The sequence below is a fragment of the Hemicordylus capensis genome, chromosome 12 (assembly GCF_027244095.1).
Source record: "Hemicordylus capensis ecotype Gifberg chromosome 12, rHemCap1.1.pri, whole genome shotgun sequence".
In the NCBI taxonomy this organism is placed as follows: Eukaryota; Metazoa; Chordata; class Lepidosauria; order Squamata; family Cordylidae; genus Hemicordylus; species Hemicordylus capensis.
In genome coordinates, this window is record NC_069668.1 from 14,728,756 (window position 1) to 14,866,133 (window position 137,378).

The 137,378-nt window shown below is 50.4% G+C and overlaps 1 protein-coding gene and 1 pseudogene across 10 annotated transcripts; both read right to left on the minus strand.

Annotated features, from left to right (window-relative positions):
• Window positions 1–1,569: 1,569 nt before the first annotated feature.
• Window positions 1,570–3,420, minus strand: LOC128335843 (ATP-dependent zinc metalloprotease YME1L1-like; annotated as a pseudogene).
• Window positions 3,421–5,008: 1,588 nt separating this feature from the next.
• Window positions 5,009–50,106, minus strand: LOC128336228 (uncharacterized). Of its 10 annotated transcripts, XM_053275571.1 has the most exons (12): window positions 40,517–41,750; window positions 38,591–38,662; window positions 37,834–37,920; window positions 32,103–32,174; window positions 30,067–30,138; window positions 29,311–29,397; window positions 22,045–22,116; window positions 21,304–21,378; window positions 15,571–15,642; window positions 14,834–14,908; window positions 6,374–6,406; window positions 5,009–5,114 (listed from the first exon to the last, which is right to left on the minus strand). In XM_053275571.1, the coding sequence occupies exons 1-11, from the start codon at window positions 40,671–40,673 to the stop codon at window positions 6,387–6,389; spliced, it is 861 nt and encodes a 286-aa protein (XP_053131546.1). In that variant the 5' UTR covers window positions 40,674–41,750; the 3' UTR covers window positions 5,009–5,114; window positions 6,374–6,386. The 10 variants fall into 10 exon arrangements, 4 of the variants coding, with proteins under 4 accessions (XP_053131546.1, XP_053131547.1, XP_053131550.1 ...); XM_053275572.1 differs by lacking the exon at window positions 21,304–21,378; XM_053275575.1 differs by lacking the exons at window positions 22,045–22,116; window positions 29,311–29,397.
• Window positions 50,107–137,378: the final 87,272 nt, after the last annotated feature.

Genomic DNA, 137,378 nt, shown 5'->3' on the forward strand with positions numbered 1-137,378 from the left:
GGGTCTGACTCGGTAGAAGGCAGCTTCCTCTGTTCCTAGCCTGTTAGTCTGAGTAAATGAGGGTGGCAGTCCTAAGCACTGCCGAGGGACTAAATCCCATTGGATAGGATTGATTACTATAACTTACTCGTGAGTAAACACGCTTAGGGTTGTGCCACAAATACCTGGCGAGACGTCTCCCTTTAGCTACCTCTTATACACCTGAACTGTACGTATTTGTTTATTAATCTCTTGCTGCTGCTGTCTCCTAAAGTGGCATTCTGTGCGGCTTGAAAGCTTGCTACTTTATTGCTGGGTGAGGGGGTTGTACCTGGAGCTTATTACCCTGCTCTTCCAAATTGTCTCTGAAAGCAGAAGTGGTGTGTTAATTAAAAATCAATGTTTGATTGAACGTTTAATTCCGTTGGAGCCCAGAGTGATGTCCATGGTTATGTAGATCCTCACAACAGCCCTGTGAGGTAGGTTAGGCGGAGATAGAAGTGGCTGGCCCAGAGTCACCCAGCGAGCTTCATGGCTGAACGGGGATTTGAACTCGGGTCTTCCTGGCCCTAGTCCAGCACTCGAACCACTACCTGCACTGTCCACTCCTCATTCAACAGCCTTTCTGGGTTCTCTCTCTCTCTCTCTTCTAGGAAGCCGCAGCTCCTGCAGGGCGTCTACATGATGGGCTTCAATAGAGGCCCTCCAAGATCCAGGAGAAGGCCTTGCCGATGATGCTGGCAGAGCCGTAAGTAGGCTGTTTGAGGGGGCTCTCAAACTTCCCATAGCCTGGGAAACATTCTAGCGGGGATTCAAACCGGCAACCTCTGGCTTGCTAAAAAAGAAACAACCTCACAATTGACGTATGCGTATCGGGTGATATGAACGGTCAAGGGATAAGGGGTCTAGCCAACCAATATCCCTATAAACAAGTAAAGATAATATGTTCTAAGGGTTTCTTTGTGGGGCAGTGAGTCTAGGCAGGGGTGAAGAAATGTTTAGCTCAGTTTATCAGCCAGACAAAATGTTTTCCTTGTCCAGCTATGTTGGTAGGACTTTTTTTGCTCGTCGGGCATCATGTTTCGCTCGTCACAGACTAGTAGACTAGTGGATTTCTGCAGCCCTGGGTATGAGAGTGGTGGAGAGAGGATGGGAAGGGGTTGCCAGTCATGCAGATAAAGCTCCACACTAACTCGCCCAGGCCTGGTCACCCAGCTTGCTGAAGTGATTGTATTCCTCTTTACCGGTGGTAAGTATGATAAAGTACTTTGATATCATTAACTGCATAATTGTGTCCGGACATTTTTCTGTGAGTCAATGAATTGTTCTGGAGGGCCTAGTTCCCTGCTCTTCTGCCGAAGGTAATGGCCCTGTAGAGGAGAGTGAATGTTTCAGTAAGGTAATAATGCATTCTTACGCTTGCCAGTGGCTTTAGCTCAGTCCTCAACTGGTGGCTGCCTACCCCGAAGGAGCGGCGTGCTCCTGAATTGGGGTCAGCGCAGTCTCTCTACCGAGGTTAGATCCCAGGAGAGCAGAGAGTAACCACCATCCATAGCACAATTTCCTACAGAAACGGGCTTCATTCATACATACATAGACATAAGCCTTTATTACGGTCAGAGACCAGCATAAAATGACACATTAAATGAAAGTAATATTAGAGCAAGGTTACATGTTGAGAGAGGTGATTGCAAATATGATGGTAGCTATGATGACAGCTCTTGTGAAAAGGCAAGAATTTCAAAATAATTATAACTTAAAAGAAACAAGCCACACTGCTAAGAAACTAAAACCGCTTAACATCATAAAATGCACAGAAAGGATAAAAGGGGCATTTAAAAAGCTAAAGTTAAGATTGGTCACCATACATTAGACTATGACGAAAAACGATAGAGTTACACTCAATGCTAACATACACTAAAATACGCGACCTGGTGAAATCACACCGCATTACTCTAATCGGGCTTCGTTCTTCTCCTTCCTCTTCTTCAACAGAATCCAGTTCATCAATGAATATAATGCAAGGTGCATTTGCTTTGGCCTCTCTAAACAGATTTCTGATACGACTGGCTCCCACACCAACAAACATCTCATCAAACTCAGACCCAGAGGCATAATAGAATGGAACATCAGCTTCTCCAGCCACAGCTCTGGCAAGAAGGGTTTTGCCAGTACCAGCTGGTCCCACCAAAGGAATACCTTTAGGAAGTTTACCTCCGAGTACAGTGAATTTATCAGGATTTCTCAAGAATTCTACCACTTCCTGCAACTCCTGCTTAGCTTCTTCAACTCCTTTGATATGTTCAAAGGTGACATTTTTCATCTGAATAGGGTCCACTGCTGCATCAAGCCCAGAAGTTGCTGGGAAACGCACAGTATCAGAAAAGGAGCCTTTACCAGATAAATATGGGTTTTTAAATAAAGCATAAATACTAAGCATTATCCGAAGAACCAGAATGTAACGGTTTCGTCTTGAGGAATCATTTGTACGCTGTGAGAGTGCCTGTGATTTCAAAAAGCCCACTGCAAACCCAGTTTTAAAAGCATCTTGATGAACTTCAGGTATGTTTTTTGTTTTCATCCATTTCTCTAAACTTTCAAAATCAATTCCTCGATCTCTCAGCAGGAGACCCTTTACAAATGAGGGTGCTACATTTTCTGTTTCTGTTCATCGTGCTGATGTGGACTGCAGTCGTCTTGCTCTTGATTTCAGGGTTTTAAAACCTCGAGACTGAACGAAAACTGGCCAGCGTTGAAGGTTTTTGCATACATTCTGGAGAGGGCTAGGATGCTGTCCATACAGATCAGATGAGCGCAAAACACTAAATCCATCTGCAAAACCATACTTATTTCCAAAGAAGGACTGTGCAGATATATAGGACGTTTGCCCGTGGGAAGGGGTTTTCTTTTCCAGGAAGTAGCCTGTCCACTAGTTCATCAATCTGGCTAGCTTTCCAATCAGGTCGTCCTCGATCTCGTAGATTAAGCGTTGGCTCCGTGTTCTGTACATCATGTTCAGGAGCTGCTTCCCTTTGCACACACTGGATGGACGCTGCCGTGAAAGATGGAGCTGGACTTTGGGGCGAATGGAAGGCATTGGTGAGGTGACTCAGAGGAACTGTCTCCTGGGGCTGCCCCATGGTGGGAAAAGGAAACATCCTCGTTGAGGCCGGCCGGGCACCGGCCCTCTCTTCACAGCTGGCAGCCCCTGCTACTCAGCCCTTCCGGGCTTGGCCTCCGGAGAAAGGGGCGACTCCCAATCCAATTTTATTATGGTCATAGACCAGAGCACAAAAACACAAAAAAGATAATTAAATAAATACATACATAAATAATCCCTCTTAAGGAAGAACCAATTTTAGCCAGAACAGAATAATACAACACCAGTAACATGACTCAAACCTAATAAGTCCATAACAAGTGGGGGTGGGGCTGGGGGTGAGGGAGGGGTGGGAGGGGATGTGGGAGGGGTGGGAGGGGTGAGGGAGGTTGGGGTAGGAGTGGGGTGAGGGGGAGGGGGAGGGTGGGGTGGGGGAGGGGTGGGGTGAGGGGGAGGGTGGGGTGGGGGAGGGGTGGGGTGGGGTGAGGGGAAGGGTGGGGAAGGGGTAGGGTGGGGAAGGGGGAGAGAGAGAGACCCTACCTGCAATTCAAATCGGCCAGTTTCCCCCACCGCTTCTCCCCACTACCCGGCTTCAGGCCCCAAATTCTCCCTCCCGGCTCCGGCGCGGCGGCCGAGCCTTGGCCGGCTTCCCCCGACGCCTCTTTCCCCCTCATTCAGTGGCCAGGCGGACTCTGGGGGCGCCGCTGCCGGCCTCCGCGGCCGGGCCGCGCCATTCGCGGTCGGCTCTGGGCCGCCGTACTGCCGCCGGCCTCCGTGCTGCCGGCCTCCGTGCCGCCGGTGGTCTCTGCTCCCTTTTTTTGGCCGAGGCGGTGGCTCTGCCACCACCTCGGCCAGTTTCCCCTACCGCTTCTCCCCCCTTGGCCGGCTTCCCCCGCCGCCTCTTTCCCCCTCATTCAGCGGCCAGGCAGACTCTTGGGGCGCCGCTGCCGGCCTCCGTGGCCGGGCCGCGCCATTCGCGGTCGGCTCTGGGCCGCCGTGCTGCCGCCGGCCTCCGTGCCGCCGGCCTCCGTGCTGCCGGTGGTCTCTGCTCCCTTTTTTTGGCCGAGGCGGCGGCTCTGCCGCCACCTTGGCCAGTTTCCCCCACCGCTTCTCCCCACTGCCCGGCTTCAGGCCCCAAATTCTCCCTCCTTGCTCCGGCGCGGCGGCGGAGCCTTGGCCGGCTTCCCCCGTCGCCTCTTTCCCCCTCATTCAGCGGCCAGGCGGATTCTGGGGGCGCCGCTGCCGGCCTCCGCGGCCGGGCCGCGCCATTCGCGGTCAGCTCTGGGCCGCCGTGCTGCCGCCAGCCTCCGTGCCGCCGGCCTCCATGCCGCCGGTGGCCTCTGCTCCCTTTTTTTGGCCGAGGCGGCGTCTCTGCCGCCACCTCGGCCAGTTTCCCCCACCGCTTCTCCCCCCTGCCCGGCTTCAGGCCCCAAATTCTAACTCCCGGCTCCGGTGCGGCGGCGGAGCCTTGGCCGGCTTCCCCCGCCGCCTCTTTCCCCCTCATTCAGCGGCCAGGCGGACTCTGGGGGCGCCGCCGCAGGCCTCCGCGGCCGGGCCGCGCCATTCGCGGTCGGCTCTGGGCCGCCGTGCTGCCGCCGGCCTCCGTGCCGCCGGTGGCCTCTGTTCCCTTTTTTTGGCCGAGGGGTGGGGTGGCATGGGGGTGGGGGTGGCATGGGGTGGGGATGGCATGGGGTTGGGTGAGTGGGGTGTGGGTGGCGTGGGGTGTGGGGTGGGGTGTGGGTGGGTTGGGCTGGCATGGGGTGGGTTGGGGGTGGCATGGGTGTGGGGGTGAGGGTTGAGGGGTGGGGTGGAGTTTTAGCATTTGGGTGCGAGCGAGGGTGGGGGAGTGGGGGGTGAGGGTTGGGGATCGAGGTTGGGGTGGGGGTGGGGGGGTTGGTTTTGGCATTGGAAGTTGGGGTTGTGGGGATGGGGTTGGGGTTGGGGTTCGGTGAGGGTTTCCTGCCGGGCTGCAGACAGGGTTGCCAGGCAGCAAGTGCCTTGGGGTGCCACGCCTCTGCATGTCCGAGATCTTGACCTGTCAGAGAGAGAGAGAGAGATTGATTTGCTGAGCTGAGCCCGCCGGCATTTTGTAAACAGGCTTTGCCAACTAGATTTCTAATGGAATCACCATGTTTTGGTAAGAGTGACACCCATTTGAAAAACACACCATTGGCAGAAGCTGGGAGGGAGGTTGTAGCAACCCCAAGGAAATGTGATCCCGCTACGCCATGAGCCGGGTCTCATGATCAGTGAGAGCCGGTTGGGTGAGCTGAGCGGGGAGAGCGGGCTAAGCCCCTTCTCCCCGCTCATGATCTGGGCGGGATCCCTGGGTGGCCGGATCAGCCGCCCACAGGATTGCTGGCTCCGTGACGCTGCTCGCAGGGCATGCTGGCAAGACCCCCGGAGCCAGGCGGTGGCTTTTTGCCTCCCCTCGGGGGGGGGGTCTCCTCGTGAGTAGCCATGGCGCGGAGCTGCACCACGGCTACTCTCGATTGAAAACAACGGGATTGCAGAGCGCTCGTTCCACAAACCTGGTTTTAGGGGTGGGGTACTTGAGTGGGTTACCCACTCTAGAACCACGGGGCTTGCAGCTGAGCCCGGTGGTTCTCGCAATCAGCAAAACTTGAGCTCGGCTCTTCTAGCCCGATTTCTGCGGATTGTGCGAATCGCCCCTAAGAGACTCTCATGAGCTTTGAAGAGAGGAATACTGCGGCTACTCACGATCTTTTGGACCAGGTTTGCGGAGTTCTCGCTCCGCAAACCTGGTTTTAGGGCAGGCGTAGTGAGGCAGGTTACCCGCCTCGGAACCACTGGGCTCGCTGGTCTAAATCCCTGGTCTAAATCACTAAATCACGGGTCTAAAACCAGGTTTATGGAGCGAGTGCTCCGCAAACCTGGTTTCCAGGATCGTGAGTCGCTGTGGCGTGTCTTCATGCCACGCCTACTCCCGAGGAGACCCTAGGAGGGAAGGCAAAAAGCCACCTCCCGGCTCCGGGGGTCTCCTCAGCATGCCCTGCGTGTTCGAGCAGGGCATGCTGGAGCCTGGGGGGGCCAATCAGCCCCCGCTCCCCCCAGCCCTCGCCGGCTCCGTCACGGAGCCAGCAGTTGTGTGGGCGGCCGATCCGGCCACACAGGGCTTCCTCCCCACTCGCCCGAAGAAACCGGGTCTGACGGATCGTGAGACCCGGCTCTAGAACACACTAGAAACACTAGAGGTACAGTAAGAATATTTATGCTGCTTAGCTAGATATAGGCTAAGATATCGTGAGTTAGAGAGATGTAATTAAAACTCACCCATTTTCTTCTTTCAGCCAGTTTGGAAGATCTCTGCAAGATGAAACCATAGAGAGATAAATCACTATCATGGTCCTGGAATCAAGACTAGGCTTAAAAGTATTTAAGAGGGTTGGGGTCTTCCAGCCTTAGGAGGAGGACTAGAATGTGGGTTTTAGCTCTTAATTTTATATATATATTATAATTATATATATATAATGTTATAAAATTCTTTGTAAAATTTCTCTTGTTTAGTCCCTTGTTCTGTGAAATACACAGACAAGCCTCTGTGTGTGTGTGTGTGTGTGTGCATGTTTCTGAACGGGAGCCCAAAGCTCTGGTTCTGTGTAGGAATTCAACTCTACATCAATCTTATAGCTCATCTCTGTGAAGATGAGGTTTCTGTTGTATTTATTCTGAATGTATTTATTCTAGTGACATGTTTTTTTTGGTAAACTGTTCCAGACCAAACTTGCTCTGACACTGAATTCTAAAATTCACAGTTATTGTATTAATTGAACATAAAATTGGTCATGGCCTGAGCAACAGGGGGAACTTTTAGAGTCCCAGCTGGCCAACTGGGTTCTGAATCTTCTCACCTCTGCAAAAGTGCTGCTTATGGCTAAATGCATTAGGCATGAGAGCAAGCTCTATTTCATTCATTCTTATATTAAGTTGATTCTGATATTTCTGCCACTACTGAGTATCAACAGCCTTTATATGTTATGTTTACTGATTTCCTTGAGATGGTCTCTTACCTATTTTCTGAAGGAAAAATGGATTTTAAGATAAATTAGTCTGATTGTATTACTGTCATGTTTTTGCAAAATCTATGCAATATTTCTGCTAGCTGAATTTGATGTAAACTGAGAGCCAATGATCAAATGGTCTAAGGTTTAAATTTTAAATTTGTCTCACCGCCAGCCCTGCCTTTGCCTTCACAGTAGTTGAACCTTCAGATTCCAGAACCCAGACGGAAGATTTGAAGAAATGAAGTGATTTTTTTCCACTCCTGCAAGTGGCAAGGAGTTCCAAAGTACCGGGTTGCAATTCACCTTGGAAATTTCCCAGCTAAAGGGGATTAGTCTGGGGCAATAGATGGCTGACTCCCCCCCCCCTTTTGGTGGGGAATCCTGGGGTTTCCATGGCTACTACTTTTGTTCTTAATCCAGCTACTTTACTTCCTTTTGAGCTTACAGAAGACCAAGAACATGATTGCTTGCAAGCTGTGGACTGCATCTATGCCAAGCCATCCTGATCTTAAAGATGAACCTCTCCAAAATGCAGACTTTGAGCTGTACATGGATGGAGGCAGCTTCATGTAAGATGGACAATGTAAGCTGGCTATGCAGTAGTGATTGACCATGAAGTCCTGGTGGTGGAATCTCTTTCTCCAGGTATCTCAGCACAGCTTGCAGAGCTCATCACCTTCAAGGTAATTTTTACACAACTCATGGGGCCACTTGGAAAGAAAGAAGATTTTAACAGTGGGAAACAAGGAAGTCAAGTATGGGACACAGATATCAGAACTCTAGACTGCTGTTACACGACTAGAAGAGGTTGCAGTCATCCATAGCAGAGGTCACCAGAGGGAAATGACCCAGTGCCAAAGGGTCATTGGATGGCAGATGCTGCAGCTAAAACCGCTGCTCCTTCTGTTCCTGTTTCCAAGCATCTTGGATTCCTGTGCTAACTATCTTGGCACAACCCCCCCACATATTCAGAAAAAGGACATTGACTTTGCACCACAGCAGGGGGCGCATTTAGAAGAGGATGGCTGGTAAAGAACAGCAGATGGATGTGGAATTCTTGCAGAACCAATCCTTTGGTTTTCCCTAGTCAATACAAAGACACTTTTGTGCCTCTTGGGTGTACCCTTTTGCAGAACATGTGGCAACAGCCTGTGTAATTTGTGTAGTAAACAATCCTACTTTACCAAGGTATAGTATCTCACTGGACATGCCAAGTCAGGCAATGCCCAAGCTGTGGGTAGACAGAGGGCAGGGATTGACTTTACCTGTGTGGGCTATCTTTGGGACACCACAACTATCTACATGCTACTGACGATGAAGTCAGTTATACTGGATGGAGATCGATTGCCCTGACAAAGGCCTGTAAGTATGATTGTCAGCCAGCGTGGTGCAGTGGTTAGAGTGCTGGACTAGGACCGGGGAAATTCAGCCATGACGCTTGCTGGGCGACACAGAGCCTGCCACTCAAATGGTTTGGCCTGCCTCACAGGGTTGTTGTAAGGAGGAAGAACAGGATACAGAAGAGAATGTGAGATGCCACATGGAAACTGGACTTTGTTAGCAGTGACTATGCTTGACCTGAAAGGCTTTAATGCCTCCTCGGGGCCCCGGACTCAAGAGGGGGGTGAGAAATGTGAATGCCTTTTTCTTTTTGACTTTATTGCTTTGCTTTTGCCCACGATTGCTGTTTTGTTCTCGTGATCAGAAACCAGCCTACAACACAAGCCACCAAGCCTTAAATGAGGACATCATCCCCTGTTCTGGTCTTCGGGGAAGAGGAGCCCAGGGCAAGCAGGGAAACAAAAATATAAATTGGAAAAAAGGGGGGGGGGATGCCAAAAGACCAAATTGAAAATAGCCTCAGGTCTTATCCATCCTTTGTATTATTTGCCTTGAAAACTTGATTTTCCTTTTGTGCTGAGGATTAGCACCCAGAGACTTAGTCTCAGGATGCTGTCCCTACATGGGGGGAGGGAATTGGCAACTCACTTGCCTGTCTTTCTCTCAAGTAAAGAGGTTTGCAACCAACAGTGCCTTGAATTGTCTTTCCAAGAAGGATCGGTCCTCCCCAGATTGAAGGAATACTTGGATCCATCGCCAGAATGTGATCCCAAGGGGGTCTCCAGAGGACACCCAGGGAAACTAACCATCAGCAGCAGCAGCTACCAGAGGGCAGTTCCTATCTGCATTTCCAACCCAACCCAATGGTGACAGCACGTCCATCTGCTACCCTGTCCTGTGTTTGAGGAAGAGGGCTTAATGCACAGTTCATCTTCCTGCTCCTAAGTGCTGTAGGAGAGGAATAGACAACAAACAAGCAAGCCAATTTGTTCACTTTTCTCTGGAGTCATACATGCAACAGCATTCCCCTAAGCCCTGGAACCATCCTACCTGGGTAAGATACCTTGCCAAAGACACTATTTCAAAATTCTGCCAAGGACACTATTTCAGATTGCCCACAAGGGGGGGGGGGAGAGTCAAGGCTCCCAAACACATGAACATTTGAGCTTGTCTGTGGACACTAGCCAAACGAGCCAAAACAATACGGATCAGAGAACATCCAGGATAGCCAAAATCCTGCAACGTTGTACAAGAGCATTTGGTTCTCAACTGAAGGACTAAAATGTTTTTCTTACCAAGGACTTTTAGATTTTGAATTCTAAAGCTCTCCATGGCTTCCTTTTTGGCCATGACAGACTTTAGAGGACACTAAGGGGGGTGGGAGTTGATGATTTACACCACTTTCTTATATTACTTTCTTGTAATGACTATGCGCTATCATTATGTTGAAAACCCTGCTCTCTCTTGTGCTGTAATGACATGGACCTCACTTGTTTCACTTACATATTGTGCCAATCATTTCATTGTTTTCAACCAAAGCATTTACTTGAAAGTCTGCACCTATCCCCAAGTTACTGGTCCCTTTTGTGCTCTAAGACATTAAGCCATCCCAAGCTTTACCTGCTAATTTTATAGACACTTGTATTTAATCTATGTGACTGTACATGACTTTTCATTGCTATCGCTTTCCACAAGCTGATCACCCATTAATTGCCAGAAGCACCTGGTTCCACATTGCTAGACTGTTATTGATACTTTATTTGGGATAAAGATGGGTTAAAACCATGTTGCTTGTTGTAAGTTGTATGATCTTTATATGTACAGTTTGCTGTTATAAAACCTTTTATCTATATCAAATCATGCCAGATATGGGTGGTTAAGGATGTGTGTGTGATGTATAGAATTATAATAATTATGTTTATAGCTCTAGGATGTTGTATGCAATGTATCTAGTTTTATTGCCATATGTACAGCCCATTCAGCACCTACTATTTCTGTAATGCTTAAGGCATCCCAAAACCACATATGTCCCAAATCCTTTCGCTACACAAAACACAGAACTATATTTCCTTTTATATTTCCAAGATTAGAAGTTTATGTGTTAGAAAGAGCTATTATTAATATTTCCAACAGTTAGAACTTTCATTTAACTAATATGGAGAGCCTAATGATTTAGGGGAAAGGAAGGTAATTCTAGTTATAGCCTGTATTTCCTTTTATTGTTAATCACATGTTGCTGCTTATAATGTCTTCCAGCTTTAATCCAAGTGTTTATGAGAACCTTTAAACCTTGCCAGAATGTAAGACCCATATATATAGCTGTACCTTTACAAACCCATATATCCCGAAGATTCAGGATGATACAGTATTTCAGGGGGGAACTGATGTGTTTTAGAAAACCAAAGTAACTCCATTTTACTTAGAAAACCTCAGTCTGACTTAAAGTAACCCCAGCCCAGCCCAGCCCAGCTCAGCTCAGAGCCATCAAGGCCTCTCATGATCAACGTCATTATCTCTCTCCACTAAAATGTATCTAAAGAAACTTAAGACAGTTTAGAAAACAGGATGTAACCAAATAAGGAGTGATTACCAGATGAACAATGAATCATTCGCATGCGTACTAGATACTTAGTCCACCATTTTGTTGCCACGTATACTATGTCTGGGGTGTCAGCATCATTCAGATTGTTTGTATACATGTAAGATGCACCTATAACCAATTTGTATTCAATGCAGAGCGATAGCGAATTGAATTACCTGGGTATCTGCCGTAGCAATTAAATACCTCTAATTGATTCCCACTGAGTCTGTTTGATTGGCAAAAAGGCGGACCCAGGGACGAACTGAATTCACATCACTATGGTGGGAAAAGCTCGCAGGTTCTATGTTGTGTAGCTAGTTCTTGCAACTAGAGCAAACCAGCATTTGCAGTGCATAGTGAATGGAAAGTGGAGTGGGAAGAAATGAAATCAAACGGACCTTATTTTCCTCTTTAATGTGATCCGGATTGTCAAATGACCAAGCAATCTTGCTTTTGTGTACCTGTGATAGACTTGTGTACTTGCTTGATTGCAGGACGCTAAGGGAATATGCTTGTATCAGACCCGTTCAACTTCTTGCCGTAAATAAACCTGGCCAATGATAGTGTTTTGACGCTGCGGTGTGTAACTTGAACTTTTAGATCTCAGTCCAGAGACCAGCATGGAACTTTCCAATAAAAATCTCCATTTGAAAGAAAGAGGGAAAGGATGGGCAGGAGGCTTGGCTTGAGAAATGGGGGGGGGGGGGAGGATGGGGGTCAGGGAGGCTTCAGAAAGAGGGAAAGGATGGGGCAGGCCTGGAGGCTTGGAGAGGGCGGGGGCAGGCTGGCGGCAGGCTTTAGGAGCCACCCCATCCCGCCAAACATCTCTGTGTTGACTTTGTTACTTGTCTTTTACATTTTTGGTAGTCCTTCTCCCCCCCCCCCCCCCAGAGCAATGCACGGCCTTCGGCCCTGGCCGTGTCTCTTGCCAACTGCGAGGCGCGCCTCACGGTGGCGAATGCTGGGAGGGTGACCCCACCCCCAGTTCTCCCAGTCCTGCAGCTTCTCTCTCTCCAACTCGATATCGATTGCCTTTCCATTTCCCTCTTTCCTCTTTCCCCCTCTCAACCTCCTTTTTCACTTTTTCCCCCTAAGAAAAGAGAAAGGGTGCCGATCGCCTTCTGAACTCTCCTCCCTCCCTCCCTGCCCTTCTCCACATGGAGCACGCAGGGAAGACTCGAATGGCACTAGTTCCCAAAGGACACAAGGGCTTTATCTCCACTGCGAGGGCTCCCAGATCGCCTCTGCCTGCCCAGGCAACTGTGCCGACTCTACTGCCGCCCGGCCAAGCCCCACACACGATTTCCCACCCTTGGGCCAAGGCACCCAGAGGAGATAGCTCGCCAACGCTCTTGCTGCTCTCCTGGAGGCCCCGACAGGCCCTGGATGCCCAACTAAAGCACCCACCCGCCACCTCAAGGAAACTCAAGGCCACACGGAGCAGACAGGCTTCTCTCGCCATGCCCACGGAAGGGGACAGGGCGTGGAGGAGACCCGGCTGACCGAGCAGCACTGTCCCTGCCATGACTGGGCAGACCGAGCTCCAGAGAGAAGAGTGGGAAGACCATCCTTCAGGACGCAGCGAGAGCTCATCCTATGGTGTGATCTCCTTCCCCTGCGTGTCCCTCTGGGGCAGGCAGGCCCCAACCCTCTTCCGCCCCATTGCTGCGACGCTCTTTCCACTGCGCAGGCGCACCTCGCAGTTGGCAAGAGACCTTGCCGGGGCTGAACACCCTGCATCCATCGCTCTGGGACTCACGAGTGAGGTTGCAGCTGCCGGTGGAGGCGGGTGGGGAGGAGAAGGACTACTCATTTCCTGGCTCACTCCCCAGCAGCCATCGCTCGGCCATGCATCAACAAAAATGTAAAAAGATTTTTTAAAAATACCGGGCTGGGCGATGGGTAATGGGGAGTCATGTGACATGTCGGGGGGGGGGGCTTGAGGCAGCGGGCCCTGAAACAACTGCCTTCCCTTGCCCAATGGTGGCTACACCCATGACCGGGGGACCAAATGACCTTCAGAACCCACTCAAACTCCATAAATCAGCACCTACTTCTGAACCATCTTTTGCACAGCTGAATTTAAATTAATTAATTTATTTATTACATTTGTACACCGCCCCAAACTTTCGTCTCTGGGCGGTTAACAATAGAATAAAACACGTTCAAATACATACAAAAACCTAAAACAACCCAGCAATTTAAAAATCAACCATGAATTAAAACCTTCCAATTTAAAGAACAGAAAAAGCTTGGGTGGGTTTTCAAATGCTTTCTAAAAATTGTCAGAGATGGGGAGGATCGTATCTCAGCAGGGAGCGCATTCCACAGTCTCGGGGCAGCAACCGAGAAGGCCTGTCCCCATGTAGCCACCAGCCGAGCTGGCGGCAACTGGAGACGGACCTCTCTGGACGACCTCAATGGGCGGTGGGGCTCATAATGAAGAAGACGTTTTCTTAGATACCCAGGGTCTAAGCCATTTAGGGCTTTTTAAGTTATGACAAGCACTTTGTATTTTGCCCGGAAACCTATTGGCAGCCAGTGTAACTCCATCAAGCTTCCGGACTACGTACAAGGGGCGTAACTAGGTTGGAGTGGGCCCTGAGACAAGATTCTTAAACGGGCCCCCCTGCCGAGAAATATAATAATAATAATAATAATAATAATAATAATAATAATAATAATAATAATAATGTCATCCACCACAGTGGCCAAGGCAGTTTCAGTCCCAAACCCAGGGAAAAACCCAGATCAAAAAGGGCCGAGATAATCCTTATCATCACCCAAGACCCTTTGCAGCTGCAGAGACCGCACATGCTCTATCACATGACATTACACTACATAAATAAAAGAGAAGATTTGAAACAGACCGATAGTTATCAAGGTGGGTGGAATCAAGGGAAGACTTTTTAAACCTCCAGACTTGACTTCTGTAATGCGCTCTACGTGGGGCTGCCTTTGTACGTAGTCCAGAAACGTCAGTTGGTTCAGAACGCAGCAGCCAGGTTGGTCTCTGGGTCATCTCGGAGAGACCACATTACTCCTTTGTTGATGGAGTTACACTGGCTGCCAATAGTTTTCCGGGCAAAATACAAAGTGCTAGTTATAATTTATAAAAACCTAAACGGCTTAGGCCCTGGGTATTTAAGAGAGCGTCTTCTTCGCTATGAGCCCCACCGCCCATTGAGGTCACTTGCTGAAGTGCGTCTCCAGTTGCCGCCAACTCGTTTGGTGGCTACACAGACGGGCCTTCTGGGCTGCTGCCCCGAGATTGTGGAATGCGCTCCCTGCTGAGATACGATCCTCCCCATCTCTGGCCATTTTCAGAAAACACCTGAAAACACATCTCTTCAACCAGGCTTTCTCAGCTTTTTAAAACTTGTTTTTAAATTCTTCTGATTATTTGTTGTTTTACGATGTTTTTAATTGTTAATTATCGTTTTTATGCTTTATAATTTTTGTTTTAATTATTAACTGATTTTAATGGTTTTAATTTTTTAATGGATTTTAATGGTGTTTTAATGGTGTTTGGAACCCTAACCCTAACCCTAACCGTGAGCCTTTTGGAAGGGTGGTATAAAAGTTTAAATCGATATATAGATAGATGATAGATAGATAGATAGATAGATAGATAGATAGATAGATAATGATCTTACCACTGCCTCCTTGAGGCTCAGTGGCATCTTGCTCTCTCATTAATAATTGGCTCTAACCACCTACCTGTTCTTTCCCTGGCAGATTTTACTCGCCATGAAGGGCAAGGGTCCAGAGCGCCTGTTGCTGCCTGTACACTACCAAGGAGCTTACCTACGTCTTCAGGTGGCACCCATTCATTGGTGCTCCCAGATGGTCCATGCCATGTACCATACAGAGTGTCCTTAGCTGCAAAGTAACAAGCAAAGCAGTCAGAGCTGCAGGCAGGAATCTCTCTCAGCCCGATCTTGGAGATGCTGCCAGGGAGGGAACCTGAAACCCTCCCCCTTCTCACAGGGGCCTCTGTGAGGTCGTGACTTTGCCACATGAAACCGCTCTGCTGGCCTAAATAAGCCTCTAAAAATATTCCCGGTAAGAGTATCGGGTCCAATTGTTCCCTTCTCTCCTCCCTGCAAGAGCAGCACTGTGGAGCAAAAGCGATAAGTGGAGAATATTCTGCTCCTCTGCTGTATTATTGCCAATAGAAAGAGGGGGGGGGGGAATCCCAAACTATACAATGTCAAGTACTTACAAAGGAAAACAACATGGACATCATCCAGACTCCTAATAACATTAATTAACTGCCAATTGTCTGAATTTTTCCAAGAGAAGCCATATGAAATGGAGAGGAGAGGCAAAAATGGAGCCTAATGTGTTTATTCCCCCTTCCAATTCCCAGTTCAGATTTAGCATCGATTAAACGTCAGACTAATAAGCACGCCACTTCAATTCCTGCAATCGACCATTTTAGAGTGGTCCCACTCCAACTGGCAAATAGAAGCCAAATGTTCTAGGCTATTTCCTTAGGTGTAAAGGCAGATCTTAATTGTGTGAGGAATGTAAACACCTACCTTGCGAAACCATGATGACAGTTCTAAGGGTCTCCTCGTCTGCGTCCGGCTGTTTGCAGGAGGCAGTAGGATCTAAAAAAGTTAGGACACGTTTTAGGATGACAGAGTTTAAGATTAAAATAATAAATACGATTTATTGTACTCAATGCCAACACAGACATAATTTACTCAACAGACAGGTTCCCCTAGTTATCCTGGGGTGTGTGGAGTACCTGAGTAAAAGGTACCTTCCCATCCTGTCTCATCCCCTGAATGGTCCACTTCATCCCCAATGAGGAAGGAGGCCCTGGATCCAGGGCCATGATATTCCCACCCTGCCAATAACCGACTCACCCCTCCCTGCCCATTCTATAGAGTTTATATCCAGGGATAAGTACCCCAGTGGTCAGCAGCGTAGCAAGGCTGGAGTGGGCCCAGGGACAAGATTTTGGCCCCCCCTCACCGAAGCTCAGCTCATGAAGTAAGGAAATCTTAAATGAGCCTGAATAGTGGTCACAAAAAGCAGAGTGTCTATAACAGAGAGGGATAGATCTCCCCTATGTGCCACCATAGAACATCATCCTAAATTATTTTTAAAATGGTTTTGTAAGCATGGGCCTTAATAATTCAAGCTTGGGAAGGGTGAGCCTACGAATGAGACCAGCTGGGTCTAGAATATTAAGTGCTAGGGCTATAGATTCTCGGGCAATAGATGTCCTTAAAATTTTCTTATGGCAGGACATATGAATTTATTTACTTTCAATGTTAAGGGACGAGAAACACCACAAAAAAGAACCAAAATTCTTAGCTTTTTAAAGAGACAAAATGTCGATGTGGCCTCCCTACAAGAAACACATGTGGCAGAAAATGACATTCACAGGCTTAAACGGATCTGGGTGGTCCATGTTTTGGGGGCGGGGTCCTCTTCCAGGTCAAGAGGGGTGGCAATCCTAGTTCCTAAGCGCATCATGTTCAACCCCCTTAAGGTAGAGGCAGCCCCTCTAGGAAGAGTTATCATTGTGGAAGCCCAGATTGGGCCCCAAATCATCCTTTTGGCTCATGTGTAGGCCTCCAATGAAGATTGCCCCTCCTTTTCTACAGCTGTACACACTAAGCTTCTTGCAAGGGAGAACAGTAACTTAATTTATGGAGGAGACTTCAACGAAGTTCTGAATCCCCTAATGGACAGGAGCACAGGGCATTCTGTGTTCTCTAAATCTCGTGTTCTGTTAAATAGTTTTATGAGTTACCACACGCCGCTCTATGACACCCCTTTTCCCCCAACGTGAAGCTATACATTTGCTGCAATCCTCATTATTCCCTATGTGGAATTCAAAAATACTTTAACAATTCACCAATAATCAGAGGAGTGTCCAATTGCCTTGGGGTTTTGTGGGTGGTAGGCACCCCTGTCTGTCTACCACCCATCCCACTTTTGTGCCCCTAGGTGCTCCACAATAGGGGATATGGACTGGTTCTGGTCCCATTATACTCTATGAGAAAAATAATTGAAAATATTTCAAATATTCATAAAAAATTGTAATACTGTCCGATTGCTTCAGGGTTTGGGTGGTTGTTGGCACCCATGCGTGCTCCACAATAAGGTATAATGGCATGGTTCAAGTTCCATTATACCCTATGAGAAAAAAAATAATAATTTTCAAAAATTCATAAAAAATTGTACGAGTGTCTGATTGCTTTGGCGTTTGGGTGGCAGCTACCCCTGGGTGCCAGCTACCATACTACCAATTTTTGGATGTCCAAACCATTTTGAACCAGTTCAAACCAGTTCGAACCAGTTCGAATCGCACCACCCCTGGTTTGGTTCGAATTTGAACCTGCAGCTCAAACCTGATGGCTGGTTCAGTTTGAATTCGAACCTTCGTACCACCCTGGTTTGGATTTGAACCGGATCGCATTTGAACCAGTTCGCACATCCCTACTACTGGCTGAGGTGGCAACCAAAGGTGCAAATACACATGAATTGCCTAAAACGATGTATGTAGCAAATGTGTCTCTTATACCAAAACCACAAAGGGACCTGCAGCAATGTGAAAATTATAGACCAATATAGACTTTCAGAAGCTTAGCATTGCTGTTTCTTCACACACGCACATAAATATAATTGGTCATTTAGACGAGATTGGATAATGAAGCACATCCCTTTTGATCAAAGGGGAGTGCAAACATCTGGCAGACGCTGTAGGATATATGAAGCATGATCAGTACCATTGAAGCCAGTACAATTTGGTATCCAGTAGGATTTCTAATTTAGAAACCACTGGTAGGTGCAGTGTCACTTGGGAAGAAATAAATGTGAGTAATTACTAAAAAATTTCTAACCCTTTAAGTTAAGGTAACTTGTTGAAGCTATTTTAAAATGATCCATGTGTTATTATGTATTCAGCTCACTTCTCCTGATGAAGTCCTGTTCAAGCAGGAGGAAACAGGTTAAAATGACCTAGGATACCTGTTGGGTATTTTTTTGGACAAGGAGCATCTATCAGAAGGAGCAACATTTGTACATCGAGCTACCTTTAGAATAAGAACTTGCAAAGACAAAAGATCTGGAAGAATTGTGAGTTATATTTGGAGTAACCACTTGAACACAGAACCAGCAAGAGAAAAGAGAAAAGATCTGGAAGGACTATATGTCTACATGTAATAGGACCATGGACATTATTGACACTTTTTGGGGGGTCACTTTTTGGGGGGTCAGAACACAGATAATTTCTTGAGCAATTTGTGTGTTTCATTCATGTAAGTTGTGTGTGGAAATAGACTCTTCTACACGGTATAGAGACTACCCTGTATATGTTTTTGTTCTCGTTAGCCCTAAGTGGCGGGGAGCAGATAATATACGTCTGGCTCATCATCGTATCCACATTACGTCCCGTAGGACCGACCAGGCCCTGCTGCTGTCCCTTGACGCTGAAAAGGCCTTTGAGAAAGTACATAGAGGCTTCCTCTTGGCAACTCTTGAGAAATTCAGATTCCCTACCTCTTTCGTCAATTGGGTGCGGACAATCTATAAAATGCCTTCAGCGAGGATCAATACTAACGGCCAACAGACGAGACCCCTCTCCCTTCAGTGCGGGGTCAGACAGGGCTGTCCCTTGTCTCCATTGCTCTTCGACTTGGCCCTTGATCCTCTGGCTTGCACAGTGAGGCAAAATGCAGGTATTAAGGGGATCGAGGTAGATGGACAAGAACATAAAATTGCATTATATGCAGATGACAGCCTCTTATTTCTTTCCAAACCACAGGAATCCGTCCCTAAACTTATGGAATTACTATACCAATTTGGGGACCTCTCTGGATACAAAATTAATTGGCACAAATCCGAGGCCATGTCCATTGGGAAATTGCCCCTCTCTCATAGGGATATGCCGTGGCCCTTTTCTTGGAAAACAGACCTCGTGAAATACTTAGGTATTCTCATGACTAAACAACCTAATCTAATTGTCAAAACTAATTTAGATAAAATACTTTCACAGATTAAGTTAGACTTCCTCCGCTGGGCTGACCTCCCGCTGAGTTTGTGGGGTAAGAGAGCTGTTGTAAAAATGAACATTATGCCCAGAGGTACTATTGATACTTGAAGAGGGCTTCCGTTGCTTATCCCTCAAAGATACTTTAGAGAAATTGACAGAGCTGTGAGGAGGTTCCTCTGGGGTAATGGCAGGTCTCGGGTTGCTTTTAATAAAGTCCAGTTGGCCACAGACAAAGGGGGAGTCAACCTCGTGAACCTTAGATTGTACCATAACACGTTTTTACTTGCACAAGTTATCCATTGGCATGCCAACACAGATGGGGAAAGGCCAGAATGGGCTCAAGTGGAGCTAGCTGAACTGAAACCCTGAGAGGGATGGGGAGCACTGGGCTCCAGATCTCTTCAACATCCCCACTACCAATCCCCTACTATACTAGCAGCCCGACACGCCTGGAAGGAATTGGCAAGGCAACTAAACTTCGATCCCTATGACCACATGGATATGACACTGTGGGGTAACCCACATATATTGATAGGCAAACAACCAATTTTGTGGAAACATTGGGTTGATAAAGGGATTTACCAGTTATCACAGCTGAAAAATGCAAATGATAGCTACAAACCCTTTGCACTCCTGCAAGAGGAGTTCCATCTACCAACAGCATGTGCCTGGCAATATATGCAACGGAGACATACCATATCGGCTCAATTCGGTCCAGGCGCCCTGGCGTGGCGACCACAGCAACTCCAGCTATCTTTGGGCTTGCCATTAAGATGGCCTCTCTCCCAAAACTCAATAAGTACCTATATGCCAGTGTGCATAGAGACATAGACCCTGGGTTAGATTGACTAAGGGACAAATGGAACTTGGTGAACTTTCTGCTCAACTGTCACCTGAGCAATGGCAAAATATTTTAAGTAGTGTTGAATGCAGTACATTGGATCTTAAATTGCGCCTCATCCAGCAGAAGATTGTTTTCAGGGCCTACTGGACTCCTCTATACCTTATGCGATTAAAAATGTCCTCAAATAGTAACTGTTGGAGATGCAATAATCCACAGGCCAATCTAACACATATGTTCTGGGAATGTTCCAAAGTGCAAGGCTTCTGGAGAGAGGTCACGATGCGAATTAACTGAGTGCTGGATTCATCTCTTGCACTGAAGGATGGAAATGCAGTGTTGGGGTTTATTCCAACCAGCTGGGGACTAAATTACAGCTCTAAACAATGGCTTTGGCGGAGCCTGCTGGTTGCCAAGAGGGTGATATTGAGGCTGTGGAAATCTCCCCATCCCCCTCGGTGCGAGGATTGGGTACAGGACCTCCTTAAGCTTGCGGCACATGAAAAATGGGCCCTCTTAAAAGTAAATAAATGGGATAAATGGCCTGAAATTTGGGATAACTTTCTTAATCTTTTCTTGGAATAAGAATCTTTCTGACCTATCCACATCTTAGTGCAATGGTGATTTTCCCCTTCTTCTTTCCCTTTTTTCCTCTTCTTTCTTTCTTTCTTTCTTTCTTTCTTTCTTTCTTTCTTTCTTTCTTTCCTTCTTCCCCTTCTTTCTTGGGGGAGAGTATGGGGGTGGGGGGCAACTTGGGCATGTTGTTGCAAAATTATAAATTGTTATAAAATATTTAAAAATATTAAATTTTTTAAAAAATGGTTTTGTAAATTGTGGACGATGCAAGTCATTTAATGGTGAATTAAGACATGCTGTTCTGGTAGTTCCAGGTCTTAACAGTCACCTCAATTTTGGAGGATGAATACAACTGAAGGAAGCCCGGGCAGGTGCGTGGCTGGGGGAGTCCGCAAGGACCTGAAAACACATCTCTTCAACCAGGCTTTCTCAGCTTTTTAAAACTTGTTTTTAAATTCTTCTGATTATTTGTTGTTTTACGATGTTTTTAATTGTTAATTATCGATTTTATGCTTTATAATTTTTGTTTTAATTATTAACTGATTCTAGTGGTTTTAATTTTTTAATGGTGTTTTAATGGTGTCTGGAACCCTAACCCTAACCCTAACCCTGAGCCTTTTGGAAGGGTGGTATAAAAGTCTAAATAGATAGATAGATAGATAGATAGATAGATAGATAGATCATGATCTTACCACTGCCTCCTTGAGGCTCAGTGGCATCTTGCTCTCTCATTCATAATTGGCTCTAACCACCTACCTGTTCTTTCCCTGGCAGATTTTACTCGCCATGAAGGGCAAGGGTCCAGATCGCCTGTTGCTGCCTGTACACTACCAAGGAGCTTACCTACGTCTTCAGGTGGCACCCATTCATTGGTGCTCCCAGATGGTCCATGCCATGTGCCATACAGAGTGTCCTTATCTGCAAAGTAACAAGCAAAGCAGTCAGAGCTGCAGGCAGGAATCTCTCTCAGCCCGATCTTGGAGATGCTGCCAGGGAGGGAACCTGAAACCTCCTCCATCTCACAGGGGCCTGTGTGAGGTCGTGACTTTGCCACATGAAACCGCTCTGCTGGCCTAAATAAGCCTCTAAAAATATTCCCGGTAAGAGTATCGGGTCCAATTGTTCCCTTCTCTCCTCCCTGCAAGAGTAACACTGTGGAGCAAAAGCGATAAGTGAAGAATATTCTGCTCCTCTGCTGTATTATTGCCAATAGAAAGAGGGGGGGGGGGAATCCCAAACTATACAATCGCTTGTCAAGTACTTACAAAAGAAAACAACATGGACATCATCCAGACTCCCTGATAAGATTAATTAACTACCAATTGTCTGAATTTTTCCAAGAGAAGCCATATGAAATGGAGAGGAGAGGCAAAAATGGAGCCTAATGTGTTTATTCCCCTTTCAATTCCCACTTAAGATTTAGCATCGATTAAACGTCAGACTAATAAGCACGCCACTTCAATTCCTGCCATCGACCATTTTAGAGTGGTCCCACTCCAATTGGCAAATAGAAGCCAAATGTTCTAGGCTATTTCCTTAGGTGTAAAGGCAGATCTTAATTGTGTGAGGAATGTAAACACCTACCTTGCGAAACCATGATGACAGTTCTAAGGGTCTCCTCGTCTGCGTGGGGCTGTTTGAAGGAGGCAGTAGGATCTAAAACAGTTAGGACACTTTTTAGGATGACAGAGTTTAAGATTAAAATAAAAATACGATTTATTGTACTCAATGCCAACACAGACATCATTTATTCAACAGACTACTGCATATTACTAATCTAATGTCATTTAAGTCAATAAACAGTCCAGCCCCCTTCACTTCCCTAAGGAAGACTGCTTCTTAGAGGGGCCTTGGCCAATTTCTTAAGCACCGGTTCTGGCAGCACTTAAGAGACTCTTCGGAGTCAGAGGGAAGGGAAAGGGCTGTGTCCTTGGTGACCAGGTGAGTTGCTTGCTTGGGTTCCCCTAGTTATCCTGGTGTGTGCGGAGTACCTGAGTAAAAGGTACCTTCCCATCCTGTCTCATCCCCTGAATGGTCCACTTCATCCCCAATGAGGAAGGAGGCCCTGGATCCAGGCTCATGATATTCCCACCCTGCCAATAACCGATTCACCCCTCCCTGCCCATTCTATAGAGTTTCTATCCAGGGAGAAGTACCCCACTGGTCAGCAGCGTAGCAAGGATGGAGTGGGCCCAGGGACAAGATTTTGGGCCCCCCCTCACCGAAGCTCAGCTCATGAAGTAAGGAAATCTTAAATGAGGCTGAATAGTGGTCACAAAAAGCAGAGTGTATATAATATATAGAGGGATAGATCTCCCCTATGTGCCACCATAGAACATCATCCTAAATTATTTTTAAAATGGTTTTGTAAGCATGGGCCTTAATAATTCAAGCTTGGGAAGGGTGAGCCTACGAATGAGACCAGCTGGGTCTAGAATATTAAGTGCTAGGGCTATAGATTCTCGGGCAATAGATGTCCTTAAAATTTTCTTATGGCAGGACAGATGAATTTATTTACTTTCAATGGTAAGGGACGAGAAACACCACAAAAAAGAACCAAAATTCTTAGGTTTTTAAAGAGACAAAATGTAGATGTGGCCTCCCTACAAGAAACACATATGGCAGAAAATGACATTCACAGGCTTAAACGGATCTGGGTGGTCCATGGTTTGGGGGCGGGGTCCTCTTCCAGGTCAAGAGGGGTGGCAATCCTAGTTCATAAGCGCATCATGTTCAACCCCCTTAAGGTAGAGGCAGCCCCTCTAGGAAGATTTATCATTGTGGAAGCCCAGATTGGGCCCCAAACCATCCTTTTGGCTCATGTGTAGGCCCCCAATGACGATTGCCCCTCCTTTTCTACAGCTGTACACACTAAGCTTCTTGCAAGGGAGAACAGTAACTTCATTTATGGAGGAGACTTCAACGAGGTTCTGAATCCCCTAATGGACAGGAGCACAGGGCATTCTGTGTTCTCTAAATCTCGTGTTCTGTTAAATAGTTTTATGAGTTACCACACTCCGCTCTATGACACCCCTTTTCCCCCAACGTGAAGCTATACATTTGCTGCAATCCTCATTATTCCCTATGTGGAATTCAAAAATACTTTAACAATTCACCAATAATCAGAGGAGTGTCCAATTGCCTTGGGGTTTTGTGGGTGGTAGGCACCCCTGTCTGTCTACCACCCATCCCACTTTTGTGCCCCTAGGTGCTCCACAATATGGGATATGGACTGGTTCTGGTCCCATTATACTCTATGAGAAAAATAATTGAAAATATTTCAAATATTCATTAAAAATTGTAATACTGTCCGATTGCTTCAGGGTTTGGGTGGTTGTTGGCACCCATGCGTGCTCCACAATAAGGTATAATGGCCTGGTTCAAGTCCCATTATACCCTATGAGAAAAAAACAATAATTTTCAAAAATTCATAAAAAATTGTACGAGTGTCTGATTGCTTTGGCGTTTGGGTGGCAGCTACCCCTCGGTGCCAGCTACCATATTACCAATTTTTGGATGTCCAAACCATTTTGAACCAGTTCAAACCAGTTCGAACCAGTTCAAATCGAACCACCCCTGGTTCGGTTCGAATTTGAACCTGCAGCTCAAACCTGATGGCTGGTTCAGTTTGAATTCGAACCTTCGTACCACCCTGGTTTGGATTTGAACCGGATCGTATTTGAACCAGTTCGCACATCTCTACTACTGGCTGAGGTGGCCACCAAAGCTGCAAATACACATAAATTGCCTAAAACGATGTATGTAGCAAATGTGTCTCTTATACTAAAACCACAAAGGGACCTGCAGCAATGTGAAAATTATAGACCAATATCATAAGTGAATGTTGATGTCAAAATCTTTGCTACAAACTTGGCAACCCGTCTTAATAGCTGTGTACATACAATTATACATCCAGGACAGGTTGGCTTTAATTCACCAGTCAAGTACATCACAGGACTATTTCTTTTCTTGACACCAGGGTGAATATCAGTGAGTCCAATAGAATATATTTTACGTTGTATACTAAACCCACTGATAGACATGTGTGGGGTTTTTTTTTTTACACTATTCCTCTTTTCATCCTTTTCAATTAAAAAATTCCTTACCGTACAGTCAATTTTTGCGGCTTAAAAGAAACTCTTCATATTCCAGGGATTTTGAGTCAGCAGCTGATAAACTGAGTTGTCAGTTAATGGAAAGGGGTTATCCCACTCAAGTTATACAAAAAGCCAGACGTAGGACACAGACTAGTGATAGATTATGTCTACTTAGGACAGCTTCACAAATTAATAGGAAGCAATCTCGGATTACATGGTAGATGCAATATTCTTCTCTAAGTTATAGAATTTAAAATATCATCAGATGACATTGGAGATTAGTATCAGATTTACCAGGTTGCACCAATTTCCCATTAGTAGCCTTTCGAAAGAGTCCCAGTTTCAAAGATTTTCTTGTTAGAGCAGATAGCCCACCTCGGAGGGAGGGCGTGAAACCAAAAGGTTTTTTCAAGTGTGGTCATTGTGTGGCATGCCCTATGGCACTGGAAACTACTGAATATAGGGACAGCAATACTGGCAAAAAATATAGATTGGACTTTTTTGCTAATTGTTCTACCAAGAACATTGTATATATAATACAATGCCCATGTTCCCTGAGATATGTAGGCATGTCAACCAGAACAGTTCAATCTCGCATTTTGGAACATCGCTCTCGCATTAGGAACCAAAATTTGGAATGCCCTATGGTTGATCATTTCATGCAGGTAGGGCACTCCTTTAATGATTTTCCCTTTTTTGTCATCTAGAAGTACAAACAAAAAGCATTTTCCTATGCAAATATCAAACCTGCCCTCCTACAGAGGGAGGCATTTTTTATACATCAGCTCCAGACTTTGGAGCCTTTTGGTTTAAATCAGGTCAATGACCTTTCCAGTTATCTATAGGCACAAATGTGCTATTATCATGACCCTATTTAGAGACTTGGATGTGGAATGGGGCTTTAGTGGGGTGAGATTTAACATTACACAAGGTTGATGGACATCCCCTTAAAAGGAGTAAAGTCTCTCCTGTTGGAGAATGGGACTATTATATAGACTTTTGACAAACTTTTATATGGGCTACGTTTTGGTTCCATATTCTATTTGTATAATTGGGAATTTAATGGGACCAAAGGTCCACGGCTTCTTTCAGAAGCTTAGCATTGCTGTTTCTTCACACACGCACATAAATATAATTGGTCATTTAGACGAGATTGGATAATGAAGCACATCCCTTTTGATCAAAGGGGAGTGAAAACATCTGGCAGACGCTGTAGGATATATGAAGCATGATCAGTACCATTGAAGCCACTACAATTTGGTATCCAGTAGGATTTCTAATTTAGAAACCACTGGTAGGTGCAGTGTCACTTTGGAAGAAATAAATGTGAGTAATTACTAAAAAATTTCTAACCCTTTAAGTTAAGGTAACTTGTTGAAGCTATTTTAAAATGATCCATGTGTTATTATGTATTCAGCTCACTTCTCCTGATGAAGTCCTGTTCAAGCAGGAGGAAACAGGTTAAAATGACCTAGGATACCTGTTGGGTATTTTTTTGGACAAGGAGCATCTATCAGAAGGAGCAACATTTGTACATGGAGCTACCTTTAGAATAAGAACTTGCAAAGACAAAAGATTTGGAAGAACTGTGAGTTATATTTGGAGTAACCACTTGAACACAGAACCAGCAAGAGAAACGAGAAAAGATCTGGAAGGACTATATGTCTACATGTAATAGGACCATGGACATTATTGACACTTTTTGGGGTGTCACTTTTTGGGGGGTCAGAACACAGATAATTTCTTGAGCAATTTGTGTGTTTCATTCATGTAAGTTGTGTGTGGAAATAGACTCTTCTACACGGTATAGAGACTATCCTGTATATGTTTTTGTTCTCTTTAGCCCTCAGTGGCGGGGAGCAGATAATATACGTCTGGCTCATCATCGTATCCACATTACGTCCCGTAGGACCAACCATGCTCTGCTGCTGTTCCTTGATGCTGAAAAGGCCTTTGAGAAAGTACACAGAGACTTCCTCTTGGCAACTCTTGAGAAATTCAGATTCCCTACCTCTTTCGTCAATTGGGTGCGAACAATCTATAAAATGCCTTCAGCGAGGATCAATACTAACAGCCAACAGACGAGACCCCTCTCCCTTCAGTGTGGGGTCAGACAGGGCTGTCCCTTGTCTCCATTGCTCTTCGACTTGGCCCTTGAACCTCTGGCTTGCACAGTGAGGCAAAAGGCAGGTATGAAGGGGATCGAGGTAGATGGACAAGAACCTAAAATTGCATTATATGCAGATGACAGCCTCTTATTTCTTTCCAAACCACAGGAATCCGTCCCTAAACTTATGGAATTACTATACCAATTTGGGGACCTCTCTGGATACAAAATTAATTGGCACAAATCCGAGGCCATGTCCATTGGGAAATTGCCCCTCTCTCATAGGGATATGCCCTGGCCCTTTACTTGGAAAACAGACTTCGTGAAATACTTAGGTATTCTCATGACTAAACAACCTAATCTAATTGTCAAAACTAATTTAGATAAAATACTTTCACAGATTAAGTTAGACTTCCTCCGCTGGGCTGACCTCCCGCTGAGTTTGTGGGGTAAGAGAGCTGTTGTAAAAATGAACATTATGCCCAGATGTATTGATACTTGAAGAGGGCTTCCGTTGCTTATCCCTCAAAGATACTTTAGAGAAATTGACAGAGCTGTGAGGAGGTTCCTCTGGGGTAATGGCAGGCCTCGGGTTGCTTTTAATAAACTCCAGTTGGCCACAGACAAAGGGGGAGTCAACCTCGTGAACCTTAGATTGTACCAGAACACGTTTTTACTTGCACAAGCTATCCATTGGCATGCCAACACAGATGGGGAAAGGCCAGAATGGGCTCAAGTGGAGCTAGCTGAACTGAAACCCTGAGAGGGATGGGGAGCACTGGGCTCCAGATATCTTCAACATCCCCACTACCAATCTCCTACTCTACTAGCAGCCCGACACGCCTGGAAGGAATTGGCAAGGCAACTAAACTTCGATCCCTATGCCCACATGGATATGACACTGTGGGGTAACCCACATATATTGATAGGCAAACAACCAATTTTGTGGAAACATTGGGTTGATAAAGGGATTTACCAGTTATCACAGCTGAAAAATGCAAATGATAGCTACAAACCCTTTGCACTCCTGCAAGAGGAGTTCCATCTACCAACAGCATGTGCCTGGCAATATATGCAACGGAGACATACCATATCGGCTCAATTCGGTCCAGGCGCCCTGGCGTGGCGACCACAGCAACTCCAGCTATCTTTGGGCTTGCCATTAAGATGGCCTCTCTCCCAAAACTCAATAAGTAGCTATATGCCAGTGTGCATAGAGACATAGACCCTGGGTTAGATTGACTAAGGGACAAATGGAACTTGGTGAACTTTCTGCTCAACTGTCACCTGAGCAATGGCAAAATATTTTAAGTAGTGTTGAATGCAGTACATTGGATCTTAAATTGCGCCTCATCCAGCAGAAGATTGTTTTCAGGGCCTACTGGACTCCTCTATACCTTATGCGATTAAAAATGTCCTCAAATAGTCACTGTTGGAGATGCAATAATCCACAGGCCAATCTAACACATATGTTCTGGGAATGTTCCAAAGTGCAAGGCTTCTGGCGAGAGGTCACGATGCGAATTAACTGAGTGCTGGATTCATCTCTTGCACTGAAGGATGGAAATGCAGTGTTGGGGTTTATTCCAACCAGCTGGGGACTAAATTACAGCTCTAAACAATGGCTTTGGCGGAGCCTGCTGGTTGCCAAGAGGGTGATATTGAGGCTGTGGAAATCTCCCCATCCCCCTCGGTGCGAGGATTGGGTACAGGACCTGCTTAAGCTTGCGGCACATGAAAAATGGGCCCTCTTGAAAGTAAATAAATGGGATAAATGGCCTGAAATTTGGGATAACTTTCTTAATCTTTTCTTGGAATAAGAATCTTTCTGACCTATCCACATCTTAGTGCAAAGGTGATTTTTCCCTTCTTCTTTCCCTTTTTTCCTCTTCTTTCTTTCTTTCTTTCTTTCTTTCTTTCTTTCTTTCTTTCTTTCTTTCCTTCTTCCCCTTCTTTCTTGGGGGAGAGTATGGGGGTGGGGGGCAACTTGGGCATGTTGCTGCAAAATTATAAATTGTTATAAAATATTTAAAAATATTAATTTTTTTTAAAAATGGATTTGTAAATTGTGGACGATGCAAGTCATTTAATGGTGAATTAAGACATGCTGTTCTGGTAGTTCCAGGTCTTAACAGTCACCTCAATTTTGGAGGATGAATACAACTGAAGGAAGCCCGGGCGGGTGCGTGGCTGGGGGAGTCCGCAAGGACCTGAAAACACATCTCTTCAACCAGGCTTTCTCAGCTTTTTAAAACTTGTTTTTAAATTCTTCTGATTATCTGTTGTTTTACGATGTTTTTAATTGTTAATTATCGTTTTTATGCTTTATAATTTTTGTTTTAATTATTAACTGATTCTAGTGGTTTTAATTTTTTAATGGTGTTTTAATGGTGTTTGGAACCCTAACCCTAACCCTAACCCTGAGCCTTTTGGAAGGGTGGTATAAAAGTTTAAATAGATAGATAGATAGATAGATAGATAGATAATGATCTTACCACTGCCTCCTTGAGGCTCAGTGGCATCTTGCTCTCTCATTAATAATTGGCTCTAACCACCTACCTGTTCTTTCCCTGGCAGATTTTACTCGCCATGAAGGGCAAGGGTCCAGAGCGCCTGTTGCTGCCTGTACACTACCAAGGAGCTTACCTACGTCTTCAGGTGGCACCCATTCATTGGTGCTCCCAGATGGTCCATTGGTGCTCCCAGATGTGCCAAGATACAGAGTGTCCTTATCTGCAAAGTAACAAGCAAAGCAGTCAGAGCTGCAGGCAGGAATCTCTCTCAGCCCGATCTTGGAGATGCTGCCAGGGAGGGAACCTGAAACCCTCCCCCTTCTCACAGGGGCCTGTGTGAGGTCGTGACTTTGCCACATGAAACCGCTCTGCTGGCCTAAATAAGCCTCTAAAAATATTCCCGGTAAGAGTATCGGGTCCAATTGTTCCCTTCTCTCCTCCCTGCAAGAGTAGCACTGTGGAGCAAAAGCGATAAGTGAAGAATATTCTGCTCCTCTGCTGTATTATTGCCAATAGAAAGAGGCGGGGGGGGGAATCCCAAACTATACAATAGCTTGTCAAGTACTTACAAAGGAAAACAACATGGACATCATCCAGACTCCCTAATAAAATTAATTAACTACCAATTGTCTGAATTTTTCCAAGAGAAGCCATATGAAATGGAGAGGAGAGGCAAAAATGGAGCCTAATGTGTTTATTCCCCCTTTCAATTCCCACTTAAGATTTAGCATCGATTAAACGTCAGACTAATAAGCACGCCACTTCAATTCCTGCAATCGACCATTTTGGAGTGGTCCCACTCCAATTGGCAAATAGAAGCCAAATGTTCTAGGCTATTTCCTTAGGTGTAAAGGCAGATCTTAATTGTGTGAGGAATGTAAACACCTACCTTGCGAAACCATGATGACAGTTCTAAGGGTCTCCTCGTCTGCGTCCGGCTGTTTGCAGGAGGCAGTAGGATCTAAAAAAGTTAGGACACGTTTTAGGATGACAGAGTTTAAGATTAAAATAATAAATACGATTTATTTTACTCAATGCCAACACAGACATAATTTACTCAACAGACAGGTTCCCCTAGTTATCCTGGGGTGTGTGGAGTACCTGAGTAAAAGGTACCTTCCCATCCTGTCTCATCCCCTGAATGGTCCACTCCATCCCCAATGAGGAAGGAGGCCCTGGATCCAGGCTCATGATATTCCTACCCTGCCAATAACCGATTCACCCCTCCCTGCCCATTCTATAGAGTTTCTATCCAGGGAGAAGTACCCCACTGGTCAGCAGCGTAGCAAGGATGGAGTGGGCCCAGGGACAAGATTTTGGCCCCCCCCTCACCGAAGCTCAGCTCATGAAGTAAGGAAATCTTAAATGAGCCTGAATAGTGGTCACAAAAAGCAGAGTGTCTATAACAGAGAGGGATAGATCTCCCCTATGTGCCACCAAAGAACATCATCCTAAATTATTTTTAAAATGGTTTTGTAAGCATGGGCCTTAATAATTCAAGCTTGGGAAGGGTGAGCCTACGAATGACACCAGCTGGGTCTAGAATATTAAGTGCTAGGGCTATAGATTCTCGGGCAATAGATGTCCTTAAAATTTTCTTATGGCAGGACATATGAATTTATTTACTTTCAATGTTAAGGGACGAGAAACACCACAAAAAAGAACCAAAATTCTTAGGTTTTTAAAGAGACAAAATGTAGATGAGGCCTCCCTACAAGAAACACATATGGCAGAAAATGACATTCACAGGCTTAAACGGATCTGGGTGGTCCATGGTTTGGGGGCGGGGTCCTCTTCCAGGTCAAGAGGGGTGGCAATCCTAGTTCATAAGCGCATCCTGTTCAACCCCCTTAAGGTAGAGGCAGCCCCTCTAGGAAGAGTTATCATTGTGGAAGCCCAGATTGGGCCCCAAATCATCCTTTTGGCTCATGTGTAGGCCTCCAATGAAGATTGCCCCTCCTTTTCTACAGCTGTACACACTAAGCTTCTTGCAAGGGAGAACAGTAACTTAATTTATGGAGGAGACTTCAACGAAGTTCTGAATCCCCTAATGGACAGGAGCACAGGGCATTCTGTGTTCTCTAAATCTCGTGTTCTGTTAAATAGTTTTATGAGTTACCACACGCCGCTCTATGACACCCCTTTTCCCCCAACGTGAAGCTATACATTTGCTGCAATCCTCATTATTCCCTATGTGGAATTCAAAAATATTTAACAATTCACCAATAATCAGAGGAGTGTCCAATTGCCTTGGGGTTTTGTGGGTGGAAGGCACCCCTGTCTGTCTACCACCCATCCCACTTTTGTGCCCCTAGGTGCTCCACAATAGGGGATATGGACTGGTTATGGTCCCATTATACTCTATGAGAAAAATAATTGAAAATATTTCAAATATTCATAAAAAATTGTAATACTGTCCAATTGCTTCAGGGTTTGGGTGGTTGTTGGCACGCATGCGTGCTCCACAATAAGGTATAATGGCCTGGTTCAAGTCCCATTATACCCTATGAGAAAAAAATAATAATTTTCAAAAATTCATAAAAAATTGTACGAGTGTCTGATTGCTTTGGCGTTTGGGTGGCAGCTCCCCCTGGGTGCCAGCTACCATACTACCAATTTTTGGATGTCCAAACCAGTTTGAACCAGTTCAAACCAGTTCGAACCAGTTCAAATCGAACCACCCCTGGTTCGGTTCGAATTTGAACCTGCAGCTCAAACCTGATGGCTGGTTCAGTTTGAATTCGAACCTTCGTACCACCCTGGTTTGGATTTGAACCGGATCGCATTTGAACCAGTTCGCACATCGCACATCGCACTAACCCTAACCCTAACCCACTCCAATTGGCAAATAGAAGCCAAATGTTCTAGGCTATTTCCTTAGGTGTAAAGGCAGATCTTAATTGTGTGAGGAATGTAAACACCTACCTTGTGAAACCATGATGACAGTTCTAAGGGTCTCCTCGTCTGCGTGGGGCTGTTTGCAGGAGGCAGGAGGATCTAAAAAAGTTAGGACACTTTTTAAGATGACAGAGTTTAAGATTAAAATAATAAATACGATTTATTGTACTCAGTGCCAACACAGAAATAATTTACTCAACAGACAGGTTCCCCTAGTTATCCTGGTGTGTGTGGAGTACCTGAGTAAAAGGTACCTTCCCATCCTGTCTCATCCCCTGAATGGTCCACTCCATCCCCAATGAGGAAGGAGGCCCTGGATCCAGGCTCATGATATTCCTACCCTGCCAATAACCGATTCACCCCTCTCTGCCCATTCTATAGAGTTTATATCCGGGGATAAGTACCCCACTGGTCAGCAGCGTAGCAAGGTTGGAGTAGGCCCAGGGACAAGATTTTGGGCCCCCCCTCACTGAAGCTCAGCTCATGAAGTAAGGAAATCTTAAATGAGCCTGAATAGTGGTCACAAAAAGCAGAGTGTCTATAACAGAGAGGGATAGATCTCCCCTATGTGTCACCATAGAACATCATCCTAAATTATTTTTAAAATGGTTTTGTAAGCATGGGCCTTAATAATTCAAACTTGGGAAGGGTGAGCCTACGAATGACACCAGCTGGGTCTAGAATATTAAGTGCTAGGGCTATAGATTCTCGGGCAATAGATGTCCTTAAAATTTTCTTATGGCAGGACATATGAATTTATTTACTTTCAATGTTAAGGGACGAGAAACACCACAAAAAAGAACCGAAATGCTTAGGTTTTTAAAGAGACAAAATGTAGATGTGGCCTCCCTACAAGAAACACATGTGGCAGAAAATGACATTCACAGGCTTAAACGGATCTGGGTGGTCCATGGTTTGGGGGCGGGGTCCTCTTCCAGGTCAAGAGGGGTGGCAATCCTAGTTCCTAAGCGCATCCTGTTCAACCCCCTTAAGGTAGAGGCAGCCCCTCTAGGAAGAGTTATCATTGTGGAAGCCCAGATTGGGCCCCAAACCATCCTTTTGGCTCATGTGTAGGCCTCCAATGAAGATTGCCCCTCCTTTTTTACAGCTGTACACACTAAGCTTCTTGCAAGGGAGAACAGTAACTTCATTTATGGAGGAGACTTCAACGAGGTTCTGAATCCCCTCATGGACAGGAGCACAGGGCATTCTGTGTTCTCTAAATCTCGTGTTCTGTTAAATAGTTTTATGAGTTACCACACTCCGCTCTATGACACCCCTTTTCCCCCAATGTGAAGCTATACATTTGCTGCAATCCTCATTATTCCCTATGTGGAATTCAAAAATACTTTAACAATTCACCAATAATCAGAGGAGTGTCCAATTGCCTTGGGGTTTTGTGGGTGGTAGGCACCCCTGTCTGTCTACCACCCATCCCACTTTTGTGCCCCTAGGTGCTCCACAATATGGGATATGGACTGGTTCTGGTCCCATTATACTCTATGAGAAAAATAATTGAAAATATTTCAAATATTCATTAAAAATTGTAATACTGTCCGATTGCTTCAGGGTTTGGGTGGTTGTTGGCACCCATGCGTGCTCCACAATAAGGTATAATGGCCTGGTTCAAGTCCCATTATACCCTATGAGAAAAAAACAATAATTTTCAAAAATTCATAAAAAATTGTACGAGTGTCTGATTGCTTTGGCGTTTGGGTGGCAGCTACCCCTCGGTGCCAGCTACCATATTACCAATTTTTGGATGTCCAAACCATTTTGAACCAGTTCAAACCAGTTCGAACCAGTTCAAATCGAACCACCCCTGGTTCGGTTCGAATTTTAACCTGCAGCTCAAACCTGATGGCTGGTTCAGTTTGAATTCGAACCTTCATACCACCCTGGTTTGGATTTGAACCGGATCGTATTTGAACCAGTTCGCACATCTCTACTACTGGCTGAGGTGGCCACCAAAGCTGCAAATACACATGAATTGCCTAAAACGATGTATGTAGCAAATGTGTCTCTTATACCAAAACCACAAAGGGACCTGCAGCCATGTGAAAATTATAGACCAATATAGACTTTCAGAAGCTTAGCATTGCTGTTTCTTCACACACGCACATAAATATATTTGGTCATTTAGACGAGATTGGATAATGAAGCACATCCCTTTTGATCAAAGGGGAGTGAAAACATCTGGCAGACGCTGTAGGATATATGAAGCATGATCAGTACCATTGAAGCCAGTACAATTTGGTATCCAGTAGGATTTCTAATTTAGAAACCACTGGTAGGTGCAGTGTCACTTTGGAAGAAATAAATGTGAGTAATTACTAAAAAATTTCTAACCCTTTAAGTTAACGTAACTTGTTGAAGCTATTTTAAAATGATCCATGTGTTATTATGTATTCAGCTCACTTCTCCTGATGAAGTCCTGTTCAAGCAGGAGGAAACAGGTTAAAATGACCTAGGATACCTGTTGGGTATTTTTTTTGGACAAGGAGCATCTATCAGAAGGAGCAACATTTGTACATCGAGCTACCTTTAGAATAAGAACTTGCAAAGACAAAAGATCTGGAAGAATTGTGAGTTATATTTGGAGTAACCACTTGAACACAGAACCAGCAAGAGAAAAGAGAAAAGATCTGGAAGGACTATATGTCTACATGTAATAGGACCATGGACATTATCGACACTTTTTGGGGGGTCACTTTTTGGGGGGTCAGAACACAGATAATTTCTTGAGCAATTTGTGTGTTTCATTCATGTAAGTTGTGTGTGGAAATAGACTCTTCTACATGGTATAGAGACTACCCTGTATATGTTTTTGTTCTCTTTAGCCCTCAGTGGCGGGGAGCAGATAATATACGTCTGGCTCATCATCGTATCCACATTACGTCCCGTAGGACCGACCAGGCCCTGCTGCTGTCCCTTGATGCTGAAAAGGCCTTTGAGAAAGTACATAGAGGCTTCCTCTTGGCAACTCTTGAGAAATTCAGATTCCCTACCTCTTTCGTCAATTGGGTGCGGACAATCTATAAAATGCCTTCAGCGAGGATCAATACTAACGGCCAACAGACGAGACCCCTCTCCCTTCAGTGTGGGGTCAGACAGGTCTGTCCCTTGTCTCCATTGCTCTTCGACTTGGCCCTTGATCCTCTGGCTTGCACAGTGAGGCAAAATGCAGGTATGAAGGGGATCGAGGTAGATGGACAAGAACATAAAATTGCATTATATGCAGATGACAGCCTCTTATTTCTTTCCAAACCACAGGAATCCGTCCCTAAACTTATGGAATTACTATACCAATTTGGGGACCTCTCTGGATACAAAATTAATTGGCACAAATCCGAGGCCATGTCCATTGGGAAATTGCCCCTCTCTCATAGGGATATGCCGTGGCCCTTTACTTGGAAAACAGACTTCGTGAAATACTTAGGTATTCTCATTACTAAACAACCTAATCTAATTGTCAAAACTAATTTAGATAAAATACTTTCACAGATTAAGTTAGACTTCCTCTGCTGGGCGGACCTCCCGCTGAGTTTGTGGGGTAAGAGAGCTGTTGTAAAAATGAACATTATACCCAGATGTATTGATACTTTAAGAGGGCTTCCGTTGCTTATCCCTCAAAGATACTTTAGAGAAATTGACAGAGCTGTGAGGAGGTTCCTCTGGGGTAATGGCAGGCCTCGGGTTGCTTTTAATAAACTCCAGTTGGCCACAGACAAAGGGGGAGTCAATCTCGTGAACCTTAGATTGTACCAGAACACGTTTTTACTTGCACAAGCTATCCATTGGCATGCCAACACAGATGGGGAAAGGCCAGAATGGGCTCAAGTGGAGCTAGCTGAACTGAAACCCTGAGAGGGATGGGGAGCACTGGGCTCCAGATATCTTCAACATCCCCACTACCAATCCCCTACTCTACTAGCAGCCCGACACGCCTGGAAGGAATTGGCAAGGCAACGAAACTTCGATCCCTATGCCCACATGGATATGACACTGTGGGGTAACCCACATATATTGATAGGCAAACAACCAATTTTGTGGAAACATTGGGTTGATAAAGGGATTTACCAGTTATCACAGCTGAAAAATGCAAATGGTAGCTACAAACCCTTTGCACTCCTGCAAGAGGAGTTCCATCTACCAACAGCATGTGCCTGGCAATATATGCAACGGAGACATACCATATCGGCTCAATTCGGTCCAGGCGCCCTGGCGTGGCGACCACAGCAACTCCAGCTATCTTTGGGCTTGCCATTAAGATGGCCTCTCTCCCAAAACTCAATAAGTACCTATATGCCAGTGTGCATAGAGACATAGACCCTGGGTTAGATTGACTAAGGGACAAATGGAACTTGGTGAACTTTCTGCTAAACTGTCACCTGAGCAATGGCAAAATATTTTAAGTAGTGTTGAATGCAGTACATTGGATCTTAAATTGCGCCTCATCCAGCAGAAGATTGTTTTCAGGGCCTACTGGACTCCTCTATACCTTATGCGATTAAAAATGTCCTCAAATAGTCACTGTTGGAGATGCAATAATCCACAGGCCAATCTAACACATATGTTCTGGGAATGTTCCAAAGTGCAAGGCTTCTGGAGAGAGGTCACGATGCGAATTAACTGAGTGCTGGATTCATCTCTTGCACTGAAGGATGGAAATGCAGTGTTGGGGTTTATTCCAACCAGCTGGGGACTAAATTACAGCTCTAAACAATGGCTTTGGCGGAGCCTGCTGGTTGCCAAGAGGGTGATATTGAGGCTGTGGAAATCTCCCCATCCCCCTCGGTGCGAGGATTGGGTACAGGACCTGCTTAAGCTTGCGGCACATGAAAAATGGGCCCTCTTAAAAGTAAATAAATGGGATAAATGGCCTGAAATTTGGGATAACTTTCTTAATCTTTTCTTAGAATAAGAATCTTTCTGACCTATCCACATCTTAGTGCAATGGTGATTTTCCCCTTCTTCTTTCCCTTTTTTCCTCTTCTTTCTTTCTTTCTTTCTTTCTTTCTTTCTTTCTTTCTTTCTTTCTTTCCTTCTTCCCCTTCTTTCTTGGGGGAGAGTATGGGGGTGGGGGGCAACTTGGGCATGTTGCTGCAAAATTATAAATTGTTATAAAATATTTAAAAATATTAAATTTTTTAAAAAATGGTTTTGTAAATTGTGGACGATGCAAGTCATTTAATGGTGAATTAAGACATGCTGTTCTGGTAGTTCCAGGTCTTAACAGTCACCTCAATTTTGGAGGATGAATACAACTGAAGGAAGCCCGGGCGGGTGCGTGGCCGGGGGAGTCCCCAAGGACCTGAAAACACATCTCTTCAACCAGGCTTTCTCAGCTTTTTAAAACTTGTTTTTAAATTCTTCTGATTATTTGTTGTTTTACGATGTTTTTAATTGTTAATTATCGTTTTTATGCTTTATAATTTTTGTTTTAATTATTAACTGATTCTAGTGGTTTTAATTTTTTAATGGTGTTTTAATGGTGTTTGGAACCCTAACCCTAACCCTAACCCTGAGTCTTTTGGAAGGGTGGTATAAAAGTTTAAATAGATAGATAGATAGATAGATAGATAGATAGATAGATCATGATCTTACCACTGCCTCCTTGAGGCTCAGTGGCATCTTGCTCTCTCATTCATAATTGGCTCTAACCACCTACCTGTTCTTTCCCTGGCAGATTTTACTCGCCATGAAGGGCAAGGGTCCAGAGCGCCTGTTGCTGCCTGTACACTACCAAGGAGCTTACCTACATCTTCAGGTGGCACCCATTCACTGGTGCTCCCAGATGGTCCATTGGTGCTCCCAGATGTGCCAAGATACAGAGTGTCCTTATCTGCAAAGTAACAAGCAAAGCAGTCAGAGCTGCAGGCAGGAATCTCTCTCAGCCCGATCTTGGAGATGCTGCCAGGGAGGGAACCTGAAACCTCCTCCATCTCACAGGGGCCTGTGTGAGGTCGTGACTTTGCCACATGAAACCGCTCTGCTGGCCTAAATAAGCCTCTAAAAATATTCCCGGTAAGAGTATCGGGTCCAATTGTTCCCACCTCTCCTCCCTGCAAGAGTAACACTGTGGAGCAAAAGCGATAAGTGAAGAATATTCTGCTCCTCTGCTGTATTATTGCCAATAGAAAGAGGCGGGGGGGGGGGGATCCCAAACTATACAATAGCTTGTCAAGTACTTACAAAGGAAAACAACATGGACATCATCCAGACTCCCTAATAAAATTAATTAACTACCAATTGTCTGAATTTTTCCAAGAGAAGCCATATGAAATGGAGAGGAGAGGCAAAAATGGAGCCTAATGTGTTTATTCCCCCTTTCAATTCCCACTTAAGATTTAGCATCGATTCAACGTCAGACTAATAAGCACGCCACTTCAATTCCTGCAATCGACCATTTTGGAGTGGTCCCACTCCAATTGGCAAATAGAAGCCAAATGTTCTAGGCTATTTCCTTAGGTGTAAAGGCAGATCTTAATTGTGTGAGGAATGTAAACACCTACCTTGCGAAACCACGATCACAGTGGTAAGGGTCTCCTCGTCTGCGTGGGGCTGTTTGAAGGAGGCAGTAGGATCTAAAAAAGTTAGGAAACGTTTTAGGATGACAGAGTTTAAGATTAAAATAATAAATACTATTTATTGTACTCAATGCCAACACAGACATAATTTACTCAACAGACTACTGCATATTAATAATCTAATGTCATTTAAGTCAATTAACAGTCCAGCCCCCTTCACTTCCCTAAGGAAGACTGCTTCTTACAGGGGCCTTGGCCAATTTCTTAAGCACTGGTTTTGGCAGCACTTAAGAGACTCTTCGGAGTCAGAGGGAAGGGAAAGGGCTGTGTCCTTGGTGACCAGGTGAGTTGCTTGCTTGGGTTCCCCTAGTTATCCTGGGGTGTGTGGAGTACCTGAGTAAAAGGTACCTTCCCATCCTGTCTCATCCCCTGAATGGTCCACTTCATCCCCAATGAGGAAGGAGGCCCTGGATCCAGGCTCATGATATTCCCACCCTGCCAATAACCGATTCACCCCTCCCTGCCCATTCTATAGAGTTTCTATCCAGGGATAAGTACCCCACTGGTCAGCAGCGTAGCAAGGTTGGAGTGGGCCCAGGGACAAGATTTTGGGGCCCCCCTCACCGAAGCTCAGCTCATGAAGTAAGGAAATCTTAAATGAGGCTGAATAGTGGTCACAAAAAGCATAGTGTATATAATATATAGAGGGATAGATGTCCCCTATGTGCCACCATAGAACATCATCCTAAATTATTTTTAAAATGGTTTTGTAAGCATGGGCCTTAATAATTCAAGCTTGGGAAGGGTGAGCCTACGAATGAGACCAGCTGGGTCTAGAATATTAAGTGCTAGGGCTCTAGATTCTCGGGCAATAGATGTCCTTAAAATTTTCTTATGGCAGGACAGATGAATTTATTTACTTTCAATGGTAAGGGACGAGAAACACCACAAAAAAGAACCAAAATTCTTAGGTTTTTAAAGAGACAAAATGTAGATGTGGCCTCCCTACAAGAAACACATATGGCAGAAAATGACATTCACAGGCTTAAACGGATCTGGGTGGTCCATGGTTTGGGGGCGGGGTCCTCTTCCAGGTCAAGAGGGGTGGCAATCCTAGTTCATAAGCGCATCATGTTCAACCCCCTTAATGTAGAGGCAGCCCCTCTAGGAAGATTTATCATTGTGGAAGCCAAGATTGGGCCCCAAACCATCCTTTTGGCTAATGTGTATGGAGCCTGCTGGTTGCCAAGAGGGTGATATTGAGGCTGTGGAAATCTCCCAATCCCCCTCGGTGCAAGGATTGGGTACAGGACCTGCTTAAGCTTGCGGCACATGAAAAATGGGCCCTCTTAAAAGTAAATAAATGGGATAAATGGCCTGAAATTTGGGATAACTTTCTTAATCTTTTCTTAGAATAAGAATCTTTCTGACCTATCCACATCTTAGTGCAAAGGTGATTTTTTCCCTTCTTCTTTCCCTTTTTTCCTCTTCTTTCTTTCTTTCTTTCTTTCTTTCTTTCCTTCTTCCCCTTCTTTCTTGGGGGAGAGTATGGGGGTGGGGGGCAACTTGGGCATGTTGTTGCAAAATTATAAATTGTTATAAAATATTTAAAAATATTAAATTTTTCAAAAAATGGTTTTGTAAATTGTGGACGATGCAAGTCATTTAATGGTGAATTAAGACATGCTGTTCTGGTAGTTCCAGGTCTTAACAGTCACCTCAGTTTTGGAGGATGAATACAACTGAAGGAAGCCCGGGCGGGTGCATGGCTGGGGGAGTCCCCAAGGCAGTGGGCCCCCAGACAACTGTCTCCCTGGGCCCTCTGATAGTGACGCCCCTGCCACTGTTGTCTTTCTCGCTCTTCCACTCTGCCCACTAGAGCCATGTTTTAACTCGCAACCAAGCACTTACCCATGTTCTTTGTTTTGCTGGGGGAGATGGCTGTCGTTCTTCTCCCGCACCCAAACAGGAGAATCGGGGCTGCTGCCCAGTGCAGCCTCTCCCAGAAACCGCGTCTGCCCCCAACAGGTGTCCCTGGAAAGGGATGGATTTTCCTGTGCCACCACATGGTGCGTTTCACCAGGGACACTGATCAATGCCTGCCCTCTTCACAGAGGATCCCGGCGCCGTGAACGAATCCCTGCTCAGAGCGCATGTAACGGAAAGGAATCCTGTGGAGTTCTATGTTTAACAGTTTCTTAGACATTCCGGGGTGATGCTATCAGCACCCTGAGCAAGGCCTAAGGCCCATAGGTTCTGTCTCAGACCCATCCTCAATCATTACCCTTGCCCCCCAATTAATTCGGGTTAGGGTTAGGGTTTAAAGGATCTTTTTTAAATACACTGCAATCCTATTGATGTCTCCTTGAAAGTAAGGCCCATTGTGGTTAATAGAACTTACTCTATGGTTAGCAAGTACAGGATTTCAGCCTCAATTAATAATGCACTGAATCAAACAAGAGCAAACAATCTGGCCGCAATCACAGTTTCCCAGCAAGACCACAGCAAAAAATGGGAATTGGAATCTCCTTTTCTTCTGCAACCACACAATGGAGCCATTGAGAGGCAGTGTGGTGTAGGGGTTAGAGTATTGGACTAGAGTTGGGGAGACTTGGGCTCAGAGCCATGCGGCTGACTGCATCACCTTGGCCCATCCCTCTCTGTCAGCCTCAACCTGCCTCACAGAGTTGCAAAGACAAAAGTGGTGAGGGAAAATCAGGTACACTGCCCTGAATTCCTGAGAGGAAAGGGCAGGATAGAAAGATCCTCTGGACTCTGCAAAAAGGAGGGAGGAAGAGACTGAATAAGGCTGAACAAAACCATCTTCAATGTTTTCCAGGGCGTCTGCCCCTTGAGGCCATCTTTTTCCTTTTTCCATTTCACCAACCTCATAGGGCTGTTAGGAGAATAAAAAGGAGCTATCTCTGTATGCAACACCGTGAGCTCCTTGCTGCATGCATCAATGCAATGTCTGAGAGAATGGTAGGTATTAAAATGCTGATCTAAAGCTGATCTTTTTATTTTAAACAAAAACCCACACAAAACATGCAAGTCTTGTGCACACTGAAGAATGGGGGAAAGAGCAAGATAGAGATTTCTTACCATTGGGCAAGGGGAGGCAGTTGTCTTGGGGCCCGCTGCCTCGAGGCCCCCCCCCGAGACATGTCACATGACTCCCCATTGCCCACCCGCCCAGCCCGGTATTTTTTTTTTTTTAATTCTTTGACATTTTTGCCGCTGCGTGGTCAAGGGATGGCTGCCGGGTGTGTGTGTGTGTGTGTGTGTGTGTGTGTGAGCCAGGGGTACTCCTTCTCTCCCCCCCCCCGCCACCCCCGGCAGTGGCGACCTTGATGTATTAGGGTAACCTTGTCCCCAATAAGGAGGTTCGTTCCTGGGCCGATGGAGCCCCATAATCATCAGCCCAGACGAGATAACAAGATCAAAGGTTTTATTCTGCCTTAAGAACAGAGGTCTTACTTTGGCTATTTGCTCAAAGTAAGACAAAGGAATATTCAAACATCCATACCTTGATCCATGACCAATGCCAAAGTCATCCTCACAAGAAAACAACATATGATGCCAAGGTGCCTAACCAAGGCCAGAAAACAAACTCTAAACACGTTCGCAGGCAGACTGCCAACATCTTCCTAGTCATATCAACCCCTTCTACATATCAACTTCAGCACATTCCACAGACGGGCGCAGTAACCTATGGGGGATGGCATATTACTGGAGAAACAACGTTTGGACAATGCTTTGCACTGACAAGCAAAGAAAGGTCTCTTGCAGAGAACCATTATTTCAAACTAATTCAAGCTGTGCAATTCTAGGCATTTCTAATGTATTATACATCAACCTCACTCGCAGAGCAATGCAGGGCCTGCCATTCGGCCCCGGCTCTTGCCAACTACGAGGTGCGCCTGTGCAGTGGAAAGAGCGTCGCTGTGAGGATCAATCATCACAGCGAGTCTCTTTCCACTGTGCAGGCAGGCACACCTCCAGGATGGAGTCCCGCGCTCTGGGCTCCTTGGAGGAAGAGCGGGAGATCTCATGTGTCCAAAGGTAGTGGGGACAAAGAGAGTAGCTGTGACCCACTGCAAGGAGCCCTGGAGGGACACCCCTCGGCTCACACAAGGACACACTGATTGTACGCAAGAGGTGGGAAGCCAGCAACGCCCTGGTAAATCCACAGGCCAGTCCTGCACAGAAATGCACAGTCCTGCTGTGACCTTAACAAACTCACAATTTTTGTAATTGGTTTAAAAAAATCCCTCATTAATCAGGCAACAGGTTTCTCTTTAAGAAAACCTTTGGTGCCTGCTTTTGATGTGTTTTAGAAAACCAAAGCAACTCCATTTTACTTAGAAAACCTCATTCTAACTTAAAGTAACACCAGCCCAGCTCAGGGCCATCACGGCCTCTCATGATCAACGTCACTATCTCTCTCCACTAAATTGTATCTAAGAAACTTGGTTCTCACTGTTCTTTTGCTGACAGTTAAGAAAACAGGATGTAACCAAATAAGGAGTAATCACCAGATGAACAATGAATCATTTGCATGCGTACTAGATATTTAGTCCACCATTTTGTTGCCACGTATACTGTGTCTAGGGTGTCGGCATCATTCAGATTGTTTGTATAAATGGAAGATGCACCTGTAACCAAACTGTAATCGGTTTGAGAGTGTAAAGCCCACTGATTACCTGTTGCAACTGCAGTGCAATAAAATGCCTCTAAAGTATTCCCACTGAGTCTGTTAGATTGGCTTAGGGCGGACCCAGGGACGAACCGAATTCACATCACTTTGACATACAGGGGCCTGTAAAAGACCAAAGAAAGCTTGTTTTTTGTCTCCAAAACTATCGCTGCAGTCACATTTTATTTTTATTTATTTACACCAAGCCAATTCACAGAGCCCCTGGTGGTGCAGTGGCAAAACTGCCGCCCTGTAACCAGAAGGTTGCAAGTTCGATCCTGACCAGGGGCTCAAGGTTGACTCGGCCTTCCATCCTTCCGAGGTTGGTAAAATGAGCACCCAGAAATGTTGGGGGTAATATGCTAAATCATTGTAAACTGCTTAGAGAGCTTCCAGCTATAGAGCGGTATATAAATGTAAGTGCTCTTGCTAGTGCTGTTATTTGATTTATAGACCGCCCTTCCAAAATGGCTCAGGGCGGTTCACAATTAAAACAAACTAGTAAAACAATGAAAAGCTAAAACAAATTAAAAACAATAATACAATTAACAATTTTAAAACCTTTTAAAACAAGAATTAAACAGTTAAGTAATTAAAACCCCTAACTCAAGTTAAAATTTAAAATTTAAAAATTTAAAAACCCTGGAAAGCCAGGCCAAACAAATACGTCATAAGGGCTCTCCTGAAGGCCAGCAGAGAACTCAAATTGCGGATTTCCACAGGGAGCGCCTTCCACGGCCCCGGAGCGGCTATAGAGAAGGCCCGCCTCCGAGTCGCCACCAGACGAGCTGGTGGCAACTGGAGACGAACCTCCTCAGATGACCTTCATGTGCGGTGGGGATCGCGCAGAAGAAGGCGCTCTCGAAGGTAACTTGGACCGAAGCCCTTCAGGGCTTTGAGTGCAAATGAATGCAAATTCATGCAAATGAATGCAGATTTCACAGAATGCAACTCATTTGATGGCTCAACTAAGATTTGTCTAACGGAGCAAGCGAGCAACAGAACTAGCAGCCAGCTTTGAGGGCTGCTTCACACATCAGCATTTCTAGACATACAGTGGTCCCTCGACTTACGAAGTTAATCCGTTCCGAATGCACGTTCGTAGATCGAAAATTTCGTAAGTCGAAAAGCGCACCCACGGAGGTCTGGAAAAATGCGTAAGTCGAGGAAACCGCATCTAAAAATTCGTAAGTCGAGGAAACCGCATCTAAACCGCCAACGGTTTCCGTTCGGATGTCGAAAAATTCGTAAGCGTGTGGCCATTTTTGTCGTTCGTAAGTCGAAAACTTCGGATGTCGAGTAGTTCGTAAGTCGAGGGACCACTGTATATAAATATATACATTGTCAAACTGTATAACAACAACAACAACAGCAATATAATTGTGAACGGCCCAGGGACCTTTTTTGTATAGGTCAGTAGACCTAAGCCCTTCAGGGCTTTGAATGCAAATTCATGCAAATGAATGCAGATTTCACAGAATGCAACTCATTTGATGGCTCAACTAAGATTTGTCTAACGGAGCAAGTGAGCAACAGAACTAGCAGCCGGCTTTGAGGGCTGCTTCACACATCAGCATTTCTAGACATATATAAATATAGACATTCTCAAACTGTATAACAACAACAACAACAGCAATATAATTGTGAACGGCCCAGGGACCTTTTTTGTATAGGTCAGTAGATAGACTAAATAAATAAATTTATAGACACACACACAATCCACACACGCTTTAAGGTTGACTTAACTCGTAATCATACTTAAACTATAATGTGTGCTTGCAAGACATCCACACGGACTGTGCAGTTCCATTTTTAGCAGGGAGCTGGCGTTGACTGCAGCTGCCAGTTGACACTCGGTGGCCAACGTGCGGGGTTGCCTGCCTGCCTGGGACAAGTAGACCAGCTCCTCCCACCCCACCCTTCTGGCTTGGAAGTCATACCGCGCGGTTCAATCGGCAGCAAGGTTGACTAATCGCGCGGCAGCCACATTTTGCCTCTTGGTGGCCACCAGTACTTACACGGCCTTGGAAAGGGGCTTAGCCATGTTCACAGAGGACAGGGCTATTATCAATGGCTACTAGTCCTGAGGGCTCTAGCCTGCCTCCAGCCTCAGAGGCAGGATGCCTCCCAATCCCAGTTGCAGGGGAGCAACGGCAACAGAGGGGGCTGGCCCCTTTCAGCTCTTGCCTGGGGGCCTCCCAGAGGCATCTGGATGCTGGGCTTGGAGAGGCTTCCTTGGGGGGCCTGATCCAGCAGGGCAGTTCTTATGTGGTTGCAAGCACACACTGTCCCCTTGGAGAAGTAGGGTCCACCTTGCTTGGCATCTGCTTGGGAGGCCATGTAGGATCACTGTAAGATATTCCCCTCAGGGGATGATGGGGCCACTCTGGGAAGAGCCCCTGCCTGCTTGCATGCAGAAGGTTCCCAGGTCCCTCCCTGGCGGCATCTCCAAGACAGAGCTAGGAGAGACTCCTGCCTGCCACCTTGGAGAGGCCACTGCCAGTCTGTGTAGACAATACTGAGCGAGATAGACCAAGGGTCTGACTCAGTATAGGGCAGCTTCCTATGTTCCCATGAGGGAGTGCCTGCTCTGAGAGAGAGAGAGAGAGAGAGAGAGAGAGAGAGAGAGAGAGAGAGAGAGCGCACGTATGTGGGATATTCAACACCCAGGCCAAACTTGGGTTAGCGACAGGCTATGCACCCGACAGAGTGCCGCTCTGCTGCAGCTGATCCCAAGTCCCTAACAAGTGACGCTGAACCACATCTGTGCTTACTGCCCTTTAGCTGTCGAGGGGTCCACTGAGACCATCTCTGGTGTGCACCTGAAGACACCAAGCCAGTTCACATGGCTCATCAGGTCATCAGCGTCGTTTGGGGATTTCGTACGCCAACAGGATACAGGATCTAATCCACCCAGCTAACGTTGCCTTAGATACCTTCTTCCCAAGGAAGGGAGGGTAGAAAGAAACAAAAAGTGCATCAGTCTTGCAAATATCCCTAGTCCTGCGTATATACATACGGAGGGCCCTGCGCACATCCAGATTGTGCCACAATTTTTCAGTGGGATGGACTGGATTTGGACAGAAGGAAGGGAGAACGATCACCTGAGATCTGTGAAAGAAGGAATTGACTTTGGGAAGGAAGGTAGGGTCCAAGTGAAGGGACACTGTGTCAGATTGGAAGATACAAAATTCCTTCCTTGACGATAAGGCACTCAATTCCGAAACCCTGCGTGCGGACGTAATTGCAACTAGAAACGGAACCTTATAGGTTAACAACTTGAGTGAAATAGAGTCAATGGGTTCGAAGGGGGGTTTTGTGAGAGCATTGAGGACGCGGTTCAAGTTCCAGGACGGGAATCGTTTGATGGGGGCCGGGGCAAGGTTGGTTGTGCCCCTCAGGAATCTAGAGATGTGCGGGTGGAGAGATTGTTGCCCCGAGGAAGTAGACGAAATATCTAGGACGGAGGCTAAAACTCAGGCCTGTCGCTTCAGAGTGCTGGGACGTAGGTTCAAGCTCAGACCTTGCTGCAGGAAGGCGAGTACTCCCAGTACCCCTGCCGTTATGGGGTTTTTCTTATTCTGTTGTGACCAACGCAGAAATGCCTTCCATGTGGCTTGATACACCCGCTGTGCGGAGGGCCTTCTTGAAGCTAGGATGGTATCTTGCACTGACTTTGAGTAGCCCTTGGCCCTGAGCCTTGTGCACTCAACCTCCAGGCGGAAAGTTGTAGCCATTGGGGGTCGGGATGATGAAACGGCCCTTGGCGTAGCAGGTCGTGGCGGACCGGAAGGCGTCATGGAGGACAAGTGGCGAGTTCGAGACGATCTGAGAACCAAGGTCTGCGTGGCCAGAACGGAACCACCAGAATCAATTCCGCTTTTTCCAGTAGTAGTTTCTTGATGACCTTCCTGATTATGGGCGTGGGTGGGAAGGCGTATAGGAGGCCTTCCGGCCATGGAGAGTGAAGAGCATCTGTTGCTTCCGCCCGAGGAGAGTGGTACCTTCCCATGAAGCGAGGGAGTTGGTGATTCGAAGACTTCCGGATGAAGCAACCATTCTCCTGGGTCCACGGTCTTCCGACTGAGCCAAAGTCCGCCAGGGACTTTGACATGCTCTGCGATTATGGAGGGAATGTTGTCCTCCACCCAACGAAATAGCTGATTGGATTCCTTCATCAGCAGCCTGGACCTTGTGCCCCCTTGACGGTTGATGTGCGCCTTTACTGTCACATTGTCCGTCCTGAGGAGTATGTGTTGGCCTTTTAGAAGATATTGGAAGTGTATAAGTGCCAGCCGAGCCGCACGAAGTTCCAACCAGTTGATGGGAAGTTTGGACTCTTCTGGTGACCAGGCACCTTGTGCCACTTGCCCGAGGCAGTGAGCTCCCCATCCCGACAGGCTGGCATCCGTTGTGACAACCACCCGTTGGGGTTCCATCAATGGTCTACCCGCAAGCAGATCTGGGGATAGCCACCAATAGAGGGAGCACTTGACTTCCCGTGGAATCGGGAATTTGGAACCGTGGAATCGGGAATCGGGAATTGACTTCCCGTGGAATCAACATCTTTGTGCGTGACTGCCATGATGCGTGACTGCCATAGCGTCGGGGGCAACCGAACCCCACCCGCTGCCAGGTCCTAAGAGGAAACTTGCTGGCAAACGTGATGCCTCGGGGAACAGTGTTTTTTCGAGGTGGAGAGTACCCATGTGTGTGGTATAGACCGTTAATCTTTATGTAACCTATGCCTTGTTCTTGTACAGGAACCTCGAAATAAGGAAGAATAGTGAGATTCCCCCAAATAAAACAGTCTTATTAGCGTGGAAACTCCTGCTGGGTTTTGTTCAAAAGGAGAAATGTATTCTGCCTAGAGGGAAATGGGAACAGAGGTGGAAATGGACCATGGACGTAGACCCACCTATTACGTGAAGGTATGCGGGACACATCTCTATCCACACTAGAGGGTACTGACCATTGTTTTAAACTACGAGATATATTAGATGGTATTTACTGTAAAGGGTATTTCTTTGTAAAAAGTTTTGGATGCCTTTATTGAATCGTAATGTAAAATTTTAGAGATTCAGTGGGATTGCGGATTGCCCTTGTCGGTTAGTCCCCCTTTGCTCAAGAGCGGAGGATAAAGCCATTAAGTCCATTTTTCTTTTAGAAGTAGTCCCAGAAGGGGGCAGGGACGTTGTCTTAGGCCTCGCGCCTTCTACTTCATATCTTTTTGGTGGTGCTTGGTTCTCTTGTCCCACTGTTGCTACGGTCGGGGTCTCTGGTGCACTTTGGAGATGCTGGTGAGCAGCTCCGATAATGTCTATTCCTTCCCGATCCAGAGCCCTCAAAAGGGGGTTTGGGGAAACCAGCTCGGGTGTGCTGGCCTTTGCCTCCGACTTTGGTCCTTCTATAGGCTCATGCGTTGGTTCTATCCGAGCCTTTTTGGCTGCACTCCCTCTGTGGTCAGGAGAAAAATTCTCCCCACCGTCCTGTGCTGTTATATGGTGGCTAGGTTCCTCCTGGTTCCCCTGGAGGGTTGTGGTTGGTTCAATTTGAGAGGGTGGGACAGCAGGAATTACTCCCTCCGTAGGTTCTTTAGTTACATTCCTCTTCTCGGGTCTCTCTTTAAGATGTACTTCACGGAGTTGCGAAAAAGCTTCCTTCTTCTTTCTTAAGCGTTGTTTTAAATAGGTGGTGATTGTGTACAACCAATCCACACACTGGTTAATTGACATTGGAAGGTCATTTCCTTCTATCCCAGTTGAAAAGGGAGCCACTAATAGGCTGCCTGTAATTCCAGAGGAAGATTTTTCTTGTAAAAAACGATTTAGGCCCTGAATCTTTTTCAGTAGATTTATTTCAGTCAGCCACTCCGGAAATTGGAGGGGTTTCATGAGAGGCTTCCGCATTTTGGTCATTCTATGGGTCATCATTTTGGTCAAGATGATTGAGCTCGTTGCTACTGCCACAGCTACCTTGTGTTCCGACTTGATTTCTGCTCCCATAAGCCATCGAAAAATCAGGTCATGATCTTTTTCCAGCCTGTTCCATTGTTCAGCTGTACTTTTCTTTTTCCAGGTAGTCATGGCAATATTCAGCTTAGGTAAGGTTATATGGGCTAACAAAAAGGCCCAGAATTCAAACAATTCTATTGGATGCAAGTCCGTTGTCAAGAGGATATTTGCTACCTCTTTGACCTCTTTTTGTAGAAATTCTTGCCATTCAGAGGTAGAGTACTTCCCCTCCTGCTTCACTACTTGCAAAGCTTCTGATTCTAAATAGGTAGGGTTACTCAGAAAATCTTCTACTCTCACTTCACCTCTTGCAAATGAGTGCTGGTCCTCCTGTAACGGTGTGGATACTACTTTTTCCTTTTCAGCAACCCTTTCCACTTCCCCTTCATCCGAAGAGAAAAGGCCAGAGTTATCGTCATCTTCTAGGGATTGTATGTCTGACCAGCTAGATTCATCATCATCCAGTTGGATATTTCCGGTTGTTTCAATAGTCACTTCTATTCCTTGTAAATCACTGCCGTCTACTGGCAAAGGAGGAGATTGGCCGTCTGTTGAATTTAATGCAGCAATGATTGCAGAATCAGTTATGTGACCTGCAGATAGAGACTTTAGCATTTTCCCCGATAATTGTGGCCTCTGGTCTTCTTCACCCCCGAAATCCTGGGCATGGAAACGGGCCGTCTGACCTGGGCTTTTAATTGGGGACCTGTCCCTGCCTTCATCTGTGAATAATTCCAAACTCTGAGTCCTAACAAGTGGGCTTGATCCCCTGAGAGACATCCTCCTTGATAATTCAGTTCTTCTTTCACATCCACTCCCAATATTGGTGTTGGTAGCTCCCCTGGTTGATGGGGGATCAGTATCAAGTATCAGAATAGGTTTACTTGCAGAATCCACCACGGATTGCAACAGATTTTCTTTTGTCTGTTTTCCCAGCCTGGGCTGCAAAAGGAAACTTGGGGGGAGAAGAGCTTCACTTTCATCACTGTTTTGGGGTCCTCCCCACTGGGTCCCCTCTATCCTGTGTTGGACATCTTGTGCACTAAGCTCTTTAGGAACTATCGGTGCAGCCCCTGAAGCTCTAGGGCTAACAGTTTCTGAATCATTAAGCGATGAAGAGACAGTCCCCTGAAAATCTAGCTCCATATTACTCACAGGCTTCATTTTCTCAACATCCTGCGTAGGCCCGACCAAGGATGGGTCTGAAGGAGTTGCCCCCGTTGGACTAGAAACGCGGGGGTGGTCTCCTTCTACTCCAGATGAGGTCTCCAACCGCTTCTGATCCATTAGAAGTCCAGATAAGCCCCCCAAAGGGGCATAACAGTCATTTTTGGGTGATCCCTCCAGGAGCTCCAAAACAAGTGCTGCTGCTGGAGGACAGTCTTGCCTGGGGTCTGAGAGTGTTGCCTAGCATCTGAGAGTCTTGCCTGGGGTCTGAGAGTCTTGCCTAGCATCTGAGAGTCTTGCCTGGGGTCTGAGAGTCTTGCCTAGCATCTGAGAGTCTTGGCTGGGGTCTGAGAGTCTTGCCTAGCATCTGGGAGTCTTGCCTGGAGTCTGAGAGTCTTGCCTAGCATCTGAGAGTCTTGTCTGGGGTCTGAGAGTCTTGCCTGGAGTCTGAGAGTCTTGCCTAGCATCTGAGAGTCTTGCCTGGAGTCTGAGAGTCTTGCCTGGAGTCTGAGAGTCTTGCCTCGCACCTGAGATTCTTACCTGTGGTCTGAGAGTCTTGCCTAGCAACTGAGAGTCTTGCCTGGGGTCTGGGAGTGTTGCCTAGCATCTGAGAGACTTGCCTGGAGTCTGAGAGTGTTGCCTAGCATCTGAGAGTCTTCCATGGGGTCTGAGAGTCTTGCCTAGCATCTGAGAGTCTTGCCTAGCATCTGAGAGTCTTGCCTGGGGTCTCAGAGTCTTGCCTAGCATCTGAGAGTCTTGCCTGGGGTCTGAGAGTCTTGCCTAGCATCTGAGAGTCTTACCTGGAGTATGAGAGTCTTGCCTAGCATCTGAGAGTCTTGGCTGGGGTCTGAGAGTCTTGCCTAGCATCTGGGAGTCTTACCTGGAGTATGAGAGTCTTGCCTAGCATCTGAGAGTCTTGCCTGGGGTCTGAGAGTCTTGCCTCGCACCTGAGATTCTTACCTGTGGTCTGAGAGTCTTGCCTAGCAACTGAGAGTCTTGCCTGGGGTCTGGGAGTGTTGCCTAGCATCTGAGAGACTTGCCTGGAGTCTGAGAGTGTTGCCTAGCATCTGAGAGTCTTCCATGGGGTCTGAGAGTCTTGCCTAGCATCTGAGAGTCTTGCCTAGCATCTGAGAGTCTTGCCTGGGGTCTCAGAGTCTTGCCTAGCATCTGAGAGTCTTGCCTGGGGTCTGAGAGTCTTGCCTAGCATCTGAGAGTCTTGCCTGGGGTCTGAGAGTCTTGCCTAGCATCTGAGAGTCTTGCCTGGGGTCTGAGAGTGTTGCCTAGCATCTGAAAGTCTTGCCTGGGGTCTGAGAGTCTTGCCTAGCATCTGAGAGTCTTGCCTGGAGTCTGAGATACTTGCCTAGCATCTGAGAGTCTTGCCTGGGGTCTGAGAGTCTTGCCTGGCATCTGAGAGTCTTGCCTGGGGTCTGAGAGTCTTGCCTGGCATCTGAGAGTCTTGCCTGGGGTCTGAGAGTCTTGCCTGGCATCTGAGAGTCTTGCCTGGGGTCTGAGAATCTGGCCTTCCATCTGAGAGTCTTGCCTGGAGTCTGAGAGTGTTGCCAACCATCTCAGAGTCTTGCCTGGGATCTGAGAGACTTGCCTAGCATCTGAGAGTCTTCCCTGGGGTGTCAGAGTCCTGCCTAGCATCTGAGAGTCTTGCCTGTGGTCTGAGAGTATTGCCTAGCATCTGAGAGTCTTGCCTGGGGTCTGAGAGTGTTGCCTAGCATCTGAGAGTCTTGCCTGGAGTCTGAGAGTGTTGCCTAGCATCTGAGAGTCTTCCCTGGGGTCTGAGATTCTTGCCTAGCATCTGAGAGTCTTGCCTTGCATCTGAGAGTCTTGCCTGGGGTCTGAGAGTCTTGCCTAGCATCTGAGAGTCTTGCCTGGGGTCTGAGAGTGTTGCCTAGCATCTGAGAGTCTTGCCTGGTGTCTGAGAGTGTTTCCTAGCATCTGAGAGTCTTGCCTGGGGTCTGAGAGTGTTGCCTAGCATCTGAGAGTCTTGCCTTGAGTCTGAGAGTCTTGCCTAGCATCTGAGAGTCTTTCCTGGGGTCTGAGAGTCTTGCCTAGCATCTGAGAGTCTTGCCTGGGGTCTGAGAGTGTTGCCTAGCATCTGAGAGTCTTGCCTGGGGTCTGAGAGTCTTGCCTAGTATCTGAGAGTCTTGCCTGGGGTCTCAGAGTCTTGCCTAGCATCTGGGAGTCTTGCCTGGAGTCTGAGAGTGTTGCCTAGGATCTGAGAGGCTTGCCTGGAGTTTGAGAGTGTTGCCTTGCAACTGAGCGTCTTGCCTGGGGTCTGAGAGTGTTGCCTAGCATCTGAGAGTCTTGCCTAGCATCTGAGAGTCTTTCCTATCATCTGAGAGTATTGCCTAGCATCTGAGAGTTTTGCCTGGGGTCTGAGAGTCTTGCCTAGCATTTGAGAGTCTTTCCTGGAGTCTGAGAGCTTTGCCTAGCATCTGAGAGTCTTGCCTGGAGTCTGAGAGTCTTGCCTAGCATCTGAGAGACTTGCATGGAGTCTGAGAGTGTTGCCAACCATCTCAGAGTCTTGCCTGGGATCTGAGAGACTTGCCTAGCATCTGAGAGTCTTCCCTGGGGTGTCAGAGTCTTGCCTAGCATCTGAGAATCTTGCCAAGCATCTGAGAGTCTTGCCTGGAGTCTGAGAGTGTTGCCTAGCATCTGAGAGTCTTGCCTGGGGTCTGAGAGTGTTGCCTAGGATCTGAGAGTCTTGCCTGGGCTCTGAGAGTCTTGCCTAGCATCTGAGAGTCTTGCCTGGGGTCTGAGAGTGTTACCTAGCATCTGAGAGTCTTGCCTGGGGTCTGAGAGTGTTGCCTAGCATCTGAGAGTCTTGCCTGGGGTCTGAGAGTCTTGCCTAGCATCTGAGAGTCTTGCCTGGGGTCTGAGAGTCTTACCTAGCATCTGAGAGTCTTGCCTGGGGTCTGAGATACTTGCCTAGCATCTGAGAGTCTTGCCTGGGGTCTGAGAGTCTTGCCTAGCATCTGAGAGTCTTGCCTGGGGTCTGAGATACTTGCCTAGCATCTGGGAGTCTTGCCTGGGGTCTGAGAGTCTTGCCTAGCATCTGAGAGTCTTGCCTGGAGTCTGAGAGTGTTGCCTAGCATCTGAGAGTCTTGCCTGGGGTCTGAGAGTGTTGCCTAGGATCTGAGAGTCTTGCCTGGGCTCTGAGAGTCTTGCCTAGCATCTGAGAGTCTTGCCTGGGGTCTGAGAGTGTTACCTAGCATCTGAGAGTCTTGCCTGGGGTCTGAGAGTGTTGCCTAGGATCTGAGAGTCTTGCCTGGGGTCTGAGAGTCTTGCCTAGCATCTGAGAGTCTTGCCTGGGGTCTGAGAATCTTGCCTAGCATCTAAGAGTCTTGCCTGGGGTCTGAGAGTCCTACCTAGCATCCGAGAGTGTTGCCTAGCATCTGAGAGTCTTGCCTGGAGTCTGAGAGTGTTGCCTAGCATCTGAGAGTCTTGCTTGGGGTCTGAGAGTCTTGCCAAGCATCTGAGAGTCTTGCCTAGCATCTGAGAGTCTTGCCTGGGGTCTTAGAGACTTGCCTGGGGTCTGAGATACTTGCCTAGCATCTGAGAGTCTTGCCTGGGGTCTGAGAGTCTTGCCTAGCATCTGAGAGTCTTGCCTGGAGTCTGAGACTGTTGCCTAGCATCTGAGAGTCTTGCCTGGGTTCTGAGAGTCTTGCCTAGCATCTGAGAGTCTTGCCTGGGGTCTGAGAGTGTTGCCTAGCATCTGAGAGTCTTGCCTAGCATCTGAGAGTCTTGCCTGGGGTTTGAGAGTCTTGCCTAGCATCTGAGCGTCTTGCCTAGCATCTGAGCGTCTTGCCTGGGGTCTGAGAGTCTTGCCTAGCATCTGAGAGTCTTGCCTAGCATCTGAGAGTCTTGCCTGGGGTCTGAGAGTCTTGCCTAGCATCTGAGATTCTTGCCAGGGGTCTGAGAGTGTTGCCTAGCATCTGAGAGTCTTGCCTGGGGTCTAAAAGTGTTGCGTAGCATCTGAGAGTCTTGCCTGGGGTCTGAGAGTGTTGCCTAGCATCTGAGAGTCTTGCCTAGCATCGGAGACTCTTGCCTGGGATCTGAGAGTGCTGCCTAGCATCTGAGAGTCTTGCCTAGCATCTGAGAGTGTTGCCTAGCATCTGAGAGTCTTGCCTGGGGTCTGAGAGTGTTGCCTAGCATCTGAGTGTCTTGCCTAGCATCTGAGAGTCTTGCCTGGGATCTGAGAGTGCTGCCTAGCATCTGAGAGTCTTGCCTTGCATCTGAGAGTCTTGCCTGGGGTCTGAGAGTGTTGCCTAGCATCTGAGAGTGTTGCCTAGCATCTGAGAGTCTTGCCTAGCATCTGAGAGTCTTGCCTGGGGTCTGAGAATGTGGCCTAGCATCTGAGAGTCTTGCCTGGGGTCTGAGAGACTTGCCTAGCATCTGAGAGTCTTGCCTGGGGTCTGAGAGTGTTGCCTAGCATCTGAGAGTCTTGCCTGGGGTCTGAGAGTCTTGCCTAGCATCTGAGAGTCTTGCCTGGAGTCTGAGAGTGTTGCCTAGCATTTGAGAGTCTTGCCTGTGGTCTGAGAGTCTTGCCTAGTATCTGAGAGTCTTGCCTAGCATCTGAGAGTCTTGCCTAGCATCTGAGAATCTTGCCTAGCATCTGAGAGTCTTGCCTGGGGTCTGAAAGTATTGCCTAGCATCTGATAGTCTTGCCTAGCATCTGAGAGCATTGCCTGTGGTCTGAGAGTGTTGCCTAGCATCTGAGAGTCTTGCCTGGGGTCTGAGAGTGTTGCCTAGCATCTGAGAGTCTTCCCTGGAGTCTGAGAGTCTTTCCTGGGGTCTGAGAGTCTTGCCTAGCATCTGAGAGTCTTCCCTGGAGTCTGAGAGTCTTTCCTGGGGTCTGAGAGTCTTGCCTAGCATCTGAGAGTCTTGCCTGGGGTCTGAGAGTCTTGCCTAGCATCTGAGAGTGTTGCCTAGCATCTGAGAGTCTTGCCTGGGGTCTGAGAGTCTTGCCTAGCATCTGAGAGTCTTGCCTAGCATCTGAGAGTCTTGTCTGGGGTCTGAGAGTCTTGCCTAGCATCTGAGAGTCTTGCCTAGCATCTGAGAGTCTTGCCTGGGGTCTGAGAGTCTTGCCTAGCATCTGAGAGTCTTGCCTAGCATCTGAGAGTCTTGCCTGGGGTCTGAGAGTCTTGCCTAGCATCTGAGAGCATTGCCTGTGGTCTGAGAGTGTTGCCTAGCATCTGAGAGTCTTGCCTGGGGTCTTAGAGTGTTGCGTAGCATCTGAGAGTCTTGCCTGGGGTCTGAGAGTCTTGCCTAGCATCTGAGAGTCTTGCCTGGGGTCTGAGAGTCTTGCCTAGCATCTGAGAGTCTTGCCTGGGGTCTGAGAGTGTTGCCTAGCATCTGAGAGTCTTGCCTAGCATCTGAGAGAATTGCTTGGGTTCTGAGAGTCTTGCCTAGCATCTGAGAGTCTTGCCTGGAGTCTGAGAGTGTTGCCTAGCATCTGAGAGTCTTGCTTGGGGTCTGAGAGTCTTGCCTGGGGTCTGAGAGTCTTGCCTAGCATCTGAGAGTCTTGCCTAGCATCGGAGAGTCTTGCCTGGGATCTGAGAGTGCTGCCTAGCATCTGAGAGTCTTGCCTAGCATCTGAGAGTCTTGCCTAGCATCTGAGAGTCTTGCCAGGGGTCTGAGAGTGTTGCCTAGCATCTGAGTGTCTTGCCTAGCATCTGAGAGTCTTGCCTGGGGTCTGAGAGTTTTGCCTAGCATCTGAGAGTCTTGCCTGCGGTCTGAGAGTCTTGCCTGGAGTCTGAGAGTCTTGCCTAGCATCTGAGAGTCTTGCTTGGGGTCTGAGAGTCTTGCCTGGGGTCTGAGAGTCTTGCCTAGCATCTGAGAGTCTTGCTTAGCATCGGAGAGCCTTGCCTGGGATCTGAGAGTGCTGCCTAGCATCTGAGAGTCTTGCCTAGCATCTGAGAGACTTGCTTGGGGTCTGAGAGTGTTGCCTAGCATCTGAGTGTCTTGCCTAGCATCTGAGAGTCTTGCCTGGGGTCTGAGAGTGTTGCCTAGCATCTGAGAGTCTTGCCTGCGGTCTGAGAGTCTTGCCTGCGGTCTGAGAGTCTTGCCTAGCATCTGAGAGTCTTCCCTGGAGTCTGAGAGTATGGCCTAGCATCTGAGAGTCTTTCCTGGGGTCTGAGAGTCTTGCCTAGCATCTGAGAGTCTTGCCTAGCATCTGAGAGTCTTGCCTGGGGTTTGAGAGTCTTGCCTAGCATCTGAGCGTCTTGCCTAGCATCTGAGCGTCTTGCCTGGGGTCTGAGAGTCTTGCCTAGCATCTGAGAGTCTTGCCTAGCATCTGAGAGTCTTGCCAGGGGTCTGAGAGTGTTGCCTAGCATCTGAGAGTCTTCCCTGGAGTCTGAGAGTCTTTCCTGGGGTCTGAGAGTCTTGCCTAGCATCTGAGAGTCTTCCCTGGAGTCTGAGAGTCTTTCCTGGGGTCTGAGAGTCTTGCCTAGCATCTGAGAGTCTTGCCTGGGGTCTGAGAGTCTTGCCTAGCATCTGAGAGTGTTGCCTAGCATCTGAGAGTCTTGCCTGGGGTCTGAGAGTCTTGCCTAGCATCTGAGAGTCTTGCGTAGCATCTGAGAGTCTTGCCTGGGGTCTGAGAGTCTTGCCTAGCATCTGAGAGTCTTGCCTAGCATCTGAGAGTCTTGCCTGGGGTCTGAGAGTCTTGCCTAGCATCTGAGAGTCTTGCCTGGGGTCTGAGAGTGTTGCCTAGCATCTGAGAGTCTTGCCTAGCATCTGAGAGAATTGCTTGGGTTCTGAGAGTCTTGCCTAGCATCTGAGAGTCTTGCCTGGAGTCTGAGAGTGTTGCCTAGCATCTGAGAGTCTTGCTTGGGGTCTGAGAGTCTTGCCTGGGGTCTGAGAGTCTTGCCTAGCATCTGAGAGTCTTGCCTAGCATCGGAGAGTCTTGCCTGGGATCTGAGAGTGCTGCCTAGCATCTGAGAGTCTTGCCTAGCATCTGAGAGTCTTGCCTAGCATCTGAGAGTCTTGCCAGGGGTCTGAGAGTGTTGCCTAGCATCTGAGTGTCTTGCCTAGCATCTGAGAGTCTTGCCTGGGGTCTGAGAGTTTTGCCTAGCATCTGAGAGTCTTGCCTGCGGTCTGAGAGTCTTGCCTGGAGTCTGAGAGTCTTGCCTAGCATCTGAGAGTCTTGCTTGGGGTCTGAGAGTCTTGCCTGGGGTCTGAGAGTCTTGCCTAGCATCTGAGAGTCTTGCTTAGCATCGGAGAGCCTTGCCTGGGATCTGAGAGTGCTGCCTAGCATCTGAGATTCTTGCCTAGCATCTGAGAGACTTGCTTGGGGTCTGAGAGTGTTGCCTAGCATCTGAGTGTCTTGCCTAGCATCTGAGAGTCTTGCCTGGGGTCTGAGAGTGTTGCCTAGCATCTGAGAGTCTTGCCTGCGGTCTGAGAGTCTTGCCTGCGGTCTGAGAGTCTTGCCTAGCATCTGAGAGTCTTCCCTGGAGTCTGAGAGTATGGCCTAGCATCTGAGAGTCTTTCCTGGGGTCTGAGAGTCTTGCCTAGCATCTGAGAGTCTTGCCTAGCATCTGAGGGTCTTGCCTGGAGTCTGAGAGTGTTGCCTAGCATCTGAGAGTCTTGCCTGGGGTCTGAGAGTCTTGCCTAGCATCTGAGCGTTTTGCCTGGGGTCTGAGAGTCTTGCCTAGCATCTGAGAGTCTTGCCTGGCGTCTGAGAGTCTTGCCTGGGTTCTGAGAGTCTTGCCTAGCATCTGAGAGTCTTGCCTAGCATCTGAGGGTCTTGCCTGGAGTCTGAGAGTTTTGCCTAGCATCTGGGAGTCTTGCCTAGCATCTGAGAGCATTGCCTAGCATCTGAGCGTTTTGCCTGGGGTCTGAGAGTCTTGCCTAGCATCTGAGAGTCTTGCCTAGAGTCTGAGAGTGTTGCCTAGCATCTGAGAGTCTTGCCTGGGGTCTGAGAGTGTTGTCTAGCATCTGAGAGTCTTGCCTGGGGTCTGAGAGTCTTGCCTAGCATCTGAGAGTCTTGCCTAGCATCTGAGAGTCTTGCCTGGGGTCTGAGAGTGTTGCCTAGCATCTGAGAGTCTTGCCTGGGGTTTGAGAGTCTTGCCTAGCATCTGAGAGTCTTGCCTGGAGTCTGAGACTGTTGCCTAGCATCTGAGAGTCTTGCCTTGGTTCTGAGAGTCTTGCCTAGCATCTGAGAGTCTTGCCTGGGGTCTGAGAGTGTTGCCTAGCATCTGAGAGTCTTGCCTAGCATCTGAGAGTCTTGCCTGGGGTTTGAGAGTCTTGCCTAGCATCTGAGCGTCTTGCCTAGCATCTGAGCGTCTTGCCTGGGGTCTGAGAGTCTTGCCTAGCATCTGAGAGTCTTGCCTAGCATCTGAGAGTCTTGCCTGGGGTCTGAGAGTCTTGCCTAGCATCTGAGATTCTTGCCAGGGGTCTGAGAGTGTTGCCTAGCATCTGAGAGTCTTGCCTGGGGTCTAAAAGTGTTGTGTAGCATCTGAGAGTCTTGCCTGGGGTCTGAGAGTGTTGCCTAGCATCTGAGAGTCTTGCCTAGCATCGGAGACTCTTGCCTGGGATCTGAGAGTGCTGCCTAGCATCTGAGAGTCTTGCCTAGCATCTGAGAGTGTTGCCTAGCATCTGAGAGTCTTGCCTGGGGTCTGAGAGTGTTGCCTAGCATCTGAGTGTCTTGCCTAGCATCTGAGAGTCTTGCCTGGGATCTGAGAGTGCTGCCTAGCATCTGAGAGTCTTGCCTTGCATCTGAGAGTCTTGCCTGGGGTCTGAGAGTGTTGCCTAGCATCTGAGAGTGTTGCCTAGCATCTGAGAGTCTTGACTAGCATCTGAGAGTCTTGCCTGGGGTCTGAGAATGTGGCCTAGCATCTGAGAGTCTTGCCTGGGGTCTGAGAGACTTGCCTAGCATCTGAGAGTCTTGCCTGGGGTCTGAGAGTGTTGCCTATCATCTGAGAGTCTTGCCTGGGGTCTGAGAGTCTTGCCTAGCATCTGAGAGTCTTGCCTGGAGTCTGAGAGTGTTGCCTAGCATTTGAGAGTCTTGCCTGTGGTCTGAGAGTCTTGCCTAGTATCTGAGAGTCTTGCCTAGCATCTGAGAGTCTTGCCTAGCATCTGAGAATCTTGCCTAGCATCTGAGAGTCTTGCCTGGGGTCTGAAAGTATTGCCTAGCATCTGATAGTCTTGCCTAGCATCTGAGAGCATTGCCTGTGGTCTGAGAGTGTTGCCCAGCATCTTAGAGTCTTGCCTGGGGTCTGAGAGTGTTGCCTAGCATCTGAGAGTCTTCCCTGGAGTCTGAGAGTCTTTCCTGGGGTCTGAGAGTCTTGCCTAGCATCTGAGAGTCTTCCCTGGAGTCTGAGAGTCTTTCCTGGGGTCTGAGAGTCTTGCCTAGCATCTGAGAGTCTTGCCTGGGGTCTGAGAGTCTTGCCTAGCATCTGAGAGTGTTGCCTAGCATCTGAGAGTCTTGCCTGGGGTCTGAGAGTCTTGCCTAGCATCTGAGAGTCTTGCGTAGCATCTGAGAGTCTTGCCTGGGGTCTGAGAGTCTTGCCTAGCATCTGAGAGTCTTGCCTAGCATCTGAGAGTCTTGCCTGGGGTCTGAGAGTCTTGCCTAGCATCTGAGAGTCTTGCCTAGCATCTGAGAGTCTTGCCTGGGGTCTGAGAGTCTTGCCTAGCATCTGAGAGCATTGCCTGTGGTCTGAGAGTGTTGCCTAGCATCTGAGAGTCTTGCCTGGGGTCTTAGAGTGTTGCGTAGCATCTGAGAGTCTTGCCTGGGGTCTGAGAGTCTTGCCTAGCATCTGAGAGTCTTGCCTGGGGTCTGAGAGTCTTGCCTAGCATCTGAGAGTCTTGCCTGGGGTCTGAGAGTGTTGCCTAGCATCTGAGAGTCTTGCCTAGCATCTGAGAGAATTGCTTGGGTTCTGAGAGTCTTGCCTAGCATCTGAGAGTCTTGCCTGGAGTCTGAGAGTGTTGCCTAGCATCTGAGAGTCTTGCTTGGGGTCTGAGAGTCTTGCCTGGGGTCTGAGAGTCTTGCCTAGCATCTGAGAGTCTTGCCTAGCATCGGAGAGTCTTGCCTGGGATCTGAGAGTACTGCCTAGCATCTGAGAGTCTTGCCTAGCATCTGAGAGTCTTGCCTAGCATCGGAGAGTCTTGCCAGGGGTCTGAGAGTGTTGCCTAGCATCTGAGTGTCTTGCCTAGCATCTGAGAGTCTTGCCTGGGGTCTGAGAGTTTTGCCTAGCATCTGAGAGTCTTGCCTGCGGTCTGAGAGTCTTGCCTGGAGTCTGAGAGTCTTGCCTAGCATCTGAGAGTCTTGCTTGGGGTCTGAGAGTCTTGCCTGGGGTCTGAGAGTCTTGCCTAGCATCTGAGAGTCTTGCTTAGCATCGGAGAGCCTTGCCTGGGATCTGAGAGTGCTGCCTAGCATCTGAGAGTCTTGCCTAGCATCTGAGAGACTTGCTTGGGGTCTGAGAGTGTTGCCTAGCATCTGAGTGTCTTGCCTAGCATCTGAGAGTCTTGCCTGGGGTCTGAGAGTGTTGCCTAGCATCTGAGAGTCTTGCCTGCGGTCTGAGAGTCTTGCCTGCGGTCTGAGAGTCTTGCCTAGCATCTGAGAGTCTTCCCTGGAGTCTGAGAGTATGGCCTAGCATCTGAGAGTCTTTCCTGGGGTCTGAGAGTCTTGCCTAGCATCTGAGAGTCTTGCCTAGCATCTGAGGGTCTTGCCTTGAGTCTGAGAGTGTTGCCTAGCATCTGAGAGTCTTGCCTGGGGTCTGAGAGTCTTGCCTAGCATCTGAGCGTTTTGCCTGGGGTCTGAGAGTCTTGCCTAGCATCTGAGCGTCTTGCCTGGCGTCTGAGAGTCTTGCCTGGGTTCTGAGAGTCTTGCCTAGCATCTGAGAGTCTTGCCTAGCATCTGAGGGTCTTGCCTGGAGTCTGAGAGTTTTGCCTAGCATCTGGGAGTCTTGCCTAGCATCTGAGAGTATTGCCTAGCATCTGAGCGTTTTGCCTGGGGTCTGAGAGTCTTGCCTAGCATCTGAGAGTCTTGCCTAGAGTCTGAGAGTGTTGCCTAGCATCTGAGAGTCTTGCCTGGGGTCTGAGAGTGTTGTCTAGCATCTGAGAGTCTTGCCTGGGGTCTGAGAGTCTTGCCTAGCATCTGAGAGTCTTGCCTAGCATCTGAGAGTCTTGCCTGGGGTCTGAGAGTGTTGCCTAGCATCTGAGAGTCTTGCCTGGGGTCTGAGAGTCTTGCCTAGCATCTGAGAGTCTTGCCTGGAGTCTGAGAGTGTTGCCTAGCATCTGAGAGTCTTGCCTGGGTTCTGAGAGTCTTGCCTGGGGTTTGAGAGTCTTGCCTAGCATCTGAGCGTCTTGCCTAGCATCTGAGCGTCTTGCCTGGGGTCTGAGAGTCTTGCCTAGCATCTGAGAGTCTTGCCTAGCATCTGAGAGTCTTGCCTGGGGTCTGAGAGTCTTGCCTAGCATCTGAGATTCTTGCCAGGGGTCTGAGAGTGTTGCCTAGCATCTGAGAGTCTTGCCTGGGGTCTAAAAGTGTTGCGTAGCATCTGAGAGTCTTGCCTGGGGTCTGAGAGTGTTGCCTAGCATCTGAGAGTCTTGCCTAGCATCGGAGACTCTTGCCTGGGATCTGAGAGTGCTGCCTAGCATCTGAGAGTCTTGCCTAGCATCTGAGAGTGTTGCCTAGCATCTGAGAGTCTTGCCTGGGGTCTGAGAGTGTTGCCTAGCATCTGAGTGTCTTGCCTAGCATCTGAGAGTCTTGCCTGGGATCTGAGAGTGCTGCCTAGCATCTGAGAGTCTTGCCTTGCATCTGAGAGTCTTGCCTGGGGTCTGAGAGTGTTGCCTAGCATCTGAGAGTGTTGCCTAGCATCTGAGAGTCTTGCCTAGCATCTGAGAGTCTTGCCTGGGGTCTGAGAATGTGGCCTAGCATCTGAGAGTCTTGCCTGGGGTCTGAGAGACTTGCCTAGCATCTGAGAGTCTTGCCTGGGGTCTGAGAGTGTTGCCTAGCATCTGAGAGTCTTGCCTGGGGTCTGAGAGTCTTGCCTAGCATCTGAGAGTCTTGCCTGGAGTCTGAGAGTGTTGCCTAGCATTTGAGAGTCTTGCCTGTGGTCTGAGAGTCTTGCCTAGTATCTGAGAGTCTTGCCTAGCATCTGAGAGTCTTGCCTAGCATCTGAGAATCTTGCCTAGCATCTGAGAGTCTTGCCTGGGGTCTGAAAGTATTGCCTAGCATCTGATAGTCTTGCCTAGCATCTGAGAGCATTGCCTGTGGTCTGAGAGTGTTGCCCAGCATCTTAGAGTCTTGCCTGGGGTCTGAGAGTGTTGCCTAGCATCTGAGAGTCTTCCCTGGAGTCTGAGAGTCTTTCCTGGGGTCTGAGAGTCTTGCCTAGCATCTGAGAGTCTTCCCTGGAGTCTGAGAGTCTTTCCTGGGGTCTGAGAGTCTTGCCTAGCATCTGAGAGTCTTGCCTGGGGTCTGAGAGTCTTGCCTAGCATCTGAGAGTGTTGCCTAGCATCTGAGAGTCTTGCCTGGGGTCTGAGAGTCTTGCCTAGCATCTGAGAGTCTTGCGTAGCATCTGAGAGTCTTGCCTGGGGTCTGAGAGTCTTGCCTAGCATCTGAGAGTCTTGCCTAGCATCTGAGAGTCTTGCCTGGGGTCTGAGAGTCTTGCCTAGCATCTGAGAGTCTTGCCTAGCATCTGAGAGTCTTGCCTGGGGTCTGAGAGTCTTGCCTAGCATCTGAGAGCATTGCCTGTGGTCTGAGAGTGTTGCCTAGCATCTGAGAGTCTTGCCTGGGGTCTTAGAGTGTTGCGTAGCATCTGAGAGTCTTGCCTGGGGTCTGAGAGTCTTGCCTAGCATCTGAGAGTCTTGCCTGGGGTCTGAGAGTCTTGCCTAGCATCTGAGAGTCTTGCCTGGGGTCTGAGAGTCTTGCCTAGCATCTGAGAGTCTTGCCTAGCATCTGAGAGAATTGCTTGGGTTCTGAGAGTCTTGCCTAGCATCTGAGAGTCTTGCCTGGAGTCTGAGAGTGTTGCCTAGCATCTGAGATTCTTGCTTGGGGTCTGAGAGTCTTGCCTGGGGTCTGAGAGTCTTGCCTAGCATCTGAGAGTCTTGCCTAGCATCGGAGAGTCTTGCCTGGGATCTGAGAGTACTGCCTAGCATCTGAGAGTCTTGCCTAGCATCTGAGAGTCTTGCCTAGCATCGGAGAGTCTTGCCAGGGTCTGAGAGTGTTGCCTAGCATCTGAGTGTCTTGCCTAGCATCTGAGAGTCTTGCCTGGGGTCTGAGAGTTTTGCCTAGCATCTGGGAGTCTTGCCTGCGGTCTGAGAGTCTTGCCTGGAGTCTGAGAGTCTTGCCTAGCATCTGAGAGTCTTGCTTGGGGTCTGAGAGTCTTGCCTGGGGTCTGAGAGTCTTGCCTAGCATCTGAGAGTCTTGCTTAGCATCGGAGAGCCTTGCCTGGGATCTGAGAGTGCTGCCTAGCATCTGAGAGTCTTGCCTAGCATCTGAGAGACTTGCTTGGGGTCTGAGAGTGTTGCCTAGCATCTGAGTGTCTTGCCTAGCATCTGAGAGTCTTGCCTGGGGTCTGAGAGTGTTGCCTAGCATCTGAGAGTCTTGCCTGCGGTCTGAGAGTCTTGCCTGCGGTCTGAGAGTCTTGCCTAGCATCTGAGAGTCTTCCCTGGAGTCTGAGAGTATGGCCTAGCATCTGAGAGTCTTTCCTGGGGTCTGAGAGTCTTGCCTAGCATCTGAGAGTCTTGCCTAGCATCTGAGGGTCTTGCCTGGAGTCTGAGAGTGTTGCCTAGCATCTGAGAGTCTTGCCTGGGGTCTGAGAGTCTTGCCTAGCATCTGAGCGTTTTGCCTGGGGTCTGAGAGTCTTGCCTAGCATCTGAGCGTCTTGCCTGGCGTCTGAGAGTCTTGCCTGGGTTCTGAGAGTCTTGCCTAGCATCTGAGAGTCTTGCCTAGCATCTGAGGGTCTTGCCTGGAGTCTGAGAGTTTTGCCTAGCATCTGGGAGTCTTGCCTAGCATCTGAGAACATTGCCTAGCATCTGAGCGTTTTGCCTGGGGTCTGAGAGTCTTGCCTAGCATCTGAGAGTCTTGCCTAGAGTCTGAGAGTGTTGCCTAGCATCTGAGAGTCTTGCCTGGGGTCTGAGAGTGTTGTCTAGCATCTGAGAGTCTTGCCTGGGGTCTGAGAGTCTTGCCTAGCATCTGAGAGTCTTGCCTAGCATCTGAGAGTCTTGCCTGGGGTCTGAGAGTGTTGCCTAGCATCTGAGAGTCTTGCCTGGGGTCTGAGAGTCTTGCCTAGCATCTGAGAGTCTTGCCTGGAGTCTGAGAGTGTTGCCTAGCATCTGAGAGTCTTGCCTGGGTTCTGAGAGTCTTGCCTAGCATCTGAGAGTCTTGCCTGGGGTCTGAGAGTGTTGCCTAGCATCTGAGAGTCTTGCCTAGCATCTGAGAGTCTTGCCTGGGGTTTGAGAGTCTTGCCTAGCATCTGAGCGTCTTGCCTAGCATCTGAGCGTCTTGCCTGGGGTCTGAGAGTCTTGCCTAGCATCTGAGAGTCTTGCCTAGCATCTGAGAGTCTTGCCTGGGGTCTGAGAGTCTTGCCTAGCATCTGAGATTCTTGCCAGGGATCTGAGAGTGTTGCCTAGCATCTGAGAGTCTTGCCTGGGGTCTAAAAGTGTTGCGTAGCATCTGAGAGTCTTGCCTGGGGTCTGAGAGTGTTGCCTAGCATCTGAGAGTCTTGCCTAGCATCGGAGACTCTTGCCTGGGATCTGAGAGTGCTGCCTAGCATCTGAGAGTCTTGCCTAGCATCTGAGAGTGTTGCCTAGCATCTGAGAGTCTTGCCTGGGGTCTGAGAGTGTTGCCTAGCATCTGAGTGTCTTGCCTAGCATCTGAGAGTCTTGCCTGGGATCTGAGAGTGCTGCCTAGCATCTGAGAGTCTTGCCTTGCATCTGAGAGTCTTGCCTGGGGTCTGAGAGTGTTGCCTAGCATCTGAGAGTGTTGCCTAGCATCTGAGAGTCTTGCCTAGCATCTGAGAGTCTTGCCTGGGGTCTGAGAATGTGGCCTAGCATCTGAGAGTCTTGCCTGGGGTCTGAGAGACTTGCCTAGCATCTGAGAGTCTTGCCTGGGGTCTGAGAGTGTTGCCTAGCATCTGAGAGTCTTGCCTGGGGTCTGAGAGTCTTGCCTAGCATCTGAGAGTCTTGCCTGGAGTCTTAGAGTGTTGCCTAGCATTTGAGAGTCTTGCCTGTGGTCTGAGAGTCTTGCCTAGTATCTGAGAGTCTTGCCTAGCATCTGAGAGTCTTGCCTAGCATCTGAGAATCTTGCCTAGCATCTGAGAGTCTTGCCTGGGGTCTGAAAGTATTGCCTAGCATCTGATAGTCTTGCCTAGCATCTGAGAGCATTGCCTGTGGTCTGAGAGTGTTGCCTAGCATCTGAGAGTCTTGCCTGGGGTCTGAGAGTGTTGCCTAGCATCTGAGAGTCTTCCCTGGAGTCTGAGAGTCTTTCCTGGGGTCTGAGAGTCTTGCCTAGCATCTGAGAGTCTTGCCTGGGGTCTGAGAGTCTTGCCTAGCATCTGAGAGTGTTGCCTAGCATCTGAGAGTCTTGCCTGGGGTCTGAGAGTCTTGCCTAGCATCTGAGAGTCTTGCCTAGCATCTGAGAGTCTTGCCTGGGGTCTGAGAGTCTTGCCTAGCATCTGAGAGTCTTGCCTAGCATCTGAGAGTCTTGCCTGGGGTCTGAGAGTCTTGCCTAGCATCTGAGAGTCTTGCCTAGCATCTGAGAGTCTTGCCTGGGGTCTGAGAGTCTTGCCTGGGTTCTGAGAGTCTTGCCTAGCATCTGAGAGTCTTGCCTGGGGTCTGAGAGTGTTGCCTAGCATCTGAGAGTCTTGCCTAGCATCTGAGAGTCTTGCCTGGGGTTTGAGAGTCTTGCCTAGCATCTGAGCGTCTTGCCTAGCATCTGAGCGTCTTGCCTGGGGTCTGAGAGTCTTGCCTAGCATCTGAGAGTCTTGCCTAGCATCTGAGAGTCTTGCCTGGGGTCTGAGAGTCTTGCCTAGCATCTGAGATTCTTGCCAGGGGTCTGAGAGTGTTGCCTAGCATCTGAGAGTCTTGCCTGGGGTCTAAAAGTGTTGCGTAGCATCTGAGAGTCTTGCCTGGGGTCTGAGAGTGTTGCCTAGCATCTGAGAGTCTTGCCTAGCATCGGAGACTCTTGCCTGGGATCTGAGAGTGCTGCCTGGGGTCTGAGAGTGTTGCCTAGCATCTGAGAGTCTTGCCTGGGGTCTGAGAGTCTTGCCTAGCATCTGAGAGTCTTGCCTGGAGTCTTAGAGTGTTGCCTAGCATTTGAGAGTCTTGCCTGTGGTCTGAGAGTCTTGCCTAGTATCTGAGAGTCTTGCCTAGCATCTGAGAGTCTTGCCTAGCATCTGAGAATCTTGCCTAGCATCTGAGAGTCTTGCCTGGGGTCTGAAAGTATTGCCTAGCATCTGATAGTCTTGCCTAGCATCTGAGAGCATTGCCTGTGGTCTGAGAGTGTTGCCTAGCATCTGAGAGTCTTGCCTGGGGTCTGAGAGTGTTGCCTAGCATCTGAGAGTCTTCCCTGGAGTCTGAGAGTCTTTCCTGGGGTCTGAGAGTCTTGCCTAGCATCTGAGAGTCTTGCCTGGGGTCTGAGAGTCTTGCCTAGCATCTGAGAGTGTTGCCTAGCATCTGAGAGTCTTGCCTGGGGTCTGAGAGTCTTGCCTAGCATCTGAGAGTCTTGCCTAGCATCTGAGAGTCTTGCCTGGGGTCTGAGAGTCTTGCCTAGCATCTGAGAGTCTTGCCTAGCATCTGAGAGTCTTGCCTGGGGTCTGAGAGTCTTGCCTAGCATCTGAGAGTCTTGCCTAGCATCTGAGAGTCTTGCCTGGGGTCTGAGAGTCTTGCCTAGCATCTGAGAGCATTGCCTGTGGTCTGAGAGTGTTGCCTAGCATCTGAGAGTCTTGCCTGGGTTCTTAGAGTGTTGCGTAGCATCTGAGAGTCTTGCCTGGGGTCTGAGAGTCTTGCCTAGCATCTGAGAGTCTTGCCTGGGGTCTGAGAGTGTTGCCTAGCATCTGAGAGTCTTGCCTAGCATCTGAGAGAATTGCTTGGGTTCTGAGAGTCTTGCCTAGCATCTGAGAGTCTTGCCTGGAGTCTGAGAGTCTTGCCTAGCATCTGAGAGTCTTGCCTAGCATCGGAGAGTCTTGCCTAGCATCTGAGAGTCTTGCCAGGGGTCTGAGAGTGTTGCCTAGCATCTGAGTGTCTTGCCTAGCATCTGAGAGTCTTGCCTGGGGTCTGAGAGTTTTGCCTAGCATCTGAGAGTCTTGCCTGCGGTCTGAGAGTCTTGCCTGGAGTCTGAGAGTCTTGCCTAGCATCTGAGAGTCTTGCTTGGGGTCTGAGAGTCTTGCCTGGGGTCTGAGAGTCTTGCCTAGCATCTGAGAGTCTTGCTTAGCATCGGAGAGCCTTGCCTGGGATCTGAGAGTGCTGCCTAGCATCTGAGAGTCTTGCCTAGCATCTGAGAGACTTGCTTGGGGTCTGAGAGTGTTGCCTAGCATCTGAGTGTCTTGCCTAGCATCTGAGAGTCTTGCCTGGGGTCTGAGAGTGTTGCCTAGCATCTGAGAGTCTTGCCTGCGGTCTGAGAGTCTTGCCTGCGGTCTGAGAGTCTTGCCTAGCATCTGAGAGTCTTCCCTGGAGTCTGAGAGTATGGCCTAGCATCTGAGAGTCTTTCCTGGGGTCTGAGAGTCTTGCCTAGCATCTGAGAGTCTTGCCTAGCATCTGAGGGTCTTGCCTGGAGTCTGAGAGTGTTGCCTAGCATCTGAGAGTCTTGCCTGGGGTCTGAGAGTCTTGCCTAGCATCTGAGCGTTTTGCCTGGGGTCTGAGAGTCTTGCCTAGCATCTGAGAGTCTTGACTGGCGTCTTAGAGTCTTGCCTGGGTTCTGAGAGTCTTGCCTAGCATCTGAGAGTCTTGCCTAGCATCTGAGGGTCTTGCCTGGAGTCTGAGAGTTTTGCCTAGCATCTGGGAGTCTTGCCTAGCATCTGAGAGCATTGCCTAGCATCTGAGCGTTTTGCCTGGGGTCTGAGAGCCTTGCCTAGCATCTGAGAGTCTTGCCTAGAGTCTGAGAGTGTTGCCTAGCATCTGAGAGTCTTGCCTGGGGTCTGAGAGTGTTGTCTAGCATCTGAGAGTCTTGCCTGGGGTCTGAGAGTCTTGCCTAGCATCTGAGAGTCTTGCCTAGCATCTGAGAGTCTTGCCTGGGGTCTGAGAGTGTTGCCTAGCATCTGAGAGTCTTGCCTGGGGTCTGACAGTCTTGGCTAGCATCTGAGAGTCTTGCCTGGAGTCTGAGAGTGTTGCCTAGCATCTGAGAGTCTTGCCTGGGGTCTGAGAGTCTTGCCTAGCATCTGAGAGTCTTGCCTGGAGTCTGAGAGTGTTGCCTAGCATTTGAGAGTCTTGCCTGTGGTCTGAGAGTCTTGCCTAGTATCTGAGAGTCTTGCCTAGCATCTGAGAGTCTTGCCTAGCATCTGAGAATCTTGCCTAGCATCTGAGAGTCTTGCCTGGGGTCTGAAAGTATTGCCTAGCATCTGATAGTCTTGCCTAGCATCTGAGAGCATTGCCTGTGGTCTGAGAGTGTTGCCTAGCATCTGAGAGTCTTGCCTGGGGTCTGAGAGTGTTGCCTAGCATCTGAGAGTCTTCCCTGGAGTCTGAGAGTCTTTCCTGGGGTCTGAGAGTCTTGCCTAGCATCTGAGAGTCTTGCCTGGGGTCTGAGAGTCTTGCCTAGCATCTGAGAGTGTTGCCTAGCATCTGAGAGTCTTGCCTGGGGTCTGAGAGTCTTGCCTAGCATCTGAGAGTCTTGCCTAGCATCTGAGAGTCTTGCCTGGGGTCTGAGAGTCTTGCCTAGCATCTGAGAGTCTTGCCTAGCATCTGAGAGTCTTGCCTGGGGTCTGAGAGTCTTGCCTAGCATCTGAGAGTCTTGCCTAGCATCTGAGAGTCTTGCCTGGGGTCTGAGAGTCTTGCCTAGCATCTGAGAGCATTGCCTGTGGTCTGAGAGTGTTGCCTAGCATCTGAGAGTCTTGCCTGGGGTCTTAGAGTGTTGCGTAGCATCTGAGAGTCTTGCCTGGGGTCTGAGAGTCTTGCCTAGCATCTGAGAGTCTTGCCTGGGGTCTGAGAGTCTTGCCTAGCATCTGAGAGTCTTGCCTGGGGTCTGAGAGTGTTGCCTAGCATCTGAGAGTCTTGCCTAGCATCTGAGAGAATTGCTTGAGTTCTGAGAGTCTTGCCTAGCATCTGAGAGTCTTGCCTGGAGTCTGAGAGTGTTGCCTAGCATCTGAGAGTCTTGCTTGGGGTCTGAGAGTCTTGCCTGGGGTCTGAGAGTCTTGCCTAGCATCTGAGAGTCTTGCCTAGCATCGGAGAGTCTTGCCTGGGATCTGAGAGTGCTGCCTAGCATCTGAGAGTCTTGCCTAGCATCTGAGAGTCTTGCCTAGCATCTGAGAGTCTTGCCAGGGGTCTGAGAGTGTTGCCTAGCATCTGAGTGTCTTGCCTAGCATCTGAGAGTCTTGCCTGGGGTCTGAGAGTTTTGCCTAGCATCTGAGAGTCTTGCCTGCGGTCTGAGAGTCTTGCCTGGAGTCTGAGAGTCTTGCCTAGCATCTGAGAGTCTTGCTTGGGGTCTGAGAGTCTTGCCTGGGGTCTGAGAGTCTTGCCTAGCATCTGAGAGTCTTGCTTAGCATCGGAGAGCCTTGCCTGGGATCTGAGAGTGCTGCCTAGCATCTGAGAGTCTTGCCTAGCATCTGAGAGACTTGCTTGGGGTCTGAGAGTGTTGCCTAGCATCTGAGTGTCTTGCCTAGCATCTGAGAGACTTGCCTGGGGTCTGAGAGTGTTGCCTAGCATCTGAGAGTCTTGCCTGCGGTCTGAGAGTCTTGCCTGCGGTCTGAGAGTCTTGCCTAGCATCTGAGAGTCTTCCCTGGAGTCTGAGAGTATGGCCTAGCATCTGAGAGTCTTTCCTGGGGTCTGAGAGTCTTGCCTAGCATCTGAGAGTCTTGCCTAGCATCTGAGGGTCTTGCCTGGAGTCTGAGAGTGTTGCCTAGCATCTGAGAGTCTTGCCTGGGGTCTGAGAGACTTGCCTAGCATCTGAGAGTCTTGCCTGGGGTCTGAGAGTGTTGCCTAGCATCTGAGAGTCTTGCCTGGGGTCTGAGAGTCTTGCCTAGCATCTGAGAGTCTTGCCTGGAGTCTTAGAGTGTTGCCTAGCATTTGAGAGTCTTGCCTGTGGTCTGAGAGTCTTGCCTAGTATCTGAGAGTCTTGCCTAGCATCTGAGAGTCTTGCCTAGCATCTGAGAATCTTGCCTAGCATCTGAGAGTCTTGCCTGGGGTCTGAAAGTATTGCCTAGCATCTGATAGTCTTGCCTAGCATCTGAGAGCATTGCCTGTGGTCTGAGAGTGTTGCCTAGCATCTGAGAGTCTTGCCTGGGGTCTGAGAGTGTTGCCTAGCATCTGAGAGTCTTCCCTGGAGTCTGAGAGTCTTTCCTGGGGTCTGAGAGTCTTGCCTAGCATCTGAGAGTCTTGCCTGGGGTCTGAGAGTCTTGCCTAGCATCTGAGAGTGTTGCCTAGCATCTGAGAGTCTTGCCTGGGGTCTGAGAGTCTTGCCTAGCATCTGAGAGTCTTGCCTAGCATCTGAGAGTCTTGCCTGGGGTCTGAGAGTCTTGCCTAGCATCTGAGAGTCTTGCCTAGCATCTGAGAGTCTTGCCTGGGGTCTGAGAGTCTTGCCTAGCATCTGAGAGTCTTGCCTAGCATCTGAGAGTCTTGCCTGGGGTCTGAGAGTCTTGCCTAGCATCTGAGAGCATTGCCTGTGGTCTGAGAGTGTTGCCTAGCATCTGAGAGTCTTGCCTGGGGTCTTAGAGTGTTGCGTAGCATCTGAGAGTCTTGCCTGGGGTCTGAGAGTCTTGCCTAGCATCTGAGAGTCTTGCCTGGGGTCTGAGAGTCTTGCCTAGCATCTGAGAGTCTTGCCTGGGGTCTGAGAGTGTTGCCTAGCATCTGAGAGTCTTGCCTAGCATCTGAGAGAATTGCTTGGGTTCTGAGAGTCTTGCCTAGCATCTGAGAGTCTTGCCTGGAGTCTGAGAGTGTTGCCTAGCATCTGAGAGTCTTGCTTGGGGTCTGAGAGTCTTGCCTGGGGTCTGAGAGTCTTGCCTAGCATCTGAGAGTCTTGCCTAGCATCGGAGAGTCTTGCCTAGCATCTGAGAGTCTTGCCAGGGGTCTGAGAGTGTTGCCTAGCATCTGAGTGTCTTGCCTAGCATCTGAGAGTCTTGCCTGGGGTCTGAGAGTTTTGCCTAGCATCTGAGAGTCTTGCCTGCGGTCTGAGAGTCTTGCCTGGAGTCTGAGAGTCTTGCCTAGCATCTGAGAGTCTTGCTTGGGGTCTGAGAGTCTTGCCTGGGGTCTGAGAGTCTTGCCTAGCATCTGAGAGTCTTGCTTAGCATCGGAGAGCCTTGCCTGGGATCTGAGAGTGCTGCCTAGCATCTGAGAGTCTTGCCTAGCATCTGAGAGACTTGCTTGGGGTCTGAGAGTGTTGCCTAGCATCTGAGTGTCTTGCCTAGCATCTGAGAGTCTTGCCTGGGGTCTGAGAGTGTTGCCTAGCATCTGAGAGTCTTGCCTGCGGTCTGAGAGTCTTGCCTGCGGTCTGAGAGTCTTGCCTAGCATCTGAGAGTCTTCCCTGGAGTCTGAGAGTATGGCCTAGCATCTGAGAGTCTTTCCTGGGGTCTGAGAGTCTTGCCTAGCATCTGAGAGTCTTGCCTAGCATCTGAGGGTCTTGCCTGGGGTCTGAGAGTCTTGCCTAGCATCTGAGAGTCTTGCTTAGCATCGGAGAGCCTTGCCTGGGATCTGAGAGTGCTGCCTAGCATCTGAGAGTCTTTCCTAGCATCTGAGAGACTTGCTTGGGGTCTGAGAGTGTTGCCTAGCATCTGAGTGTCTTGCCTAGCATCTGAGAGTCTTGCCTGGGGTCTGAGAGTGTTGCCTAGCATCTGAGAGTCTTGCCTGCGGTCTGAGAGTCTTGCCTGCGGTCTGAGAGTCTTGCCTAGCATCTGAGAGTCTTCCCTGGAGTCTGAGAGTATGGCCTAGCATCTGAGAGTCTTTCCTGGGGTCTGAGAGTCTTGCCTAGCATCTGAGAGTCTTGCCTAGCATCTGAGGGTCTTGCCTGGAGTCTGAGAGTGTTGCCTAGCATCTGAGAGTCTTGCCTGGGGTCTGAGAGTCTTGCCTAGCATCTGAGCGTTTTGCCTGGGGTCTGAGAGTCTTGCCTAGCATCTGAGAGTCTTGCCTGGCGTCTTAGAGTCTTGCCTGGGTTCTGAGAGTCTTGCCTAGCATCTGAGAGTCTTGCCTAGCATCTGAGGGTCTTGCCTGGAGTCTGAGAGTTTTGCCTAGCATCTGGGAGTCTTGCCTAGCATCTGAGAGCATTGCCTAGCATCTGAGCGTTTTGCCTGGGGTCTGAGAGTCTTGCCTAGCATCTGAGAGTCTTGCCTAGAGTCTGAGAGTGTTGCCTAGCATCTGAGAGTCTTGCCTGGGGTCTGAGAGTGTTGTCTAGCATCTGAGAGTCTTGCCTGGGGTCTGAGAGTCTTGCCTAGCATCTGAGAGTCTTGCCTAGCATCTGAGAGTCTTGCCTGGGGTCTGAGAGTGTTGCCTAGCATCTGAGAGTCTTGCCTGGGGTCTGACAGTCTTGGCTAGCATCTGAGAGTCTTGCCTGGAGTCTGAGAGTGTTGCCTAGCATCTGAGAGTCTTGCCTGGGTTCTGAGAGTCTTGCCTAGCATCTGAGAGTCTTGCCTGGGGTCTGAGAGTGTTGCCTAGCATCTGAGAGTCTTGCCTAGCATCTGAGAGTCTTGCCTGGGGTTTGAGAGTCTTGCCTAGCATCTGAGCGTCTTGCCTAGCATCTGAGCGTCTTGCCTGGGGTCTGAGAGTCTTGCCTAGCATCTGAGAGTCTTGCCTAGCATCTGAGAGTCTTGCCTGGGGTCTGAGAGTCTTGCCTAGCATCTGAGATTCTTGCCAGGGGTCTGAGAGTGTTGCCTAGCATCTGAGAGTCTTGCCTGGGGTCTAAAAGTGTTGCGTAGCATCTGAGAGTCTTGCCTGGGGTCTGAGAGTGTTGCCTAGCATCTGAGAGTCTTGCCTAGCATCGGAGACTCTTGCCTGGGATCTGAGAGTGCTGCCTAGCATCTGAGAGTCTTGCCTAGCATCTGAGAGTGTTGCCTAGCATCTGAGAGTCTTGCCTGGGGTCTGAGAGTGTTGCCTAGCATCTGAGTGTCTTGCCTAGCATCTGAGAGTCTTGCCTGGGATCTGAGAGTGCTGCCTAGCATCTGAGAGTCTTGCCTTGCATCTGAGAGTCTTGCCTGGGGTCTGAGAGTGTTGCCTAGCATCTGAGAGTGTTGCCTAGCATCTGAGAGTCTTGCCTAGCATCTGAGAGTCTTGCCTGGGGTCTGAGAATGTGGCCTAGCATCTGAGAGTCTTGCCTGGGGTCTGAGAGACTTGCCTAGCATCTGAGAGTCTTGCCTGGGGTCTGAGAGTGTTGCCTAGCATCTGAGAGTCTTGCCTGGGGTCTGAGAGTCTTGCCTAGCATCTGAGAGTCTTGCCTGGAGTCTGAGAGTGTTGCCTAGCATTTGAGAGTCTTGCCTGTGGTCTGAGAGTCTTGCCTAGTATCTGAGAGTCTTGCCTAGCATCTGAGAGTCTTGCCTAGCATCTGAGAATCTTGCCTAGCATCTGAGAGTCTTGCCTGGGGTCTGAAAGTATTGCCTAGCATCTGATAGTCTTGCCTAGCATCTGAGAGCATTGCCTGTGGTCTGAGAGTGTTGCCTAGCATCTGAGAGTCTTGCCTGGGGTCTGAGAGTGTTGCCTAGCATCTGAGAGTCTTCCCTGGAGTCTGAGAGTCTTTCCTGGGGTCTGAGAGTCTTGCCTAGCATCTGAGAGTCTTGCCTGGGGTCTGAGAGTCTTGCCTAGCATCTGAGAGTGTTGCCTAGCATCTGAGAGTCTTGCCTGGGGTCTGAGAGTCTTGCCTAGCATCTGAGAGTCTTGCCTAGCATCTGAGAGTCTTGCCTGGGGTCTGAGAGTGTTGCGTAGCATCTGAGAGTCTTGCCTGGGGTCTGAGAGTCTTGCCTAGCATCTGAGAGTCTTGCCTGGGGTCTGAGAGTCTTGCCTAGCATCTGAGAGTCTTGCCTGGGGTCTGAGAGTGTTGCCTAGCATCTGAGAGTCTTGCCTAGCATCTGAGAGAATTGCTTGGGTTCTGAGAGTCTTGCCTAGCATCTGAGAGTCTTGCCTGGAGTCTGAGAGTCTTGCCTAGCATCTGAGAGTCTTGCTTGGGGTCTGAGAGTCTTGCCTGGGGTCTGAGAGTCTTGCCTAGCATCTGAGAGTCTTGCCTAGCATCGGAGAGTCTTGCCTAGCATCTGAGAGTCTTGCCAGGGGTCTGAGAGTGTTGCCTAGCATCTGAGTGTCTTGCCTAGCATCTGAGAGTCTTGCCTGGGGTCTGAGAGTTTTGCCTAGCATCTGAGAGTCTTGCCTGCGGTCTGAGAGTCTTGCCTGGAGTCTGAGAGTCTTGCCTAGCATCTGAGAGTCTTGCTTGGGGTCTGAGAGTCTTGCCTGGGGTCTGAGAGTCTTGCCTAGCATCTGAGAGTCTTGCTTAGCATCGGAGAGCCTTGCCTGGGATCTGAGAGTGCTGCCTAGCATCTGAGAGTCTTGCCTAGCATCTGAGAGACTTGCTTGGGGTCTGAGAGTGTTGCCTAGCATCTGAGTGTCTTGCCTAGCATCTGAGAGTCTTGCCTGGGGTCTGAGAGTGTTGCCTAGCATCTGAGAGTCTTGCCTGCGGTCTGAGAGTCTTGCCTGCGGTCTGAGAGTCTTGCCTAGCATCTGAGAGTCTTCCCTGGAGTCTGAGAGTATGGCCTAGCATCTGAGAGTCTTTCCTGGGGTCTGAGAGTCTTGCCTAGCATCTGAGAGTCTTGCCTAGCATCTGAGGGTCTTGCCTGGGGTCTGAGAGTCTTGCCTAGCATCTGAGAGTCTTGCTTAGCATCGGAGAGCCTTGCCTGGGATCTGAGAGTGCTGCCTAGCATCTGAGAGTCTTTCCTAGCATCTGAGAGACTTGCTTGGGGTCTGAGAGTGTTGCCTAGCATCTGAGTGTCTTGCCTAGCATCTGAGAGTCTTGCCTGGGGTCTGAGAGTGTTGCCTAGCATCTGAGAGTCTTGCCTGCGGTCTGAGAGTCTTGCCTGCGGTCTGAGAGTCTTGCCTAGCATCTGAGAGTCTTCCCTGGAGTCTGAGAGTATGGCCTAGCATCTGAGAGTCTTTCCTGGGGTCTGAGAGTCTTGCCTAGCATCTGAGAGTCTTGCCTAGCATCTGAGGGTCTTGCCTGGAGTCTGAGAGTGTTGCCTAGCATCTGAGAGTCTTGCCTGGGGTCTGAGAGTCTTGCCTAGCATCTGAGCGTTTTGCCTGGGGTCTGAGAGTCTTGCCTAGCATCTGAGAGTCTTGCCTGGCGTCTTAGAGTCTTGCCTGGGTTCTGAGAGTCTTGCCTAGCATCTGAGAGTCTTGCCTAGCATCTGAGGGTCTTGCCTGGAGTCTGAGAGTTTTGCCTAGCATCTGGGAGTCTTGCCTAGCATCTGAGAGCATTGCCTAGCATCTGAGCGTTTTGCCTGGGGTCTGAGAGTCTTGCCTAGCATCTGAGAGTCTTGCCTAGAGTCTGAGAGTGTTGCCTAGCATCTGAGAGTCTTGCCTGGGGTCTGAGAGTGTTGTCTAGCATCTGAGAGTCTTGCCTGGGGTCTGAGAGTCTTGCCTAGCATCTGAGAGTCTTGCCTAGCATCTGAGAGTCTTGCCTGGGGTCTGAGAGTGTTGCCTAGCATCTGAGAGTCTTGCCTGGGGTCTGACAGTCTTGGCTAGCATCTGAGAGTCTTGCCTGGAGTCTGAGAGTGTTGCCTAGCATCTGAGAGTCTTGCCTGGGTTCTGAGAGTCTTGCCTAGCATCTGAGAGTCTTGCCTGGGGTCTGAGAGTGTTGCCTAGCATCTGAGAGTCTTGCCTAGCATCTGAGAGTCTTGCCTGGGGTTTGAGAGTCTTGCCTAGCATCTGAGCGTCTTGCCTAGCATCTGAGCGTCTTGCCTGGGGTCTGAGAGTCTTGCCTAGCATCTGAGAGTCTTGCCTAGCATCTGAGAGTCTTGCCTGGGGTCTGAGAGTCTTGCCTAGCATCTGAGATTCTTGCCAGGGGTCTGAGAGTGTTGCCTAGCATCTGAGAGTCTTGCCTGGGGTCTAAAAGTGTTGCGTAGCATCTGAGAGTCTTGCCTGGGGTCTGAGAGTGTTGCCTAGCATCTGAGAGTCTTGCCTAGCATCGGAGACTCTTGCCTGGGATCTGAGAGTGCTGCCTAGCATCTGAGAGTCTTGCCTAGCATCTGAGAGTGTTGCCTAGCATCTGAGAGTCTTGCCTGGGGTCTGAGAGTGTTGCCTAGCATCTGAGTGTCTTGCCTAGCATCTGAGAGTCTTGCCTGGGATCTGAGAGTGCTGCCTAGCATCTGAGAGTCTTGCCTTGCATCTGAGAGTCTTGCCTGGGGTCTGAGAGTGTTGCCTAGCATCTGAGAGTGTTGCCTAGCATCTGAGAGTCTTGCCTAGCATCTGAGAGTCTTGCCTGGGGTCTGAGAATGTGGCCTAGCATCTGAGAGTCTTGCCTGGGGTCTTAGAGACTTGCCTAGCATCTGAGAGTCTTGCCTGGGGTCTGAGAGTGTTGCCTAGCATCTGAGAGTCTTGCCTGGGGTCTGAGAGTCTTGCCTAGCATCTGAGAGTCTTGCCTGGAGTCTGAGAGTGTTGCCTAGCATTTGAGAGTCTTGCCTGTGGTCTGAGAGTCTTGCCTAGTATCTGAGAGTCTTGCCTAGCATCTGAGAGTCTTGCCTAGCATCTGAGAATCTTGCCTAGCATCTGAGAGTCTTGCCTGGGGTCTGAAAGTATTGCCTAGCATCTGATAGTCTTGCCTAGCATCTGAGAGCATTGCCTGTGGTCTGAGAGTGTTGCCTAGCATCTGAGAGTCTTGCCTGGGGTCTGAGAGTGTTGCCTAGCATCTGAGAGTCTTCCCTGGAGTCTGAGAGTCTTTCCTGGGGTCTGAGAGTCTTGCCTAGCATCTGAGAGTCTTGCCTGGGGTCTGAGAGTCTTGCCTAGCATCTGAGAGTGTTGCCTAGCATCTGAGAGTCTTGCCTGGGGTCTGAGAGTCTTGCCTAGCATCTGAGAGTCTTGCCTAGCATCTGAGAGTCTTGCCTGGGGTCTGAGAGTCTTGCCTAGCATCTGAGAGTCTTGCCTAGCATCTGAGAGTCTTGCCTGGGGTCTGAGAGTCTTGCCTAGCATCTGAGAGTCTTGCCTAGCATCTGAGAGTCTTGCCTGGGGTCTGAGAGTCTTGCCTAGCATCTGAGAGCATTGCCTGTGGTCTGAGAGTGTTGCCTAGCATCTGAGAGTCTTGCCTGGGGTCTTAGAGTGTTGCGTAGCATCTGAGAGTCTTGCCTGGGGTCTGAGAGTCTTGCCTAGCATCTGAGAGTCTTGCCTGGGGTCTGAGAGTCTTGCCTAGCATCTGAGAGTCTTGCCTGGGGTCTGAGAGTGTTGCCTAGCATCTGAGAGTCTTGCCTAGCATCTGAGAGAATTGCTTGGGTTCTGAGAGTCTTGCCTAGCATCTGAGAGTCTTGCCTGGAGTCTGAGAGTGTTGCCTAGCATCTGAGAGTCTTGCTTGGGGTCTGAGAGTCTTGCCTGGGGTCTGAGAGTCTTGCCTAGCATCTGAGAGTCTTGCCTAGCATCGGAGAGTCTTGCCTGGGATCTGAGAGTGCTGCCTAGCATCTGAGAGTCTTGCCTAGCATCTGAGAGTCTTGCCTAGCATCTGAGAGTCTTGCCAGGTGTCTGAGAGTGTTGCCTAGCATCTGAGTGCCTTGACTAGCATCTGAGAGTCTTGCCTGGGGTCTGAGAGTTTTGCCTAGCATCTGAGAGTCTTGCCTGCGGTCTGAGAGTCTTGCCTGGAGTCTGAGAGTCTTGCCTAGCATCTGAGAGTCTTGCTTGGGGTCTGAGAGTCTTGCCTGGGGTCTGAGAGTCTTGCCTAGCATCTGAGAGTCTTGCTTAGCATCGGAGAGCCTTGCCTGGGATCTGAGAGTGCTGCCTAGCATCTGAGAGTCTTGCCTAGCATCTGAGAGACTTGCTTGGGGTCTGAGAGTGTTGCCTAGCATCTGAGAGTCTTGCCTGGGGTCTGAGAGACTTGCCTAGCATCTGAGAGTCTTGCCTGGGGTCTGAGAGTGTTGCCTAGCATCTGAGAGTCTTGCCTAGCATCTGAGAGTCTTGCCTGGGGTCTGAGAATGTGGCCTAGCATCTGAGAGTCTTGCCTGGGGTCTGAGAGACTTGCCTAGCATCTGAGAGTCTTGCCTGGGGTCTGAGAGTGTTGCCTAGCATCTGAGAGTCTTGCCTGGGGTCTGAGAGTCTTGCCTAGCATCTGAGAGTCTTGCCTGGAGTCTGAGAGTGTTGCCTAGCATTTGAGAGTCTTGCCTGTGGTCTGAGAGTCTTGCCTAGTATCTGAGAGTCTTGCCTAGCATCTGAGAGTCTTGCCTAGCATCTGAGAATCTTGCCTAGCATCTGAGAGTCTTGCCTGGGGTCTGAAAGTATTGCCTAGCATCTGATAGTCTTGCCTAGCATCTGAGAGCATTGCCTGTGGTCTGAGAGTGTTGCCTAGCATCTGAGAGTCTTGCCTGGGGTCTGAGAGTGTTGCCTAGCATCTGAGAGTCTTCCCTGGAGTCTGAGAGTCTTTCCTGGGGTCTGAGAGTCTTGCCTAGCATCTGAGAGTCTTGCCTGGGGTCTGAGAGTCTTGCCTAGCATCTGAGAGTGTTGCCTAGCATCTGAGAGTCTTGCCTGGGGTCTGAGAGTCTTGCCTAGCATCTGAGAGTCTTGCCTAGCATCTGAGAGTCTTGCCTGGGGTCTGAGAGTCTTGCCTAGCATCTGAGAGTCTTGCCTAGCATCTGAGAGTCTTGCCTGGGGTCTGAGAGTCTTGCCTAGCATCTGAGAGTCTTGCCTAGCATCTGAGAGTCTTGCCTGGGGTCTGAGAGTCTTGCCTAGCATCTGAGAGCATTGCCTGTGGTCTGAGAGTGTTGCCTAGCATCTGAGAGTCTTGCCTGGGGTCTTAGAGTGTTGCGTAGCATCTGAGAGTCTTGCCTGGGGTCTGAGAGTCTTGCCTAGCATCTGAGAGTCTTGCCTGGGGTCTGAGAGTCTTGCCTAGCATCTGAGAGTCTTGCCTGGGGTCTGAGAGTGTTGCCTAGCATCTGAGAGTCTTGCCTAGCATCTGAGAGAATTGCTTGGGTTCTGAGAGTCTTGCCTAGCATCTGAGAGTCTTGCCTGGAGTCTGAGAGTGTTGCCTAGCATCTGAGAGTCTTGCTTGGGGTCTGAGAGTCTTGCCTGGGGTCTGAGAGTCTTGCCTAGCATCTGAGAGTCTTGCCTAGCATCGGAGAGTCTTGCCTGGGATCTGAGAGTGCTGCCTAGCATCTGAGAGTCTTGCCTAGCATCTGAGAGTCTTGCCTAGCATCTGAGAGTCTTGCCAGGTGTCTGAGAGTGTTGCCTAGCATCTGAGTGCCTTGACTAGCATCTGAGAGTCTTGCCTGGGGTCTGAGAGTTTTGCCTAGCATCTGAGAGTCTTGCCTGCGGTCTGAGAGTCTTGCCTGGAGTCTGAGAGTCTTGCCTAGCATCTGAGAGTCTTGCTTGGGGTCTGAGAGTCTTGCCTGGGGTCTGAGAGTCTTGCCTAGCATCTGAGAGTCTTGCTTAGCATCGGAGAGCCTTGCCTGGGATCTGAGAGTGCTGCCTAGCATCTGAGAGTCTTGCCTAGCATCTGAGAGACTTGCTTGGGGTCTGAGAGTGTTGCCTAGCATCTGAGTGTCTTGCCTAGCATCTGAGAGACTTGCCTGGGGTCTGAGAGTGTTGCCTAGCATCTGAGAGTCTTGCCTGCGGTCTGAGAGTCTTGCCTGCGGTCTGAGAGTCTTGCCTAGCGTCTGAGAGTCTTCCCTGGAGTCTGAGAGTATGGCCTAGCATCTGAGAGTCTTTCCTGGGGTCTGAGAGTCTTGCCTAGCATCTGAGAGTCTTGCCTAGCATCTGAGGGTCTTGCCTGGAGTCTGAGAGTGTTGCCTAGCATCTGAGAGTCTTGCCTGGGGTCTGAGAGACTTGCCTAGCATCTGAGAGTCTTGCCTGGGGTCTGAGAGTGTTGCCTAGCATCTGAGAGTCTTGCCTGGGGTCTGAGAGTCTTGCCTAGCATCTGAGAGTCTTGCCTGGAGTCTGAGAGTGTTGCCTAGCATTTGAGAGTCTTGCCTGTGGTCTGAGAGTCTTGCCTAGTATCTGAGAGTCTTGCCTAGCATCTGAGAGTCTTGCCTAGCATCTGAGAATCTTGCCTAGCATCTGAGAGTCTTGCCTGGGGTCTGAAAGTATTGCCTAGCATCTGATAGTCTTGCCTAGCATCTGAGAGCATTGCCTGTGGTCTGAGAGTGTTGCCTAGCATCTGAGAGTCTTGCCTGGGGTCTGAGAGTGTTGCCTAGCATCTGAGAGTCTTCCCTGGAGTCTGAGAGTCTTTCCTGGGGTCTGAGAGTCTTGCCTAGCATCTGAGAGTCTTGCCTGGGGTCTGAGAGTCTTGCCTAGCATCTGAGAGTGTTGCCTAGCATCTGAGAGTCTTGCCTGGGGTCTGAGAGTCTTGCCTAGCATCTGAGAGTCTTTCCTAGCATCTGAGAGTCTTGCCTGGGGTCTGAGAGTCTTGCCTAGCATCTGAGAGTCTTGCCTAGCATCTGAGAGTCTTGCCTGGGGTCTGAGAGTCTTGCCTAGCATCTGAGAGTCTTGCCTAGCATCTGAGAGTCTTGCCTGGGGTCTGAGAGTCTTGCCTAGCATCTGAGAGCATTGCCTGTGGTCTGAGAGTGTTGCCTAGCATCTGAGAGTCTTGCCTGGGGTCTTAGAGTGTTGCGTAGCATCTGAGAGTCTTGCCTGGGGTCTGAGAGTCTTGCCTAGCATCTGAGAGTCTTGCCTGGGGTCTGAGAGTCTTGCCTAGCATCTGAGAGTCTTGCCTGGGGTCTGAGAGTGTTGCCTAGCATCTGAGAGTCTTGCCTAGCATCTGAGAGAATTGCTTGGGTTCTGAGAGTCTTGCCTAGCATCTGAGAGTCTTGCCTGGAGTCTGAGAGTCTTGCCTAGCATCTGAGAGTCTTGCTTGGGGTCTGAGAGTCTTGCCTGGGGTCTGAGAGTCTTGCCTAGCATCTGAGAGTCTTGCCTAGCATCGGAGAGTCTTGCCTAGCATCTGAGAGTCTTGCCAGGGGTCTGAGAGTGTTGCCTAGCATCTTAGTGTCTTGCCTAGCATCTGAGAGTCTTGCCTGGGGTCTGAGAGTTTTGCCTAGCATCTGAGAGTCTTGCCTGCGGTCTGAGAGTCTTGCCTGGAGTCTGAGAGTCTTGCCTAGCATCTGAGAGTCTTGCTTGGGGTCTGAGAGTCTTGCCTGGGGTCTGAGAGTCTTGCCTAGCATCTGAGAGTCTTGCTTAGCATCGGAGAGCCTTGCCTGGGATCTGAGAGTGCTGCCTAGCATCTGAGAGTCTTGCCTAGCATCTGAGAGACTTTCTTGGGGTCTGAGAGTGTTGCCTAGCATCTGAGTGTCTTGCCTAGCATCTGAGAGTCTTGCCTGGGGTCTGAGAGTGTTGCCTAGCATCTGAGAGTCTTGCCTGCGGTCTGAGAGTCTTGCCTGCGGTCTGAGAGTCTTGCCTAGCATCTGAGAGTCTTCCCTGGAGTCTGAGAGTATGGCCTAGCATCTGAGAGTCTTTCCTGGGGTCTGAGAGTCTTGCCTAGCATCTGAGAGTCTTGCCTAGCATCTGAGGGTCTTGCCTGGAGTCTGAGAGTGTTGCCTAGCATCTGAGAGTCTTGCCTGGGGTCTGAGAGTCTTGCCTAGCATCTGAGCGTTTTGCCTGGGGTCTGAGAGTCTTGCCTAGCATCTGAGAGTCTTGCCTGGCGTCTTAGAGTCTTGCCTGGGTTCTGAGAGTCTTGCCTAGCATCTGAGAGTCTTGCCTAGCATCTGAGGGTCTTGCCTGGAGTCTGAGAGTTTTGCCTAGCATCTGGGAGTCTTGCCTAGCATCTGAGAGCATTGCCTAGCATCTGAGCGTTTTGCCTGGGGTCTGAGAGTCTTGCCTAGCATCTGAGAGTCTTGCCTAGAGTCTGAGAGTGTTGCCTAGCATCTGAGAGTCTTGCCTGGGGTCTGAGAGTGTTGTCTAGCATCTGAGAGTCTTGCCTGGGGTCTGAGAGTCTTGCCTAGCATCTGAGAGTCTTGCCTAGCATCTGAGAGTCTTGCCTGGGGTCTGAGAGTGTTGCCTAGCATCTGAGAGTCTTGCCTGGGGTCTGACAGTCTTGGCTAGCATCTGAGAGTCTTGCCTGGAGTCTGAGAGTGTTGCCTAGCATCTGAGAGTCTTGCCTGGGTTCTGAGAGTCTTGCCTAGCATCTGAGAGTCTTGCCTGGGGTCTGAGAGTGTTGCCTAGCATCTGAGAGTCTTGCCTAGCATCTGAGAGTCTTGCCTGGGGTTTGAGAGTCTTGCCTAGCATCTGAGCGTCTTGCCTAGCATCTGAGCGTCTTGCCTGGGGTCTGAGAGTCTTGCCTAGCATCTGAGAGTCTTGCCTAGCATCTGAGAGTCTTGCCTGGGGTCTGAGAGTCTTGCCTAGCATCTGAGATTCCTGCCAGGGGTCTGAGAGTGTTGCCTAGCATCTGAGAGTCTTGCCTGGGGTCTAAAAGTGTTGCGTAGCATCTGAGAGTCTTGCCTGGGGTCTGAGAGTGTTGCCTAGCATCTGAGAGTCTTGCCTAGCATCGGAGACTCTTGCCTGGGATCTGAGAGTGCTGCCTAGCATCTGAGAGTCTTGCCTAGCATCTGAGAGTGTTGCCTAGCATCTGAGAGTCTTGCCTGGGGTCTGAGAGTGTTGCCTAGCATCTGAGTGTCTTGCCTAGCATCTGAGAGTCTTGCCTGGGATCTGAGAGTGCTGCCTAGCATCTGAGAGTCTTGCCTTGCATCTGAGAGTCTTGCCTGGGGTCTGAGAGTGTTGCCTAGCATCTGAGAGTGTTGCCTAGCATCTGAGAGTCTTGCCTAGCATCTGAGAGTCTTGCCTGGGGTCTGAGAATGTGGCCTAGCATCTGAGAGTCTTGCCTGGGGTCTGAGAGACTTGCCTAGCATCTGAGAGTCTTGCCTGGGGTCTGAGAGTGTTGCCTAGCATCTGAGAGTCTTGCCTGGGGTCTGAGAGTCTTGCCTAGCATCTGAGAGTCTTGCCTGGGGTCTGAGAGTGTTGCCTAGCATCTGAGAGTCTTGCCTGTGGTCTGAGAGTCTTGCCTAGTATCTGAGAGTCTTGCCTAGCATCTGAGAGTCTTGCCTAGCATCTGAGAATCTTGCCTAGCATCTGAGAGTCTTGCCTGGGGTCTGAAAGTATTGCCTAGCATCTGATAGTCTTGCCTAGCATCTGAGAGCATTGCCTGTGGTCTGAGAGTGTTGCCTAGCATCTGAGAGTCTTGCCTGGGGTCTGAGAGTGTTGCCTAGCATCTGAGAGTCTTCCCTGGAGTCTGAGAGTCTTTCCTGGGGTCTGAGAGTCTTGCCTAGCATCTGAGAGTCTTGCCTGGGGTCTGAGAGTCTTGCCTAGCATCTGAGAGTGTTGCCTAGCATCTGAGAGTCTTGCCTGGGGTCTGAGAGTCTTGCCTAGCATCTGAGAGTCTTGCCTAGCATCTGAGAGTCTTGCCTGGGGTCTGAGAGTCTTGCCTAGCATCTGAGAGTCTTGCCTAGCATCTGAGAGTCTTGCCTGGGGTCTGAGAGTCTTGCCTAGCATCTGAGGGTCTTGCCTAGCATCTGAGAGTCTTGCCTGGGGTCTGAGAGTCTTGCCTAGCATCTGAGAGCATTGCCTGTGGTCTGAGAGTGTTGCCTAGCATCTGAGAGTCTTGCCTGGGGTCTTAGAGTGTTGCGTAGCATCTGAGAGTCTTGCCTGGGGTCTGAGAGTCTTGCCTAGCATCTGAGAGTCTTGCCTGGGGTCTGAGAGTCTTGCCTAGCATCTGAGAGTCTTGCCTGGGGTCTGAGAGTGTTGCCTAGCATCTGAGAGTCTTGCCTAGCATCTGAGAGAATTGCTTGGGTTCTGAGAGTCTTGCCTAGCATCTGAGAGTCTTGCCTGGAGTCTGAGAGTGTTGCCTAGCATCTGAGAGTCTTGCTTGGGGTCTGAGAGTCTTGCCTGGGGTCTGAGAGTCTTGCCTAGCATCTGAGAGTCTTGCCTAGCATCGGAGAGTCTTGCCTGGGATCTGAGAGTGCTGCCTAGCATCTGAGAGTCTTGCCTAGCATCTGAGAGTCTTGCCTAGCATCTGAGAGTCTTGCCAGGGGTCTGAGAGTGTTGCCTAGCATCTGAGAATCTTGCCTAGCATCTGAGAGTCTTGCCTGGGGTCTGAAAGTATTGCCTAGCATCTGATAGTCTTGCCTAGCATCTGAGAGCATTGCCTGTGGTCTGAGAGTGTTGCCTAGCATCTGAGAGTCTTGCCAGGGGTCTGAGAGTCTTGCCTAGCATCTGAGAATCTTGCCTAGCATCTGAGAGTCTTGCCTGGGGTCTGAAAGTATTGCCTAGCATCTGATAGTCTTGCCTAGCATCTGAGAGCATTGCCTGTGGTCTGAGAGTGTTGCCTAGCATCTGAGAGTCTTGCCTGGGGTCTGAGAGTGTTGCCTAGCATCTGAGAGTCTTCCCTGGAGTCTGAGAGTCTTTCCTGGGGTCTGAGAGTCTTGCCTAGCATCTGAGAGTCTTGCCTGGGGTCTGAGAGTCTTGCCTAGCATCTGAGAGTGTTGCCTAGCATCTGAGAGTCTTGCCTGGGGTCTGAGAGTCTTGCCTAGCATCTGAGAGTCTTTCCTAGCATCTGAGAGTCTTGCCTGGGGTCTGAGAGTCTTGCCTAGCATCTGAGAGTCTTGCCTAGCATCTGAGAGTCTTGCCTGGGGTCTGAGAGTCTTGCCTAGCATCTGAGAGTCTTGCCTAGCATCTGAGAGTCTTGCCTGGGGTCTGAGAGTCTTGCCTAGCATCTGAGAGCATTGCCTGTGGTCTGAGAGTGTTGCCTAGCATCTGAGAGTCTTGCCTGGGGTCTTAGAGTGTTGCGTAGCATCTGAGAGTCTTGCCTGGGGTCTGAGAGTCTTGCCTAGCATCTGAGAGTCTTGCCTGGGGTCTGAGAGTCTTGCCTAGCATCTGAGAGTCTTGCCTGGGGTCTGAGAGTGTTGCCTAGCATCTGAGAGTCTTGCCTAGCATCTGAGAGAATTGCTTGGGTTCTGAGAGTCTTGCCTAGCATCTGAGAGTCTTGCCTGGAGTCTGAGAGTCTTGCCTAGCATCTGAGAGTCTTGCTTGGGGTCTGAGAGTCTTGCCTGGGGTCTGAGAGTCTTGCCTAGCATCTGAGAGTCTTGCCTAGCATCGGAGAGTCTTGCCTAGCATCTGAGAGTCTTGCCAGGGGTCTGAGAGTGTTGCCTAGCATCTGAGTGTCTTGCCTAGCATCTGAGAGTCTTGCCTGGGGTCTGAGAGTTTTGCCTAGCATCTGAGAGTCTTGCCTGCGGTCTGAGAGTCTTGCCTGGAGTCTGAGAGTCTTGCCTAGCATCTGAGAGTCTTGCTTGGGGTCTGAGAGTCTTGCCTGGGGTCTGAGAGTCTTGCCTAGCATCTGAGAGTCTTGCTTAGCATCGGAGAGCCTTGCCTGGGATCTGAGAGTGCTGCCTAGCATCTGAGAGTCTTGCCTAGCATCTGAGAGACTTTCTTGGGGTCTGAGAGTGTTGCCTAGCATCTGAGTGTCTTGCCTAGCATCTGAGAGTCTTGCCTGGGGTCTGAGAGTGTTGCCTAGCATCTGAGAGTCTTGCCTGCGGTCTGAGAGTCTTGCCTGCGGTCTGAGAGTCTTGCCTAGCATCTGAGAGTCTTCCCTGGAGTCTGAGAGTATGGCCTAGCATCTGAGAGTCTTTCCTGGGGTCTGAGAGTCTTGCCTAGCATCTGAGAGTCTTGCCTAGCATCTGAGGGTCTTGCCTGGAGTCTGAGAGTGTTGCCTAGCATCTGAGAGTCTTGCCTGGGGTCTGAGAGTCTTGCCTAGCATCTGAGCGTTTTGCCTGGGGTCTGAGAGTCTTGCCTAGCATCTGAGAGTCTTGCCTGGCGTCTTAGAGTCTTGCCTGGGTTCTGAGAGTCTTGCCTAGCATCTGAGAGTCTTGCCTAGCATCTGAGGGTCTTGCCTGGAGTCTGAGAGTTTTGCCTAGCATCTGGGAGTCTTGCCTAGCATCTGAGAGCATTGCCTAGCATCTGAGCGTTTTGCCTGGGGTCTGAGAGTCTTGCCTAGCATCTGAGAGTCTTGCCTAGAGTCTGAGAGTGTTGCCTAGCATCTGAGAGTCTTGCCTGGGGTCTGAGAGTGTTGTCTAGCATCTGAGAGTCTTGCCTGGGGTCTGAGAGTCTTGCCTAGCATCTGAGAGTCTTGCCTAGCATCTGAGAGTCTTGCCTGGGGTCTGAGAGTGTTGCCTAGCATCTGAGAGTCTTGCCTGGGGTCTGACAGTCTTGGCTAGCATCTGAGAGTCTTGCCTGGAGTCTGAGAGTGTTGCCTAGCATCTGAGAGTCTTGCCTGGGTTCTGAGAGTCTTGCCTAGCATCTGAGAGTCTTGCCTGGGGTCTGAGAGTGTTGCCTAGCATCTGAGAGTCTTGCCTAGCATCTGAGAGTCTTGCCTGGGGTTTGAGAGTCTTGCCTAGCATCTGAGCGTCTTGCCTAGCATCTGAGCGTCTTGCCTGGGGTCTGAGAGTCTTGCCTAGCATCTGAGAGTCTTGCCTAGCATCTGAGAGTCTTGCCTGGGGTCTGAGAGTCTTGCCTAGCATCTGAGATTCCTGCCAGGGGTCTGAGAGTGTTGCCTAGCATCTGAGAGTCTTGCCTGGGGTCTAAAAGTGTTGCGTAGCATCTGAGAGTCTTGCCTGGGGTCTGAGAGTGTTGCCTAGCATCTGAGAGTCTTGCCTAGCATCGGAGACTCTTGCCTGGGATCTGAGAGTGCTGCCTAGCATCTGAGAGTCTTGCCTAGCATCTGAGAGTGTTGCCTAGCATCTGAGAGTCTTGCCTGGGGTCTGAGAGTGTTGCCTAGCATCTGAGTGTCTTGCCTAGCATCTGAGAGTCTTGCCTGGGATCTGAGAGTGCTGCCTAGCATCTGAGAGTCTTGCCTTGCATCTGAGAGTCTTGCCTGGGGTCTGAGAGTGTTGCCTAGCATCTGAGAGTGTTGCCTAGCATCTGAGAGTCTTGCCTAGCATCTGAGAGTCTTGCCTGGGGTCTGAGAATGTGGCCTAGCATCTGAGAGTCTTGCCTGGGGTCTGAGAGACTTGCCTAGCATCTGAGAGTCTTGCCTGGGGTCTGAGAGTGTTGCCTAGCATCTGAGAGTCTTGCCTGGGGTCTGAGAGTCTTGCCTAGCATCTGAGAGTCTTGCCTGGGGTCTGAGAGTGTTGCCTAGCATCTGAGAGTCTTGCCTGTGGTCTGAGAGTCTTGCCTAGTATCTGAGAGTCTTGCCTAGCATCTGAGAGTCTTGCCTAGCATCTGAGAATCTTGCCTAGCATCTGAGAGTCTTGCCTGGGGTCTGAAAGTATTGCCTAGCATCTGATAGTCTTGCCTAGCATCTGAGAGCATTGCCTGTGGTCTGAGAGTGTTGCCTAGCATCTGAGAGTCTTGCCTGGGGTCTGAGAGTGTTGCCTAGCATCTGAGAGTCTTCCCTGGAGTCTGAGAGTCTTTCCTGGGGTCTGAGAGTCTTGCCTAGCATCTGAGAGTCTTGCCTGGGGTCTGAGAGTCTTGCCTAGCATCTGAGAGTGTTGCCTAGCATCTGAGAGTCTTGCCTGGGGTCTGAGAGTCTTGCCTAGCATCTGAGAGTCTTGCCTAGCATCTGAGAGTCTTGCCTGGGGTCTGAGAGTCTTGCCTAGCATCTGAGAGTCTTGCCTAGCATCTGAGAGTCTTGCCTGGGGTCTGAGAGTCTTGCCTAGCATCTGAGGGTCTTGCCTAGCATCTGAGAGTCTTGCCTGGGGTCTGAGAGTCTTGCCTAGCATCTGAGAGCATTGCCTGTGGTCTGAGAGTGTTGCCTAGCATCTGAGAGTCTTGCCTGGGGTCTTAGAGTGTTGCGTAGCATCTGAGAGTCTTGCCTGGGGTCTGAGAGTCTTGCCTAGCATCTGAGAGTCTTGCCTGGGGTCTGAGAGTCTTGCCTAGCATCTGAGAGTCTTGCCTGGGGTCTGAGAGTGTTGCCTAGCATCTGAGAGTCTTGCCTAGCATCTGAGAGAATTGCTTGGGTTCTGAGAGTCTTGCCTAGCATCTGAGAGTCTTGCCTGGAGTCTGAGAGTGTTGCCTAGCATCTGAGAGTCTTGCTTGGGGTCTGAGAGTCTTGCCTGGGGTCTGAGAGTCTTGCCTAGCATCTGAGAGTCTTGCCTAGCATCGGAGAGTCTTGCCTGGGATCTGAGAGTGCTGCCTAGCATCTGAGAGTCTTGCCTAGCATCTGAGAGTCTTGCCTAGCATCTGAGAGTCTTGCCAGGGGTCTGAGAGTGTTGCCTAGCATCTGAGTGTCTTGCCTAGCATCTGAGAGTCTTGCCTGGGGTCTTAGAGTGTTGCGTAGCATCTGAGAGTCTTGCCTGGGGTCTGAGAGTCTTGCCTAGCATCTGAGAGTCTTGCCTGGGGTCTGAGAGTCTTGCCTAGCATCTGAGAGTCTTGCCTGGGGTCTGAGAGTGTTGCCTAGCATCTGAGAGTCTTGCCTAGCATCTGAGAGAATTGCTTGGGTTCTGAGAGTCTTGCCTAGCATCTGAGAGTCTTGCCTGGAGTCTGAGAGTCTTGCCTAGCATCTGAGAGTCTTGCTTGGGGTCTGAGAGTCTTGCCTGGGGTCTGAGAGTCTTGCCTAGCATCTGAGAGTCTTGCCTAGCATCGGAGAGTCTTGCCTAGCATCTGAGAGTCTTGCCAGGGGTCTGAGAGTGTTGCCTAGCATCTGAGTGTCTTGCCTAGCATCTGAGAGTCTTGCCTGGGGTCTGAGAGTTTTGCCTAGCATCTGAGAGTCTTGCCTGCGGTCTGAGAGTCTTGCCTGGAGTCTGAGAGTCTTGCCTAGCATCTGAGAGTCTTGCTTGGGGTCTGAGAGTCTTGCCTGGGGTCTGAGAGTCTTGCCTAGCATCTGAGAGTCTTGCTTAGCATCGGAGAGCCTTGCCTGGGATCTGAGAGTGCTGCCTAGCATCTGAGAGTCTTGCCTAGCATCTGAGAGACTTTCTTGGGGTCTGAGAGTGTTGCCTAGCATCTGAGTGTCTTGCCTAGCATCTGAGAGTCTTGCCTGGGGTCTGAGAGTGTTGCCTAGCATCTGAGAGTCTTGCCTGCGGTCTGAGAGTCTTGCCTGCGGTCTGAGAGTCTTGCCTAGCATCTGAGAGTCTTCCCTGGAGTCTGAGAGTATGGCCTAGCATCTGAGAGTCTTTCCTGGGGTCTGAGAGTCTTGCCTAGCATCTGAGAGTGTTGCCTAGCATCTGAGAGTCTTGCCTGGGGTCTGAGAGTCTTGCCTAGCATCTGAGCGTTTTGCCTGGGGTCTGAGAGTCTTGCCTAGCATCTGAGAGTCTTGCCTGGCGTCTTAGAGTCTTGCCTGGGTTCTGAGAGTCTTGCCTAGCATCTGAGAGTCTTGCCTAGCATCTGAGGGTCTTGCCTGGAGTCTGAGAGTTTTGCCTAGCATCTGGGAGTCTTGCCTAGCATCTGAGAGCATTGCCTAGCATCTGAGCGTTTTGCCTGGGGTCTGAGAGTCTTGCCTAGCATCTGAGAGTCTTGCCTAGAGTCTGAGAGTGTTGCCTAGCATCTGAGAGTCTTGCCTGGGGTCTGAGAGTGTTGTCTAGCATCTGAGAGTCTTGCCTGGGGTCTGAGAGTCTTGCCTAGCATCTGAGAGTCTTGCCTAGCATCTGAGAGTCTTGCCTGGGGTCTGAGAGTGTTGCCTAGCATCTGAGAGTCTTGCCTGGGGTCTGACAGTCTTGGCTAGCATCTGAGAGTCTTGCCTGGAGTCTGAGAGTGTTGCCTAGCATCTGAGAGTCTTGCCTGGGTTCTGAGAGTCTTGCCTAGCATCTGAGAGTCTTGCCTGGGGTCTGAGAGTGTTGCCTAGCATCTGAGAGTCTTGCCTAGCATCTGAGAGTCTTGCCTGGGGTTTGAGAGTCTTGCCTAGCATCTGAGCGTCTTGCCTAGCATCTGAGCGTCTTGCCTGGGGTCTGAGAGTCTTGCCTAGCATCTGAGAGTCTTGCCTAGCATCTGAGAGTCTTGCCTGGGGTCTGAGAGTCTTGCCTAGCATCTGAGATTCTTGCCAGGGGTCTGAGAGTGTTGCCTAGCATCTGAGAGTCTTGCCTGGGGTCTAAAAGTGTTGCGTAGCATCTGAGAGTCTTGCCTGGGGTCTGAGAGTGTTGCCTAGCATCTGAGAGTCTTGCCTAGCATCGGAGACTCTTGCCTGGGATCTGAGAGTGCTGCCTAGCATCTGAGAGTCTTGCCTAGCATCTGAGAGTCTTGCCTGGGGTCTGAGAGTCTTGCCTAGCATCTGAGAGTGTTGCCTAGCATCTGAGTGTCTTGCCTAGCATCTGAGAGTCTTGCCTGGGATCTGAGAGTGCTGCCTAGCATCTGAGAGTCTTGCCTTGCATCTGAGAGTCTTGCCTGGGGTCTGAGAGTGTTGCCTAGCATCTGAGAGTGTTGCCTAGCATCTGAGAGTCTTGCCTAGCATCTGAGAGTCTTGCCTGGGGTCTGAGAATGTGGCCTAGCATCTGAGAGTCTTGCCTGGGGTCTGAGAGACTTGCCTAGCATCTGAGAGTCTTGCCTGGGGTCTGAGAGTGTTGCCTAGCATCTGAGAGTCTTGCCTGGGGTCTGAGAGTCTTGCCTAGCATCTGAGAGTCTTGCCTGGGGTCTGAGAGTGTTGCCTAGCATCTGAGAGTCTTGCCTGTGGTCTGAGAGTCTTGCCTAGTATCTGAGAGTCTTGCCTAGCATCTGAGAGTCTTGCCTAGCATCTGAGAATCTTGCCTAGCATCTGAGAGTCTTGCCTGGGGTCTGAAAGTATTGCCTAGCATCTGATAGTCTTGCCTAGCATCTGAGAGCATTGCCTGTGGTCTGAGAGTGTTGCCTAGCATCTGAGAGTCTTGCCTGGGGTCTGAGAGTGTTGCCTAGCATCTGAGAGTCTTCCCTGGAGTCTGAGAGTCTTTCCTGGGGTCTGAGAGTCTTGCCTAGCATCTGAGAGTCTTGCCTGGGGTCTGAGAGTCTTGCCTAGCATCTGAGAGTGTTGCCTAGCATCTGAGAGTCTTGCCTGGGGTCTGAGAGTCTTGCCTAGCATCTGAGAGTCTTGCCTAGCATCTGAGAGTCTTGCCTGGGGTCTGAGAGTCTTGCCTAGCATCTGAGAGTCTTGCCTAGCATCTGAGAGTCTTGCCTGGGGTCTGAGAGTCTTGCCTAGCATCTGAGGGTCTTGCCTAGCATCTGAGAGTCTTGCCTGGGGTCTGAGAGTCTTGCCTAGCATCTGAGAGCATTGCCTGTGGTCTGAGAGTGTTGCCTAGCATCTGAGAGTCTTGCCTGGGGTCTTAGAGTGTTGCGTAGCATCTGAGAGTCTTGCCTGGGGTCTGAGAGTCTTGCCTAGCATCTGAGAGTCTTGCCTGGGGTCTGAGAGTCTTGCCTAGCATCTGAGAGTCTTGCCTGGGGTCTGAGAGTGTTGCCTAGCATCTGAGAGTCTTGCCTAGCATCTGAGAGAATTGCTTGGGTTCTGAGAGTCTTGCCTAGCATCTGAGAGTCTTGCCTGGAGTCTGAGAGTGTTGCCTAGCATCTGAGAGTCTTGCTTGGGGTCTGAGAGTCTTGCCTGGGGTCTGAGAGTCTTGCCTAGCATCTGAGAGTCTTGCCTAGCATCGGAGAGTCTTGCCTGGGATCTGAGAGTGCTGCCTAGCATCTGAGAGTCTTGCCTAGCATCTGAGAGTCTTGCCTAGCATCTGAGAGTCTTGCCAGGGGTCTGAGAGTGTTGCCTAGCATCTGAGTGTCTTGCCTAGCATCTGAGAGTCTTGCCTGGGGTCTGAGAGTTTTGCCTAGCATCTGAGAGTCTTGCCTGCGGTCTGAGAGTCTTGCCTGGAGTCTGAGAGTCTTGCCTAGCATCTGAGAGTCTTGCTTGGGGTCTGAGAGTCTTGCCTGGGGTCTGAGAGTCTTGCCTAGCATCTGAGAGTCTTGCTTAGCATCGGAGAGCCTTGCCTGGGATCTGAGAGTGCTGCCTAGCATCTGAGAGTCTTGCCTAGCATCTGAGAGACTTGCTTGGGGTCTGAGAGTGTTGCCTAGCATCTGAGTGTCTTGCCTAGCATCTGAGAGACTTGCCTGGGGTCTGAGAGTGTTGCCTAGCATCTGAGAGTCTTGCCTGCGGTCTGAGAGTCTTGCCTGCGGTCTGAGAGTCTTGCCTAGCATCTGAGAGTCTTCCCTGGAGTCTGAGAGTATGGCCTAGCATCTGAGAGTCTTTCCTGGGGTCTGAGAGTCTTGCCTAGCATCTGAGAGTCTTGCCTAGCATCTGAGGGTCTTGCCTGGAGTCTGAGAGTGTTGCCTAGCATCTGAGAGTCTTGCCTGGGGTCTGAGAGTCTTGCCTAGCATCTGAGCGTTTTGCCTGGGGTCTGAGAGTCTTGCCTAGCATCTGAGAGTCTTGCCTGGCGTCTGAGAGTCTTGCCTGGGTTCTGAGAGTCTTGCCTAGCATCTGAGAGTCTTGCCTAGCATCTGAGGGTCTTGCCTAGAGTCTGAGAGTTTTGCCTAGCATCTGGGAGTCTTGCCTAGCATCTGAGAGCATTGCCTAGCATCTGAGCGTTTTGCCTGGGGTCTGAGAGTCTTGCCTAGCATCTGAGAGTCTTGCCTGGCGTCTGAGAGTCTTGCCTGGGTTCTGAGAGTCTTGCCTAGCATCTGAGAGTCTTGCCTAGCATCTGAGAGTCTTGCCTAGAGTCTGAGAGTGTTGCCTAGCATCTGAGAGTCTTGCCTGGGGTCTGAGAGTGTTGTCTAGCATCTGAGAGTCTTGCCTGGGGTCTGAGAGTCTTGCCTAGCATCTGAGAGTCTTGCCTAGCATCTGAGAGTCTTGCCTGGGGTCTGAGAGTGTTGCCTAGCATCTGAGAGTCTTGCCTGGGGTCTGACAGTCTTGGCTAGCATCTGAGAGTCTTGCCTGGAGTCTGAGAGTGTTGCCTAGCATCTGAGAGTCTTGCCTGGGTTCTGAGAGTCTTGCCTAGCATCTGAGAGTCTTGCCTGGGGTCTGAGAGTGTTGCCTAGCATCTGAGAGTCTTGCCTAGCATCTGAGAGTCTTGCCTGGGGTTTGAGAGTCTTGCCTAGCATCTGAGCGTCTTGCCTAGCATCTGAGCGTCTTGCCTGGGGTCTGAGAGTCTTGCCTAGCATCTGAGAGTCTTGCCTAGCATCTGAGAGTCTTGCCTGGGGTCTGAGAGTCTTGCCTAGCATCTGAGATTCTTGCCAGGGGTCTGAGAGTGTTGCCTAGCATCTGAGAGTCTTGCCTGGGGTCTAAAAGTGTTGCGTAGCATCTGAGAGTCTTGCCTGGGGTCTGAGAGTGTTGCCTAGCATCTGAGAGTCTTGCCTAGCATCGGAGACTCTTGCCTGGGATCTGAGAGTGCTGCCTAGCATCTGAGAGTCTTGCCTAGCATCTGAGAGTGTTGCCTAGCATCTGAGAGTCTTGCCTGGGGTCTGAGAGTGTTGCCTAGCATCTGAGTGTCTTGCCTAGCATCTGAGAGTCTTGCCTGGGATCTGAGAGTGCTGCCTAGCATCTGAGAGTCTTGCCTAGCATCTGAGAGTCTTGCCTGGGGTCTGAGAGTCTTGCCTAGCATCTGAGAGCATTGCCTGTGGTCTGAGAGTGTTGCCTAGCATCTGAGAGTCTTGCCTGGGGTCTTAGAGTGTTGCGTAGCATCTGAGAGTCTTGCCTGGGGTCTGAGAGTCTTGCCTAGCATCTGAGAGTCTTGCCTGGGGTCTGAGAGTCTTGCCTAGCATCTGAGAGTCTTGCCTGGGGTCTGAGAGTGTTGCCTAGCATCTGAGAGTCTTGCCTAGCATCTGAGAGAATTGCTTGGGTTCTGAGAGTCTTGCCTGGCATCTGAGAGTCTTGCCTGGAGTCTGAGAGTGTTGCCTAGCATCTGAGAGTCTTGCTTGGGGTCTGAGAGTCTTGCCTGGGGTCTGAGAGTCTTGCCTAGCATCTGAGAGTCTTGCCTAGCATCGGAGAGTCTTGCCTGGGATCTGAGAGTGCTGCCTAGCATCTGAGAGTCTTGCCTAGCATCTGAGAGTCTTGCCTAGCATCTGAGAGTCTTGCCAGGGGTCTGAGAGTGTTGCCTAGCATCTGAGTGTCTTGCCTAGCATCTGAGAGTCTTGCCTGGGGTCTGAGAGTTTTGCCTAGCATCTGAGAGTCTTGCCTGCGGTCTGAGAGTCTTGCCTGGAGTCTGAGAGTCTTGCCTAGCATCTGAGAGTCTTGCTTGGGGTCTGAGAGTCTTGCCTGGGGTCTGAGAGTCTTGCCTAGCATCTGAGAGTCTTGCTTAGCATCGGAGAGCCTTGCCTGGGATCTGAGAGTGCTGCCTAGCATCTGAGAGTCTTGCCTAGCATCTGAGAGACTTGCTTGGGGTCTGAGAGTGTTGCCTAGCATCTGAGTGTCTTGCCTAGCATCTGAGAGACTTGCCTGGGGTCTGAGAGTGTTGCCTAGCATCTGAGAGTCTTGCCTGCGGTCTGAGAGTCTTGCCTGCGGTCTGAGAGTCTTGCCTAGCATCTGAGAGTCTTCCCTGGAGTCTGAGAGTATGGCCTAGCATCTGAGAGTCTTTCCTGGGGTCTGAGAGTCTTGCCTAGCATCTGAGAGTCTTGCCTAGCATCTGAGGGTCTTGCCTGGAGTCTGAGAGTGTTGCCTAGCATCTGAGAGTCTTGCCTGGGGTCTGAGAGTCTTGCCTAGCATCTGAGCGTTTTGCCTGGGGTCTGAGAGTCTTGCCTAGCATCTGAGAGTCTTGCCTGGCGTCTGAGAGTCTTGCCTGGGTTCTGAGAGTCTTGCCTAGCATCTGAGAGTCTTGCCTAGCATCTGAGGGTCTTGCCTAGAGTCTGAGAGTTTTGCCTAGCATCTGGGAGTCTTGCCTAGCATCTGAGAGCATTGCCTAGCATCTGAGCGTTTTGCCTGGGGTCTGAGAGTCTTGCCTAGCATCTGAGAGTCTTGCCTGGCGTCTGAGAGTCTTGCCTGGGTTCTGAGAGTCTTGCCTAGCATCTGAGAGTCTTGCCTAGCATCTGAGAGTCTTGCCTAGAGTCTGAGAGTGTTGCCTAGCATCTGAGAGTCTTGCCTGGGGTCTGAGAGTGTTGTCTAGCATCTGAGAGTCTTGCCTGGGGTCTGAGAGTCTTGCCTAGCATCTGAGAGTCTTGCCTAGCATCTGAGAGTCTTGCCTGGGGTCTGAGAGTGTTGCCTAGCATCTGAGAGTCTTGCCTGGGGTCTGACAGTCTTGGCTAGCATCTGAGAGTCTTGCCTGGAGTCTGAGAGTGTTGCCTAGCATCTGAGAGTCTTGCCTGGGTTCTGAGAGTCTTGCCTAGCATCTGAGAGTCTTGCCTGGGGTCTGAGAGTGTTGCCTAGCATCTGAGAGTCTTGCCTAGCATCTGAGAGTCTTGCCTGGGGTTTGAGAGTCTTGCCTAGCATCTGAGCGTCTTGCCTAGCATCTGAGCGTCTTGCCTGGGGTCTGAGAGTCTTGCCTAGCATCTGAGAGTCTTGCCTAGCATCTGAGAGTCTTGCCAGGGGTCTGAGAGTGTTGCCTAGCATCTGAGAGTCTTGCCTGGGGTCTAAAAGTGTTGCGTAGCATCTGAGAGTCTTGCCTGGGGTCTGAGAGTGTTGCCTAGCATCTGAGAGTCTTGCCTAGCATCTGAGAGTCTTGCCTGGGGTTTGAGAGTCTTGCCTAGCATCTGAGCGTCTTGCCTAGCATCTGAGCATCTTGCCTGGGGTCTGAGAGTCTTGCCTAGCATCTGAGAGTCTTGCCTAGCATCTGAGATTCTTGCCAGGGGTCTGAGAGTGTTGCCTAGCATCTGAGAGTCTTGCCTGGGGTCTAAAAGTGTTGCGTAGCATCTGAGAGTCTTGCCTGGGGTCTGAGAGTGTTGCCTAGCATCTGAGAGTCTTGCCTAGCATCGGAGACTCTTGCCTGGGATCTGAGAGTGCTGCCTAGCATCTGAGAGTCTTGCCTAGCATCTGAGAGTGTTGCCTAGCATCTGAGAGTCTTGCCTGGGGTCTGAGAGTGTTGCCTAGCATCTGAGTGTCTTGCCTAGCATCTGAGAGTCTTGCCTGGGATCTGAGAGTGCTGCCTAGCATCTGAGAGTCTTGCCTTGCATCTGAGAGTCTTGCCTGGGGTCTGAGAGTGTTGCCTAGCATCTGAGAGTGTTGCCTAGCATCTGAGAGTCTTGCCTAGCATCTGAGAGTCTTGCCTGGGGTCTGAGAATGTGGCCTAGCATCTGAGAGTCTTGCCTGGGGTCTGAGAGACCTGCCTAGCATCTGAGAGTCTTGCCTGGGGTCTGAGAGTGTTGCCTAGCATCTGAGAGTCTTGCCTGGGGTCTGAGAGTCTTGCCTAGCATCTGAGAGTCTTGCCTGGAGTCTGAGAGTGTTGCCTAGCATTTGAGAGTCTTGCCTGTGGTCTGAGAGTCTTGCCTAGTATCTGAGAGTCTTGCCTAGCATCTGAGAGTCTTGCCTAGCATCTGAGAATCTTGCCTAGCATCTGAGAGTCTTGCCTGGGGTCTGAAAGTATTGCCTAGCATCTGATAGTCTTGCCTAGCATCTGAGAGCATTGCCTGTGGTCTGAGAGTGTTGCCTAGCATCTGAGAGTCTTGCCTGGGGTCTGAGAGTGTTGCCTAGCATCTGAGAGTCTTCCCTGGAGTCTGAGAGTCTTTCCTGGGGTCTGAGAGTCTTGCCTAGCATCTGAGAGTCTTGCCTGGGGTCTGAGAGTCTTGCCTAGCATCTGAGAGTGTTGCCTAGCATCTGAGAGTCTTGCCTGGGGTCTGAGAGTCTTGCCTAGCATCTGAGAGTCTTGCCTAGCATCTGAGAGTCTTGCCTGGGGTCTGAGAGTCTTGCCTAGCATCTGAGAGTCTTGCCTAGCATCTGAGAGTCTTGCCTGGGGTCTGAGAGTCTTGCCTAGCATCTGAGAGTCTTGCCTAGCATCTGAGAGTCTTGCCTGGGGTCTGAGAGTCTTGCCTAGCATCTGAGAGCATTGCCTGTGGTCTGAGAGTGTTGCCTAGCATCTGAGAGTCTTGCCTGGGGTCTTAGAGTGTTGCGTAGCATCTGAGAGTCTTGCCTGGGGTCTGAGAGTCTTGCCTAGCATCTGAGAGTCTTGCCTGGGGTCTGAGAGTCTTGCCTAGCATCTGAGAGTCTTGCCTGGGGTCTGAGAGTGTTGCCTAGCATCTGAGAGTCTTGCCTAGCATCTGAGAGAATTGCTTGGGTTCTGAGAGTCTTGCCTAGCATCTGAGAGTCTTGCCTGGAGTCTGAGAGTGTTGCCTAGCATCTGAGAGTCTTGCTTGGGGTCTGAGAGTCTTGCCTGGGGTCTGAGAGTCTTGCCTAGCATCTGAGAGTCTTGCCTAGCATCTGAGAGTCTTGCCTGGGGTCTGAGAGTGTTGCCTAGCATCTGAGAGTCTTGCCTGGGGTCTGACAGTCTTGGCTAGCATCTGAGAGTCTTGCCTGGAGTCTGAGAGTGTTGCCTAGCATCTGAGAGTCTTGCCTGGGTTCTGAGAGTCTTGCCTAGCATCTGAGAGTCTTGCCTGGGGTCTGAGAGTGTTGCCTAGCATCTGAGAGTCTTGCCTAGCATCTGAGAGTCTTGCCTGGGGTTTGAGAGTCTTGCCTAGCATCTGAGCGTCTTGCCTAGCATCTGAGCGTCTTGCCTGGGGTCTGAGAGTCTTGCCTAGCATCTGAGAGTCTTGCCTAGCATCTGAGAGTCTTGCCAGGGGTCTGAGAGTGTTGCCTAGCATCTGAGAGTCTTGCCTGGGGTCTAAAAGTGTTGCGTAGCATCTGAGAGTCTTGCCTGGGGTCTGAGAGTGTTGCCTAGCATCTGAGAGTCTTGCCTAGCATCTGAGAGTCTTGCCTGGGGTTTGAGAGTCTTGCCTAGCATCTGAGCGTCTTGCCTAGCATCTGAGCGTCTTGCCTGGGGTCTGAGAGTCTTGCCTAGCATCTGAGATTCTTGCCAGGGGTCTGAGAGTGTTGCCTAGCATCTGAGAGTCTTGCCTGGGGTCTAAAAGTGTTGCGTAGCATCTGAGAGTCTTGCCTGGGGTCTGAGAGTGTTGCCTAGCATCTGAGAGTCTTGCCTAGCATCGGAGACTCTTGCCTGGGATCTGAGAGTGCTGCCTAGCATCTGAGAGTCTTGCCTAGCATCTGAGAGTGTTGCCTAGCATCTGAGAGTCTTGCCTGGGGTCTGAGAGTGTTGCCTAGCATCTGAGAGTGTTGCCTAGCATCTGAGAGTCTTGCCTAGCATCTGAGAGTCTTGCCTGGGGTCTGAGAATGTGGCCTAGCATCTGAGAGTCTTGCCTGGGGTCTGAGAGACCTGCCTAGCATCTGAGAGTCTTGCCTGGGGTCTGAGAGTGTTGCCTAGCATCTGAGAGTCTTGCCTGGGGTCTGAGAGTCTTGCCTAGCATCTGAGAGTCTTGCCTGGAGTCTGAGAGTGTTGCCTAGCATTTGAGAGTCTTGCCTGTGGTCTGAGAGTCTTGCCTAGTATCTGAGAGTCTTGCCTAGCATCTGAGAGTCTTGCCTAGCATCTGAGAATCTTGCCTAGCATCTGAGAGTCTTGCCTGGGGTCTGAAAGTATTGCCTAGCATCTGATAGTCTTGCCTAGCATCTGAGAGCATTGCCTGTGGTCTGAGAGTGTTGCCTAGCATCTGAGAGTCTTGCCTGGGGTCTGAGAGTGTTGCCTAGCATCTGAGAGTCTTCCCTGGAGTCTGAGAGTCTTTCCTGGGGTCTGAGAGTCTTGCCTAGCATCTGAGAGTCTTGCCTGGGGTCTGAGAGTCTTGCCTAGCATCTGAGAGTGTTGCCTAGCATCTGAGAGTCTTGCCTGGGGTCTGAGAGTCTTGCCTAGCATCTGAGAGTCTTGCCTAGCATCTGAGAGTCTTGCCTGGGGTCTGAGAGTCTTGCCTAGCATCTGAGAGTCTTGCCTAGCATCTGAGAGTCTTGCCTGGGGTCTGAGAGTCTTGCCTAGCATCTGAGAGTCTTGCCTAGCATCTGAGAGTCTTGCCTGGGGTCTGAGAGTCTTGCCTAGCATCTGAGAGCATTGCCTGTGGTCTGAGAGTGTTGCCTAGCATCTGAGAGTCTTGCCTGGGGTCTTAGAGTGTTGCGTAGCATCTGAGAGTCTTGCCTGGGGTCTGAGAGTCTTGCCTAGCATCTGAGAGTCTTGCCTGGGGTCTGAGAGTCTTGCCTAGCATCTGAGAGTCTTGCCTGGGGTCTGAGAGTGTTGCCTAGCATCTGAGAGTCTTGCCTAGCATCTGAGAGAATTGCTTGGGTTCTGAGAGTCTTGCCTAGCATCTGAGAGTCTTGCCTGGAGTCTGAGAGTGTTGCCTAGCATCTGAGAGTCTTGCTTGGGGTCTGAGAGTCTTGCCTGGGGTCTGAGAGTCTTGCCTAGCATCTGAGAGTCTTGCCTAGCATCGGAGAGTCTTGCCTGGGATCTGAGAGTGCTGCCTAGCATCTGAGAGTCTTGCCTAGCATCTGAGAGTCTTGCCTAGCATCTGAGAGTCTTGCCAGGGGTCTGAGAGTGTTGCCTAGCATCTGAGTGTCTTGCCTAGCATCTGAGAGTCTTGCCTGTGGTCTGAGAGTTTTGCCTAGCATCTGAGAGTCTTGCCTGCGGTCTGAGAGTCTTGCCTGGAGTCTGAGAGTCTTGCCTAGCATCTGAGAGTCTTGCTTGGGGTCTGAGAGTCTTGCCTGGGGTCTGAGAGTCTTGCCTAGCATCTGAGAGTCTTGCTTAGCATCGGAGAGCCTTGCCTGGGATCTGAGAGTGCTGCCTAGCATCTGAGAGTCTTGCCTAGCATCTGAGAGACTTGCTTGGGGTCTGAGAGTGTTGCCTAGCATCTGAGTGTCTTGCCTAGCATCTGAGAGACTTGCCTGGGGTCTGAGAGTGTTGCCTAGCATCTGAGAGTCTTGCCTGCGGTCTGAGAGTCTTGCCTGCGGTCTGAGAGTCTTGCCTAGCATCTGAGAGTCTTCCCTGGAGTCTGAGAGTATGGCCTAGCATCTGAGAGTCTTTCCTGGGGTCTGAGAGTCTTGCCTAGCATCTGAGAGTCTTGCCTAGCATCTGAGGGTCTTGCCTGGAGTCTGAGAGTGTTGCCTAGCATCTGAGAGTCTTGCCTGGGGTCTGAGAGTCTTGCCTAGCATCTGAGCGTTTTGCCTGGGGTCTGAGAGTCTTGCCTAGCATCTGAGAGTCTTGCCTGGCGTCTGAGAGTCTTGCCTGGGTTCTGAGAGTCTTGCCTAGCATCTGAGAGTCTTGCCTAGCATCTGAGGGTCTTGCCTAGAGTCTGAGAGTTTTGCCTAGCATCTCGGAGTCTTGCCTAGCATCTGAGAGCATTGCCTAGCATCTGAGCGTTTTGCCTGGGGTCTGAGAGTCTTGCCTAGCATCTGAGAGTCTTGCCTGGCGTCTGAGAGTCTTGCCTGGGTTCTGAGAGTCTTGCCTAGCATCTGAGAGTCTTGCCTAGCATCTGAGAGTCTTGCCTAGAGTCTGAGAGTGTTGCCTAGCATCTGAGAGTCTTGCCTGGGGTCTGAGAGTGTTGTCTAGCATCTGAGAGTCTTGCCTGGGGTCTGAGAGTCTTGCCTAGCATCTGAGAGTCTTGCCTAGCATCTGAGAGTCTTGCCTGGGGTCTGAGAGTGTTGCCTAGCATCTGAGAGTCTTGCCTGGGGTCTGACAGTCTTGGCTAGCATCTGAGAGTCTTGCCTGGAGTCTGAGAGTGTTGCCTAGCATCTGAGAGTCTTGCCTGGGTTCTGAGAGTCTTGCCTAGCATCTGAGAGTCTTGCCTGGGGTCTGAGAGTGTTGCCTAGCATCTGAGAGTCTTGCCTAGCATCTGAGAGTCTTGCCTGGGGTTTGAGAGTCTTGCCTAGCATCTGAGCGTCTTGCCTAGCATCTGAGCGTCTTGCCTCGGGTCTGAGAGTCTTGCCTAGCATCTGAGAGTCTTGCCTAGCATCTGAGAGTCTTGCCAGGGGTCTGAGAGTGTTGCCTAGCATCTGAGAGTCTTGCCTGGGGTCTAAAAGTGTTGCGTAGCATCTGAGAGTCTTGCCTGGGGTCTGAGAGTGTTGCCTAGCATCTGAGAGTCTTGCCTAGCATCTGAGAGTCTTGCCTGGGGTTTGAGAGTCTTGCCTAGCATCTGAGCGTCTTGCCTAGCATCTGAGCGTCTTGCCTGGGGTCTGAGAGTCTTGCCTAGCATCTGAGAGTCTTGCCTAGCATCTGAGATTCTTGCCAGGGGTCTGAGAGTGTTGCCTAGCATCTGAGAGTCTTGCCTGGGGTCTAAAAGTGTTGCGTAGCATCTGAGAGTCTTGCCTGGGGTCTGAGAGTGTTGCCTAGCATCTGAGAGTCTTGCCTAGCATCGGAGACTCTTGCCTGGGATCTGAGAGTGCTGCCTAGCATCTGAGAGTCTTGCCTAGCATCTGAGAGTGTTGCCTAGCATCTGAGAGTCTTGCCTGGGGTCTGAGAGTGTTGCCTAGCATCTGAGTGTCTTGCCTAGCATCTGAGAGTCTTGCCTGGGATCTGAGAGTGCTGCCTAGCATCTGAGAGTCTTGCCTTGCATCTGAGAGTCTTGCCTGGGGTCTGAGAGTGTTGCCTAGCATCTGAGAGTGTTGCCTAGCATCTGAGAGTCTTGCCTAGCATCTGAGAGTCTTGCCTGGGGTCTGAGAATGTGGCCTAGCATCTGAGAGTCTTGCCTGGGGTCTGAGAGACCTGCCTAGCATCTGAGAGTCTTGCCTGGGGTCTGAGAGTGTTGCCTAGCATCTGAGAGTCTTGCCTGGGGTCTGAGAGTCTTGCCTAGCATCTGAGAGTCTTGCCTGGAGTCTGAGAGTGTTGCCTAGCATTTGAGAGTCTTGCCTGTGGTCTGAGAGTCTTGCCTAGTATCTGAGAGTCTTGCCTAGCATCTGAGAGTCTTGCCTAGCATCTGAGAATCTTGCCTAGCATCTGAGAGTCTTGCCTGGGGTCTGAAAGTATTGCCTAGCATCTGATAGTCTTGCCTAGCATCTGAGAGCATTGCCTGTGGTCTGAGAGTGTTGCCTAGCATCTGAGAGTCTTGCCTGGGGTCTGAGAGTGTTGCCTAGCATCTGAGAGTCTTCCCTGGAGTCTGAGAGTCTTTCCTGGGGTCTGAGAGTCTTGCCTAGCATCTGAGAGTCTTGCCTGGGGTCTGAGAGTCTTGCCTAGCATCTGAGAGTGTTGCCTAGCATCTGAGAGTCTTGGCTGGGGTCTGAGAGTCTTGCCTAGCATCTGAGAGTCTTGCCTAGCATCTGAGAGTCTTGCCTGGGGTCTGAGAGTCTTGCCTAGCATCTGAGAGTCTTGCCTAGCATCTGAGAGTCTTGCCTGGGGTCTGAGAGTCTTGCCTAGCATCTGAGAGTCTTGCCTAGCATCTGAGAGTCTTGCCTGGGGTCTGAGAGTCTTGCCTAGCATCTGAGAGCATTGCCTGTGGTCTGAGAGTGTTGCCTAGCATCTGAGAGTCTTGCCTGGGGTCTTAGAGTGTTGCGTAGCATCTGAGAGTCTTGCCTGGGGTCTGAGAGTCTTGCCTAGCATCTGAGAGTCTTGCCTGGGGTCTGAGAGTCTTGCCTAGCATCTGAGAGTCTTGCCTGGGGTCTGAGAGTGTTGCCTAGCATCTGAGAGTCTTGCCTAGCATCTGAGAGAATTGCTTGGGTTCTGAGAGTCTTGCCTAGCATCTGAGAGTCTTGCCTGGAGTCTGAGAGTGTTGCCTAGCATCTGAGAGTCTTGCTTGGGGTCTGAGAGTCTTGCCTGGGGTCTGAGAGTCTTGCCTAGCATCTGAGAGTCTTGCCTAGCATCGGAGAGTCTTGCCTGGGATCTGAGAGTGCTGCCTAGCATCTGAGAGTCTTGCCTAGCATCTGAGAGTCTTGCCTAGCATCTGAGAGTCTTGCCAGGGGTCTGAGAGTGTTGCCTAGCATCTGAGTGTCTTGCCTAGCATCTGAGAGTCTTGCCTGTGGTCTGAGAGTTTTGCCTAGCATCTGAGAGTCTTGCCTGCGGTCTGAGAGTCTTGCCTGGACTCTGAGAGTCTTGCCTAGCATCTGAGAGTCTTGCTTGGGGTCTGAGAGTCTTGCCTGGGGTCTGAGAGTCTTGCCTAGCATCTGAGAGTCTTGCTTAGCATCGGAGAGCCTTGCCTGGGATCTGAGAGTGCTGCCTAGCATCTGAGAGTCTTGCCTAGCATCTGAGAGACTTGCTTGGGGTCTGAGAGTGTTGCCTAGCATCTGAGTGTCTTGCCTAGCATCTGAGAGACTTGCCTGGGGTCTGAGAGTGTTGCCTAGCATCTGAGAGTCTTGCCTGCGTTCTGAGAGTCTTGCCTGCGGTCTGAGAGTCTTGCCTAGCATCTGAGAGTCTTCCCTGGAGTCTGAGAGTATGGCCTAGCATCTGAGAGTCTTTCCTGGGGTCTGAGAGTCTTGCCTAGCATCTGAGAGTCTTGCCTAGCATCTGAGGGTCTTGCCTGGAGTCTGAGAGTGTTGCCTAGCATCTGAGAGTCTTGCCTGGGGTCTGAGAGTCTTGCCTAGCATCTGAGCGTTTTGCCTGGGGTCTGAGAGTCTTGCCTAGCATCTGAGAGTCTTGCCTGGCGTCTGAGAGTCTTGCCTGGGTTCTGAGAGTCTTGCCTAGCATCTGAGAGTCTTGCCTAGCATCTGAGGGTCTTGCCTAGAGTCTGAGAGTTTTGCCTAGCATCTGGGAGTCTTGCCTAGCATCTGAGAGCATTGCCTAGCATCTGAGCGTTTTGCCTGGGGTCTGAGAGTCTTGCCTAGCATCTGAGAGTCTTGCCTAGAGTCTGAGAGTGTTGCCTAGCATCTGAGAGTCTTGCCTGGGGTCTGAGAGTGTTGTCTAGCATCTGAGAGTCTTGCCTGGGGTCTGAGAGTCTTGCCTAGCATCTGAGAGTCTTGCCTAGCATCTGAGAGTCTTGCCTGGGGTCTGAGAGTGTTGCCTAGCATCTGAGAGTCTTGCCTGGGGTCTGACAGTCTTGGCTAGCATCTGAGAGTCTTGCCTGGAGTCTGAGAGTGTTGCCTAGCATCTGAGAGTCTTGCCTGGGTTCTGAGAGTCTTGCCTAGCATCTGAGAGTCTTGCCTGGGGTCTGAGAGTGTTGCCTAGCATCTGAGAGTCTTGCCTAGCATCTGAGAGTCTTGCCTGGGGTTTGAGAGTCTTGCCTAGCATCTGAGCGTCTTGCCTAGCATCTGAGCGTCTTGCCTGGGGTCTGAGAGTCTTGCCTAGCATCTGAGAGTCTTGCCTAGCATCTGAGAGTCTTGCCTGGGGTCTGAGAGTCTTGCCTAGCATCTGAGATTCTTGCCAGGGGTCTGAGAGTGTTGCCTAGCATCTGAGAGTCTTGCCTGGGGTCTAAAAGTGTTGCGTAGCATCTGAGAGTCTTGCCTGGGGTCTGAGAGTGTTGCCTAGCATCTGAGAGTCTTGCCTAGCATCGGAGACTCTTGCCTGGGATCTGAGAGTGCTGCCTAGCATCTGAGAGTCTTGCCTAGCATCTGAGAGTGTTGCCTAGCATCTGAGAGTCTTGCCTGGGGTCTGAGAGTGTTGCCTAGCATCTGAGTGTCTTGCCTAGCATCTGAGAGTCTTGCCTGGGATCTGAGAGTGCTGCCTAGCATCTGAGAGTCTTGCCTTGCATCTGAGAGTCTTGCCTGGGGTCTGAGAGTGTTGCCTAGCATCTGAGAGTGTTGCCTAGCATCTGAGAGTCTTGCCTAGCATCTGAGAGTCTTGCCTGGGGTCTGAGAATGTGGCCTAGCATCTGAGAGTCTTGCCTGGGGTCTGAGAGACTTGCCTAGCATCTGAGAGTCTTGCCTGGGGTCTGAGAGTGTTGCCTAGCATCTGAGAGTCTTGCCTGGGGTCTGAGAGTCTTGCCTAGCATCTGAGAGTCTTGCCTGGAGTCTGAGAGTGTTTCCTAGCATTTGAGAGTCTTGCCTGTGGTCTGAGAGTCTTGCCTAGTATCTGAGAGTCTTGCCTAGCATCTGAGAGTCTTGCCTAGCATCTGAGAATCTTGCCTAGCATCTGAGAGTCTTGCCTGGGGTCTGAAAGTATTGCCTAGCATCTGATAGTCTTGCCTAGCATCTGAGAGCATTGCCTGTGGTCTGAGAGTGTTGCCTAGCATCTGAGAGTCTTGCCTGGGGTCTGAGAGTGTTGCCTAGCATCTGAGAGTCTTCCCTGGAGTCTGAGAGTCTTTCCTGGGGTCTGAGAGTCTTGCCTAGCATCTGAGAGTCTTGCCTGGGGTCTGAGAGTCTTACCTAGCATCTGAGAGTGTTGCCTAGCATCTGAGAGTCTTGCCTGGGGTCTGAGAGTCTTGCCTAGCATCTGAGAGTCTTGCCTAGCATCTGAGAGTCTTGCCTGGGGTCTGAGAGTCTTGCCTAGCATCTGAGAGTCTTGCCTAGCATCTGAGAGTCTTGCCTGGGGTCTGAGAGTCTTGCCTAGCATCTGAGAGTCTTGCCTAGCATCTGAGAGTCTTGCCTGGGGTCTGAGAGTCTTGCCTAGCATCTGAGAGCATTGCCTGTGGTCTGAGAGTGTTGCCTAGCATCTGAGAGTCTTGCCTGGGGTCTTAGAGTGTTGCGTAGCATCTGAGAGTCTTGCCTGGGGTCTGAGAGTCTTGCCTAGCATCTGAGAGTCTTGCCTGGGGTCTGAGAGTCTTGCCTAGCATCTGAGAGTCTTGCCTGGGGTCTGAGAGTGTTGCCTAGCATCTGAGAGTCTTGCCTAGCATCTGAGAGAATTGCTTGGGTTCTGAGAGTCTTGCCTAGCATCTGAGAGTCTTGCCTGGAGTCTGAGAGTCTTGCCTAGCATCTGAGAGTCTTGCTTGGGGTCTGAGAGTCTTGCCTGGGGTCTGAGAGTCTTGCCTAGCATCTGAGAGTCTTGCCTAGCATCTGAGAGTCTTGCCTGGGGTCTGAGAGTCTTGCCTAGCATCTGAGAGTCTTGCCTAGCATCTGAGAGTCTTGCCTGGGGTCTGAGAGTCTTGCCTAGCATCTGAGAGTCTTGCCTAGCATCTGAGAGTCTTGCCTGGGGTCTGAGAGTCTTGCCTAGCATCTGAGAGCATTGCCTGTGGTCTGAGAGTGTTGCCTAGCTTCTGAGAGTCTTGCCTGGGGTCTGAGAGTCTTGCCTAGCATCTGAGAGTCTTGCCTAGCATCTGAGAGTCTTGCCTGGGGTCTGAGAGTGTTGCCTAGCATCTGAGAGTCTTGCCTGGGGTCTGACAGTCTTTGCTAGCATCTGAGAGTCTTGCCTGGAGTCTGAGAGTGTTGCCTAGCATCTGAGAGTCTTGCCTGGGTTCTGAGAGTCTTGCCTAGCATCTGAGAGTCTTGCCTGGGGTCTGAGAGTGTTGCCTAGCATCTGAGAGTCTTGCCTAGCATCTGAGAGTCTTGCCTGGGGTTTGAGAGTCTTGCCTAGCATCTGAGCGTCTTGCCTAGCATCTGAGCGTCTTGCCTGGGGTCTGAGAGTCTTGCCTAGCATCTGAGAGTCTTGCCTAGCATCTGAGAGTCTTGCCTGGGGTCTGAGAGTCTTGCCTAGCATCTGAGATTCTTGCCAGGGGTCTGAGAGTGTTGCCTAGCATCTGAGAGTCTTGCCTGGGGTCTAAAAGTGTTGCGTAGCATCTGAGAGTCTTGCCTGGGGTCTGAGAGTGTTGCCTAGCATCTGAGAGTCTTGCCTAGCATCGGAGACTCTTGCCTGGGATCTGAGAGTGCTGCCTAGCATCTGAGAGTCTTGCCTAGCATCTGAGAGTGTTGCCTAGCATCTGAGAGTCTTGCCTGGGGTCTGAGAGTGTTGCCTAGCATCTGAGAGTCTTGCCTAGCATCTGAGAGTCTTGCCTGGGATCTGAGAGTGCTGCCTAGCATCTGAGAGTCTTGCCTTGCATCTGAGAGTCTTGCCTGGGGTCTGAGAGTGTTGCCTAGCATCTGAGAGTGTTGCCTAGCATCTGAGAGTCTTGCCTAGCATCTGAGAGTCTTGCCTGGGGTCTGAGAATGTGGCCTAGCATCTGAGAGTCTTGCCTGGGGTCTGAGAGACTTGCCTAGCATCTGAGAGTCTTGCCTGGGGTCTGAGAGTGTTGCCTAGCATCTGAGAGTCTTGCCTGGGGTCTGAGAGTCTTGCCTAGCATCTGAGAGTCTTGCCTGGAGTCTGAGAGTGTTTCCTAGCATTTGAGAGTCTTGCCTGTGGTCTGAGAGTCTTGCCTAGTATCTGAGAGTCTTGCCTAGCATCTGAGAGTCTTGCCTAGCATCTGAGAATCTTGCCTAGCATCTGAGAGTCTTGCCTGGGGTCTGAAAGTATTGCCTAGCATCTGATAGTCTTGCCTAGCATCTGAGAGCATTGCCTGTGGTCTGAGAGTGTTGCCTAGCATCTGAGAGTCTTGCCTGGGGTCTGAGAGTGTTGCCTAGCATCTGAGAGTCTTCCCTGGAGTCTGAGAGTCTTTCCTGGGGTCTGAGAGTCTTGCCTAGCATCTGAGAGTCTTGCCTGGGGTCTGAGAGTCTTACCTAGCATCTGAGAGTGTTGCCTAGCATCTGAGAGTCTTGCCTGGGGTCTGAGAGTCTTGCCTAGCATCTGAGAGTCTTGCCTAGCATCTGAGAGTCTTGCCTGGGGTCTGAGAGTCTTGCCTAGCATCTGAGAGTCTTGCCTAGCATCTGAGAGTCTTGCCTGGGGTCTGAGAGTCTTGCCTAGCATCTGAGAGTCTTGCCTAGCATCTGAGAGTCTTGCCTGGGGTCTGAGAGTCTTGCCTAGCATCTGAGAGCATTGCCTGTGGTCTGAGAGTGTTGCCTAGCATCTGAGAGTCTTGCCTGGGGTCTTAGAGTGTTGCGTAGCATCTGAGAGTCTTGCCTGGGGTCTGAGAGTCTTGCCTAGCATCTGAGAGTCTTGCCTGGGGTCTGAGAGTCTTGCCTAGCATCTGAGAGTCTTGCCTGGGGTCTGAGAGTGTTGCCTAGCATCTGAGAGTCTTGCCTAGCATCTGAGAGAATTGCTTGGGTTCTGAGAGTCTTGCCTAGCATCTGAGAGTCTTGCCTGGAGTCTGAGAGTCTTGCCTAGCATCTGAGAGTCTTGCTTGGGGTCTGAGAGTCTTGCCTGGGGTCTGAGAGTCTTGCCTAGCATCTGAGAGTCTTGCCTAGCATCTGAGAGTCTTGCCTGGGGTCTGAGAGTCTTGCCTAGCATCTGAGAGTCTTGCCTAGCATCTGAGAGTCTTGCCTGGGGTCTGAGAGTCTTGCCTAGCATCTGAGAGTCTTGCCTAGCATCTGAGAGTCTTGCCTGGGGTCTGAGAGTCTTGCCTAGCATCTGAGAGCATTGCCTGTGGTCTGAGAGTGTTGCCTAGCATCTGAGAGTCTTGCCTGGGGTCTTAGAGTGTTGCGTAGCATCTGAGAGTCTTGCCTGGGGTCTGAGAGTCTTGCCTAGCATCTGAGAGTCTTGCCTGGGGTCTGAGAGTCTTGCCTGGGGTCTGAGAGTCTTGCCTAGCATCTGAGAGTCTTGCCTAGCATCGGAGAGTCTTGCCTGGGATCTGAGAGTGCTGCCTAGCATCTGAGAGTCTTGCCTAGCATCTGAGAGTCTTGCCTAGCATCTGAGAGTCTTGCCAGGGGTCTGAGAGTGTTGCCTAGCATCTGAGTGTCTTGCCTAGCATCTGAGAGTCTTGCCTGTGGTCTGAGAGTTTTGCCTAGCATCTGAGAGTCTTGCCTGCGGTCTGAGAGTCTTGCCTGGACTCTGAGAGTCTTGCCTAGCATCTGAGAGTCTTGCTTGGGGTCTGAGAGTCTTGCCTGGGGTCTGAGAGTCTTGCCTAGCATCTGAGAGTCTTGCTTAGCATCGGAGAGCCTTGCCTGGGATCTGAGAGTGCTGCCTAGCATCTGAGAGTCTTGCCTAGCATCTGAGAGACTTGCTTGGGGTCTGAGAGTGTTGCCTAGCATCTGAGTGTCTTGCCTAGCATCTGAGAGTCTTGCCTAGCATCTGAGAGTCTTGCCTGGGGTCTGAGAGTCTTGCCTAGCATCTGAGAGCATTGCCTGTGGTCTGAGAGTGTTGCCTAGCATCTGAGAGTCTTGCCTGGGGTCTTAGAGTGTTGCGTAGCATCTGAGAGTCTTGCCTGGGGTCTGAGAGTCTTGCCTAGCATCTGAGAGTCTTGCCTGGGGTCTGAGAGTCTTGCCTAGCATCTGAGAGTCTTGCCTGGGGTCTGAGAGTGTTGCCTAGCATCTGAGAGTCTTGCCTAGCATCTGAGAGAATTGCTTGGGTTCTGAGAGTCTTGCCTAGCATCTGAGAGTCTTGCCTGGAGTCTGAGAGTGTTGCCTAGCATCTGAGAGTCTTGCTTGGGGTCTGAGAGTCTTGCCTGGGGTCTGAGAGTCTTGCCTAGCATCTGAGAGTCTTGCCTAGCATCGGAGAGTCTTGCCTGGGATCTGAGAGTGCTGCCTAGCATCTGAGAGTCTTACCTAGCATCTGAGAGTCTTGCCTAGCATCTGAGAGTCTTGCCAGGGGTCTGAGAGTGTTGCCTAGCATCTGAGTGTCTTGCCTAGCATCTGAGAGTCTTGCCTGTGGTCTGAGAGTTTTGCCTAGCATCTGAGAGTCTTGCCTGCGGTCTGAGAGTCTTGCCTGGACTCTGAGAGTCTTGCCTAGCATCTGAGAGTCTTGCTTGGGGTATGAGAGTCTTGCCTGGGGTCTGAGAGTCTTGCCTAGCATCTGAGAGTCTTGCTTAGCATCGGAGAGCCTTGCCTGGGATCTGAGAGTGCTGCCTAGCATCTGAGAGTCTTGCCTAGCATCTGAGAGACTTGCTTGGGGTCTGAGAGTGTTGCCTAGCATCTGAGTGTCTTGCCTAGCATCTGAGAGACTTGCCTGGGGTCTGAGAGTGTTGCCTAGCATCTGAGAGTCTTGCCTGCGTTCTGAGAGTCTTGCCTGCGGTCTGAGAGTCTTGCCTAGCATCTGAGAGTCTTCCCTGGAGTCTGAGAGTATGGCCTAGCATCTGAGAGTCTTTCCTGGGGTCTGAGAGTCTTGCCTAGCATCTGAGAGTCTTGCCTAGCATCTGAGGGTCTTGCCTGGAGTCTGAGAGTGTTGCCTAGCATCTGAGAGTCTTGCCTGGGGTCTGAGAGTCTTGCCTAGCATCTGAGCGTTTTGCCTGGGGTCTGAGAGTCTTGCCTAGCATCTGAGAGTCTTGCCTGGCGTCTGAGAGTCTTGCCTGGGTTCTGAGAGTCTTGCCTAGCATCTGAGAGTCTTGCCTAGCATCTGAGGGTCTTGCCTAGAGTCTGAGAGTTTTGCCTAGCATCTGGGAGTCTTGCCTAGCATCTGAGAGCATTGCCTAGCATCTGAGCGTTTTGCCTGGGGTCTGAGAGTCTTGCCTAGCATCTGAGAGTCTTGCCTAGAGTCTGAGAGTGTTGCCTAGCATCTGAGAGTCTTGCCTGGGGTCTGAGAGTGTTGTCTAGCATCTGAGAGTCTTGCCTGGGGTCTGAGAGTGTTGCCTAGCATCTGAGAGTCTTGCCTAGCATCTGAGAGTCTTGCCTGGGGTCTGAGAGTGTTGCCTAGCATCTGAGAGTCTTGCCTGGGGTCTGACAGTCTTGGCTAGCATCTGAGAGTCTTGCCTGGAGTCTGAGAGTGTTGCCTAGCATCTGAGAGTCTTGCCTGGGTTCTGAGAGTCTAGCCTAGCATCTGAGAGTCTTGCCTGGGGTCTGAGAGTGTTGCCTAGCATCTGAGAGTCTTGCCTAGCATCTGAGAGTCTTGCCTGGGGTTTGAGAGTCTTGCCTAGCATCTTAGCGTCTTGCCTAGCATCTGAGCGTCTTGCCTGGGGTCTGAGAGTCTTGCCTAGCATCTGAGAGTCTTGCCTAGCATCTGAGAGTCTTGCCTGGGGTCTGAGAGTCTTGCCTAGCATCTGAGATTCTTGCCAGGGGTCTGAGAGTGTTGCCTAGCATCTGAGAGTCTTGCCTGGGGTCTAAAAGTGTTGCGTAGCATCTGAGAGTCTTGCCTGGGGTCTGAGAGTGTTGCCTAGCATCTGAGAGTCTTGCCTAGCATCGGAGACTCTTGCCTGGGATCTGAGAGTGCTGCCTAGCATCTGAGAGTCTTGCCTAGCATCTGAGAGTGTTGCCTAGCATCTGAGAGTCTTGCCTGGGGTCTGAGAGTGTTGCCTAGCATCTGAGTGTCTTGCCTAGCATCTGAGAGTCTTGCCTGGGATCTGAGAGTGCTGCCTAGCATCTGAGAGTCTTGCCTTGCATCTGAGAGTCTTGCCTGGGGTCTGAGAGTGTTGCCTAGCATCTGAGAGTGTTGCCTAGCATCTGAGAGTCTTGCCTAGCATCTGAGAGTCTTGCCTGGGGTCTGAGAATGTGGCCTAGCATCTGAGAGTCTTGCCTGGGGTCTGAGAGACTTGCCTAGCATCTGAGAGTCTTGCCTGGGGTCTGAGAGTGTTGCCTAGCATCTGAGAGTCTTGCCTGGGGTCTGAGAGTCTTGCCTAGCATCTGAGAGTCTTGCCTGGAGTCTGAGAGTGTTTCCTAGCATTTGAGAGTCTTGCCTGTGGTCTGAGAGTCTTGCCTAGTATCTGAGAGTCTTGCCTAGCATCTGAGAGTCTTGCCTAGCATCTGAGAATCTTGCCTAGCATCTGAGAGTCTTGCCTGGGGTCTGAAAGTATTGCCTAGCATCTGATAGTCTTGCCTAGCATCTGAGAGCATTGCCTGTGGTCTGAGAGTGTTGCCTAGCATCTGAGAGTCTTGCCTGGGGTCTGAGAGTGTTGCCTAGCATCTGAGAGTCTTCCCTGGAGTCTGAGAGTCTTTCCTGGGGTCTGAGAGTCTTGCCTAGCATCTGAGAGTCTTGCCTGGGGTCTGAGAGTCTTACCTAGCATCTGAGAGTGTTGCCTAGCATCTGAGAGTCTTGCCTGGGGTCTGAGAGTCTTGCCTAGCATCTGAGAGTCTTGCCTAGCATCTGAGAGTCTTGCCTGGGGTCTGAGAGTCTTGCCTAGCATCTGAGAGTCTTGCCTAGCATCTGAGAGTCTTGCCTGGGGTCTGAGAGTCTTGCCTAGCATCTGAGAGTCTTGCCTAGCATCTGAGAGTCTTGCCTGGGGTCTGAGAGTCTTGCCTAGCATCTGAGAGCATTGCCTGTGGTCTGAGAGTGTTGCCTAGCATCTGAGAGTCTTGCCTGGGGTCTTAGAGTGTTGCGTAGCATCTGAGAGTCTTGCCTGGGGTCTGAGAGTCTTGCCTAGCATCTGAGAGTCTTGCCTGGGGTCTGAGAGTCTTGCCTAGCATCTGAGAGTCTTGCCTGGGGTCTGAGAGTGTTGCCTAGCATCTGAGAGTCTTGCCTAGCATCTGAGAGAATTGCTTGGGTTCTGAGAGTCTTGCCTAGCATCTGAGAGTCTTGCCTGGAGTCTGAGAGTCTTGCCTAGCATCTGAGAGTCTTGCTTGGGGTCTGAGAGTCTTGCCTGGGGTCTGAGAGTCTTGCCTAGCATCTGAGAGTCTTGCCTAGCATCTGAGAGTCTTGCCTGGGGTCTGAGAGTCTTGCCTAGCATCTGAGAGTCTTGCCTAGCATCTGAGAGTCTTGCCTGGGGTCTGAGAGTCTTGCCTAGCATCTGAGAGTCTTGCCTAGCATCTGAGAGTCTTGCCTGGGGTCTGAGAGTCTTGCCTAGCATCTGAGAGCATTGCCTGTGGTCTGAGAGTGCTGCCTAGCATCTGAGAGTCTTGCCTGGGGTCTTAGAGTGTTGCGTAGCATCTGAGAGTCTTGCCTGGGGTCTGAGAGTCTTGCCTAGCATCTGAGAGTCTTGCCTGGGGTCTGAGAGTCTTGCCTGGGGTCTGAGAGTCTTGCCTAGCATCTGAGAGTCTTGCCTAGCATCGGAGAGTCTTGCCTGGGATCTGAGAGTGCTGCCTAGCATCTGAGAGTCTTGCCTAGCATCTGAGAGTCTTGCCTAGCATCTGAGAGTCTTGCCAGGGGTCTGAGAGTGTTGCCTAGCATCTGAGTGTCTTGCCTAGCATCTGAGAGTCTTGCCTGTGGTCTGAGAGTTTTGCCTAGCATCTGAGAGTCTTGCCTGCGGTCTGAGAGTCTTGCCTGGAGTCTGAGAGTCTTGCCTAGCATCTGAGAGTCTTGCTTGGGGTCTGAGAGTCTTGCCTGGGGTCTGAGAGTCTTGCCTAGCATCTGAGAGTCTTGCTTAGCATCGGAGAGCCTTGCCTGGGATCTGAGAGTGCTGCCTAGCATCTGAGAGTCTTGCCTAGCATCTGAGAGACTTGCTTGGGGTCTGAGAGTGTTGCCTAGCATCTGAGTGTCTTGCCTAGCATCTGAGAGACTTGCCTGGGGTCTGAGAGTGTTGCCTAGCATCTGAGAGTCTTGCCTGCGTTCTGAGAGTCTTGCCTGCGGTCTGAGAGTCTTGCCTAGCATCTGAGAGTCTTCCCTGGAGTCTGAGAGTATGGCCTAGCATCTGAGAGTCTTTCCTGGGGTCTGAGAGTCTTGCCTAGCATCTGAGAGTCTTGCCTAGCATCTGAGGGTCTTGCCTGGAGTCTGAGAGTGTTGCCTAGCATCTGAGAGTCTTGCCTGGGGTCTGAGAGTCTTGCCTAGCATCTGAGCGTTTTGCCTGGGGTCTGAGAGTCTTGCCTAGCATCTGAGAGTCTTGCCTGGCGTCTGAGAGTCTTGCCTGGGTTCTGAGAGTCTTGCCTAGCATCTGAGAGTCTTGCCTAGCATCTGAGGGTCTTGCCTAGAGTCTGAGAGTTTTGCCTAGCATCTGGGAGTCTTGCCTAGCATCTGAGAGCATTGCCTAGCATCTGAGCGTTTTGCCTGGGGTCTGAGAGTCTTGCCTAGCATCTGAGAGTCTTGCCTAGAGTCTGAGAGTGTTGCCTAGCATCTGAGAGTCTTGCCTGGGGTCTGAGAGTGTTGTCTAGCATCTGAGAGTCTTGCCTGGGGTCTGAGAGTCTTGCCTAGCATCTGAGAGTCTTGCCTAGCATCTGAGAGTCTTGCCTGGGGTCTGAGAGTGTTGCCTAGCATCTGAGAGTCTTGCCTGGGGTCTGACAGTCTTGGCTAGCATCTGAGAGTCTTGCCTGGAGTCTGAGAGTGTTGCCTAGCATCTGAGAGTCTTGCCTGGGTTCTGAGAGTCTTGCCTAGCATCTGAGAGTCTTGCCTGGGGTCTGAGAGTGTTGCCTAGCATCTGAGAGTCTTGCCTAGCATCTGAGAGTCTTGCCTGGGGTTTGAGAGTCTTGCCTAGCATCTGAGCGTCTTGCCTAGCATCTGAGCGTCTTGCCTGGGGTCTGAGAGTCTTGCCTAGCATCTGAGAGTCTTGCCTAGCATCTGAGAGTCTTGCCTGGGGTCTGAGAGTCTTGCCTAGCATCTGAGATTCTTGCCAGGGGTCTGAGAGTGTTGCCTAGCATCTGAGAGTCTTGCCTGGGGTCTAAAAGTGTTGCGTAGCATCTGAGAGTCTTGCCTGGGGTCTGAGAGTGTTGCCTAGCATCTGAGAGTCTTGCCTAGCATCGGAGACTCTTGCCTGGGATCTGAGAGTGCTGCCTAGCATCTGAGAGTCTTGCCTAGCATCTGAGAGTGTTGCCTAGCATCTGAGAGTCTTGCCTGGGGTCTGAGAGTGTTGCCTAGCATCTGAGTGTCTTGCCTAGCATCTGAGAGTCTTGCCTGGGATCTGAGAGTGCTGCCTAGCATCTGAGAGTCTTGCCTTGCATCTGAGAGTCTTGCCTGGGGTCTGAGAGTGTTGCCTAGCATCTGAGAGTGTTGCCTAGCATCTGAGAGTCTTGCCTAGCATCTGAGAGTCTTGCCTGGGGTCTGAGAATGTGGCCTAGCATCTGAGAGTCTTGCCTGGGGTCTGAGAGACTTGCCTAGCATCTGAGAGTCTTGCCTGGGGTCTGAGAGTGTTGCCTAGCATCTGAGAGTCTTGCCTGGGGTCTGAGAGTCTTGCCTAGCATCTGAGAGTCTTGCCTGGAGTCTGAGAGTGTTTCCTAGCATTTGAGAGTCTTGCCTGTGGTCTGAGAGTCTTGCCTAGTATCTGAGAGTCTTGCCTAGCATCTGAGAGTCTTGCCTAGCATCTGAGAATCTTGCCTAGCATCTGAGAGTCTTGCCTGGGGTCTGAAAGTATTGCCTAGCATCTGATAGTCTTGCCTGGGGTCTGAGAGTGTTGCCTAGCATCTGAGAGTCTTCCCTGGAGTCTGAGAGTCTTTCCTGGGGTCTGAGAGTCTTGCCTAGCATCTGAGAGTCTTGCCTGGGGTCTGAGAGTCTTACCTAGCATCTGAGAGTGTTGCCTAGCATCTGAGAGTCTTGCCTGGGGTCTGAGAGTCTTGCCTAGCATCTGAGAGTCTTGCCTAGCATCTGAGAGTCTTGCCTGGGGTCTGAGAGTCTTGCCTAGCATCTGAGAGTCTTGCCTAGCATCTGAGAGTCTTGCCTGGGGTCTGAGAGTCTTGCCTAGCATCTGAGAGTCTTGCCTAGCATCTGAGAGTCTTGCCTGGGGTCTGAGAGTCTTGCCTAGCATCTGAGAGCATTGCCTGTGGTCTGAGAGTGTTGCCTAGCATCTGAGAGTCTTGCCTGGGGTCTTAGAGTGTTGCGTAGCATCTGAGAGTCTTGCCTGGGGTCTGAGAGTCTTGCCTAGCATCTGAGAGTCTTGCCTGGGGTCTGAGAGTCTTGCCTAGCATCTGAGAGTCTTGCCTGGGGTCTGAGAGTGTTGCCTAGCATCTGAGAGTCTTGCCTAGCATCTGAGAGAATTGCTTGGGTTCTGAGAGTCTTGCCTAGCATCTGAGAGTCTTGCCTGGAGTCTGAGAGTCTTGCCTAGCATCTGAGAGTCTTGCTTGGTGTCTGTGAGTCTTGCCTGGGGTCTGAGAGTCTTGCCTAGCATCTGAGAGTCTTGCCTAGCATCTGAGAGTCTTGCCTGGGGTCTGAGAGTCTTGCCTAGCATCTGAGAGTCTTGCCTAGCATCTGAGAGTCTTGCCTGGGGTCTGAGAGTCTTGCCTAGCATCTGAGAGTCTTGCCTAGCATCTGAGAGTCTTGCCTGGGGTCTGAGAGTCTTGCCTAGCATCTGAGAGCATTGCCTGTGGTCTGAGAGTGTTGCCTAGCATCTGAGAGTCTTGCCTGGGGTCTTAGAGTGTTGCGTAGCATCTGAGAGTCTTGCCTGGGGTCTGAGAGTCTTGCCTAGCATCTGAGAGTCTTGCCTGGGGTCTGAGAGTCTTGCCTAGCATCTGAGAGTCTTGCCTGGGGTCTGAGAGTGTTGCCTAGCATCTGAGAGTCTTGCCTAGCATCTGAGAGAATTGCTTGGGTTCTGAGAGTCTTGCCTAGCATCTGAGAGTCTTGCCTGGAGTCTGAGAGTGTTGCCTAGCATCTGAGAGTCTTGCTTGGGGTCTGAGAGTCTTGCCTGGGGTCTGAGAGTCTTGCCTAGCATCTGAGAGTCTTGCCTAGCATCGGAGAGTCTTGCCTAGCATCTGAGAGTCTTGCCAGGGGTCTGAGAGTGTTGCCTAGCATCTGAGTGTCTTGCCTAGCATCTGAGAGTCTTCCCTGGAGTCTGAGAGTCTTTCCTGGGGTCTGAGAGTCTTGCCTAGCATCTGAGAGTCTTGCCTGGGGTCTGAGAGTCTTGCCTAGCATCTTAGAGTGTTGCCTAGCATCTGAGAGTCTTGCCTGGGGTCTGAGAGTCTTGCCTAGCATCTGAGAGTCTTGCCTAGCATCTGAGAGTCTTGCCTGGGGTCTGAGAGTCTTGCCTAGCATCTGAGAGTCTTGCCTAGCATCTGAGAGTCTTGCCTGGGGTCTGAGAGTCTTGCCTAGCATCTGAGAGTCTTGCCTAGCATCTGAGAGTCTTGCCTGGGGTCTGAGAGTCTTGCCTAGCATCTGAGAGCATTGCCTGTGGTCTGAGAGTGTTGCCTAGCATCTGAGAGTCTTGCCTGGGGTCTTAGAGTGTTGCGTAGCATCTGAGAGTCTTGCCTGGGGTCTGAGAGTCTTGCCTAGCATCTGAGAGTCTTGCCTGGGGTCTGAGAGTCTTGCCTAGCATCTGAGAGTCTTGCCTGGGGTCTGAGAGTGTTGCCTAGCATCTGAGAGTCTTGCCTAGCATCTGAGAGAATTGCTTGGGTTCTGAGAGTCTTGCCTAGCATCTGAGAGTCTTGCCTGGAGTCTGAGAGTGTTGCCTAGCATCTGAGAGTCTTGCTTGGGGTCTGAGAGTCTTGCCTGGGGTCTGAGAGTCTTGCCTAGCATCTGAGAGTCTTGCCTAGCATCTGAGAGTCTTGCCTAGCATCTGAGAGTCTTGCCAGGGGTCTGAGAGTGTTGCCTAGCATCTGAGTGTCTTGCCTAGCATCTGAGAGTCTTGCCTGGGGTCTGAGAGTTTTGCCTAGCATCTGAGAGTCTTGCCTGCGGTCTGAGAGTCTTGCCTGGAGTCTGAGAGTCTTGCCTAGCATCTGAGAGTCTTGCTTGGGGTCTGAGAGTCTTGCCTGGGGTCTGAGAGTCTTGCCTAGCATCTGAGAGTCTTGCTTAGCATCGGAGAGCCTTGCCTGGGATCTGAGAGTGCTGCCTAGCATCTGAGAGTCTTGCCTAGCATCTGAGAGACTTGCTTGGGGTCTGAGAGTGTTGCCTAGCATCTGAGTGTCTTGCCTAGCATCTGAGAGTCTTGCCTGGGGTCTGAGAGTGTTGCCTAGCATCTGAGAGTCTTGCCTGCGGTCTGAGAGTCTTGCCTGCGGTCTGAGAGTCTTGCCTAGCATCTGAGAGTCTTCCCTGGAGTCTGAGAGTATGGCCTAGCATCTGAGAGTCTTTCCTGGGGTCTGAGAGTCTTGCCTAGCATCTGAGAGTCTTGCCTAGCATCTGAGGGTCTTGCCTGGAGTCTGAGAGTGTTGCCTAGCATCTGAGAGTCTTGCCTGGGGTCTGAGAGTCTTGCCTAGCATCTGAGCGTTTTGCCTGGGGTCTGAGAGTCTTGCCTAGCATCTGAGAGTCTTGCCTGGCGTCTTAGAGTCTTGCCTGGGTTCTGAGAGTCTTGCCTAGCATCTGAGAGTCTTGCCTAGCATCTGAGGGTCTTGCCTGGAGTCTGAGAGTTTTGCCTAGCATCTGGGAGTCTTGCCTAGCATCTGAGAGCATTGCCTAGCATCTGAGCGTTTTGCCTGGGGTCTGAGAGTCTTGCCTAGCATCTGAGAGTCTTGCCTAGAGTCTGAGAGTGTTGCCTAGCATCTGAGAGTCTTGCCTGGGGTCTGAGAGTGTTGTCTAGCATCTGAGAGTCTTGCCTGGGGTCTGAGAGTCTTGCCTAGCATCTGAGAGTCTTGCCTAGCATCTGAGAGTCTTGCCTGGGGTCTGAGAGTGTTGCCTAGCATCTGAGAGTCTTGCCTGGGGTCTGACAGTCTTGGCTAGCATCTGAGAGTCTTGCCTTGGGTCTGAGAGTGTTGCCTAGCATCTGAGAGTCTTGCCTGGGTTCTGAGAGTCTTGCCTAGCATCTGAGAGTCTTGCCTGGGGTCTGAGAGTGTTGCCTAGCATCTGAGAGTCTTGCCTAGCATCTGAGAGTCTTGCCTGGGGTTTGAGAGTCTTGCCTAGCATCTGAGCGTCTTGCCTAGCATCTGAGCGTCTTGCCTGGGGTCTGAGAGTCTTGCCTAGCATCTGAGAGTCTTGCCTAGCATCTGAGAGTCTTGCCTGGGGTCTGAGAGTCTTGCCTAGCATCTGAGATTCTTGCCAGGGGTCTGAGAGTGTTGCCTAGCATCTGAGAGTCTTGCCTGGGGTCTAAAAGTGTTGCGTAGCATCTGAGAGTCTTGCCTGGGGTCTGAGAGTGTTGCCTAGCATCTGAGAGTCTTGCCTAGCATCGGAGACTCTTGCCTGGGATCTGAGAGTGCTGCCTAGCATCTGAGAGTCTTGCCTAGCATCTGAGAGTGTTGCCTAGCATCTGAGAGTCTTGCCTGGGGTCTGAGAGTGTTGCCTAGCATCTGAGTGTCTTGCCTAGCATCTGAGAGTCTTGCCTGGGATCTGAGAGTGCTGCCTAGCATCTGAGAGTCTTGCCTTGCATCTGAGAGTCTTGCCTGGGGTCTGAGAGTGTTGCCTAGCATCTGAGAGTGTTGCCTAGCATCTGAGAGTCTTGCCTAGCATCTGAGAGTCTTGCCTGGGGTCTGAGAATCTGGCCTAGCATCTGAGAGTCTTGCCTGGGGTCTGAGAGACCTGCCTAGCATCTGAGAGTCTTGCCTGGGGTCTGAGAGTGTTGCCTAGCATCTGAGAGTCTTGCCTGGGGTCTGAGAGTCTTGCCTAGCATCTGAGAGTCTTGCCTGGAGTCTGAGAGTGTTGCCTAGCATTTGAGAGTCTTGCCTGTGGTCTGAGAGTCTTGCCTAGTATCTGAGAGTCTTGCCTAGCATCTGAGAGTCTTGCCTAGCATCTGAGAATCTTGCCTAGCATCTGAGAGTCTTGCCTGGGGTCTGAAAGTATTGCCTAGCATCTGATAGTCTTGCCTAGCATCTGAGAGCATTGCCTGTGGTCTGAGAGTGTTGCCTAGCATCTGAGAGTCTTGCCTGGGGTCTGAGAGTGTTGCCTAGCATCTGAGAGTCTTCCCTGGAGTCTGAGAGTCTTTCCTGGGGTCTGAGAGTCTTGCCTAGCATCTGAGAGTCTTGCCTGGGGTCTGAGAGTCTTGCCTAGCATCTGAGAGTGTTGCCTAGCATCTGAGAGTCTTGCCTGGGGTCTGAGAGTCTTGCCTGGGGTCTGAGAGTCTTGCCTAGCATCTGAGAGTCTTGCCTGGGGTCTGAGAGTCTTGCCTAGCATCTGAGAGTCTTGCCTAGCATCTGAGAGTCTTGCCTGGGGTCTGAGAGTCTTGCCTAGCATCTGAGAGTCTTGCCTAGCATCTGAGAGTCTTGCCTGGGGTCTGAGAGTCTTGCCTAGCATCTGAGAGCATTGCCTGTGGTCTGAGAGTGTTGCCTAGCATCTGAGAGTCTTGCCTGGGGTCTTAGAGTGTTGCGTAGCATCTGAGAGTCTTGCCTGGGGTCTGAGAGTCTTGCCTAGCATCTGAGAGTCTTGCCTGGGGTCTGAGAGTCTTGCCTAGCATCTGAGAGTCTTGCCTGGGGTCTGAGAGTGTTGCCTAGCATCTGAGAGTCTTGCCTAGCATCTGAGAGAATTGCTTGGGTTCTGAGAGTCTTGCCTAGCATCTGAGAGTCTTGCCTGGAGTCTGAGAGTGTTGCCTAGCATCTGAGAGTCTTGCTTGGGGTCTGAGAGTCTTGCCTGGGGTCTGAGAGTCTTGCCTAGCATCTGAGAGTCTTGCCTAGCATCGGAGAGTCTTGCCTGGGATCTGAGAGTGCTGCCTAGCATCTGAGAGTCTTGCCTAGCATCTGAGAGTCTTGCCTAGCATCTGAGAGTCTTGCCAGGGGTCTGAGAGTGTTGCCTAGCATCTGAGTGTCTTGCCTAGCATCTGAGAGTCTTGCCTGGGGTCTGAGAGTTTTGCCTAGCATCTGAGAGTCTTGCCTGCGGTCTGAGAGTCTTGCCTGGAGTCTGAGAGTCTTGCCTAGCATCTGAGAGTCTTGCTTGGGGTCTGAGAGTCTTGCCTGGGGTCTGAGAGTCTTGCCTAGCATCTGAGAGTCTTGCTTAGCATCGGAGAGCCTTGCCTGGGATCTGAGAGTGCTGCCTAGCATCTGAGAGTCTTGCCTAGCATCTGAGAGACTTGCTTGGGGTCTGAGAGTGTTGCCTAGCATCTGAGTGTCTTGCCTAGCATCTGAGAGACTTGCCTGGGGTCTGAGAGTGTTGCCTAGCATCTGAGAGTCTTGCCTGCGGTCTGAGAGTCTTGCCTGCGGTCTGAGGGTCTTGCCTAGCATCTGAGAGTCTTCCCTGGAGTCTGAGAGTATGGCCTAGCATCTGAGAGTCTTTCCTGGGGTCTGAGAGTCTTGCCTAGCATCTGAGAGTCTTGCCTAGCATCTGAGGGTCTTGCCTGGAGTCTGAGAGTGTTGCCTAGCATCTGAGAGTCTTGCCTGGGGTCTGAGAGTCTTGCCTAGCATCTGAGCGTTTTGCCTGGGGTCTGAGAGTCTTGCCTAGCATCTGAGAGTCTTGCCTGGCGTCTGAGAGTCTTGCCTGGGTTCTGAGAGTCTTGCCTAGCATCTGAGAGTCTTGCCTAGCATCTGAGGGTCTTGCCTAGAGTCTGAGAGTTTTGCCTAGCATCTGGGAGTCTTGCCTAGCATCTGAGAGCATTGCCTAGCATCTGAGCGTTTTGCCTGGGGTCTGAGAGTCTTGCCTAGCATCTGAGAGTCTTGCCTAGAGTCTGAGAGTGTTGCCTAGCATCTGAGAGTCTTGCCTGGGGTCTGAGAGTGTTGTCTAGCATCTGAGAGTCTTGCCTGGGGTCTGAGAGTCTTGCCTAGCATCTGAGAGTCTTGCCTAGCATCTGAGAGTCTTGCCTGGGGTCTGAGAGTGTTGCCTAGCATCTGAGAGTCTTGCCTGGGGTCTGACAGTCTTGGCTAGCATCTGAGAGTCTTGCCTGGAGTCTGAGAGTGTTGCCTAGCATCTGAGAGTCTTGCCTGGGTTCTGAGAGTCTTGCCTAGCATCTGAGAGTCTTGCCTGGGGTCTGAGAGTGTTGCCTAGCATCTGAGAGTCTTGCCTAGCATCTGAGAGTCTTGCCTGGGGTTTGAGAGTCTTGCCTAGCATCTGAGCGTCTTGCCTAGCATCTGAGCGTCTTGCCTGGGGTCTGAGAGTCTTGCCTAGCATCTGAGAGTCTTGCCTAGCATCTGAGAGTCTTGCCTGGGGTCTGAGAGTCTTGCCTAGCATCTGAGATTCTTGCCAGGGGTCTGAGAGTGTTGCCTAGCATCTGAGAGTCTTGCCTGGGGTCTAAAAGTGTTGCGTAGCATCTGAGAGTCTTGCCTGGGGTCTGAGAGTGTTGCCTAGCATCTGAGAGTCTTGCCTAGCATCGGAGACTCTTGCCTGGGATCTGAGAGTGCTGCCTAGCATCTGAGAGTCTTGCCTAGCATCTGAGAGTGTTGCCTAGCATCTGAGAGTCTTGCCTGGGGTCTGAGAGTGTTGCCTAGCATCTGAGTGTCTTGCCTAGCATCTGAGAGTCTTGCCTGGGATCTGAGAGTGCTGCCTAGCATCTGAGAGTCTTGCCTTGCATCTGAGAGTCTTGCCTGGGGTCTGAGAGTGTTGCCTAGCATCTGAGAGTGTTGCCTAGCATCTGAGAGTCTTGCCTAGCATCTGAGAGTCTTGCCTGGGGTCTGAGAATGTGGCCTAGCATCTGAGAGTCTTGCCTGGGGTCTGAGAGACTTGCCTAGCATCTGAGAGTCTTGCCTGGGGTCTGAGAGTGTTGCCTAGCATCTGAGAGTCTTGCCTGGGGTCTGAGAGTCTTGCCTAGCATCTGAGAGTCTTGCCTGGAGTCTGAGAGTGTTTCCTAGCATTTGAGAGTCTTGCCTGTGGTCTGAGAGTCTTGCCTAGTATCTGAGAGTCTTGCCTAGCATCTGAGAGTCTTGCCTAGCATCTGAGAATCTTGCCTAGCATCTGAGAGTCTTGCCTGGGGTCTGAAAGTATTGCCTAGCATCTGATAGTCTTGCCTAGCATCTGAGAGCATTGCCTGTGGTCTGAGAGTGTTGCCTAGCATCTGAGAGTCTTGCCTGGGGTCTGAGAGTGTTGCCTAGCATCTGAGAGTCTTCCCTGGAGTCTGAGAGTCTTTCCTGGGGTCTGAGAGTCTTGCCTAGCATCTGAGAGTCTTGCCTGGGGTCTGAGAGTCTTGCCTAGCATCTGAGAGTGTTGCCTAGCATCTGAGAGTCTTGCCTGGGGTCTGAGAGTCTTGCCTAGCATCTGAGAGTCTTGCCTAGCATCTGAGAGTCTTGCCTGGGGTCTGAGAGTCTTGCCTAGCATCTGAGAGTCTTGCCTAGCATCTGAGAGTCTTGCCTGGGGTCTGAGAGTCTTGCCTAGCATCTGAGAGTCTTGCCTAGCATCTGAGAGTCTTGCCTGGGGTCTGAGAGTCTTGCCTAGCATCTGAGAGCATTGCCTGTGGTCTGAGAGTGTTGCCTAGCATCTGAGAGTCTTGCCTGGGGTCTTAGAGTGTTGCGTAGCATCTGAGAGTCTTGCCTGGGGTCTGAGAGTCTTGCCTAGCATCTGAGAGTCTTGCCTGGGGTCTGAGAGTCTTGCCTAGCATCTGAGAGTCTTGCCTGGGGTCTGAGAGTGTTGCCTAGCATCTGAGAGTCTTGCCTAGCATCTGAGAGAATTGCTTGGGTTCTGAGAGTCTTGCCTAGCATCTGAGAGTCTTGCCTGGAGTCTGAGAGTGTTGCCTAGCATCTGAGAGTCTTGCTTGGGGTCTGAGAGTCTTGCCTGGGGTCTGAGAGTCTTGCCTAGCATCTGAGAGTCTTGCCTAGCATCGGAGAGTCTTGCCTGGGATCTGAGAGTGCTGCCTAGCATCTGAGAGTCTTGCCTAGCATCTGAGAGTCTTGCCTAGCATCTGAGAGTCTTGCCTAGCATCTGAGAGTCTTGCCAGGGGTCTGAGAGTGTTGCCTAGCATCTGAGTGTCTTGCCTAGCATCTGAGAGTCTTGCCTGGGGTCTGAGAGTTTTGCCTAGCATCTGAGAGTCTTGCCTGCGGTCTGAGAGTCTTGCCTGGAGTCTGAGAGTCTTGCCTAGCATCTGAGAGTCTTGCTTGGGGTCTGAGAGTCTTGCCTGGGGTCTGAGAGTCTTGCCTAGCATCTGAGAGTCTTGCTTAGCATCGGAGAGCCTTGCCTGGGATCTGAGAGTGCTGCCTAGCATCTGAGAGTCTTGCCTAGCATCTGAGAGACTTGCTTGGGGTCTGAGAGTGTTGCCTAGCATCTGAGTGTCTTGCCTAGCATCTGAGAGACTTGCCTGGGGTCTGAGAGTGTTGCCTAGCATCTGAGAGTCTTGCCTGCGGTCTGAGAGTCTTGCCTGCGGTCTGAGAGTCTTGCCTAGCATCTGAGAGTCTTCCCTGGAGTCTGAGAGTATGGCCTAGCATCTGAGAGTCTTTCCTGGGGTCTGAGAGTCTTGCCTAGCATCTGAGAGTCTTGCCTAGCATCTGAGGGTCTTGCCTGGAGTCTGAGAGTGTTGCCTAGCATCTGAGAGTCTTGCCTGGGGTCTGAGAGTCTTGCCTAGCATCTGAGCGTTTTGCCTGGGGTCTGAGAGTCTTGCCTAGCATCTGAGAGTCTTGCCTGGCGTCTGAGAGTCTTGCCTGGGTTCTGAGAGTCTTGCCTAGCATCTGAGAGTCTTGCCTAGCATCTGAGGGTCTTGCCTGGAGTCTGAGAGTTTTGCCTAGCATCTGGGAGTCTTGCCTAGCATCTGAGAGCATTGCCTAGCATCTGAGCGTTTTGCCTGGGGTCTGAGAGTCTTGCCTAGCATCTGAGAGTCTTGCCTAGAGTCTGAGAGTGTTGCCTAGCATCTGGGAGTCTTGCCTGGGGTCTGAGAGTGTTGTCTAGCATCTGAGAGTCTTGCCTGGGGTCTGAGAGTCTTGCCTAGCATCTGAGAGTCTTGCCTAGCATCTGAGAGTCTTGCCTGGGGTCTGAGAGTGTTGCCTAGCATCTGAGAGTCTTGCCTGGGGTCTGACAGTCTTGGCTAGCATCTGAGAGTCTTGCCTGGAGTCTGAGAGTGTTGCCTAGCATCTGAGAGTCTTGCCTGGGTTCTGAGAGTCTTGCCTAGCATCTGAGAGTCTTGCCTGGGGTCTGAGAGTGTTGCCTAGCATCTGAGAGTCTTGCCTAGCATCTGAGAGTCTTGCCTGGGGTTTGAGAGTCTTGCCTAGCATCTGAGCGTCTTGCCTAGCATCTGAGCGTCTTGCCTGGGGTCTGAGAGTCTTGCCTAGCATCTGAGAGTCTTGCCTAGCATCTGAGAGTCTTGCCTGGGGTCTGAGAGTCTTGCCTAGCATCTGAGATTCTTGCCAGGGGTCTGAGAGTGTTGCCTAGCATCTGAGAGTCTTGCCTGGGGTCTAAAAGTGTTGCGTAGCATCTGAGAGTCTTGCCAGGGGTCTGAGAGTGCTGCCTAGCATCTGAGAGTCTTGCCAAGCATCTGAGAGTGTTGCCTAGCATCTGAGAGTCTTGCCTGGGGTCTGAGAGTGTTGCCTAGCATCTGAGTGTCTTGCCTAGCATCTGAGAGTCTTGCCTGGGGTCTGAGAGTGTTGCCTAGCATCTGAGAGTCTTGCCTGCGGTCTGAGAGTCTTGCCTGGGGTCTGAGAGTCTTGCATAGCATCTGAGAGTCTTGCTTGGGGTCTGAGATTCTTGCCTGGGGTCTGAGAGTCTTGCCTAGCGTCTGAGAATCTTGCTTAGCATCGGAGAGTCTTGCCTGGGGTCTGAGAGTCTTGTCTAGCATCTAAGAGTCTTGCCTGGGGTCTGAGAGTGTTGCCTAGTATCTGAAAGTCTTGCCTAGCATCTGAGAGTCTTGCCTGGGGTCTGAGACTGTTGCCTAGCATCTGAGAGTCTTGCCTGGGGTCTAACAGTCTTGCCTAGCATCTGAGAGTCTTGCCTTGGTTCTGAGAGTCTTGCCTAGCATCTGAGAGTCTTGCCTGGGGTCTGAGAGTGTTGCCTAGCATCTGAGAATCTTGCCTGGGGTCTTGGAGTCTTGCCTAGCATCTGAGAGTCTTGCCTGGAGTATGAGAGTGTTGACTAGCATCTGAGAGTCTTGCCTGGGGTCTGAGAGTCTTGCCTAGCATCTGAGAGTCTTCCCTGGAGTCTGAGAGTGTGGCCTAGCATCTGAGAGTCTTGCCTGGGGTCTGAGAGTGTTGTCTAGCATCTGAAAGTCTTGCCTAGCATCTGAGAGTCTTACCTTGGGTCTGAGAGTGTTGCCTAGCATCTGAGAGTCTTGCCTGGGGTCTAACAGTCTTGCCTAGCATCTGAGAGTCTTGCCTTGGTTCTGAGAGTCTTGCCTAGCATCTGAGAGTCTTGCCTGGGGTCTGAGAGTGTTGCCTAGCATCTGAGAATCTTGCCTGGGGTCTTGGAGTCTTGCCTAGAATCTGAGAGTCTTGCCTGGAGTATGAGAGTGTTGACTAGCATCTGAGAGTCTTGCCTGGCGTCTGAGAGTCTTGCCTAGCATCTGAGAGTCTTCCCTGGAGTCTGAGAGTGTGGCCTAGCATCTGAGAGTCTTGCCTGGGGTCTGAGAGTGTTGTCTAGCATCTGAAAGTCTTGCCTAGCATCTGAGAGTCTTACCATGGGTCTGAGAGTGTTGCCTAGCATCTGAGAGTCTTGCCTGGGGTCTGAGAGTGTTGCCTAGCATCTGAGAGTCTTGCCTGGGGTCTGAGAGTCTTGCCTAGCATCTGAGAGTCTTGCCTGGAGTCTGAGAGAGTTGCCTAGCATTTGAGAGTCTTGCCTGGGGTCTGAGAGTCTTGCCTAGTATCTGAGAGTCTTGCCTGGGGTCTGAGAGTCTTGCCTGGGGTCTGAGAGTCTTGCCTAGCATCTGAGAGTCTTGCCTGGAGTTTGAGAGTGTTGCCTAGCATCTGAGAGTCTTGCCTGGGGTCTGAGAGTCTTGCCTAGCATCTGAGCGTTTTGCCTGGGGTCTGAGAGTCTTGCCTAGCATCTGAGAGTCTTGCCTGGAGTTTGAGAGTGTTGCCTAGCATCTGAGAGTCTTGCCTGGGGTCTGAGAGTCTTGCCTAGCATCTCAGAGTCTTTCCTGGGGTCTGAGAGTGTTGCCTATCATCTGAGAGTCTTGCCTAGCATCTGAGAGTCTTGCCTGGGGTCTGAGGGTGTTGCCTAGCATCTGAGAGTCTTGCCTAGCTTCTGAGAGTCTTGCCTAGCATCTGAGAGTCTTGCCTGGGGTCTGAGAGTGTTGCCTAGCATCTGAGATTCTTGCCTAGCATCTGAGAGTCTTGCCTGGGGTCTGAGAGTGTTGCCTATCATCTGAGATTCTTGCCTGGGGTCTGAGAGTCTTGCCTGGGGTCTGAGAGTGTTGCCTAGCATCTGAGAGTCTTGCCTGGGGTCTGAGAGTCTTGCCTAGAATCTGAGAGTCTTGCCTAGCATCTGAGAGTCTTGCCTGGGATCTGAGAGTGCTGCCTAGCATCTGAGAGTCTTGCCTAGCATCTGAGAGTCTTGCCTAGCATCTGAGAGTCTTGCCTGGGGTCTGAGAGTGTTGCCTAGCATCTGAGAGTCTTGCCTAGCATCTGAGAGTCTTGCCTGGGGTCTGAGAGTCTTGCCTAGCATCTGAGAGTCTTACCTGGGGTCTGAGAGTCTTGCCTGGGGTATGAGAGTGTTGCCTAGCATCTGAGAGTCTTGCCTGGGGTCTGAGAGTCTTGCCTAGCATCTGAGAGTCTTGCCTAGCATCGGAGAGTCTTGCCTGGGATCTGAGAGTGCTGCCTAGCATCTGAGAGTCTTGCCTTGCATCTGAGAGTCTTGCCTGGGGTCTGAGAGTGTTGCCTAGCATCTGAGAGTGTTGCCTAGCATCTGAGAGTCTTGCCTAGCATCTGAGAGTCTTGCCTGGGGTCTGAGAATGTGGCCTAGCATCTGAGAGTCTTGCCTGGGGTCTGAGAGTCTTGCCTGGGATCTGAGAGTGCTGCCTAGCATCTGAGAGTCTTGCCTAGCATCTGAGAGTGTTGCCTAGCATCTGAAAGTCTTGCCTGGGGTCTGAGAGACTTGCCTAGCATCTGAGAGTCTTGCCTGGAGTCTGAGAGTGTTGCCTAGCATTTGAGAGTCTTGCCTAGCATCTGAGAGTCTTGCCTGGGGTCTGAAAGTATTGCCTAGCATCTGATAGTCTTGCCTAGCATCTGAGAGCATTGCCTGTGGTCTGAGAGTGTTGTCTAGCATCTGAGAGTCTTGCCTGGGGTCTGAGAGTGTTGCCTAGCATCTGAGAGTCTTCCCTGGAGTCTGAGAGTCTTGCCTGGGGTCTGAGAGTCTTGCCTAGCATCTGAGAGTCTTGCCTGGGGTCTGAGAGTCTTGCCTAGCATCTGAGAGTGTTGCCTAGCATCTGAGAGTCTTGCCTGGGGTCTGAGAGTCTTGCCTAGCATCTGAGAGTCTTGCCTAGCATCTGAGAGTCTTGCCTGGGGTCTGAGAGTCTTGCCTAGCATCTGAGAGTCTTGCCTAGCATCTGAGAGTCTTGCCTGGGGTCTGAGAGTCTTGCCTAGCATCTGAGAGTCTTGCCTAGCATCTGAGAGTCTTGCCTGGGGTCTGAGAGTCTTGCCTAGCATCTGAGAGCATTGCCTGTGGTCTGAGAGTGTTGCCTAGCATCTGAGAGTCTTGCCTGGGGTCTTAGAGTGTTGCGTAGCATCTGAGAGTCTTGCCTGGGGTCTGAGAGTCTTGCCTAGCATCTGAGAGTCTTGCCTGGGGTCTGAGAGTCTTGCCTAGCATCTGAGAGTCTTGCCTGGGGTCTGAGAGTGTTGCCTAGCATCTGAGAGTCTTGCCTAGCATCTGAGAGAATTGCTTGGGTTCTGAGAGTCTTGCCTAGCATCTGAGAGTCTTGCCTGGAGTCTGAGAGTGTTGCCTAGCATCTGAGAGTCTTGCTTGGGGTCTGAGAGTCTTGCCTGGGGTCTGAGAGTCTTGCCTAGCATCTGAGAGTCTTGCCTAGCATCGGAGAGTCTTGCCTGGGATCTGAGAGTGCTGCCTAGCATCTGAGAGTCTTGCCTAGCATCTGAGAGTCTTGCCTAGCATCTGAGAGTCTTGCCAGGGGTCTGAGAGTGTTGCCTAGCATCTGAGTGTCTTGCCTAGCATCTGAGAGTCTTGCCTGGGGTCTGAGAGTTTTGCCTAGCATCTGAGAGTCTTGCCTGGGGTCTGAGAGTCTTGCCTGGAGTCTGAGAGTCTTGCCTAGCATCTGAGAGTCTTGCTTGGGGTCTGAGAGTCTTGCCTGGGGTCTGAGAGTCTTGCATAGCATCTGAGAGTCTTGCTTAGCATCGGAGAGCCTTGCCTGGGATCTGAGAGTGCTGCCTAGCATCTGAGAGTCTTGCCTAGCATCTGAGAGACTTGCTTGGGGTCTGAGAGTGTTGCCTAGCATCTGAGTGTCTTGCCTAGCATCTGAGAGTCTTGCCTGGGGTCTGAGAGTGTTGCCTAGCATCTGAGAGTCTTGCCTGCGGTCTGAGAGTCTTGCCTGCGGTCTGAGAGTCTTGCCTAGCATCTGAGAGTCTTCCCTGGAGTCTGAGAGTATGGCCTAGCATCTGAGAGTCTTTCCTGGGGTCTGAGAGTCTTGCCTAGCATCTGAGAGTCTTGCCTAGCATCTGAGGGTCTTGCCTGGAGTCTGAGAGTGTTGCCTAGCATCTGAGAGTCTTGCCTGGGGTCTGAGAGTCTTGCCTAGCATCTGAGCATTTTGCCTGGGGTCTGAGAGTCTTGCCTAGCATCTGAGAGTCTTGCCTGGCGTCTGAGAGTCTTGCCTGGGTTCTGAGAGTCTTGCCTAGCATCTGAGAGTCTTGCCTAGCATCTGAGGGTCTTGCCTGGAGTCTGAGAGTTTTGCCTAGCATCTGGGAGTCTTGCCTAGCATCTGAGAGCATTGCCTAGCATCTGAGCGTTTTGCCTGGGGTCTGAGAGTCTTGCCTAGCATCTGAGAGTCTTGCCTAGAGTCTGAGAGTGTTGCCTAGCATCTGAGAGTCTTGCCTGGGGTCTGAGAGTGTTGTCTAGCATCTGAGAGTCTTGCCTGGGGTCTGAGAGTCTTGCCTAGCATCTGAGAGTCTTGCCTAGCATCTGAGAGTCTTGCCTAGCATCTGAGAGTCTTTCCTGGGGTCTGAGAGTGTTGCCTAGCATCTGAGAGTCTTGCCTGGGGTCTGACAGTCTTGGCTAGCATCTGAGAGTCTTGCCTGGAGTCTGAGAGTGTTGCCTAGCATCTGAGAGTCTTGCCTGGGTTCTGAGAGTCTTGCCTAGCATCTGAGAGTCTTGCCTGGGGTCTGAGAGTGTTGCCTAGCATCTGAGAGTCTTGCCTAGCATCTGAGAGTCTTGCCTGGGGTTTGAGAGTCTTGCCTAGCATCTGAGCGTCTTGCCTAGCATCTGAGCGTCTTGCCTGGGGTCTGAGAGTCTTGCCTAGCATCTGAGAGTCTTGCCTAGCATCTGAGAGTCTTGCCTGGGGTCTGAGAGTCTTGCCTAGCATCTGAGATTCTTGCCAGGGGTCTGAGAGTGTTGCCTAGCATCTGAGAGTCTTGCCTAGCATCGGAAACTCTTGCCTGGGATCTGAGAGTGCTGCCTAGCATCTGAGAGTCTTGCCTAGCATCTGAGAGTGTTGCCTAGCATCTGAGAGTCTTGCCTGGGGTCTGAGAGTGTTGCCTAGCATCTGAGTGTCTTGCCTAGCATCTGAGAGTCTTGCCTGGGGTCTGAGAGTGTTGCCTAGCATCTGAGAGTCTTGCCTGCGGTCTGAGAGTCTTGCCTGGGGTCTGAGAGTCTTGCATAGCATCTGAGAGTCTTGCTTGGGGTATGAGAGTCTTGCCTGGGGTCTGAGAGTCTTGCCTAGCGTCTGAGAGTCTTGCTTAGCATCTGAGGGTCTTGCCTGGAGTCTGAGAGTGTTGCCTAGCATCTGAGAGTCTTGCCTGGGGTCTGAGAGTCTTGCCTAGCATCTGAGCATTTTGCCTGGGGTCTGAGAGTCTTGCCTAGCATCTGAGAGTCTTGCCTGGCGTCTGAGAGTCTTGCCTGGGTTCTGAGAGTCTTGCCTAGCATCTGAGAGTCTTGCCTGGGGTCTGAGAGTCTTGCCTAGCATCTGAGAGTCTTGCCTAGCATCTGAGAGTCTTGCCTAGCATCTGAGAGTCTTTCCTGGGGTCTGAGAGTGTTGCCTAGCATCTGAGAGTCTTGCCTGGGGTCTGACAGTCTTGGCTAGCATCTGAGAGTCTTGCCTGGAGTCTGAGAGTGTTGCCTAGCATCTGAGAGTCTTGCCTGGGTTCTGAGAGTCTTGCCTAGCATCTGAGAGTCTTGCCTGGGGTCTGAGAGTGTTGCCTAGCATCTGAGAGTCTTGCCTAGCATCTGAGAGTCTTGCCTGGGGTTTGAGAGTCTTGCCTAGCATCTGAGCGTCTTGCCTAGCATCTGAGCGTCTTGCCTGGGGTCTGAGAGTCTTGCCTAGCATCTGAGAGTCTTGCCTAGCATCTGAGAGTCTTGCCTGGGGTCTGAGAGTCTTGCCTAGCATCTGAGATTCTTGCCAGGGGTCTGAGAGTGTTGCCTAGCATCTGAGAGTCTTGCCTAGCATCGGAAACTCTTGCCTGGGATCTGAGAGTGCTGCCTAGCATCTGAGAGTCTTGCCTAGCATCTGAGAGTGTTGCCTAGCATCTGAGAGTCTTGCCTGGGGTCTGAGAGTGTTGCCTAGCATCTGAGTGTCTTGCCTAGCATCTGAGAGTCTTGCCTGGGGTCTGAGAGTGTTGCCTAGCATCTGAGAGTCTTGCCTGCGGTCTGAGAGTCTTGCCTGGGGTCTGAGAGTCTTGCATAGCATCTGAGAGTCTTGCTTGGGGTATGAGAGTCTTGCCTGGGGTCTGAGAGTCTTGCCTAGCGTCTGAGAGTCTTGCTTAGCATCGGAGAGTCTTGCCTGGGATCTGAGAGTGCTGCCTAGCATCGGAGAGTCTTGCCTAGCATCTGAGAGTCTTGCCTGGGGTCTGAGAGTGTTGCCTAGCATCTGAGTGTCTTGCCTAGCATCTGAGAGTCTTGCCTGGGGTCTGAGAGTGTTGCCTAGCATCTGAGAGTCTTGCCTGCGGTCTGAGAGTCTTGCCTGGGGTCTGAGAGTCTTGCCTAGCATCTGAGAGTCTTCCCTGGAGTCTGAGAGTATGGCCTAGCATCTGAGAGTCTTTCCTGGGGTCTGAGAGTCTTGCCTAGCATCTGAGAGTCTTGCCTAACATCTGAGGGTCTTGCCTGGAGTCTGAGAGCGTTGCCTAGCATCTGAGAGTCTTGCCTGGGGTCTGAGAGTCTTGCCTAGCATCTGAGCGTTTTGCCTGGGGTCTGAGAGTCTTGCCTAGCATCTGAGAGTCTTGCCTGGCGTCTAAGAGTCTTGCCTGGGTTCTGAGAGTCTTGCCTAGCATCTGAGAGTCTTGCCTAGCATCGGAGGGTCTTGCCTGGAGTCTGAGAGTCTTGCCTAGCATCTGAGCGTTTTGCCTGGGGTCTGAGAGTCTTGCCTAGCATCTGAGAGTCTTGCCTGGAGTCTGAGAGTGTTGCCTAGCATCTGAGAGTCTTGCCTGGGGTCTGAGAGTGTTGTTTAGCATCTGAGAGTCTTGCCTGGGGTCTGAGAGTCTTGCCTAGCATCTGGGAGACTTGCCTAGCATCTGAGAGTCTTGCCTAGCATCTGAGAGTCTTTCCTGGGGTCTGAGAGTGTTGCCTAGCATCTGAGAGTCTTGCCTGGGGTCTGACAGTCTTGGCTAGCATCTGAGAGTCTTGCCTGGAGTCTGAGAGTGTTGCCTAGCATCTGAGAGTCTTTCCTGGGTTCTGAGAGTCTTGCCTAGCATCTGAGAGTCTTGCCTGGGGTCTGAGAGTGTTGCCTAGCATCTCAGAGTCTTGCCTAGCATCTGAGAGTCTTGCCTGGGGTTTGAGAGTCTTGCCTAGCATCTGAGCGTCTTGCCTAGCATCTGAGCGTCTTGCCTGGGGTCTGAGAGTCTTGCCTAGCATCTGAGAGTCTTGCCTGGGGTCTGAGAGTCTTGCCTAGCATCTGAGATTCTTGCCAGGGGTCTGAGAGTGTTGCCTAGCATCTGAGAGTCTTGCCTGGGGTCTAAGAGTGTTGCGTAGCATCTGAGAGTCTTGCCTGGGGTCTGAGAGTGTTGCCTAGCATCTGAGAGTCTTGCCTGGGGTCTGAGAGTCTTGCCTAGCATCTGAGAGTCTTGCCTGGGGTCTGAGAGTCTTGCCTGGGGTCTGAGAGTGTTGCCTAGCATCTGAGAGTCTTGCCTGGGGTCTGAGAGTCTTGCCTAGCATCTGAGAGTCTTGCCTGGGGTCTGAGAGTCTTGCCTAGCATCTGAGAGTCTTGCCTGGGGTCTGAGAGTCTTTGCTAGCATCTGAGATTCTTGCCTGGGGTCTGAGAGTGTTGCCTAGCATCTGAGAGTCTTGCCTGGGGTCTGAGAGTCTTGCCTAGCATCTGAGAGTCTTGCCTGGGGTCTGAGAGTCTTTGCTAGCATCTGAGATTCTTGCCTGGGGTCTGAGAGTCTTGCCTAGCATCTGAGAGTCTTGCCTAGCATCTGAGAGTCTTGCTTGGGGTCTGAGAGTCTTTGCTAGCATCTGAGATTCTTGCCTGGGGTCTGAGAGTATTGCCTAGCATCTGAGAGTCTTGCCTGGGGTCTGAGAGTCTTGCCTAGCATCTGAGAGTCTTGCCTGGAATCTGAGAGTGTTGCCTAGCATCTGAGAGTCTTGACTGGGGTCTGAGAGTGTTGCGTAGCATCTGAGAGTCTTGCCTGGGGTCTGAGAGTCTTGCCTAGCATCTGAGAGTCTTGCCTGGGGTCTGAGGTTCTTGCCTGGGGTCTTAGAGTCTTGCCTAGCATCTGAGAGTCTTGCCTGGTCAGGGTTTCTGGTCTAAAATTTTACATTACGATTCAATAAAGGCATACAGAACTTTTTACACAGAAATACCCTTTACAGTAAATACCATCTAATATATCTTGTAGTTTAAAACAATGGTCAGTACCCTCTAGTGTGGATAGAGATGTGTCCCGCATGCCTTCACGTAATAGGTGGGTCTACGTCCATGGTCCATTTCCACCTCTGTTCCCATTTCCCTCTAGGCAGAATACATTTCTCCTTTTGAACAAAACCCAGCAGGAGTTTCCACGCTAATAAGACTGTTTTATTTGGGGGAATCTCACTATTCTTCCTTATTTCGAGGTTCCTGTGCAAGAACAAGGCATAGGTTACATAAAGATTAACGGTCCATACCACACACATGGGTACTCTCCACCTCGAAAAAACACTGTTCCCCGAGGCATCACGTTTGCCAGCAAGTTTCCTCTTAGGACCTGGCAGCGGGTGGGGTTCGGTTGCCCCCGACGCTATGGCCTCCCAGCCTTGGCCGCTCAGTTCAGGCCAATTCAGAGTCCTCGCCATACCCGCCCACACTCCCTTTGCGACGGTACAGTCGGTCAGGAAGTGTGAGTGGGTTTCCGGGTATTCCTCGTTTAGCGCCCACGCTTCCTGCTGGCATATGCTTCGCGGGCAGAGCCTTTGGTCGGGTGGGAGCCAATGCCTACGTGTGTTTAAAGGCAGGGCTTGGTGGTAAAGCCTCCATCTCGTTTCCCAGAGACGAAAAGGGATCTCCCGCTCCTCAAACAGTGCGATCACCTCGCCTTGGACACGTAGATATCCAGAGATTCCTTGTCTTTCCGATTTGCGTTTCGCAGCCTGTCGGTACGGTCCTTCTTCAAGGATCGTTTCGTACAGGGCTTTCCCGGTTTCCTTGGCGGGTCTAGGTTCTTTTACAGCTACCGACTCCACCTTCCACTTTTTGAGCTGTACCGGGAGTTCCTCCATATAATCCGGCAATTTGCTTCTCACTGCCCGGGTTACATTTCCGGTAAAGAGTCCTCCGTCCCACCACGCCCTCCCCCACACGGACGTGCACCACCCAGAGGCGAAGAGGGAGGTCCACGTTCTCTGGAGTATGTTGCCCGTGCCGTGGACGGAGTGCTGGGCCCATGCGCCAAAGTTGTAGGAGACGAACTTCGCGATCAACAATGGTTGCAGGGCTGGCATCGCCAGCCCACCCATCTCCACTTGCCTGTAGGCCTCCGCTCTGGGTAGTGGGAAGAACTTCCTCTTCCACAGGAATCCGAAGAGCTGACCCGTTACCCTCCTTACGAGGTCCGTGGGTGGGGGGTACACCACCGCCAAATTGGATGTCATCGGAATCAGGTAAGTCCGCACATACGCAGCACGCTGATACATGGTCAGATCCCACTGCTTCCAGGTGGCTAGTTTCTTATTCAATTTCTCCTCCCACTCCATCCAATTTTTCTCCCAGGCGCGTCTCTTCAATCCAAATGCAATTCCCAAGATGGAAATGGTGTCTTCCCATTCGTTCTCCGTAGCTCGTTCTGTGTTCCCCGTCACCGTCCCAGTCACGATCGCCTGGCGCATGAGGGACTGACGTTCTTGATCCACACAGACGAGTACACTCTTGTCCGAATTTAATTTGGAACCTGAGACTTTACCATATTCGGTGAAAAGTTCCACCACTACTCCAATTTCTTCTTTGCTAGCCAACAAGAGCGTAATGTCGTCTGCGTGGGCCACGAACTTCGCCGACTGGTAGGTTAGGCCGGTGATCAGCGGCAACATCATTCCCGTCAGTCTAGGCTCCCTCTGTATCCTGACCAGGATGGGGTCCAGACCAAGAACATACAGCAGGGGACTAAGGGGACAGCCTTGCCTGACCCCCGATCGAAGAGGGATCGGGTCTCCTCGCCAACCATTCACCTGGGGCGTGGCCGTCGCCTCGGCGTAGAGTAACTGGATCCAGGAGACGAAAAGGGAGGGGATGCCTCTCGTCTTCAGTACTTGCCATAGGAAGTCATGGTGTATCCTATCGAATGCCTTCACCTGGTCGATCAGGAGGAGGTGGCCCTTCCATCTCTTCTTCTGCAGTGAGTGGAAACACTCCCGCAGAAGGCAGAGAGAGTCCGTCATCTTACGACCCGGCACAGCGCTGGTCTGGAAGCCGTGGACCAGTTTGTTTGCCACGGATGCCAGGCGATCGTTAAGTATCTTGGCCGGAATCCTATAATCGATATTGGTTAGCGTTATAGGTCTCCAATTTTGGGGCAGGGTGTTGTCGCCCTTCTTTGGGGGAAAAAGCAGCAGGCCTTCTCCAAAGGATTGGCCCAGGCGTCCGATCCGAAGACAGAAGTTGTACAATTTTACCAAGGCCGGAATTAAGACTTCCGCGAAGTCTTTGTAAAAACTCCATGGGAGCCCGTCAGGCCCCGGAGCCGATGTTGCCTTCCCTCCAGTTATCGCCCTCTTCAAATCTTCCGGGGTAATCTTCCGGACCCGGCCCTCGCTTTCTGCATCTGACAATGCCTGAGCCCTTCTCGTTCCTTCCTCTTTGCTTTCGCTTTCCAAGTAGGCTTCCACTTCCTCCCCTAAGATGTCCTTTCTGGCGTATAGCTGTTCATAAAAAATAGTCATTATTCGCAGCATATCGTTAGGGTCAGACACTAGGGGGGCCCCTTCCTTTTCTCTCAGTCCATGGAAAAACAGTTGCGTTCTAGGCAGCTTGCTCTTTGCCCAATCGTCCTTTTCACTGATGGGTCCCCTCGCCCGAAAAGTCTTATTATTTAAACGTTGTCGTCTCAAGTCCGTCTGGAAATGTTTGATGGTTCCCAGGCAGCGTTTTTGCAATGAGTCATCAAATGCCTCTCCATTGTTCATTGCGTCTGTAATATACAACAGGCGGGCTACTGCACTTTGGTAGTCCCTTATTTCCTTCTTGTGGGCTCGTTGCATAACCATCCGCATCCTGTTGCGGATCCTTTTTTTCAATCTCTCCCATCCCCCTAACACATCTCTATCCTCACTCATGAAAATTTTTACTTGCAAATCTAATTCCAAAAACAGAACATCCCTCAATTGTTCGTTGCTCAGAAGTTTTCGATGTAACCTCCATAAGGGGCGTCCGCGTGGTTGGACGTCTCCATAGTTACAAACAAAGCCCACCATTGCATGGTCTGACCAGGGGGTGAGAGTCAACTTGCAGCCGTATACTTGTAAAGAGGCCGGGGCCCACAGTCTATCCAGACGACTGACTATTCTGGGATGGTAAAAAGTGAATTTCGTCTCAGAATTAAATCTCGTTTGATATGTAGAATTAAAAAAAACCTTGTGCGAGATTGGGAAAAAAATTAGAGAATTCGGGGCCTCAAGGGCCTTATCCCTTAAGCCCAAAGTTTCAGATAAGAAACGCTGCAGGTCGCTTTCCTCCTCCGTCAGAGGCGAGCTAGGTGTAGAGATCGGTCGTCCGTGCGTATAGTGTCTCCTATCGTTTGGCTGCGCACGGTTGTTAAAGTCGCCAATTATCAAGAGGTTACGCTTCGTGTTGGTGACATCTTTGAGTTTAGCCCAAAGGGACTTCCTTTGAGCAACTTTAACCGGGGCGTAGATCGCACACAAACGAAAAGAGAGATTTAACGCACGGGTGTTGGAGCCAATGCTCCTTTCACAAGCGAAAGTAAAGTCTACATACATCAAGCGACCCTGTACCATTTCAACCACTGTCTCCACTCTCAGGTCAGAACGCTCTT

What these genes read in the sequence shown, in the direction of transcription:
- LOC128336228 (XM_053275571.1), bottom strand. Translation starts at nt 40,673, where the DNA reads ATGTGGTGGCACAGGAAAATCCATCCCTTTCCAGGGACACCTGTTGGG. An exon ending in TGTGATCGTGGTTTCGCAAG is followed by an intron (nt 37,921 to 38,590) that starts GTAGGTGTTTAC and finishes GTTACTTTGCAG; the next exon opens with ATAAGGACACTCTGTATCTT. An exon ending in TGTCATCATGGTTTCACAAG is followed by an intron (nt 30,139 to 32,102) that starts GTAGGTGTTTAC and finishes TAACTTTTTTAG; the next exon opens with ATCCTACTGCCTCCTGCAAA.